General features: G+C 34.2%; 1 protein-coding gene and 1 pseudogene across 1 annotated transcript; both read left to right on the plus strand.

The window, feature by feature from the left end:
- The first annotated feature begins 6,435 nt into the window (after positions 1-6,435).
- LOC149547100 (alpha-galactosidase-like) lies at positions 6,436-11,217 on the plus strand. The gene is made up of 15 exons (XM_089791515.1): positions 6,436-7,293; positions 7,590-7,648; positions 7,935-7,991; positions 8,087-8,121; positions 8,374-8,477; positions 8,681-8,756; positions 8,854-8,912; positions 8,994-9,059; positions 9,163-9,246; positions 9,357-9,421; positions 9,519-9,601; positions 9,886-9,976; positions 10,082-10,131; positions 10,260-10,400; positions 10,764-11,217. The coding sequence occupies exons 1-15, from the start codon at positions 7,202-7,204 to the stop codon at positions 10,857-10,859; spliced, it is 1,158 nt and encodes a 385-aa protein (XP_089647641.1). The 5' UTR covers positions 6,436-7,201; the 3' UTR covers positions 10,860-11,217.
- Positions 11,218-30,482: 19,265 nt separating this feature from the next.
- Positions 30,483-102,209, plus strand: LOC149547101 (alpha-galactosidase-like; annotated as a pseudogene).
- The last annotated feature ends 41,970 nt before the right edge of the window (positions 102,210-144,179 follow it).

Here is a 144,179-nt window from a genome sequence, read left to right on the forward strand (position 1 = left end):
GGTGGGGTATTTTCTCCAAATTTAGTTTATCTACCATTTCTTTAGATACAAGGTTTTTAGTAGAACTAGAATCAATTAATACTTTTCATATCTTTCCATGGCTCTTGCAGTTGGTCCTAAATAGAGTCTTTCTTTGAGGAGGCTCCACTAGTATGGATTCTTGGATCAGGATTCTTTTCATCATGAGGGTAGCCCCTTCGTCACTAGTGCAATCTCTCCCACTACCATAATCATCTTCTTGCACAAGATTTTTTCTTCTCTCTCCTTAGTTATTCTACTTCTTAGGACACTTGTTAGTATAGTGACCTCTCTAGTTACAGTTGTAGCATTTGATCTTCTCATTATTTCTTCAACCATTTCTGCCTCTACCATTACCTCTCCTTCCTCTATATCTACCTCTTGAACTACTTTCTCCTTGGGTATTCTCTTTATTGGAATCTTCTTGTGGCCTATTGTTTTTTTTTCCTCTTCCTCCATAGTTTTCTTTTCCTCTATCATTCTTCTCTTTGTTTCTACCACCTTGTTCATTTCTCCTCTTGAAATTTTCTTCAACCTTGAGTGCCAATTGGTAGCACTAGTTTACTATGGTAGGACTTGTTAGACTAAGTTCATCTTGAATGGAAAACTTTAGTCCTTGCATTTATCTAGCAAGTTTCACATTTTCAAGTTCAACACACTTAGATTTCTTCACCAATTTCTGAAATTCTTTAGTGTAGGTAGAGATATTCATCTCCTTTCGTCTCAAACTCATCCTTTTTTTATGAAGTTGGACTTTATAGTCATTAGGGACATAATTCTCTCTAAGTAGGATCACCGTCTTCTTCCATGTGGTGATTGGATTCTTTCTGTTCTTCACCCTATCATCTTGAGTGATGTTCCACCATGTGAGTGCACAACCTTTGAGCCTAGACTTGGAAATCTTCACCCTTTGGTTCTCAAGGATGTCTTCACATTCAAAGCAACTAGTTAGGGCATTTATCCAATCCATTGGCATCTGGGTACATCTTCCCATTGTATGTAGGAAAATCAAGCTTAGCATCCATGGTTGTCCTCTCCATAGATTTTAGAGTCTTCACAAGTAGCCTATGATCAATAGGCCACTCTTCTTCTTCATGCTCAAGGGGTTCTTCATCACTCCCTTGTCTAACTTCTTCATATTTTTCACCACTTTTGATATGAAACTCTTCCTTAAGCTTTTCCATCTCTTGCCTTATCAATTGCATCTCCTTGTTCCTTTGTTCATCTTGCCTCATTTTTTTTTCTCTCTAAGGTATTTCATTATCTTTGCATTAGTCATCCTTGTAGACCACACTCCTTCATCTTCTCCATCCATGGTATTAGTATACTTTTACCCTAAGGGATCTTAGGTTGCTCTGATACCACTTGATGTAGATCTCTCCCTTGATTAGGAAACTATAATATGGTGTGGCTTTAAGTCTTCTTCAATACCCCAAAATGGGCTCAAGAGAGGGCTCTACACCTTTGTGTAGACTTGTAAACAAAACATGAACAAGGCACTCCAAAGAGTACAACTAGATTTCTTAGCAAAATACTACCAAATACTAGGGATTTTCTTGAAATGGGAACCTATGAATTATAAGGGGAATGGAAAGGTTCCTAAACTTCTAATGATCTCACAATGGTAGGTTAAAACAACTACCCTATGCCCAAGAGCCCAAACAACAATTGTGGCTTTTAGGCTTCGTAGCCCTATTAGCCCTACAAATGAGGAAATTAGGACTTGTTAGACTTATCCAAAGGAATTGGTAAACAAAGTGGATATATGGATACCATTTTTGAAGTTGTTTTAGAATCCAAAGCTTTAGACTCCCAAACAGCAAGAGGATCACCAACCCCTAAATATAGTAACTAGTCCTATTAGGCCTAATTGGTTAGGTTTGTGAAGGAAGTCCACACCATTCTATTGTCCAAGCTTAACCACCACTTGAGATGCTTGAAGGGATCTATAATAGATCATGATCTAGCATCAGACATTTTTTATCCTTCCCCAAAGTGCCTCTGACACTTCAATGTCTGATGTCCTAAACCAAACACATATAGATGTTTTGCCTAGGGCTAGGTTGCAAAAATAGGAAACTCAATCCCCATCTCCCATCCTTCTAGAATCCTATAGTACACCAACCTAACTTGCATTTTCTTGAGTGGCATGGAATTCTTGTAGTGAAAAAGCAAGTTAGGGCATTTTTGCCAAAAACTACCAATGGAACGTGGGTTTTGGTGCATTCGAGAGATATGTTTGTATTTCTTTTGACTCGGACCTTTTCAACACTTCAAACCAATTCCATTCTCTTCCTAGAACATCCTAGATGTTGTTCCAATCATTCATTTGCTTGTGCCAATCCGTATCAATCCATACACACATGTGCAATAGTTAATTTACAAGGAAAATAAATATTTTTATTGATTTCAATTGCAAAATTACATTGTATTTCAATATATATATTCCACCTTCCTAAAAGGGATATATGAAGACCTTTCCAAACTAATCCAACCAATTTTCAAAGGTTGTGACCATTGGGGAGTGATTAAGTAAAACTTGTTAAATGTAGTCACAAACTGTCAAGCCTTTATTGAGTAGTAAGTGATAATTGAGCTTACTCAAGCATCAAAGATATTTTCATGTATGTGTTGAGCGTTCAATGATAACTGAGTTCGGAGATAGTATTTATGGAGTTGGGTCGCTTAGTGAAGGAATGACAACATGAACTATGTACTAGCTGGGTTGGGTCGGTTAATGAAGGGATCCTCTATGTTAATCGAGTACACATGTTTAGAAGCTAAAGAACACACCTACCCTATCCTAGGACTAAGATGTGCCTAATGACCATAGTCCAAAACCCATGGTTTATAAAACACCAATGGTGACTAGGCCTTACAAGTAAACTTATTTGCAATGAAAACTACTTCTAAAACATATCAATGACTCTTAAGCATTTTTTGCCTTGAGTGAAACTCATGAAGAGCTGGATGTAGTGAATGCCTTTGGAGAGTGGAGGTATAGGTGCTCCTACATCACCTTGATAGGGTTACATTAACAATGTGTATGTAACCTTTAACCAGGTTGGCTTGTAATAGAGATCACTTCATAACAATAAAATTTTGGGTTGTGGGTTCCCAGACAATTTTCCCCTTTATAGGGTTTCCACGTTAAAACACTTGTGTCAAGATGTGTGGATGTTGATTGTTTTACATTTTCATTTCAAGTTTATTATTTCGTGTTGCAACTCAGTATATACATAAGGTCAATGATGTTTACTCTAATACTCAATATTTATAAGTTAACAATTTTACTAAAAAGATTGATTTGATTATTATTGTGAAGTTTGATATCTTTACCAAGCTTGTTATTTGAAAGTTTAAGTTGTTAAGTTTTTGAAAAGTGTCAAGAAGGACCCAAGGGAAACTAGTTCACCCCCTAAGGACAACTTGTATTATGCTATATTTGTCTTTATTGATTTTGTTTAAACCTAGACAATTAAGCTATAACTATCATTAATGAGTAGACCAGTGTTAAGAAAGATAGGTCATGCTAAAAGTTGATGTTATCTAGGATATTTTGATTGACAACCCTCCTCCCCCCATAGTATATTCACCTATGTGTGAACCAACAAATATATAATAAAAATTACAACAAATAAGAGCAATAAACCCTAAACCACATCAAATCAAACCATTTAATCTACATAATTCTCAAAATGGTATATCGCTAAGTAAAATTGCATGAGGGTTTATAATTTATTTATTGTTCTTTACTGGGAAAAATCTTAATAAGAATTGCACATTTACATATCATTGAGTGACATCAATAAACAAAACTTCAACAATTGAAACATGAGTAGATAATAAGTAATAGCAATAAGTGCAACAAGATGGTTGTAGAAATATGAAAACTATAACAAAAGCATCTACACAAGTCATAGAAGTGGTTATAGATACATGAAACTACAAGTGCAAACAACAAAAAAACTTGAGAAGTAATTACTTTAGAATTTTATAAATTTATACAACAAATTCCATGCTTGTCAATCTCCAACCATAGGCGAATGTTAAATACTATGATCTACATTACTCTTGATAATTATGTGCAACTATTAAAGAAGCTCATGAATTTTTTGACTTCTAAAATGTTATGCCAACTTGTTTGTAGATCTCTATTTGAAGAGACAAATTAGCACATGTCATTTGAGGTTCTATCCATAGGGGAAGGATTGTGTTAGAGAAAAAAACTTACAATGGAGTTTCCAAAGATATTTTATAATTGCATACTTTCCAAAGTAGGTTCAAATATCAAAGAATGAAGAAGCACCAAGGAAAGCTATTTTCTAAGACTATGGTTGAATGAATACACAAGCAATGCGGTACAAAAAGAGTTCCATAAGTTGAGAGGATGAGCACAAAATCAAAATACATTCTTTATAGAATCTAATTTGGCACAAAAAGGGCAAGTGGTCATTAGGGAAACAATTTAAGGCAATTTCCAACAGGTAGTTTAACTTGAATATCTTTCCTTCCTAAGAGTTGAGACTAGTAGTAGATTTGGAGTTCAAAGTTTAAAGGATGAGGTTGTTTCATTAGGATTGGAGAAAAGAGTAATGTCACATCCTATTGAGATGGGATCATGAGATGGTGATATGAAGAAGTTGTTGTAAATAGTTTAAAAGGGGAAGAAGTAGATTCCATGAGCATTAGACCATCTCCAACCTTTCAAAGAGTTTGCATGTTAGTCTCATGCAAGTAGATTATGAAGTTCAAGAGCAACTTAGTAATGCATTTAAATTAACTGGCTTCTTATTTGAGACCGCAAGGTTGAAATGAGCTTTAAGGAGAGGTCATGTTTTCCATTGGAAGGTGGAGGGTTACCATATGTCCCAATTTTTAGAAGGAACCCAACACAAGGATATATAAACATGACTAGCAAGCAAGACTATTCCCACAACCTAAATGTGACAACTCATAGATAGAATTTTGTTAGTTCAATACAAAAGTTGGTCTTTAATTTTGTTCCTAAATGAATTTTGTATATCTTGAAGACAAAAATTCCAACTCCAAATTAATAGGATGCCCACATATCTAGTGATTTTGTCATGCATTATTTCTATCCATTCAGAAGGAATTCATAGTAAGCAAAAATGAGTGTGGGACATAATGAATTCTATCTTGTACATAGCTAATTGGATCTAGCTATGAGAAAAAATAGGTCCAAGTATCCATACTATTAGCCACCTCTTCAATACAAATTTGGATAAAAAAAGGAAAATTATCCTAAATAGAGTACGAGGTAAGGGGAGTAGTATTACTAGGTAAGGAAATACCATGAATAAGTTGATTAGTCTTTGCATGTTTGAGTAGAGAGCCAAGAGCAGTAACACCAAGGGCATACTAGAATGGGTAAAGATGACAACCTTGCCATATAGATCTTTGGAGAGGGAATCAAGACGAACGAGGGATCCATTAATGACTACTCTAGCATTAGCATGTGTGGAAAGTATTTTGATGTGATATGGATTTTAGGACCAAATCTTACGCATTACAACATGTTAAGGATGAAGGACGATCAAATGTGATCATATGCTTTATCAAAGTGTGAAGAGTTAGTTAGAATTATTCAAATTTTTATGAAGCCAACAGAGGAATGTTATGCATAAATCTCCCTCATAAAATCATTTTTAGTTCTAGTTGCAGTATCATTTGAATCATATGTTTAACTTCAATCCAAAACACTGAATATAAATTTAAAAGAGATATTAAACAATACAATAGATAGCAAACCGACAACAAAATCTTCATCCTACTTTAAAGAGCCTTGATAGATGATTGGCCCTTAAATATTAATTTCAACTCCTCCACATGAAAAATGTCTTCATAGGTGTAAATCTGGTAGCATTAAGTACCCCATTACTATGTCATAATTTATCTAAACCCTCCGCAGGTTTGGTGGGCGTGGCTCCATTTACGTTACGCAGCTGGAATTCAAGCAAACATCATATCTCTTATAGAAAATTGTATTGAGTCACGGATTTAAATTTAATAATGCAAAGTTGAGGACAACTGTGTTAGTACAAGCACGAGTTAAACTATGTCAAACTGTTCAGAGATAGGGTCCTTAAAACACTAATAAAAACTAATTTATTTTATTTAAATAAATTTCAATAAATCGTTCTAGGTCACAATAAAATTCATTGAAAACTACTCAATTAGTTTCTAATGAATTTTCGAACATAACTGCTGATTTGTTACACCTGGTAAAAAATCAGGGAAAAATGTCCCACACTGTTATACCGAACCCAAAGAAATAAGATTGGAGGTAAAAAAATTCATGATAATTGTCGCAATCACGAGACTATTTCATAGTACCCATTTGTAGAAACTCAACGAAAAGAGTATGAAAATCTGAGCTTACAGGTTGTTCTGGTTACACAACATATTTTCCATCACTGTATCCATACTTTCCCATCCAGTGTTTCCTATATTAGTCAACATCATAACAATGGGAGGAATCTGCTTACCACTCCATCCAAATTGTGCTTTCCCCGGATCATGCAATATGTGTATCTGTTCTTTTGGCTGTTTTTGTGACCTATGCCTTACCCCTTTAAAAAAATTTAATGGTTATATGAAGGAATCACTCTTGATTTGCTGTTGCCATTAATGGTAGGAACTTCAGCATTGCCTCAGCTGTCATGAAACTTTTATTTGTCACATAGTGCTTATAATACCAAATTTCTGTTCTAACTTCTGACATGTTTATTGGGAAGTAGATGAATAAAAGCCCATTTCTCTATCCCATATATAATGGGCCACTTTCCTCGGTGTTTCCTCTTAAAAAAATATTAGTGTTCAGCACAAAGGATTAGCATAAAACTTGTGAAGAAAGTTAGTGCATTGCCCACATATTCTAGATCTTGGAAACGACTTCCAATTGCTAGAAAATGATTATGAGAATCAGCACCACTGGATTTAGATAATAAAAACAATGAAATTGGACCTTTCGTTGAAAGTCATTTTCATTGGCCATTTGGGACTTTTTAATTATAAAATTGTGGAAGATTTTGTTGCCAAGTGAAGTGGGTTATCTTATTAGGTCTTGGATGGCCTATATATAGGGAGGCTAGTTAGGCTCATAGGCAGTATTTCCTTTCTTAGTGCTTTTAGAGGTCTCTGTTTTAGAATTTGGAAAATAATGTCTGTTCTATTTACAGTTCTTCTAACTATTGTGCTGTGGGATCAGACAAATGGCATCTCCAATGGGATCGGAAAGACCCCTCAAATGGGGTACGTCTTTTTGCATTGCCCATATACCGAAATAAATTGGAAGAACATGGGTGTTTTACTCTTTGATTTGAAATTCCCCAATGCTTAGAACTCCACTGTTTGTTTAAGTGATGAAAAAATGTGTGAATCATGAAAACTCTACAGATTTAAATCCCCATTGTTTGGATAGGATTATCAGTTATTCCAAAATTTAAGATATTTAATTTGACAAATTCTAGATCAATATCATAGTTCGGAAACAAGCGGATTTGATTGATTTTGAAATGAGATTAAAGGGATTTCTTTGTTGAATTCAGATGGAACAGCTGGAATCATTTTGGTTGTTCAATTGATGAAAGTATCATTCGTGGAACAGGTAATCAATTAATTTGATCTTCTCGTCACTTGCTCCTGACTACGGAAATAGTTTTATGTGGAATGAATGTGCAGCATACAAGACTGTGATGTTGATTATCCATGAAGGATTGACATGATTCTGTGTTCATCGTCATTAAGATCACCTTACATTAATTTATCTTGCAGAGAATATGAGCTTTTTTTAGAGTGGTCAGATTGTTTCAACCATGTTTTAAGATCTCCAAATTTTAGTGACGATTTGAAATGTAACTTTAACATTGACCTTTTTAATTTGCATGATGCAGCTGATGCATTGGTTTCCACTGGATTGTCCAAGGTTGGATATGAATATGTGAATATAGGTAAGGTTTATGGCGTTCCTATTAAAATATTACATGCCAATTCAATAGCTTAAGCCTTGTATTAATGATAAAATGTTTTGTCCATGAAATATCAGATGATTGTTGGGGTGAGCAAAACAGAGATGCTCAGGTATGCTGTAAATGAATCAATACATGATACGAGAATCAGATTCTTCTGTATTTTTCACTAGTTATATAGCATGGAAATACCATGATTTGTTGAATAACTATAATCAGAACAACTTTCGTATGTGTGATTCAGTCATATCTGTCCTATAAATAATTCAGTCAATAATGAGTTTTTGCTGAATATTTTTGAATAGCAATGATAATGAAAGCAAGTTTTTCTTGTGGAACTCAGAATGTTCTTATTTGGTGGCAGGGCAATATGGTTGCTCGAGCTTCAACATTTTCCTCGGGCATCAAGGCTTTGGCAGATTATGTTCACTCTAAAGGTCTTAAACTCGGAATATATTCAGATGCCGGGTAAGCATACAGTGAACATTGAGTGTGATTCGAACAATGATACTACTAAACTCACACACAATCTTACCCAAAAGTACAAATATAATACAGTGAACAATCAAGATTAATCTAGCCTTGGATGGTAGGCCTCTTTGCAATAGCAGATATATATATATAATACTCTTTTCACTAACATGCTTTTTGTGCTTTCCCTATTTCACCAGATCTAACACTTGCAGTAATACCATGCCGGGCTCCCTAGGACATGAGGAACAGGACGCCAAAACATTTGCTTCATGGGTAACCTTTTTTCATACAATTCTATGCTCTAGTAATCAGATTCTGCTAAACACTGTATCGAAGTTGAAATAGTGGTTTGATGAATATGCACTTGCAGGGGGTGGACTACTTAAAATATGATAACTGCAATAATGGTGGAAGTCAACCTCAACAAAGGTACATAGTATTTGTTCCATCGTTGGACAATTGCTATTTGTGTGGGTTTACTCTTTATTGAATTTGTATACAAATCCACAGGTACCCAGTAATGAGTAAAGCACTGTTGCAATCTGGCCGTTCCATATTCTATTCAATGTGTGAATGGTAAGAAAGACTTGCAAACAGGAATCTTTATATCTATGCAATAATGGACCCTGATGATCCCGTTTAATTTAACTTTAAAATGATACTACTATTTGATGAGCAGGGGTGATCAAAATCCTGCCACATGGGCACCTGCCATTGCAAATAGCTGGAGAACTACAGGAGACATACAAGACAATTGGGACAGGTAATAAACAGGATAATAGTATATTTTCGTGTGACAATGAATTCTTTTCAAATAACAAACTATTCAATTGAGAAAAATAAAATTTGGTTTACATTTTCTCTTTCTTGCAGCATCACATCTAGAGCTGATCAGAATGATCAGTGGGCATCCTATGCAGGTCCTGGTGCATGGAATGGTTAGTTTCTTCTACCATTGATAACCCTTGTGGTAGGCTTTGTTTCAAATTCAAACTGCATGTCAAATGGATTTTGTCCCTGTATTGGCTAAACCAGATCCTGACATGTTGGAGGTTGGAAATGGAGGGATGACCATGGAGGAATACAGGTCTCATTTTAGCATATGGGCTTTAATAAAGGTGGGTAACATAGTCCTAAATACATTTAGGTAGCTTTCCATGGTCTTGGGTTTAATTTTTTCAGGGTTTAAGAGGTGAGATATCTTGTGGCCGGCTGCTCTCACCCATGGGATCACTCTCACTGTAGTTCACATCGGCCGTTCGTCATCACTGGGCTAGGTCGCAGGGACACCCCATGTGTAGATTTTAGTTTGAAAATCCATATCAATTAATGAGGAGTATTCATAGCTCATTTTCTTGGCCTCTACATCTGCAAACCTAGTATATGTTGTTATTTCTTGCAGGCACCATTGTTGATTGGTTGTGACCTAACGTCTGCTAGCAATGAGACTTTGGGGATTCTTGGTAATGGAGAAGTCATTGCTGTCAATCAAGGTCAGTTAAATGAAGTTCAATCTTGATCAAACCAAATCAAATTATTTCTGTAGTCATGTTTCAGATTGATATTGTCTGAATCTGCAATCTTTTGGCTGTCTCCAGATTCGTTGGGAATTCAGGGTAAAAAGGTCAACAAACAAGGAGATCTCGAGGTATGAATTTCTTATGAAGTGATGATTTAATTTAATATGAGACTAATTCATTATCTGTAATCCAGTCCTTTTACAGAAATAACCTCAAGTTTTATATGCACAATGTACTTAAATTTGGCAATGTTCAGGTTTGGGCCGGGCCACTATCCAACAAAAGAGTGGCTCTAGTCTTATGGAACAGAAGTGGATCGACATCTTCTATCACTGCAAAGTGGGAAGACATTGGTCTTTCCAGCAACACTCTCGTTCAAGCTAGAGACCTCTGGGCTGTAAGTCCTCCTGTATCGCTATGCTAAATCTTTGTTTACCATAACAGAAACAACTACTAATAGACTATTTAATGAAAAAATAAGAGATTATGTATTGAAAGAAGGTTTTCAGTCTTTCACTGGTTAATGAATCCACATAACAATCTTGCCATATTTATACTAATGGATTATAAAGAATATGATCCAAAAAGAGTAATTAAAATCTTTTACACAGTTTTTCTTTTTACAAATGAACAGTGTTAATCATTACAAATTCATGGGTTTTTGAAACGTTGAGACATTACTTTAGGGTTTCTCTTAAGTTTTCCATTGAGAGTTTTACTAAAGTTTGATGACGAGTTTGTGCTCATTTCCATATTGCAGCATTCAGAGCTTTCAGCAAGTTTACAGGGCAGCCTGACATCAAGAGTTGATTCACATGCTTGCAAGATGTATATTCTAACACCAATCTCTTCCTAAATTCTTCATCACAACAAGTCTGCAGCAGAAAGGTTGTTCCGGTATTCTTATCACATGAATTTGGAAAAAAATAAAAATAAAAACAAAAACAAATATCTGAGTTGGGAGGCCTAATACAATGGCTGTTGACACCCATCAAGAATGCTGTAACGCAAAGGTTTGGGGGTTATTAATGCTGGAGTAGATATTTCCAATTCAATTCAAATATATGACATCGTCCACTGCTCCAAAAAGTTCGATGAAGTAATTGAATAATTTAGGATAAAGTATAGCAAGTCTCGTGAACATGTCAAACAAATGTTTATAATAACATTTTATTACCAAGAAATTAATGAAAAGTATAGTTTTTTATGTCCAATGTAACCTCTCCTAATATGAATACCCCAATTCTAATAATAGAAATAAGGGTAAATAAGTGAATTGTATATATATTTATAATATTATTAGTTATTTAAGGTACAAATATATAGTAAATGTATTATTTATTATTTTTAATTAAAAGTTTAAAAAGTTAAATTTAAATTTTTTTATAAACATTCATAAGGTAATTTTACATTAGTGTTATTCTAATTTAAAAATATAAATATTTTGATGAGTTTTAGAAAAAATGATACAATAGTTTTTATAATGTATGTTGTAATCATGGAAATATTAGTGGAGTTAATTTATTTCATTTGACTTTTCATAAAAGCAAAAACAAAATAAGGGTGCTTACCCAGAGTATAAACATAGACAATCATAGAGGATTGACACTAGGTAACCATTAGCAACACATTAACAACAATTGGTGTAGAGAACGAAACATAAACCATTAACCTATCTCTACCTCTATAAAAAATTAAGGCCTAGAAATAGTTGAACCACCAACTGGAGTCCAAGAACCATATAGTAATTAAGAAGACAAGACAATCAGATTTAAACATTTTTAAGTGCTTAGAAATAACTATCTTATGCCCCGCAAGGAAGAACAACGAAAATCTTAACAAAGCATTAAAGTTAAAACCACCAGAATTGAGATAAAGGGCCTAGGGACCAACACTATTCCAAAAGAAAAAGAAAAATAAGGACCACAAACAACATCAACCCTTCTTCTCTAAGAATCTCTTTGATAGAAACACATTTCCGATTTCTTGAGTGAGGAATTGGAACAAGTCTCTATTAGACCCACCCTCTAGGTTACAACTCCTCACATTCTCCTACATTATGCAAAGGGTGGAAACATAAGAGTGCATCACATTCAACCCAAACTTGCTGACAATGTAGGCAATTATCCAAGCTCTCCACCTCAAAAGATGTATATCCATTCCATCTAGTGTTAAGTGTGTCTATTAGTTTCTTTTTGACAAGTTTTATATCGATTTATGAGTCACCAAGGAGTATGTGGATCCTTTAATAAATTGTTAGGTTTTTTATTGATGTGTCATCATGCCATCTAGGGTTAAGGAATGTACCTTATAAGTTTCTTGTGATCTTTGTAAAAAAAAATCAGCAACGAGAGGTTATGAGGTTTAAGAGAGAGGCAAAAATGAAAGGAGGCTTTTAAGTTGAGCCATAAGCTAAGCTATTGTTCATTATTCATATCTGTGGGTAAGTGGCTAGTCTGTAGTATTTATATACCTTATACTTTCCTGGTCTTTTTATAGTGATACATTTGGTAGACTATTAGCTCTCTAGTCTATTTTTCATAAAAAAGACCAAATGTTTTTTTTACATATTTTATTATAATATATTTACATCTCTTCTATTTTAAATAAAGAGGAATGCAAAAATATTAGTCTTCCCCAAATTCTAATATAAGTTTTAAAGTAGTTTTTTTTGTTTATTGAGTTTCTTATTTTTCTTATTCAATATCAGTGATATGCATCCAAAGATGAGAACAATTTTGCGACTTTTGTGTTTGAGGCAAGTTGGTCCTTTTTCATCTTGACATGTCTCTTTTGCACTTTTTGTTTCTAAAATAATGGTTAGTGATTGCTTTTGGATGTATATACAATATTCTAGTGCTATTGACTTGTTATGGCACTTCATTTCAAATCTTCAGTGACGTGTTTCTACAAGTGAACAAAGCAACAATGAACATGTTGCTTCTGGTTGAGCCATATGTAACGCCCCGCCAAGGGATCCAAAAGAATTAACCTAGAGTTTTACTAAGTTTACCAAACATTTTTTTTATTTTATAGAATAACATACACATCAAACATAAAGTAGCGAAAGCAATATATACAATCATAATTAAGAAAACATAACAAATTACATTCCTTAAGGATTCCAAGATGTTGAATCACATTTAAATTTAATTAGTACTTATTAAGTCTAACAATTACCACATCCACATGAAAGAATAACTAAAAGTCCAAAGTCCATTTAAATAATATACATTTGTTCTGAATGCTATTTGGCAATAAAATTTGGAATGCTCCATCATCCACTGTACATGTCACAAGGTATGAAAGGCTAAAAGAATATACATTTATTTAAAAATAAATTACATCATCCCTTTCGGATCCATGATGAAAAGTACAATACAAAAAGTGAAGCCATCCATCATCAAAATATAAACATCCATCATAAGATATAACCATCCATCATAATGATACAAAGATATAATGAAAGGAAATACAGACAAGGAAACTCTAGCCATGGCAACAATGGACAGATCTCAATTGTATGAGTAAAAAGCACTACCACTCGACCACGTGGTAACCCAAAAAGGCCCACTCCCACCGTGCTAAGGAGATAGTCTCAAGTCCCATATAGGATAACAATCCAAATATCCAAAATACTCTATAAGTCCAGGAAACCCTAAAAGTAATCTAACGTAGAGTTTCTAAGATAAATCGACATATAGACCAAGAGGCACACAAGAGATGTAGGAAACCTACTATGTAAGTGGGCAAGTGTCACCGCACGAATCAATGCTAGAGTTACCCTGACAGTCTCTTAAGACCTTGGCCCCCTAGTGACCCTATGCAACACTAGTATCCTCTTATATTGACAAGGCATACTAACGATGTAAAGTCAAAACTAAGCATTCTCTCTACTCCCATCCTAGTCTATACTAGGCTTAGCAGTCGAGGCATGGGCGAGAACATATAAAGACTATTATTAGGTTCATTTTACTCTCATTTAGTTTAGTGTTTTCACTTATTAAACAACTTACAATGGGTTACCCTGGTAGCCACTTAGGGCCCCGATCTCCATTACAGGCCACTTCGTGACATTATATATAGATAACCTACCCTAAGCTCATGAAATCACAAATCAAAGATCATAGTAAATCGCCTCAGTCCTATACAAGTGACTAGAAAGCATTAAAAGATAAATCACACTACCCATCAATCCTCTATGAGCAACTGGAAAGTATTCCAAAAATACTGATCGAAAACTCAAAATGGTTAAGTCAAGTAGGTCATAACTTTCATCCCGTTATCCCATAATAACACTAAAAACAATAACGAACAATATAAACAAACTCATCAAAGAGCATACCAACACATTACCATGGTTGAGTTTAAAAGATCAAGATCAGTTCAACATAATACCATAATCATAAAACTCCCAAGCCTCTCGTAGACGTTCTAAAATTGGTCAACACTTTGGTCAACCCAAACTCAAAACATAAACAACATATAGATAACAAAGTGTAGGTTTCGTAGTTTGGTTGTTTTAAAACACATGGTTGAGTTAAATGTATGGTTTCAATTTTCGTTCAATGTAAGTTTTCAAGTATATATGATTCTTAGTTTACCCTACAAGTTAACCCATTCATTTATTCGAATAAAATATAGAATTACCCCCATTATATTTTAGGACAATTTCCTAAAAATAATCTAAGGTGATTATTTATTTAAATTATTAAAATAACTCTTATTGATTTAAAATAAAATAATTTGCAATCTTATTAAAAATTAGGATTATTAATAATTAAATAAATCTACAATTCAATTAAATAACTTCTGATACTAAATAAGCTTAATTAAATTAAATTAAATTAAATTAGTTAATGATTATATATACAATAACTATATTAATTTCATTTAATTAATTATTAAATTAAAATTGTTACTAATTTTTATTAATAAATAATATTTAAAATTTATTTATAAAATTTATAAATATTAATAAAATTATAAATAAAATTAATCAATAATTAAAAATTTAATATTATTAAATATTAATAAAAAAATTTTTTAGAAAAACTTTAATAACAATCACATTTTAAAAAACATGCATTTAGTTTTACAAAGCCTGTTGGCCTTAGCCTGCAACGATAGGTCTGACTGTTGTTGCAGCTAGGAGTCTGGCCTACGACTGCTGATCATTGGCAAGTACAGCAAAGGGGGGGTGTGGGGATTTCCCCATCCCTTCCCAATACTAATTATTATTTTTTTAATATTTTTTTTACAAATCATTTTTTCAATAAATTTTATTTTATAAAATTTTATAAAATATAAATTTTATTTTATAAAATTTTATAAAATATAAATTCTAAAGAAGATAATAACCCCCTCTTTTAAAATGATTTAAAATATATTTTTAAAAGAAAAAAGTCCTAGCCTTAATTTGATAGGAGAAATATGACCAATCGATCGAATTCTCTATTTAAATTTTCCTTTTTAAAACTCAAAACCCTTCTCGATTTATTATCTAACTTGCAAAATCATTGGACAAAGAATTCCAAGATATTTCAATCTCTATGTATACGAAATAATTAACATGTATACTAGAAATTCACAATATTGAAAACACTCGTCACAAAGAATTATTTAGGTAACCATTTTATAGACACAAAGAAGATAGGAAAAGAAATGGCATAAATAACTATGTGAATGAATCACAAGAATCTAGCTGAATTCTTATGCTAACCACGCTGCGCCCAAAAAGATTGTGAGACAAATTTCTCCTCTCAAAACCTTCTTTCTTCCCAAAATTCCTTCTCTGAAATTCGTGGTCCCTCGAAAATGAACCCTCAAATTGTGATATGGGGTTCTCTCCTAAAATCAAGGCACTAATTGTGCAATGACCTAAGAGGACTCCTTGCTCACCAAACTTTAACTCTTTATTATCTTTTCTTTATCTTTTTCATGCATGTTTAATGAATTATAAAATAACTTTATTTAATTTCACTTGACTTCTCTTATCAATTAATTTATTAAATTTTAATCTCATGCACACATTATGCAATCTTAAAACTTTTAATAAATCAATATTTTTTTCACTTAATTTATTTTTGAATGTTTTAAATGATAAAATATTTATTAATTTAAATAATAATAGTATTTAGCATTTATTTAGAAATAAATTCTAAATATATTATTATTTAAATTAAATAAATATTATCACGTTCTAAAATTAAACTTATAACTTTTATCTTTAAATTTAATTATTTTTATTTAATTAATTTTCCAAATTAATTAAATATAATTAAATATTAAAATATCATAACAATTTTTCATTAAATTAAATCATTAATTAAATAATTTAATTTGACTTAATTAATAGAAAAATCACCAAAGACCTATAGGAAAAAAATATGAAAACTCATCATAGAAAAACACATAAAAGATCAAACTAAAGGGTTATAATCACAAATTTATGTCATACGATGCATTCAGAAGGTAAACAATAGAGATACTTGTCCTAATTTTTTAGGACAAATGGGTTCAAAGGTTAGGATTTCGACTTAAGAATTTATCTCCCCTTTCTTACCATTGAGATAATGCGATAGGGTATGCTCATCCTTGCAATTCAAGGAAGTCGATATCCGGTACCTACAATCTACATAAAATCCACATGTGCAAACATATATATACTAAGCTAAACAAACAATGATAGGAAGTGGTGCATCATGTAGATCTCGATTAGCAAGTGACTACGACTCCCTTCCTTAACCATATCGGAAATGCCATACATAAAGAAAAAATACATGCACACAATACACATGCAGTATGGGGTAAGTGTCCATAAGAAAACATGTATAATAATCCATCTAACTAATCATCACCAAATAACTAAAATCACTATAATAATCATCATGCATATATGAAGTATAGAGTACCAAGTAATCTCATCATAAATCAACTGAATCTAAAACAGTATCTGATAATCTCAAAACCATGCTACTAATCATCACGCATAAAACTGGCCTAAAAGAGTTCAACAATAATAGCAAAAAATGTAAACTAGGGGCAAGCACTACACCATATGTGACCTTTAGGAATATTCTTGGTCAATTATAAGCATTATGTAAATCAATTTTTTCTTATTTCATAGATTCTTGTGTCTACTATTATTTAATTCTCTTTCTTAATTCTTTATAGACATCCAAATTTAAAAAGCATAACAGAGTTGATTTACAAGAGAGGTTATGGAAAGGTTGATAAGCATCAGATTCCTTTGAATAACAACTCTATCATTGACAAGGTACTTGTGTTCATGATGCTTTTTGGTGTTAGTTAGTACACTTTCCTAGTACTTATTGTTTCTACCTTATTGCTTGTGAATAGGTTTTAGATAAATATGATATAATTTTTATTGAAGATCTTATCCATGAGATTGTTATGGTTGGCCCTAGCTTCACCAAAATGAACAATTTTTTGTGGCCATTTAAACTCAGTGCTCCATCTGGTGGACTAAAGAAGAAATATAACCACTACATTGAAGGCGGTGATGTTGGTAATCATGAAAAGTCATACATTTAAACTCTCGCTATCTTGCTTGCCCTAATGGGCCTTGTGAAATTGAAAAGCCTAGATCTAGAGTGATGCACAAAAGTTCATGGGTGACTGGTGCATCTAAAAAGACTCCCCAAATTGGAGTTGTTCAATATTGGATGGTTATTACATAAGAGAATATGCTCATATGTTCTAGAGTTTTCCCCTTAAATCCTTGGTGAATAGCATAGCACCTAGCTAAGCAAGATACAAACCCTGTTAAGGATGTGTTTTATTATGCTTCTTTCCATTGACTCTTGTACTTGTGTAATCACTGATGAACAAATCCTTATGGAGTTTTAAAAGTCCATCATATTGGATCCTCTCCATTCCATACAAAAGTGGGTCCCTAATGTTCATTTGATACTTTGTAGTTCACATTTTGTAATTAGTAATTGAGTTCTAGGTTCAAACTTAGATCACAGAGAAAAAGAATGAATATATATTACATATTGTAAGCTATAACATCTAATCAATTAGAAAAATCTATATTTCATGTGAGAGCTAACCCCCAACAAAATTTAGGTGCAAATGTACTCTTCAAAGAGTCCTAATGAAATCCCTCTTGATAAGTTACTTTTTAGGACACATTTCATGATTCCTTCCAATCACCCAACAACTCATTGTAATCAAAATTGTGTAAGACAAATGGAAAGAATAATCACAAAAAAGGAGGTTTGGTTTTCTTCAACAAATGAGTTCTCTTGAAAGACTTTTTGAGTTGGAGTGTGTCTCAGTAGAGACATGCTAAGTAACTAGCATGGTGTATTACTTGTCTACTGCATAAATATGTGTGTCTAATGAGCACCCACAAAGAGTTCAAACTATATAAGTCATATGTTGATCACACTAGTGGAAAAGAAAAAAGCCAAACTCCTACATGAAACCTTTACTAGACATTTAAAAGTCTCATTTCTTATATCTTTCATCAACCGGCATATATTCCAACCATAAAAGAGTCATAATGTTGAAATAGTAAATACCAAAAAAATGAATAGCAAACAGCTTTCTCAACTTCTCACCATATCTGGTTCACTTAAAATCAAGAAGATCTTCTTTGGGCAATTGTTCCTAATTATGTGGGTATATACATTACTCAAAAGCTAACCTATAGGGATAAATTTTATTTCAATTTAAAGAAGCACTTTATTTGAAAATTATATGGAAATACAGATAATACATGCATCTTTTTGAAGGCCCCTCAACATCTAAAGTACACAAAAAGAAAAAGTATAATTTAGCACACCCATACCTAAAAATCACCATTTGTTGTGGCTTCCATCCAAGAGGCGATGATTTGCATGTTCCATGAAAATCTAGTAGTAACTCACTATAAATATAATACAATGACATGAATAATATCAATGGTAATATTTCAATCACATTGCAAAGTGAAGAACATTGGAAGTGTATTTTCTTTTATAGGCTTAGATGTAGTGGTGCCAACATCTTTCTCTTTAATTTCTAGCAAAGAGGCCAAAATGGATGACCATCATGTGGACTAGTTTTGTTGCAGACAAAACTATGATGAAGGTTTCCAAAGCAACCTGCACAGAGCATATTTCATAACACTTTATAAAAAAAACCATTATCCAAGCTACAGGGTTCAACCGATGATACCATCTCCCCCATAGAGGAATCATCTGTCAAGTTACAGGTGCCTACGCTACTTGTTAGATTGCACTTCAACGTAAGTAAATCATTTATTAATGGGGAACAACTTGATGAGGGATCATGAATCCTAAGAAAATATTCTACATCACAAAGCTAAGTTTAAGCATATGTATAGTCTGCAACAATATCCTAGCAATTAACTAAACTTTCTAATGAAAATTGTAGATGTGAATGACATCTACCATTGATTTGATAAACTTGTGAATGCCACTCTGAATCAAGATTGCATGTGCAGCTTTGTTCTATATACATGGACAATAGGTAGAGCTGAAAAAATGCACTACATTTACATTTATTTAATAGTTCTATTTACGTTTTAAAATTATAGACCATCGTGAACATTATAACTTTAGTTGCTATGGACAAGCAAGCCATACCAATGAAAATATTGAATTACTTGTATGCTGAGGACATTACCTTTGCCTATAAGTGTCAAAGTTACAATGTTCATGATGGTCTATAACTTAAAATACCTAATTAAAGACCTCTAACAAAAATGAAAACTTGTTGCTTTTTTTCAGTTCCACCTGATGTAATATGCATATGAATTGAGATTTCATATTGAACTATGGCCTCCTTCTGCATTGCCTAAAACCAAGAGATTCACACAGCTAGTTTTTATACAATCATAGGTTAATGATGGGCTTCACTTAGTTTTGAGAATAGTTTAATATTCTCTAATCAAGGCCAACCACATGAAGGTGGAGGCTCATTTGGCTCCAACTCCTCCCCCCTTAACATCTATATTTTCTATTAACATCTAAAATCTTTAAGAAAGGATCAATCTTTAAAGTACCTCAAATTTGGGCTACTCTTAGGAGAAGTCCATCTTCATTGCTCATGAGAAATTCATTACAATTCTTTAGTGTTCATGTACATCTAACATAGGTACATCCAGGAATGTCCTCATTGCCTCGTGCTTAAAATGAATCCAATATTTCAAAATTCCTGATAAGAAATAATAGTTCAAGTGAAATAAACACATAAAAAATGAGAGATAAAAAGAGGAATCTACTTACCAATAGGCACTGCCATCGCATTGTGGTCATGCTACATGTTGAGTGAATTTTATTGTTTTATTATTTGGATCCTAGAATATATATGTAGTTGGGTCAATAAGAACCTTAAAAAAGATCACTCTATATACATACATACATACATATACAGATATCACAAGGGCCTAAAAATGAAATACAAAGATTACAAGGGCATGGGAATGAAATGCAATGATCACAAGGGAATGAAAACAAAATCCTAGATCTCCACTGATATCCACCAATGTTCAGAGATCTCCACCATCATTTGGAGCTCTCCACCCTCTTTCACACACATCTCTCCATAATCAATCAAAATAAATAGGGAATGATTAATGTTATGTTTTATTCTTTTTGTTTATAATCCATAATCCACAATCCACCAAATCTCTCTCTATATATACATTAATACATACATAGACACACACACACATATGTGTGTGTATGTATATATACACATATATACATATACATATGTATATATATGTCTATACACACACACACACACACACACACACACACACACACACACACACACACACACACACACACACACACATACATACATACATACATACATATATATACACACACACACACACATACATATACACATACATATATACATACATACATCTATACATGCAATTTTATCACCTTCAAAAATTGTATTTGATCTTGCTAGCTAGGAACACCTAATTGTTTGTTTTATTGTACATAATCTGATGATAGTTCTATAGGAATTTGTAATCAACCTAGCTAATCAAAAACTAGACCAATTTAACTAGGTTATGGCTTGTTTCTTTCTAAAAACATCTGCTATCATATGTTTTTGTAAAATTTCTTGTGAACTCTACCCATTTATCTTGGTTTGCATTAATTTTGTGTAGGATCTTGACCAATCTTGAAAACTTGAATGTTGAAATAAAAGCTACCAAGGAAGTGATTGAAACATATGCACAAGAACATGACATGCATTTTTTCCCTAAAGTGGGACACAAACATGATGGTTTTCAAGTTTATGGGTTTGGAATTGTCAGTATTTATCTAAATTTTGTAAAAAAACAAGTTCTTGCACAATCCGAAGATAGATGGGTGATTGCGTCATTGGAGAAACTAGTTGAGATGCACCGTAATCGAATGAGAGAGAGTTTTTGGCAATATACCAGAAAGAGAAGGAGAGGCTTTAAAAAGAGACTACACGAAAGAAACAACTACTATAAAACATAGAGGACATTATGGGAGCACTAGATAAAATCCAGGAAAGTCTTGTGGTAGGTATTATGGCATTGGAATCATTTGCAACTGCCTTTGAGAATTTATAGTCAGAATATTGGGAGGACTACAAGTTGTGCAATTTATCATGTATTGCATCTACATTTTCTTTTCCATTGCTTATATGAGAGTTTCATGGTTGGGAACTACTTCAACATCTTTTACATGGTTTAGAGGTGATGCCATTGTGGTAGAGGTTTCTACAAGGGAATGACCCTTGTGATTATGGCATTTATATAGAAGCAGAATTTGCTTCTTCAACTCCTTACACTCAACTCTACACTAAAGTTATTCTTTGAGTAGTGAGAATAACTACTACAAATTCCTCTGAGCCAAGGGACTATGGACCTATGCTACATTTTTTGGAGACATGGGATAATTGACTATTGACTTTAGTACTTCATAACATTCTTGATCATATAGTGATGCCCAAATTAACAAAAATAGTATATTCTTGGGATTGTTGTAGGGAGACTATGCCAATACATGCATGGTTATATCCTTGGCTTCCATTGTTGGGCCAACATATGGAGCCTTTATATCCAACCATGCATTATAAAATTGGGGAATGTGCTTCATGCTTGGTATGCAAGTGATGCATCTACATATGCAATTCTATCACCTTGGAAAAAATATTAGGTGGTATGAAGAGCACAACCAACATGACACAAAGACTAAAGCTCATAGAATTCTCTATTTTGTAATAGAGAATGTCTTTATTTAAAGAAAATAAATCCAAAGTTTTACATAGTGATCTCTAATTAAAAAATATATTTCTCTCTTCATAAACTCCTAACAAAAGCTTAATATAAATCATAGTTTTATTTTTTTTCCTACTATCGTAGATTGCAGATTGAATTCCTAAATTAATTGAAAGAAAGTCTTAGCAACTCCTATGCATGTTGAACATGGTTTATTAGACATAAAAAATAGTTTGATATGCATGTGAAATCATGCATTTATTTTTGGACTCTTAATTACTTATTCCAATGCAAAACTACAAGCTAGAGCATAAAACTTCTCCTAAATATATGCATGAAAAAAGACTAAAACTACTGCTAATTATGTGATTGCAAATTTGCATGGTCTTTGTGATTTAGCATCATAATCTTAACAAAAATTACCATCAATAAAAAATTTAAAACTTGTACAAGAAACAAATTAGCAAATAAGGGCAATAATCTTTGATCCTCAATTAGATCATTCAAAGAAAATTGTTGTTATTCTTCTTTTGTTAAAAAAAAAACTTGATTTTGGGTAGCATCATTGCTAAAAATATATTCATCTACTCCAATGACATTTAGTGCCTCTTCTCTTTTCTTATTGTAAGAGCTTATAATAGTCAAATGATGCCCAAGTTCCTTGCAAATCTTCACACTGATTTGACTTGAAAACTATAGTCTAGAGACTAACAAATAAAACTGGAACACATTGCGATAATCCCTATACTCTCAATGTAAATAAAAAAATAATTGTTATTCACCAACTTACAATAATATAGTTTGGAAAAGCATAAAGAACTGTTATTATTATGAATCCTGTCTTGTTTCAATTAGACCAATTTTTATTCCAACCTATACATAACTTTTTGGAAGAAATAGAGATAAATAAAGAACTATATTTATTTAACAAATATTCATATGCATTATTGAGGCCATGCCAGTGAGATAATTAAGAATACAAGGGAAAATTTTTGTTGTAATGAGCATTGAATTTGAATTGTCAATTTTAAGGTCTTTGACATATGTTGCTAATTTCCATTAATGAATACATTAACTCATCTTTGAATTATAATGTGAATGTTTTAGAATTTATCTAGGGTTTGATTGAATAAGATAATTGTGGATAAGTTAAGTATTTTTCAATGAGGTTCATAAATATCTTCACTAGTAATGATTAGCTTTCCTGGCATAAAATCTATGAGTGACAAGTGAACACATATTATATTGAACATTTTTTAAATTGAATTATGTAAGTTATTTTTTTCTTTGAACACCTATGAAAATTATATTTTATAATTCACCATCAAGATGATCATATATGAAAGGAATATAAATGAAATGTTGTTAGAAATATTGATTAGAAACATAGGACGATTCAAATAAGAATGAAATGGTTGCTATAGAAGCAAGATTCCAAATTTGAGATTCAACCCCCTAATTGAGTGAGGATTTATATCTAAATTGATGAAGAGAAAAATAATCATATAGTAACACCACATGAAAATTGAAGTAGTCCACAATATCATTAGACTATTAACACAATAAATAGATGCAAGTATACTATATGGGACAACAACTAACACAACCCTAAAACCTCATTTTCCCAATAATGGTGAATGAAAAATTGATCTTTAAAATGAAAATGCAAAATAACTAATCACCTCTCTTACATAATCTCATTCACAACTAAAACCATATAAAAAAAATTAGTAAAGGGATCAGTTTGAGTTGTACTATAAAACTAAGGCCACAAAAGACAAGAAGTGAGGTAAGGCGGTTGTTTAGTCCTCCTCTACTAGAATTATTTTGGTAGCACTCTCTTCTACACAAGAATGAGATGTGAAATATGGTCTATATGATCTGCACAATAATGGTGATGGACAATAGAATGAATGTCTATGATTCCACTTGAGACCACCGCTGAAGAACTGCTACATCCATTTTGGGGCTGAAGGTTTATGAGAAATGGACATTCACAACCCTAAATGGAGAAATCACACATGTTTTAAAAGTGCCACCAAACACACCTCTAGAAGAATGTATATGCAAGTGACTACATAGTAGAAACAACTAGACAACATAGAGGATATTATGGGAATGACATTAGATAGAATCTAGAAAAGTGTTGCAATAGGTACTATGACATTGGAATCACTTGCAAGTGTCTTTGAGAATTTACAATCCAAATATTGGGAGGACTACATGTTGTGCAACTTGTCATGTATTGCATACGCATTTTCTTATAAAAGTGTTTCAAGTATTAGCACAATCTCCTTGCGATGATCCCAAGTATCCATTTCTTATAAGAGTGTTTCAAGGTTGGGAACCACTTCAACATCCTTTGCATAGTTTAGAGGTAATGTCATTGTGGTAAAGACTTCTACAAGGGAATGAGCCTTGTGATTATAACATTTACATAGAAGCAAAACTTGCTTCTTCAACTCCTTACACTCAACTCTTCACTGAAGTTATTCTTCCACTAGTGACAATAGCTACTACAAATTCATGGGAGCCAAGGGAACCTAAACCTATGCTATGTTTTCGGGAGACATGGGATAAGTTACTACCGGCTTCAATACTTCATAATATTCTAGATCATATAGTGATGCCCAAATTATAAGTAGTAGTAGATACTTGGGATCCTTGTAGGAAGACTATAACAATACATGCATGGTTCCATCCTTGGATTCCATTTAAGGGCCAATGTATGGAGCCTTTATATCCAACCATTCTGGAATATGTATGCAACAAGGGTAGACCAAGGGCAAGGGCACGAAGATCACAAGGACATGGCATGCCAACGCAATTGCAAACCTAGGGCATGACCATAAATTGACTGGAGATTATTACAATACAATCAAGCTCATTCAATGTCATGGACAACAAAAAAACATTTGATTAAGTTTAACATCTCATATAAGGAGGAAGATATTCAAATTACCACATCAACAAAATGTAGAGAAAGGGAAACATGTCACAACATGATATGCATTATAAACAAAATACCATAATAAAATGTAGAGAAAGGGCACAACTAGGCAATCGTAGATCTCCATACTCCACACTTTTTCACAACTTTTCTATACCCTCGTTCGAATCTCTCTAGAATATTTCATGTGCAACTCTCCATAGTCGATAAAAATAAATGGGCAACGATTTATGTCATTTTTTTTTTAATACTCATGTGGGCATCGTAATTAAGTTTCCAACATCATTATTGTTATAGCGTTGGGGAAAATTGCGAAAAAAATACATGAAAATCACCACAAATTACATTGCCATCAAAATTTGACCCCAAATTTTGTAGTGCGTAAAGATGACAACCTTCCCATATAGATCTTTGGAGAGGGAATCAAGGTGAGAAAGTGAGCCATTAATGACCACTCTAGCATTAGCATGTGCAGAAAATATTTTGATGTGATATGGATCTTAGGACCAAATCTTAGGCATTACAACATGTTAAGGATGAAGAGCGACCAAATGTGATCATATGCTTTATCAAAGTGTGAAGAGTTAGTTGGAATTATTCAAATTTTCATGAGGCCAACAGAAGAATGTTAAGCATAAATCTTACTCATAAAATCATTTTTAGTTCTAGTTGCATTATCATTTGAATCATAGGTTTAACTTCAACCAAAAGCTCTAAATATAAATTTAAAAGAGATATTAAACAATACAATAGATGGCAAAATGACAACAAAATCTTCATCCTTCTTTTACAAGCCTTGATAAATGATTGGCCCTTAAATGCTAATTTCAAATCCTCCACATGAAAAATGTCTTCATAGGTGTAAATCTGGTAGCATTAACCACCACATTACAATGGTACATCATAATTTATCTAATCCCTCTCCAGGTGTGGTGGGTGTGGCTCCATTTACATTATGCAACTGGTATTCAAGCAACCATCATATCTATTATAGAAAATTGTATTTGAGTCATGGATTTAAATTTATGAATGCAAACTTCATGATGACTATGTCAGTACAAGCACCAATTAAATTATCTCACATTGTTCAAAAATAGGGTCTTTAAACACTAATAAAAACTATTTTATTTTATTTAAATAAATCATTCTAGGTCACAATAAAATTAATTGATAATTACTCAATTAGTTTCTAATGATTTGTCAAACATAACTACTGATTTGTTACACATGGTAAAAAATTAGGAAAAAATGTCCCACACTGTTATACTAAACCCAAAGAAATAAGATTGGAGGAAAAAAATTTCATGATAATTGTTGCAATCATGAGACTATTTCATAGTATCCATTTGTAGAAATTGAATGAAAAGATTATGAAAATCCAAGCTTACAAGTTGTTGTAGTTACACAACATATTTTCCATCATGGTATCTATACTTTCTCATCCATTGTTGCCTATATTAGTTAGCACTATAAATATCTCCATTGGTAATGATTAGCTTTCATGGAATAAAATCTATGAGTGACAAGTGAACACATATTATATTGAATTTTTTAAAATTGAATTATGTAAGTTATTTTTTCCTTCAAACACCTATGGAAATTATAGTTTATAATTCACAATCAAGATGATCATATATAAATGGAATATAAATGAAATGTTTTCAGAAATATTGATTTGAAACATAGGACGATTCAAATAATAATGAAGTGGTTATTATAGAAGCAAGATTCCAAATTTGAGGTTCAATCCCCTAATTGAGTGAGGATTTATATCTAAATTGATGAAGAGAAAAATAATCATAAAGTAACACCACATGAAAACTGAAGTAGCCCACAATACCATTAGACTGTTAACAAAATAAATAGATGCAACTATACTTTATGGGACACCAACTAACACAACCCTAAAAACTTATTTTCCCAATAATGGTGAATGAAAAATTGATCTTTGAAATGAAAATGCAAAATAACTAATCATCTCTCTCACAATAATCTCATTCACAACTAAAAGCATATAAAACAAAATTAGTAAAGGGATCAATTTGAGTTGTACTATAAAACTAAGGCCATAAATGACAAGAAGTGAGGTAAGGCAGTTGTTTAGTCCTCCTCTACTAGAATTCTTTTGGTAGCACTCTCTTTTACGCAAGAATGACATGTGAAATATGGTCTATATGATCTGCACAATAATGGTGATGAACAGTAGAATGAATGTCTATGATTCCACTTGAGACCATCACCGAAGAATTGCTATATCGATTTTGGGGCTAAAGGTTTATGAGAAATGGACATTCACAACCCTAAATGAAGAAATCACACATATTTTAAAAGTGCCACCAAACACACCTCTAGAAGAATGTATATGCAAGTGACTACATAGTAGAAAAAATAACTAGACAACATAGAGGATATTATGGGAGTGGCACTAGATAGAATCTAGAAAAGTGTTACGATAGGTACTATGACATTGGAATCACTTGCAAGTGTCTTTGAGAATTTATAGTCCAAATATTGGGAGGACTACACGTTTTGCAATTTGTCATGAATAGCATCTACATTTTTTTATAAGAGTGTTTCAAGTATTAGCACAATCTCCCTACGATGATCCCAAGTATCCATTTCTTATAAGAGTGTTTCAAGGTTGGAAATCACTTCAACATCCTTTGCATAGTTTAGAGGTAATGTTATTATGGCAGAGAATTCTACAAGGGAATGAGCCTCGTGATTATAACATTTACACATAAGCAAAATTTTCTTCTTCAACTCCTTACACTCAACTCTTCATTGAAGTTATTCTTCCACTAGTGACAATGGCTGCTAAAAATTCATGGGAGCCAAGGGAACCTAAACCTATGCTATGTTTGTTGGAGACATGGGATAAGTTACTACTGGCTTCAGTACTTCATAATATTCTAGATCATATAGTGATGCCCAAATTAAAAGTAGTAGTAGATACTTGGGATCCTTGTAGGAAGACTGTAACAATACATGCATGGTTACATCATTGGATTCCATTGAAGGTCCAATGTATGGAGCCTTTATATCAAACCATTTTTGAATATGTATGCAACAAGGGTAGAGCAAGGGCAAGGGCACGAAGATCAAAAGGGCATGGCATGCCAAAGAAATTGCAAACCTAGGGCATGACCATAGATTGACTGGAGATTATTACAATACAGTCAAGCTCATTCAATGTCATGGACAACAAAAACAATTTTATTAAGTTTAAGATCTCATATAAGGAGGAAGATATTCAAATTACCATGTCAACAAAATGCAGAGAAAGGGAAACATGCCATGAGATGATATGCATTATAAGAAAAATACCATAAAAAAATGTGGAGAAAGGGCAACAAAATGTTGAGAAAGGGCACAACTAGGCAATCATAGATCTCCACACTCCACACTCTTTCACAACTTTTCTATACCCTTGTTCGGATCTCTCCACAATCTTTTGCATGCAACTCTCCATAGTCAATAAAAATAAATGGGGAATTATTTATGTCATTTTTTTTTATATACTCACGTGGGCATCACAATTATGTCACCAACATCATTATTGTTATGGCGTTGGGGACAATTGCAAAAAATACATGAAAATCACGATAAATTACACTGCCATTGAAATTTGACCCCAAATTTTGTAGTGTGTAAAAATGACAACCTTTCCATATAGATCTTTGGAGAGGGAATCAAGATGAGTGAGTGAGCCATTAATGACCACTCTAGCATTAGCATGCGTAGAAAATATTTTGATGTGATATGGATTTTAGGACCAAATCTTAGGCATTACAACTTGTTAAGGATGAAGGGCGACCAAATGTGATCATATGCTTTATCAAAGTGTGAAGAGTTAGTTGGAATTATTCAAATTTTCATTAGGCCAACAGAAGAATGTTAAGCTTAAATCTTCCTAATAAAATCATTTTTAGTTCTAGTTGCACTATTATTTGAATCATAGGTTTAACTTCAATCGAAAGCTCTGAATATAAATTTAAAAGAGATATTAAACAATGCAATAGATGGCAAACTAAAAACAAAATCTTCATCCTTCTTTTACAAGCCTTGATAAATTATTGGCCCTTAAATACTAATTTCAAATCCTCCACATAGAAAATGTCTTCATAGGTGTAAATTTGGTAGCATTAACTACCCCATTACATAGCACGTCATAATTTATCTAAACCCTCTCTAGGTGTGGTGGGTGTGGCTCCATTTACTTTATGCAACTAGTATTCAAGAAACCATCATAGATATTTTAGAAAATTATATTTGAGTCATGAATTTAAATTTATGAATGCAAACTTTAGGATGACTATGTTAGTACAAGCACTAGTTAAATTATCTCACATTGTTTAGAAATAGGGTCTTTAAACACTAATAAAAACTATTTTATTTTATTTAAATAAATCATTCTAGGTCACAATAAAATTAATTGATAAGTACTCAATTAGTTTCTAATGATCTATCAAACATAACTGCTGATTTGTTACACTTGGTAAAAAATTAGGAAAAAATGTCCCACACTATTATACTAAACCCAAATAAATAAGATTGGAGGAAAAATATTTCATGATAATTGTTGCAATCATGAGACTATTTCATAGTACCTATTTGTAGAAATTGAATGAAAATATTATGAAAATCTAAGCTTACAAGTTGTTCTAGTTACGTAATATATTTTCCATCACTGTATCTATACTTTCTCATCCATTGTTTCCTATATTAGTCAACACCATAAACAACAAGAGGAATTTGTGTACCAATCAATCCAAATTTTACTCTCCCCAAATCATGCTATATGTCTATCTATTCTTTTGGTTGTTTTTGTGACCTATGTCTTTCCTCTTCAAAGAAATTATTGGTTATATGAAGCAATCACTCTTGATTTGTTGTTTCAATTAATGGTAAGAACTTAAGCATTACCTCAAGTTGTGATGAAACTTTTTTTTGTCACATAGTGCTTAAAATACTAGATCTCTATTCTAACTTCTGACATGTTTATTAGGAAGTGGATGAATAAAAGCCCATTTGTCTATCTCATGTATAATTGGCCACTTTTCTTGGTGTTTCTGTTAGAAATAGATAATACTGACTGGGAGGGGGTGTGAATCAATATTCTACAAAGTTTTGAAGACAACTAAATATTTTTAATTACTTTATAACTCACATATGAAAGTAAACCATATTGAACAGTAAATATGACTACGCACATAGATAACTCATAATACCATTATCAAAGTGATCACCCTTCTTAAAATTCTAGTGAGGACAAAATGGAGGAGGATACTGGTAACGAGATTGAAGACAAAGGCCTTATGGGTAAGGACAATAGCCAGAGTAAAGAAGAAAATGAGGAAAGGATGGAGAATCTGGATATTAATACAGATACCTAGATCAATACTGTGACTACTACAGTTGGTTCTGAGCTTAGGGATATGGTTGATGAGAGGGACGACTCTCAGGATGCAAAAATTTCCTTTCTTCACACTGATAAGCTTAAATCAAAGACTTTTGTTTAGGGTGATTCTTGGTTATATAATAAAATTGCGGTTCTTAAGAAGAAATTAGGGGTTATGAAGAAAGAATTGGATGTTGAATGCACTAAGATAACTTAGATGGAAGTGCAAATTGATAACATCCTTGAAAATATTAAATAATATGAGTAGGAGCTTTGTTACCTTAATAAGGAAAGTTGTCAAAAAATGGAACAGGTCACTTCTAGTCTATGTGCTATGGTGACCAGTCTAGGTAAGAAGAGTAATGAGGAGATAACATCTCCTAGTAATGTAGGGATGGGAAGTCCAGGAGGACCTAGTAAGAGAATTAGATAGAGTACAAGGAAAAAGATTTCTAGGGCTCTTGAGGCTCCTATTCTTACTCTGGCTAACATAATCCAGAGTACTACAAAAGTAGGTAAAGAGTTGGCAAACATTATCAAAGAGCTAATGTAGTTGTTGGTTGTGGAGTAGGTGTGATGGTTATTGGTCTGGGTGATTTTTTTTATTTTTACTTTTTGCTTTCCAATTTGTTTAAACTCTAGGTTCTAGGTCCTTATAAAACTTGGTCACTTTTTATGATTTAAACTTTTGGTTTTAGGTCCCTATAAAACCTAGTTTAGATGTTTTAAACTATAGGTTTTAGGTCCTTGTAAAACCTGGTGGTGCTTTAATGTTCATCTTTAGTTTTTTAGAAAGGGTTTTGGGTCCCTTCAAAACTTGCTTTTACCATAATCTAAAACTCATAACACCATTATTTGTTAACTAGAGAAACCCTAGCCAAAGGAAAACCCTGGTGGGAATGATACCCACTAGATGATTCACTAAATAATAGTATCTTATTAAGGATATTGACCCTGTTAGGAGTCTATGAAGTACATATTGTGTCCCGAGTCCTTGTTAGAAGCCTTAACCCTACTAAAAGTTTCTTTAACCCTATTATGAATTGGTGGATCAAATACAATGTATGCAAGAAGAGCCCACTACCCTAACATGTAATTATATAATTGAGTTCTTCATAGGAATATATATACATATAATACTTTTTTTCTATTGTATTTCACACTTGCTCTGATCAAACATCAGATGTATTTCACATATCATCAATCATAAATCTTGTATATGTCATATATATGTCACATAGTTCATCATACATCACACACTTATCTTTGCAAGATAATATCTTTACTTAAACCTCTCATATTCATAATTAACTTCTTAATAGGCCTTCATACTTTGACACGCTTGACATAATATGAAATAACTTATGGAATGATATCCAAATAGTCAACTCATCATGACTTAGTAATTATTTTGTTACCAAAATAATTCCTCAACTCATACAATCTAATTTTATGGTACACTTTGTTCTATACTATAAAACACCTGCACTGGTATTTTAATTGTAACTCACATTGTACTATTTATACACATTTGCACACTAGCATACATCATCATGACACTATCATAGAGATTTCCTTAGCTGCACATTATCTAGCTCTCAACAATATATCTGTACACTTGACATATATTTCTAGAATGATGTAAACTATCTAACACTTACGACAATTTTCTAACTCTAAATGCATAAATGGGATGTTGAATATATGTTGCCATAAATGACAACCATCGGTACTTCTATCTGACCATATTGCTAATGCATTGATGGCAACATTTGGGAAAATTGATTAAGTCTCAAAATGATGTCATACATAGTAAAAATAAATAAAAGTAACCACACAAAAATGCCTTCAAAACATAACAATTTTATTTATGTTTTGATGGATCATTACATTCCTTATCACTCCTTTACATTAATACAAAGTGTACTTCCCCTTACATATAGAATTTAAAACTTACAACTATACAATTTTCCTTACATATTACTCCCACTTTGACATCAATGGCAAAGGTGTCAAACACCGTGTCAACAAAAAATGGTTGGCCTACTGCTGATCAACTCAATATTTTGGAAAAGAAATCTGCATATACAAGTTTTAGTCTTTCCACTTCCTTCTTTGAATTCTCCTTCACTATATCTAAAATATTGATTAGTGTGCATAGTGCATAAGATATCACTTCAACTGTCTTTAAGTTACTATAGGAAAATTTGTCATAGGAAGTCTTTGTTGCAAGACATTCCTCTAATTGCCTCTACAAAATGCTGATCTTTGCTGAAAAAATTTCTCTAAGACTATAGAATATCTTTTTTTCCTTCTCCTTATTAGATTCCAAGCCTCTGATCACATCATGTACATTCTCAACTTCTACTCCACAATCCTCAATATTGGTCTCTAGGAGTTGTAACTTAACAGTGAGTGTTTCAAGTTCACTCAACTTACCCTTTATTTGGCTATCAAAATTAGTCATGTATTTGTATGACAATGCATATTGTTCATACAACCTTTTTTCTTCATCAATGTGCTTTCTTAGTTCCTTGACACTTCATGCTTTCATCAAGTGCCTTTAGATCATTTCAAACATTGGTGCATATTGTATTAAATAGTGATGCATCATGTTTAGCTTGTACTTGTGCTAAAGCTACATCTACTAGAGTTGTGAGTTCCTCATCAAAGGTTTTTACCAACTCCTTGGCCTTTGACTATAAGTCTTGATTTTCTATAGTTGTAGTAGTTGTCTTTTATATTCTGTCCAAGAATTTATTTAATGTCTTCTCCAAAGACATTATTGATTTGTTCTTCTCAAACAACTTGCTCAATGAGCTCATGAATCCTTTATGATCTTTATCATCTAATATTGTTTGTGATGGGCTAGCTACTAGTACTATAAAAAATATAATTTTGAGGCCTACATAAGGTATCTCAGCCTCATGCTCAAACACTACCTTTCCAATTTTTGAATCCACATGTTTTAGATTGGGAAAGAATATTGATTCTTGCATTACAATCTTCCCCTTATGCTTAAGTTCAGAATCTTCATTTTTCTTCTGCTCTTATTGTTTCTTTTTCTTTTTTCCTTCCTTTCTCTTCTCATCTTCTTCCTTTTTCTTACCTTCCTTTATTCTATTTTCTTCTGCTAACATTTCTATTTCTTTCTTCTTCTCTTCTTCTTCTGCTCCTCTTCTTTCTTCTTCTTCTCCATCATCATCTGAGATGGAGTAAGCTATAATATTGCCAAAAATAGTTTGGCCATAGGCTGCAAAAGGTTTTTTTTTGTGTCCACAGTTATGTGCATACTATCCACTTGCATGGATTCAATACCCATAACAATGTGTACTATTGAAAGTGCTTGTTGTGTCTCCTTTGCTTATTCCTCTTTATTGGAAAGTGTACTTACTTGTACATAGACTAGGCTCATAGGTTTGGACTGTGCACTTACCTCTAGAGCTATGGTCATGTATTTTACAATTGCATCCTCTATTTCTTTTCTAACATCTTCATAATTGCCTTCCATTAGAAGGATTTCTCTTCTTTTGTTCCTCAGCAAGGGCTCAATACCCTTCAAAATTCTATCTGAATCCTCCTTGGAGTCAACTTCACATAGTTTATTTATCATAGTGATTCTCATGTTCATATCATCTTCCAATATTCTCTTCTTTCTATTTATAAGCCTATTATACATAACTTATAGTATCTTATTCTATATATTCTCAAATTTCTTATATCTTACAATCATATTTCTCACTATAGGATCTTATAACTACCTTCTATCCATATTACTGTAAAAGTTATAATACTTATTCAATTGAACAAAATTGTCATCATTTATTATCTATATGTTAAGGTTCTCTACCTTTGGTTCCATGCCCTTTTTCCAACTATAGTTCTACCTTCCTATGCATCTTGCACTATAGGCCTATCTCCATCTTCATCCTCATAACTCTTAGATTCACTTACTTGCATTATTTTCCTTCTCTTGCGTGGTCCACTAGTGGTCTACTTGACCCTTTTCTTTGGTGATGGTGTAGGTTCTTGCTTCACCTTCACCAATCTCTTTGATTTTATCTACATAACAAGTTCTTCCACCTCTTGTTTCCTTCTTGGTTGCTCACTTCTTGTCCTTATAGGTTGCACTTACACAGTTGTGGCATAAGGTACTTGGCGCACTTTGTTTAGGAAAGGTTACACCTTTTGAAGGTCCTACAATAGAAATTGGAGTTGCTGCTATCACTTTAGACTACGCACTTGCCCTAATCTCTAGTGCTATGCCTTTTACCTTGTTGAATTCCTCTTAGGTCATTCTTGATTCCTTAAAGATGGAATCAATTACTTTCTCTACTTTCTTCTTCCTCTCTTTGCTATGTAGGTCTGATTGAACTATTCTCATTTTCTCCTCATAAGTTCCCCATCTAGAGCACTCTGTGTCCTTCTTTAACTAGAGTATGATATGTGCATACCCTTCTATGAGCTCTACACTCATCTCATATGCCATGGGTTCAATGAACTTTACCCTTGGTATTATAGCTTCCACATAGGTATTATTAGTTTCCACCATGAAGCATATTTCATCCTTATATTTCTCTACCATGGAGGGAGGTATTCTATACCTCTATTTCATTTTTTTTTGAAAACTCTTCATCATCCTATCTATGTCATTATCTCTAATATTTTCTAACTTTTACATGTAGCATTGAGTCACCATGTTCATTGTATACTCATTGCTATCCCATTTTGTCATTCTAGGAAACTTCTTTGTAGCATAAAAGAATAAATGAGTTAGTATGGACTTGAATCTAAAAACTATGCTCTTTGTCTTCTTTAACTTTGCAATGTTATCCAACAATTGCAATCTGATAATCTCATATAGATTAACTTTTCTCCCTTGAATTTTCATTACATAAGCTACATACAAAAATCTAGTTGGTATTGATTAACCCTTGATCCATGGTTGAACTTGTACCCTAATATCTTGCTTAGTGTCTTTATTCCTTTTTCTTGAGTGGAGTCTACCTTCATGTTTCTTCCATCAAACCTAGTATCCAGGCTTGTGTCAACCATCTTCCTATCATTCTTCTCATTAATAGGATTATATCCTTTAATACTCAATCTTGTGATCTTGTGAGTTAGGTCATTGTCAATAACTATCTGCACATCACCTAGTGATAATAAATCAATGTGTACCCTACTTAGAAAAATTTGAGTCCAATCATGATTATCAAAATCTATGTAAAACATGCACTTGACTAGATTTAAGCCATCTAGGTGTGCATACTCAAACTTCAAGGTTAGATCATTGTTACACATTTTTCCCAAATCTTGATGAATATCATCTTCACCTATACTTTCTATCTTATAGTGAATATAGCCTTTGATATCCTCAAGATGAAGCACATTATTTGAAACTTGCAAAAATGTGCCCAATGGGTCATCCAAATGAAAAACAAATGGATATTTCTTAAACACATATCATTGTCTATCACTTACATCAGACATAGTCTGACTAGCCATTGAAACTGTAATTGTAAAAATTGAAAAATTGGATTCAAACTCCATAAAATATGTTAAAAATGTGATTTAGGGCTTCTACAACTTTGTGCTTCACAAAATTCTATTTGCACTTCAATCTACTATGAAATTTCTCTTCAATTCACTCAAGACACTTCACATGAAGAAATGATACATACAATCTTACTTGCAATCCTTAAATCATTTCAAATCACACTACACATTAAATGCATATCTACCACAAATTCAAATATTATCTCTATTTACCAATAAGCTTGTTTTTTAGATTCTTGCTCGCTAAGATCATATCTAGACTTGTGCATGTGACCATAACTTTCTCTCCATGTCCTTAACTTTCTATTAACTGTGCAACATCCAACTCTCCCTCTAACATTAATTTTGGCCTACTGATGCACTCCCTTTTCTAAAAATTCTTAATTCAAGTAGGATGAGTCACAAAAAATTAGTGACTTCAATGTCTTATCAGGTGCATTGAAATATTGTTCCTCCAAGACTATATAAGAGCTTTTTGGATATTTAGCTATCAAAAATGCTTCTTTGAATTCATCAACATGTTCCTTAATTGCTTCTTTCTGACTGTTGTCACTACCATTGTCATTCCTCCTGTCATTTTTATTATTGTTCCTTCTATTATTAGGATTCCTATTAAAGTTCCTTCTGTCCATTCTACAATATCTCGCTATGTGTTCAAAGTGTGTTTTTGAAGTTATTATATGTTTGACATACGAGTTCATTTCTCCTCTAATTAGTTCCATTCTAATTCTTAGATGAGCTCTAAAATTCCTTGAAATGTGTCCAAGATTGTTACACTTGTAATAGACAAACTAGTTCTTCTCTCCATCATTAGATCTGTTATGTGATCTTCATCTTTCATTACCTATAGGGTTAGTATTCATAGACATTCTGCTAATTTGCATTATTACCATATATTGGAGTTCTTTCTTGGTAAGGAACATATTAGGTGGGTTTAAACCTAATATCAGGAAGCATAAGACAAGGAAAAGACTAAGGATCAGATAAATCCTATATTCAACAGGGCTAAATCTTAGCTCTAGACCAACTTCAATAGAATCACTATGACTCCCTTCACTTTAGGCTCTGTAGGGCCAAGGCAAGAAGATCTCAGGGATTGATTTGACAACTTCTATGATATTCCTCTTTTCAAGACAATCCCCTATAGTAGACAATGGTTAATGTTCTTCTATAATTTAATAGTAACTTTCCTATCACAACAACTAATTATAACTAAGAAGATGCTGTAAATAAGTAATGACCAATAATTTTAGTTCTTCATTATATAAAATGGTAAATTGATTGTTTGTAATTTATGTGTTCAACAATTATACAAATCATCAGTTTGCAACTTAAGAGTAAATGACCAGTTTCTTATCCATTGTTATATAGAGTCAAAATTAGAAGCTCAAACCTATTTAATCAACTTGTAACTAAATCTGTCAACAATGAGCTATGAGATTTAGTCTTATCATATCCTTCTCATAAACCCTAAACCCTACCACCTGCATAAAGAAATTACTTAATTCTTTGAATTGACAACAATTAGTAAGAAATATACAATCCTTTCAAATTGAATGAAACTAAAAGAAACTTGTTCATTTCAGCCTCAAGATTACAGATATATAAAGAAGGAGACAAAACTCAAATACACAGGTATATATAAGTTTTCCTTTCCTTTTGTAGTGATTTCCCTTTTGAAAATGCTTACAATACTAACAGAGACTCAAAAATAACTCAAAATTTAACAATTGATAGTCAATATTCACTATATTATGGAGCATAGAGAACCAATTACATCCATATAATTATAAAAACTAGATGGACTGCAAAAAAGGCATAAAACATGAAAATTCTATAGATTACCAACCATCACTCCACATCTTGGGAATCCTTATATGGAGGATTGGAACAAGCTTCAAATGGGAGGGCAGGTGTCAAACTTTCTAGTAAAAAAAAAAGGGAAAAATCCTTTGAAGGTTACATTAATTCATTCTTTGCAACTAGAGAATAGACAACAAAATGGGTGTAAAATTAGATGTCATTTATGCAAATAGCCTTTGATTTAATTATTTTATTCCTTCCATCTCTATCTGTCTTCTCACAATAGGCTCATAGTTGTCTTCGTCTAATCATTCTAATGGGATGGTAGAGCTTTAATATCTACTATTACTTCCCATATGGTGATGTTTGTTTCAATGTCAAGCCAGGTGGCACTTCTAATTGTTTCCAAATCTTCTAAGAACTTGGTCCACTTGGCATCAATTATGGCTTTTACTTTAGCAACCATCTTGGACATCGTTACCTCTATCTTATAAAGCATATCAACCATATCATAGATAGCGGTAGCACTTGCATTGATACAAAAAGAACAAAAATATGGGATGATCAAGACTATTATCAAAAGGTGATGACCATTCTACCCAGTCCTTTATTTTACCTTCATTGGCTAGAATTATAAGTATAAAATTTGGTACCCCTACAAAAATTATTTTCAATTTATTCTGGAATAGCTGCATCTTACCTCCAAATAAACCATTTAAATCCTTTACCTTATGAATTATCTTTTTGGTGCTCACAATGGTTATCTTTGGCTGGTCTTTCTTTTGTGGAGGCATAGTAACTAGATTATCAAAGAATTGGATATATGGCCCCCATGTACTAAATAGTGGAGATAATAGGGCAATTGCCTCTGTACATTTGTATTCTACTCCTTCCAATGCAAGGTAGCTGCCATGTACATGTTGAGAAACCGCCTTTAGTGCATTGATCTTATGAATCAACAAATTTTTCATAGTTCTGATCTCTACATCCTTTCTAGCTTCTAGTTTTTCTTCATCAATCTCGATAGTATAGCTTGATGTTTCTCCTATATCATGTGTCTAGCCTTCTATTTGTACATCCTTGTCATGGATCTCTACATCATTTCTAACATTCCTTTTCAAGTCAGCTATTTCCATTTCAAGTTTGATGGTCCTTTGTTCCAAAACATATGTTTTCTTCATCTCCTCTTCATGGCTCATTTTTTTTCTTAGATATCTCTCATATGTTTTTTCTAATTGAGCTTGAAGTGTATCCATCTTGTTTTTTCTCATTATTCCAACTAAAATACGCAATCCAAATATTTGATCACTAGAAGTAGATTGAACATGCTAGAAGATAACATTTCCCCTAGGGGATTCTTTAATTTCCATTAGGGTAGGCTTATCATGCTTAGGAGCTAAACTCCAAATTGCCATTATTTGAGAACCTATATTGTGTCCTGATCCTCTCAATTCTCCATACTAATTCTCATCTTCAAATGAGATTTTTTTTCTGTCTCCTCATTTGATCTAGCAAAAAGGATGAACTAAGATCCCATCTTGGGAAGACAATCATGCCACTCCTCATTACCAATTCCCTTGCCTCCTCCATAGTGAGGCTCTCACTTGTAGGGTCATTTTCTTGTAGCTTTTTTACTAGTGCAAAAACTACTTCATCAGAATCTCTTGGCTTCATTTGTAAGGAAAGTTCATTTTATTTTACCTTAAATAGAAAACTCTTGAATTCGTCAATTTTTATAAAATTGTCATCTTTCATGAATTCTTGAGCCTCTATGATTCTATCTGTTGGGACTGAAAATTGCATGCTTCATTTTTAGTCACATTTTGAAAATTTTGGAAAATCATGTCCTCAAGTGCCTTTTATGCATGTGGTCAATTGGTAGCTTGAGGCCTAGATGGTGTTTGAGTGGCTTAACACCTTTCATTTGACATATGAATATGATCCACAATGTTATTTTGCCATCCCGAATCATTCTGTGAAGTCCCATTTTGAGCTAGTGTCAAAATTTGCAATTCTACCAAGTGTCAAATAGCGACCAGAGGCCCAGTTTGCATCTGAATATCTTTTACCCAGGACTATTTCATGACTAGTCACTTTGGGGATGTTTAGTGTCCATAATAGAGAACCTATGTTTCAATTTTCAAGTCATTTTGAATCCATTTGACTAGGTTTTGCACCCCGCAAAGTTGGTCATTTATTGTTTTGTGCATTTAACTAGTTGTTCACAATTCTGGGAAGCCCTGTTCGACCAATAATATCTTTGACCCAGTTGACCCAAATGAAAAAATTCTTTTTGAATTGTGTTCTAGGGGTAAGACACTTCATGTGTTCCAATTTTTAGATCATGTCGAATCCATTTGATCAGTTTGCTAACATGATCAAAAACCCTATTTGCATTGTTTTGTTACGGCTAAGGTATCCAGATTGATCCGTACCCCTGTTCGGCATGTTATAACTTTGATCCTGTGATTGACTAGCCTAAATGGTTTGTACCATTGTGTTGTGTCTTAGAAATCCTTGAAGTATGCCAATGCTTAAGTCATGATGAATCCATTTGCATACTTTCTTATGTCCGTACATTGGCCAAAAATAACTTTTTGACACGTGCCAGTTAAAATTTCCAAGTGTCTATTTTCGGAAATTCGCCAAATGTGCCCTGTAATTCGTCATGAGCCCAAAACATGGAATTATATTCTCTTCATGGCAAAGAACTTATATCCTAGTTTTCAAAACCCCAAGTGATCAATAACCCAGTTTATAATGCCAAACCCGAGCCCAGTTTATGTTTTTTAACATTGTTTGCTTGCAGAGTAATTGAAGTATAGATGTTCGGCAATTAAAATCTTTTTACTGAAAAATCATCATGGGCTAAGAATTTGCAGTATGATAGAGTGTGCAGGATTGAACACTCATGCCGATTTTTATGGCCTGGTTATTTGATTGTATTAGTTTTTAAGGCCAGCCGGTGAGCCTCCAGACACAAATCCACAATTTCCACAATTGATTAAAAGAAGTCGGGTAGAATGGAACAAAACATATTGAAAGGTTTTAGAAGAAGGCAAGTGTTGATTAAGCCTAGTATCATTTGCTCTTTTTCACCAAATGAAAATGGAAGCCACACGTTATCAAAGCAAGGGAGATTTTTAATTTTAATTGTTTTAGAAGTTTGCCAACATTATAAAGGAAATGAGGCATCCATATAATTATAAAAAAGGAGCCGGCCAAGAATAAATTGGCATAAGGAAAAGAAAAGCTGCTATCGTTGGGGAGAATCCATGCCAAGTAGAAGGAGCAGCCAACCACCATTTGAGAAATTAGCATCAAAGAATGGTAAAGGCTCACCACATGTTTTTTTTTTTACATAGTCTACTGCAACCTCTGTGAAGATGAAAATGAAAAGGGGCAGCCCGTGAATAGAAGAATAAATGCTGAAGCAAAAGCACCAAAATATAGAAAGAGCTGCCCATTTTAAAAGGAGTGGCATTGAAAGGAGCAGCCACATCGAGGTAAGCCATGGCTGAATTAAAAGGAGACATCCATAAATAAACAAAATGCAGCCAGAGGGAACAACACCCACGTTTTTTAGAAAAATGAACAAATTTGCTGCTGAAACAAAGCTCAAGGAAGCATGTATCCACGTTTTTGAAGCCCATGGCTTCCTCCAGCAACAGTATCACGTTTTTTAGAAGGGGGAGCTTCATTTTAAGTGACCATATGCATAAGAAATGACCATCACTATGAAAAGTCTGCTGATTCATGGCAAAAAATGACCAACAGGAAGGGATATTTACATAAAAATGAAACTCCATTGTGGAACTATCAATCACAAGGTTAGAGCTCCATGTAAGAATGAGCAACTCATGCTGAATGAGCTGGAACAGCTCACACATATGCAGCAGAAGAAATCAACATTTACAGGATAGAGGGAAATGTAAAACGAATTATCCCACATGACTTGTACAAGGGAAGTTTTTGTTTTTTAAATACTTTTGCACTCAAACATGTAGTGTCAACAACACAAAGGCTTTTGAAAGTTGTGTGATGTGTGATGGATTTCGTGGGTCCCAATCGGCTAGAAGGAATGAAGTAAATTTTGAAAGAAAATGCATGCCCAAATGATGATGTCAGCAGCTTATAGGCGGCGGAAAAAGTCAAAAATCCGGTAGGTCGCTATGTCGCTTGCCGGAAAATCTTGGAAAATCCGGCTAGCGACATAGCGAGGTTGCTGAAAAATTCTAAAAATCCGGCAAGATTCAAAATGCAACGTGGGTCCCGCCTGGAGATAACAACCAATTAGAAAGTGACATGTGGCATTGGTCAAACCTAGAGTTGACTCGAATTTGGAAGGGCTAGGAAAAATTAAATGATTTAAAAATTTTCATTTTAAAATTATTTTGCCAAGAAACTGACATGTAGGGGACTATTTTTCAAACGAAGATTTCAGGCGTTTCTCAGAGGCTAGATATGCCTTATCATATACCGTTGGAATCGTGAGAATCCAAATTTTCCATTTCTGGAGTTGGCTTTTGCACAGGTATCAGTCAGTTTGAGCTACACAAGGTTTTTTATCAGGTACCTAAAGTGCAACCATATTCATACCAGGAAGTTCAGATTTTTTTTTTTGTCAAGATAATGACCTGGATATCAGTAGAAGGCAATGGAAATGCAGTTAGGGTCAAATTTGTTCTTATTTACTTAGTAAAAACTCATTTTCACTGGCTTTTTCATGGGGCAATCAGATATTGTGGCAAGTAAAGGGTTTTCATCATTAGGCAAGGATATTTTGCAAGTTTGTTACAGATTAATGATGAAACAAAATCAGATCAGAAGGGATGAAAGAAGAAAGAGGTTTTTCAGTTACAGAGGATTGGATTTCAAGTGGACACCTGGCAATTGCATATCAGATCCGAGAATTCATTTCTTGTTATATCTTTCTTTCTTTTTTCATTTGTAAGGGTTCTAGTCTTTGGAGAAAAACCAGTCACTACTGAGATACCAAATTTTGGATCCAGTTTTGATATGTTCCTATACTGTGATACCACATATTTCTTCAGCAATTTCTCTCATGTGAACAGTAGTAGAAATAAGAATACAGATAGTCTGATCTGTTAGGTAGCTTTGCATTTAAATTTCATGCATCTTATTGTAATTTGTTTCAAGGAAATGAATGATAAGGCAGCAGCAAGTCAATCTTCATTCTGATATCTTGTCTCTCATTCATGCCGTTTGTGATCTTTTGTGTTTTGTAAACAAAGAATATGAAATTTAGTTGCAACTTATTGGTTGTATATGTTGATTTATTTTGCTTATGACTCAAAGAGTTATGTAAATACTTGATTCCTCATCATAGGATTGCAGATTTCATGAAGGGATAAGTCGAGTATGAGGTTTAGAAGGATGTAGATGTCTAGTTCACAAAGTGGTTAGATAGATCAGGAAGTCCTAATGTATGGCACATATCAGTGATTTTCAGGGATGTGTGTTAGGTTTTTGTATGAATTGCCCAATAGATAAGGCACTGATCACTTATAGGATCACCTGTTATACTGCTGCATATTTGAGGTTTTGCTGAGATCAACATCAATAATCAAATGCTTTTCCCCTTTCATGTTGAAGAGCTATAATAGAATGCCCTCACTCAGCTCATGAGATTCCTAGATTTGCATTTAGCTATTGTAGATGGATGTCATTTCATGAGTTATCAGGAGAAATAAGGGTTTTATCTGCTTTATATTAGATTCAGTGTATGCTTTGACAACTGGTACCATATAAGGAATCTATAGGTTCACCCGCCTAGGTTTTGCAGAGCCTGAAGAAGAAGAAGGGTCATGCCTTATAGTTGGCTTGGTGTCTGAATGGATGTGTTGATAATGGGAGTTAGCTACCCCTAGATGCATCTTGTTCTCATCAGGGTAATTGGAAATGGGTAACATTTTCAAACTCCAACACTATCATCTATTATTTGAGCTTCTAACTGCAACTTCTTTCTCTTTTCTCATCCTTAGAAGCTTGATATATTAAATATCTCCTCCTTATATCATCAAAGTACTTACTACCTCTTGGTAGGATTTGAAGGGCCTTTTGTTGGGCTTTTAAAGGTAGTTCAATCATTTTTTGCTTCTTGTGCCTTTATTCTGCCCACTCAGAACTCTCATGAATATCATCTTCATATTTGTCTTCATTAGCTTATTCTTTATCATTAGAGACTTCAACAATAATCTCATCATCTAAGTACTCAAGGTCAACCTTTTTTCTGATTGCCTCTAGCACTTGGGCTACAATTCATCAAAATTTGTTACATATTTATCCAATTCTGACCAATAATCCTTATCAAGATAAAAACCTTTGAAATTTTTTATCTTCCTTTTTCATCTAATATTCAAAAATGACAATATCCCTATACTTAATCATTCTTTCTCTACATTCAACCTCATTTATCCTATCAGTAATGACATCCTCTTCCCACATTGGTTTTGTAGGAGGCAGGGTATATCCTCTCATATTTTCAAAGCATGTCTAACTAGACTGGAAGGATCATAAGTCCTAGCTGGCCCAGTTGGTACTTTATATCTCCTTAAAAATTCATTTGTTCCCTCAATGACATTCTTTCCAATTTCAAAGTCTCCCACTTTGGTGCATCTACAAAGGAAGGTTCCTTTCTTAACACCTTTGCCTAAGTACTCTTTGTTTAAAGAAATTAATTGCCAAAAAATTTCCACAAACCCTAACCTCTTAGTACATATTTAGGTAGAATATGGGGTGGTTGAGGACATCCAAAACCCCTAATAATAGTATACTTTTCAAATAAAAAGACACTACCCCAATCAAGAGCTAATTGCTTCGCAACATCAAAACACAGCTTTGGTTTAACAACCTTTCTTACATTCCTAGGGATTCTTTCAATTATCAATCCTGTCATCTTTAATAGAGGATGAAAAAAATCATTACAAAAATCAATCACATTAGAATAAGGATAGAACATTTTCCATACACTTGTCCATCTTTTCACTAGCAATCTCTCTCTCCATTATTGAGTAGACTTGAAGAAACTTTGGTCAAATATTTCTGAATTCTTGAATAGGGTTAGGTGCATGAGTAAAGAGTAATGGTAGAATTTGAAACTCACCAAGCCTCCTTGCTGTGTAGTAGTGATCTCCTTATGGATGCTCTCAATGATGTAGTCCACACAATCATAACCAATATTATGATTTGGGGCTTGAATATTTAAAGCTATAATATAATGTCCTCCTAGTGCTTCCATAGCTCCATCCAAACTTAGGACCTTGTTGATTCCAAACACAGTGTTCTAAAAATTTCTTTGGAAGAATTTCAAAGGCATACATGTATCCAAATCCTTCCTCTTTGAAATGTCTCCTACATTCTTCTTCATAGATGGAATATGACTGGTCATATTTGAACCTATATAAAAATTCTCATGGCTGTTTAAATTCTTAGTTAATTTCTCCATATCTATGGACATTCACATAGCCCCCCCTAAGTTGAAAACCTCTTTCCAAGGGATAGGAAAACACATCTATCCTTTTTATGAAATGTCTTGTTGATAGGATTATAATATTTGATTAGGGCTTTCACTAGGTCAACATCTATAAAAACTTTAGGCATAATTAATTTTCCTAAGTTTCTCACCCATGGGTTACAAACTAGAACATATAATGCCCTATTTTTGTAGAAAAACTAAAACAATTCATACCCATTTCTATCAGGGACCACTGCATCTCTACATAATTCATTTGTGTCTTTGAATACAAAATCATCCACTTTCTGTGAATTAGTTGAACTAGGTAAAATGCGAGTCCTTTCCTCGACAAAGGTGCTTGGAACTTTAGGGGGTGCATGTGGTTGCTCAATTACTACTTGTACAATTAGCTCTCCCTCCCTCTAAGCTATTTCTACAAGAAAACTAGTTAATTCTATATGTTGAGAGCTGAAGAAGTTTCCTTGGATATTAATTTGCACTTGAAAATTTCTTAGAAAAAATAGACAACTTAAGAAAATAGTAATAAAAATTTCTTGCTCTTTAAACTTTATCAATTTCTGTAATCAGGCTCTCACTTTAATTTGCAATTAAGAGTGGCACACTTGAAAACCTATCAATCTTTGAAGAACTGGCCAAATCTAAACTTTTTTAGATTTTTGTGCATCCAACTCATCACATGCCAATCTAGCTTAGAATTTTCCATTGAAAATGTCATTTTATGCTTCATAGAAGTAACAAATGTGATCATGCAATTAGGGCCTTACCTCTTTGTAATTCACAACTTCACAATGGTTTAGTAAGGCACTTACATTAACTATGCGATGCCACACTCATTGTCTTATCTAGATGTTATTCCTTGATCACAACATCATGACCAAAATCTTATCTGCTAGATACATCCTTGTGAACATGTGATGCCTTACAACTTTAACCATTTGATCCTGCTTTCACTTGTTTGTGACCTTAACTTGCTAACTAAGGTTAGAACCTATGACAACAAGGTGAATGCCACTTGCTACTTCACTATCTTCTACATGAGTTAAGCACTAATTCTAATGATGGTGTATATGTATGAAAGTTGACTGCATGACGACCTTGATTGCTTCATCACAACTTAAAATCTCAACTATGTTTAGACCTTTGCAAACCAATGATGAATTTTTTTGTTGATGGTCACACATTCTTCATGACTTTGCAACTTGAAAACTGTCTTGGCCACTTAACCATGTAATCATGCACTTATGTCAGATTCCTCTACCATTTGTCCTAGACCAATCCATGTATCTTCAATTGGGCCTTACCATCTAGTCGTACTTAGAAATGTGTCTTCCCCATGTTGATTTACAACTTTAGAATAGTACAATTAGATTTTACATGCGAACATGCGATTTAACCTTTATACTAACTACTTTCCTTTATTCACAAGGTTGCCACTTTGAATTATTTGAACTCAAGAAGACCCACAATCTTGTGCTTACACTCTTTTTGCCTATTTGCAACTTAGAAATGAAAGTTGCCAGTGACTTTTGTGAAGCTGTGCAATGTTTAAAATAAACCATTTTGCTCCCTTGCCACCCTTTGAATTGTTAGTGAACTATGAGCTATGATAGTGCAAAAAAGAATATTTTGGGACATCACAACTTAATCACATAAAATGCCATGAAAAAAGAACATGAAATTCCATTATAAAACATAGGATTACAAGATATATATCAAAGAATTTTGTGCATCCTTATGTTGGACCTTTCAAATTAATTTTGTAAAAAAGGGGTTTCTTTTGATATCAAAGATGGAATGCTTTGACCTATGGTTTTATAAGGGTTAATTGAAAATTAGGTACCCTAAGCATAGTAATGGAAAATTCTTTCATGATTTTCACCTATAACTATAAGAATATTTGGCAAGTGGAAAATCAAACCAACACCATCAAACTTAGGTTTCTTACATTCTACTTCTTTATATCCATAATAGTGACAATTATAACAATAGAAATTAGTAATAGGTTTAAAAGACTTACCTATGCAATCTCTTTTCATATGTCCAACTTCATTATATATGAAGCATCTACCTCTAAACTCACATATTACATCCTTGGGTGGTCATCTTTCTTAGCTTTATGAAATTGCTATGTTTTCTTAAGTTCATCATGTTTCTCTAATAAATCAATTAATTCTACTTGCTTTGATACTTCAGTGAATGTGCTTGATTTAACCTTACTTAAATCAGATACCTTAGGGGATTTAATAACTATATTTGGCTCTCTTCTAATTTCAACTTTCTTGGCTGATTTCTCTCCAATAAGATATCCAAGTCCTATCTTGTCATAAGAAGGTCTCTAGTGAAATATTTGTTCATCTATCTTCTCACTACTGGAATAAATTTTCTCTACCTATTTCTTAGCTTGTGTCAATTCTCATTTCACAATGATATTATACTTTTCTAATTTAGCATGCTCAATCTTGATAGTATCTAGTTCAGATGTAATTTGACTTAATTGGGATCTAAGATCTGTATTCCTATCTTTTAATTTAGCTTCATTCCCACCACCATTTGTTTTAAGACTCAAGTTAAGTTCAATGATTTTTAATTCATGTTTCAAAATATCATTTCTTTCTGAAGATTTCCTACTTCATCATTGTCACTAGTTTGTGCAATTGATTCCTTGCCAAATTTTATAGCATCAATCTTGTTTTGAGTAACTATGCTCTGATACCAATTGTTAGAAATAGATAATACCAAGAGGTGGGGGGGGGAGGGGTGAATCAATATTCGGGTATCTGTAGGATCATGGTGTGCCAAAAATTAGCGATGTGAAAAAAATAGAGTTTGAAGACGTCTAAAAGCGCTTCAAAATCTGCTCTAACTTTTTTTCACCTATCTAGGTACCAAACTTGGAAGGTAATCCGAGCCTTAATGGATATCTGATTTGATATTGGATATCCGATAATTAGCGTAATAATATTATAACAATATAATTATTATAATTATTAAACTATAATATAATAATAGTATAATATATTATAATATAATATATAATAAAAAAGTATAATGGGTATGTGCAGGATCATGGTGTGCCAAAAAGTGGCGATCTGAAAAATATGTAGTTTTGAAATGCCTCAAAGAATTTCAAAATCTATTCCAACTTTTTTCCCACCTATCATGATACTAAATGAAAACAATTAATACCTTTATAATTCCTACTATATCTTTCGATACCAACCTTATATGGTCATCTTTAAAACATCTCGAAAATGTGTTTTTGGCATGTTTTTATGTGTTTTTTTTTACTTCAAGCATGTAGCTGATGACTTTTTTTTAACCAAAATTTGATGTAATGAAAAGGGTTTCTTAAGAATGATCTTAGCTTTTCATAAATGTAAGGTTTGTCAAATTACAAGTTGAGTAAGTAATTATTACTTATTTTCTAATGGAGTTAGCTACAAAGTACTGATTGACATACTGGTTGAAAAATAGCTATAACTTTCAAACCATATAAGATTTGTGAAATCCAAAAGATGCGTCACATTCTATGATTTGACTAGTATAAGAAAAAAAAAAAAACTTAATTTTGTTTTTTTTTGAACTAGTTAAGGTGGTCAGACATGAGAGTTTTTTAATTCTAAAAATAGTATAGTAGAAAATTCATAATTAATTATTTATTTGGAATAAAAATTCCCAAAAATATGTGTCACATCCAAGCATGAGTCTACTTTTTATATCTAAAATTATATTTAAAAATATTATCATTTGATTATGATTAAGGTGGTCAAACATACACCTACTTTTTATTTTCGCCCTAAAATTTTTGTAGAGTCGCATTAAAATCCAAACTTTTGACCAATCAAATCGTTTTTTCTCTAGATAAGGCCTTGTAGTTTAGAAACTAGATTCAATTTCCTACAAATTATTTTCTTACAACATTTTGATATAAAGTCCAAAACCACTTTAAAATTATGTGTCAAGTTGACATAACCCTGATTTGCTAGTTTTTCACTGCCACTTAAGGCCATAGTTTGGTACACCATGATCCTGCACATACCCTAATATATTATAAATTATAATAATATAATATAACACATTATAATAACATAATATAATAATAATATTATTATATAATATAATAATAATATTATATTATAATAATATAATAATATAATATAATATTTTATATAATAATATATAGTAATGTAATATAATATATAAAAAAATATAATAAAAAAAATATAAAATATAATATAATAATAAAAATGTAAGATATTATATGTTATAATAAATATATAATATTGCAGGCATATCAGATATTTGATACCTGCGCATAACATAAAATAAAAACATAGACCCGCAGGCCCTCTTATTACATTAATTTGGGGCCAATATTACAAGAGCGATCGGATATATGATTCAAGATCGGATATCAGATATTAAGGCATGTTTTTTTTTTCTTTTCCAACTCATTTTTAACCTAAATTCAATAGATTTTAGGATGATTTTGTTTGTTTTAGTTGAATCTAGGGTTTTTTTGAAAAAATGGTTAAAATTAAGATTTTTTAAAATATATATTATGTTTTGCAATTCAATAGGAATGGCTGATCAAAATGATGAGACTGAGGCAGGGAATAATATTCCTTGTAACCCCCCACCAAATGATCCAGTACCCCCACAAAACCATCCACCAAATGATCCTCTACCCCCTCAAAACCCTCCTCAAATCGAGGATTTGATAAATGAAAATCTCACCGAGTTGAGAGGTTTGCATAGAACATATAATAATGTACCCACATTGTCTCCTATGTTATCCATGTTAAACACTGTAGTGGATAACATTGAAACCCTTATGAACCAACAAAATGCCGCTCTTCATTGGCATGGTGAAATGCATGAGATGTTTGATGATGGTTTGGATTATGATGAGGTTGCAGCCCTCAACATAACCAAAGATGATTTGGCTAGCCTTTTTGCGAACCTGAAAATGGGTTTACCAGTCGACCCCAAAAAATCCAAACTATCGATTAAATGGTGTACAAATGACACCATACATTCAAACTTTTGGGATCGTTGGTGGATGGTCTTTGATATCCCTCCACATGGAAATTTAGACATACCATTTTATTTCCTTAGAAAATTATATGTAGAATTTGTGTTGAAACTTAAAGTGAACTACTGGAGCATGAAGCCCAACATGGGCTTAGGACTAGGAGCTCCTCAGGATAGACCCTCTTCCTAGCAGAAGAAAGCTAACACTTTTGTCCCCCCCACTAATATCTCCCCCCCTCCTTGAGTGCAACATCTAGATATTATGACAGAGGCTAGCTCTCAGACCATTAGAGCCATTCATAGGCTGAGTAGTCTAATGATATCTCAGGCTAGGTTAGTCCTACCTCCTTGTGTTGATGATGCTAGTGCCAGTTCATCATCAGCTAGCTCATCACACGTTTGTGTGCCTCACACTTGCGTTACGTGGAAGAATATTTTTCTAGGTCACATAAGTGATCTTCCTGAGTATTATTTTGTATTAGACAAGAATACACCAAACACACACACAGAGGCTACAAACCCTAATGCGAGAGAGGAGGGGAATGTAGAGGCATGGACTCCTTCGGTGTCGGTATGTGTATATATATTTTTGTTATGACATATGTGATTTAAAGTTAATTTTTATAATAGAGTAATTTTAATTTTTAAGCATATTGACTTTTATATGTATGTGATCTTCTTTCATGTTTAGTTGATGACCGAGGAGGAGCTTACATAGATTGATGATGCCACACTCTCTTCCATTTCATTTGGCCTTAAGACATCTATGGTACATTATGTTGTGTTCGCATTTTTTTCCTATTTGATATTATAGCATATATGGTTGCTAATCTTTCTTTTATCTTGTAGGTACCACCTATCCTGGGGGGACAAAGTGCGGGGGGTGAGCTAGCATGCATTGACAAAGGAAAGGTAATTAGGTGCTTTCTATTTGATTAAATATTGATGCATTCTTATAAAATGTTTTTGGTAATCCCATTTAATTACATTATTTATTGTATATAGGGCATGGCTACTGGCGATGAGCCTATATATATTTTGCGTCATAGACCATCAAAAATTTCCATTCACACTAAGAGCCCCATTGTATGTATAAGTATCATTTATTTTTTATTATCGTTATCTTCGCAAATAAATTCAAAACTAATTTCCGTGATATTAACAACTACTATTTTGTATCTCATAGGAGACTCCTAGTGCACATGAGGTCCGACAAGAGAGTTATGTAGATTTGATGACATGACCACTCTCTCCTGAGGAGGAGCCTACAATAGTAAGTTGTAGTTTGAATTCATGATTAAATATGTTATAAATTTAGCATGCTATGAATTATAATTTTATAGTTTACATTATAGATTCATCTAAAAAACGTATTTGAACATATGCAACCCACAATCAAAGAGGTACAAGCATTGCCAAGGGAATACAAGAGGGCTCCTAATCAATGCAAGAGGTTGACGAGAGAGGTATTTATTATGAAATTTTGATAGTATAAATCTTCATTATAAAAAAGATCATTATGCATTTGAGTAATTCAATGTTAGATACAAATAATCATATAAATTTAGTAGTCTAACTTTGGGTTTTCCTTTTTTGTTTATGTAGGAGGCATCTAATCCACCTAGTGCAGTGAAGAGGCTACATTTTGATCATCGACCATCACCCTAGGATAGTATAGTTTTCATAGGATGCATCATGAGACATTTTGAGATGGCATATGCCACATTGTATACATAAACATTGATATTATACACATTCCGATGGCATGATCAACCACATTTTGTATATGGATCTATGTATTTTGATATATATTTGACTACTTTGTCTATGGATACATGATCTTTGATATATATTTGTGTAAAATTTTGTCTATGGATACATGTATTTTGATATATAGTTTTTTCATTCATGTGCACAATGATATACATATTAATTTAGTATATAGTATTGTCCAATTTATCATGGATCATGTGTATTGTTCATGTTTATGAAATATCATTAATTTTGATTATGTTTGTTATATTCGATTCAAATGAAATAATTTTTAATAACATTTTAACAACCTTTATTATCAAATTTCGATTCAATTTATAAATTGAAGTGCTATCATGACATAAACATGCTTGTTAACCTCTTACACAAGGTTCAGATAACCCCAAATTTGATTTTAAACTCCACCTTCAACCTTGAAACTAACTCTTGGCTTCAAATCTAATCTCAACATAGTTAAGGACTCCACTCCTCAACCATGGATTCTATTCCCAACCACCAAGTTATTCATAGATTCATAATCTTTGATAACTAGCACTTCACTTTGTTACTATCCTCATACTACAACTTTTCAATTTCAACATAACTTCAAAATATCTCAACTTAAGAAACTTGATTGGATAGTTCATAAATAGCCCTCACAAGATTTGAGTTATTTTAGGTCTCAATGTCACCGTCCTGGAGCATTCAATGATTCATTGATAGCCCTCACGAGCTCCGAGTTATGACCCTTAGAATATCGACCTCGAAATGCACTTAGAGCACCTTGGAGACTCCTCAATACGGGGTGGCTAAGAACGATGGATGGTCTCCATGGAAAAAACAAGGGTGTCACTAAGGTTCACCTGACCACTTAGAGCTAATAGCATTGATGATTTGATGCCAAGATTAGCAGTTTCAAAGTTACGTTGTGGTGCACCTATGAATTGAGGCACACTATGAGTTTTGGCATTGAGCGAGATTGTTGTGTCGAATCCAAATAGAATGTGATATCTAGAAAATGAGATAGGTTATTTTAGGTCTCAGCATCACTATCCTATAGCATTTGATAGTTCATCGATAACTCTCACAAGCTCTGAGTTATGACCCTCAAAAGATCGACCTTGAAACACACTTAAAGCACCTTGGAGACTCCTCAGTATGGGGTGGCCATGAACGAAGGATGGTCTTCGTGGCTAGAAAAAGGTTGTGACTAGGGTTCACCCATCCACTTAAAGCTAATGGCACTAATGATTTGATGCCAAGATTAGTGGTTTCAAAGTTACGTTGTGGTGCACCTATGAACTGAGGCACATTGCAAGTTTTGGCATCGAGCGAGATCTCTATGCCGAATCCAAACATAATGTGATCTCTCAAAAATGAGATAGGTTATTTTAGGCCTTAGTATCATCATCTTTTAGCATTTAACAATTCATTGATAACCCTCACGAGCTCCAAGTTATGACCCTTAGAAGATCGACCTCGAAACACACTTAGAGCACCTTGGAGACTTCTTGGTATAGGGTGGCCGCAGATGATGGATGGTCTCCGTGGTCAGAAACAAGCTAATGGCACTAATGATTTGATGCCAAGATCAACAGTTTCAAAGTTACGCTATGGTGCACCTATGAACTAAGGCACACTGCGAGTTTTGTCATCGAGCGAAATCGCTATGCCAAATCCAAACGGAATGTGATCTCTCAAAAATGAGATAGGTTATTTTACACCTTAGCATCACCGTCCTATAGCATTCAATAGTTCATCGATAATCCTCACGAGCTCTAAGTTATGACCCTCAAAATATTGACCTCGAAATGCACTTAGAGTACCTTGGAGACTCCTTGGTATGGGGTGGTTGCGGAAGATGGATGGTGGTAATGGCACTAAAAATTCGATGCCAAGATTAGCAGTTTCAAAGTTATGTTGTGGTGCACCTATGAACTAAAGCACATTGTGAGTTTTGGCATCGAGCGAGATCGCTGTGCCGAATCCAAATGGAATGTGATCTCTCAAAAATGATATAGGTTATTTTAGGCCTCAGTATCACCATCATGTAGCATTCAATAGCTCATTAATAGCCCTCACGAGCTCCGAGTTATGACCCTCAGAATATCAACCTCAAAACACACTTAGAGCACCTTGAAAATCCTTAGTATAGGGTGGCCACAGATGATGGATGGTCTCCATGGCCAAAACAAGGATATTAGTAGGGTTCACTCGCCCACCCAAAGCTAATGGCATTGACAATTTGAATAGTTCTAGCTGTTAGGAGTTAGATTTTGAAAAGTTGTAAAGAAAATTGCAAACAATTTTTGCAATTTTTGTGCTAAGACAAGTTTTATTGCAAATTTGTTTGCAAATGGACTTTACAAAATCCTAGGGACCCTAATAATGTTCTAAACATCTAGACTTACCTAAAAAACATGGAATTTACCAAAAGTCCACCATATTGGACCAATTGATGGCCAAGGCTTATAGTTTCACCATGGGGTCTTGTGTCCATTACAAATGTGGATGGTCATAGGGAGATCATTAGATCTATCCCTATACCTTATTACATCAAGAAAAGAAAAATGATTAGATGCTTTGCACCAGTGTTCCATGTATTGATGTGATAAAAAAATGCATAGAATTGCTAGTGATTGGGCATACCTCATGTATGCGTTACTTGATTTATTTATTTTTGATGAGATGTGGTTGATATGTGATCGATTAACAAGATTTCTTAGTATGAGAATTTTTGGATAACAAATCCATTTTCCTACTAATTCAAATGGGTGTGCCTAAGGGCTCAACATGTTTGGGTGATATTGAATCCACATGGAAATCACTTGCTCTTCTAGAGATGCTAAAGGGTGTATGCAAAGGGACTAGCATCCTTTAATATTATAGAATTTCATTTTTGTTCATTTTTATGGATATGCATTTGGAAACATGTCATGCATTCTTGAAAATTCTTTTTATTAGATGTAGTAGGTATGTGGATAATCAACAACCCTGCATTTCATTAATGTTATTGGAAAAAGAGCCAATTTTCCTCTTAGTTGGAAGGGTGGGCCTAAAGGTTCAACACTAATGGGTGATGTTGAACCACCTTGGTGATGACTAGTTCATTTGGGGAGGCTTGAGACTGCATGCAAAGGGATTCTTGTCCATTTTACTATTGTTTCAAGGGGTAGGCCTAAGAGCTCAACATGTTTTGGTGATGTTAAATCACCATATTAATGAATAGCTCATTTGGAGATGGTAGCTAACCAAAGCTTAGAAGATTATTTTTATAGTATTGTAAAAGTTTTTTGTGAGAACCTTGCTACTAAAAATTTAGAATATATGCAATTTTTCTAATGATTCTAAGCATGTTAACCAATGGAGGAAGAGTTGGCATGGTTGTAATAATGCATGGTAACCATGATGAACCAACAAAAAGGAGAAAAACTATGAACCACGATGAACTTGAACATGAAGATGATTATGGAGAGGATCAAATGCAACACGTTGCTTCATTCCCAAACGTTGACAATATACAAGGGTTTGACTTTGACAATATACAAGATCACATTATTAGAATAAAGTAATAAGTAAAATATACAATGGAAACCTCACACCATAAAAAATAATGAAATGCATTGATAAGATATGTAGTAAAAGGCTTACACAATATTAGCATCATAAAATCACTTTTTGTTTCAATGCCTCATTGCAAATGAGTATTCAAACTTATTAACACCTTCCCCAAATTTTTTTTTAAGAAATCAAGTATTCTAATTGTTCATTTGTACTTTATAGATTTTTCTTATTTGATTAGTTTGATAAAATAGTTTTAATAATCATAATGTCAACTCTATGTCAAATAAGAAAAAATTCAAACTTGTAATAAGATATCCACAAGAAATTATCTTTCATATAGTTATAAATGCTCTTAAAATTGTCCTTATAGCCTTGTATCACATGCAAATATGATTTGCAAAAACTTGTTCAATATCTTCCTCTTATAATTCCTTACAAAGAACCTACCAAAATACAAATTAGAATGTGCAACTAATTTAACCTATCTTTTTCATTATTACAAAAACCATTTACAAAAAAAGTTCACATTTTATATCATAATACATCATAAATCTTAGGAATTCTCCCCAACACCACCCCCCCCCCCCCCCCCCCCCACACACACACTCTTCATGATGTACCTACATTCCAAGATAATCATCAGTTCATTGAATCATTATGAAGAAAATAACATAAGAAGTAAATATACCTAGTCGAGTGTTCCAGTAGGGTCCTCTCTCTGTTTTAGGGTCTCCAACAAGGCTTCATGATCAACATTAGCAATAGTAAAATGTTCTTTTACTTTTATTCTTCCTTGATGCTTCAAAAACTTTATATTTGTTGCTATAATAAGATGCAAATATATGAGAATTATTTTGTGCTTCTGATAGTCTTCAAATGCAGGAATTCCATTCCTTCTAAGCACGTATGTCCGTAGCCATGTTCCAGCGACAACCATTGAACCAGTAGGATATGTGAATCCATCATCATTTATTATTGGTTTTGCAATTTTTTGTTTACCTCTTACACAATGTGCTAACCAATAATCAAATTTCTTATCATTCCCCTATGGTGCAACCAATGCAAAGACATGTCCTAGCTAAAGTAGATCTGATAGATGGTTATACTCAAGTGAACTTTCCATGTCATCATTTCTGATAGAGGGTATGATATAAAATGGAGTAAGATAATGTGGAGCCCATGTGTCCACCCACTCACTTGACTCACAGTGATCCCAATCACACTAAAAACAACTAGGACAAAAGAAAGCAAGCTGTCATGTCCAAATGGTCCATGTACTAGAATCAGAGCTCCAGAATGAATGCATTTTTGATGAGTCTCTCACTATAGCACAATCTGATCTATCAGCTATGGACCCTTCCTCAACCAACCAAAAGAACATGCGTACCACTGAATCAAGAGTCCCCCCTTGTGATAATGCTAAACTACACCAATCAACAATGTTACAAGCATCAAGAAGCTCTAGTGTTGAAATCTTCAGTTACTCCTTAACTAGAGCTCTCTTCACACATGCCCTTGCTCCATTATGTTCCCCTTTCCATGGCCAAACTCAAAAAAACTCCAAATATGAGCCACCCCTCTCTCTACCTACACACACAACCAATAAAACATGCGAGCATTCTTGAATTGACCTGTATAGTTATTTGACCAACTGATATGTCTATCCATAACAATTGCATGCTCATGTAAGAAATCAAAATAATTCTTGAAACAATGTTGCACAAACTCATGAGAGTGAGATCTATCATCACTCATATAAAAATGATAGTCTCTAATAATCTTCCAATTATCTTTCGCACTATCAGGGGCATTTCTATATGTTATGTGAATGAAAATAGCAATCTGAATGGAGTTGTAATACTGAGATTGTGTCTCATTTTGAGGTTGCAATGTGTAGTTCTCAAAAAAATCAACAATTGATATAATAGTGCCAATGGGAAAAGTCTCCTTACACATTCTAAATTGTTGATCCAACCACTGAGACCTATGACTATGTCTTGCATACTTGTAAAAAATATTTGCCTTGAAATCTGAAATAAAACTAGCCACACTAATATCTTTTCCAACCAATTCACATCTAGAGCTCTCACCCCCACTCTTCAATGTGTATTTCACCATTACATATACCTATTTTCTCACTATTGTCTTTCCAAGATCTTGTTCGCGTGCCTCATGGAAACATGTGTCAAACTTGGATAAGCCACCACATTTTGAACACTTCTCATTTAAGCAAGCATTTCTATAAAAGAAATGACCATCAACTCTATGACATAAAAGTTGATCTAGCATGTCTCTTGAAGATTTTGGAAGCCCACTAGCATCACAATCCTCCAACATTTCTTTACTATGCAAAGTAGAATAGATGGAGTGTAATAGTTCATGGTGCATAGAAAAATCAACATGATATTTGCAACAACATGTATTTTAAATTTTGAGTGCCAGATAATAAAATGGTTTCAAAAATTCAAAAGCCCTTTGTGATATATGAAGACTTGGATGTCTCTCTCTAAATTGTTTGAACAACATAGTTTGACTTACCTCCAAATAGTGTTTAGGAGGTTGCATGCGGTCTTTGATGCTAGTTCTCAACTTTAACACGTCTTTAGCATTGGGTGATACTCATGAGCTAGAGTGCCAAAATTTTGTAATTTATTCCTTCACATCATCGGATAGCTTCTTATCAAAATGTGGAAGTCTCCCACCAAATGCCCATGTTTCATTTTGAAGAGGATCATTAATTTTCTCTCGTCAACTAAGTGTTCTTCTTAAAGTAGTATGATTTAGATTCAAATCAATACAAGTTTGTCTCATATATCTACCCTTTCTCAAATGATGACTTATCAAAGAGGTTGTAATAATCATTTGAGCAGCTTTGTTATCCTTCTCCTTGCTATTTTTCCCAATGCTATTGAGAGCACTAAAAAGATTCTTCACAATAATGGCATTTCTTTCCAACTTTTTATTCACACGAATCTTCAATTTGGAAAGCATAGGTCTCATCTTTTGCACCTTTAATAAGTGCATGAAAACCTGACATTGCTCTACCACTGTCTTGTTGCCGAAAAACATCTTATATAGTCTTGAAGCCCATAACTGAAAGGTTCTTTCTGATTTTTTCCCTTTCAAACTAGTAATAATAATTTCATCAATTTCAATTCACATTATGACCTGGTAGCATTTCATCCTCAAAATTTTCATTAGTGGCATTATCGTTTTGAATATGTACATTTTCATTCCCCAACTATACATATTCATTATCTGACTCTATGATTTCACCTTTGACTAATTCATTGTCAACTTGATTGATATTTAACATACTTTATCTTTTTCTTCGGTGTTCTATTTTGTCCCTTTCTCTATATGCTGCAATGTCTTCATTGGATATGTTCCTTTTGTGTTTAGCCTTTCCACGACTACTACTCCCCATTCAAATGAGAATATCAGACACCTAGGGTTATATTTTAAGACTTTTTCGATTGGTTGGGCCCCAAAACATGGCTTTATATAAAACCCTTTAAAAAAATATCAAAATGTGATGTTGTTGGGTCTGCAAGGACAGACAATATGTTGGAAAATGATGCCAGTAATATCGAATATCCAATTTCAAATCGGATATCTGATATGCTCAAAAAAATATTTTGAAGGGAAACTCGAATATGTCAGTTATAGTTTGTGACATTTCAATTATTTGAGTTCTATATATATATATATATATGTCGAAGAGAGTCATGGGGTGACTTATGAACCCCTTCGATCTATTACATGATGACATATGTCCCTAGGAGTCCTAGGACCCCTAGGGACATATTAGAATCCTTCCTATGGGTCCAAGAGGGTCATAGGTCAACCTATGACCCCTTCAACCCATTACATGACAACATATGTTCTTAAGGGTCCTAGGACCCCTAGGGACATATTAGAATCTTTCGTATGGGTCGAAGGGGGTCATAGGTTGAACTATAACCCCCTTCGACCCATTACATGACAACATATGTCCTTAGGGGTCCTAGGACCACTAGGGACATATTAGAATCCTTTGTATGGGTTGAGGGGGTCATAGGTTGACCTATGACTCTCTTTGACCCATTAGATGTCAACATATGTCCCTAGGGGTCACCTAGGGACATAATAGAATGCCTATTAAGGGTCGAAGGGGGTCATAGGTCCTTTCGACCGATTACATGATGACATATGTCCCTAGGGGTCCTAGGACCCCTAGGGACATATTAAAACCCTTCCTATGGGTCAAAGGGGGTCATAGGTTGACCTATGACCCCCTTCGACCCATTACATGACAACATATGTCCCTAAGGACATATTAGAATGCTTCCTATGGGTCGAATGGGGTCATAGTGTGACCTATGACCCCCTTAGACCCATTAAATGATGGCATATTTCTATAGGGGTCCTAGGACCCCTAGGGACATATTAGAATGCTTCCTATGGGTCGAAGGGGGTCATAAGTTGACCTATGACCCCCTTTGACCCATTGCATGATGACATATGTCCCTAGAGGTCCTAAGATCCCTACGGACATATTAGAATCCTTCGTATGGGTCAAAGGGGGTCATAGGTTGACCTATGACCCCCTTCATCCCATTACATGATGACATATGTCCCTAAGATTCCTAGGACCCTTAGGGACATGTTAGAATCTTTCATATGGGTTGAAGGGGGTCATGGGGTGACCTATGACTCCCTTCAACCCATTACATGATGTCATATGTCTCTAGGGGTCCTAAGACCCCTAAGTACATGTTAGAATGCTTCATATGGGTCGAAGGGGGTCATAGGGTGACCTATGACATCCTTCGACCCATTACATGATGACATATGTCCCTAGGGGTCCTAGGACCCCTAGGGACATATTAGAATGCTTCGTATGGGTCAAAGGGGGTCATTACATGATGACATATGTCCCTAGGGGTCTTAGGACCCCTAAGGACATAATAGAATGCTTCATATGGGTGGAAGGGTGTCATAGGTCAACCTATGACCCCCTTCAACCCATTACATGACAAAATATGTCCCTAGGGGTCCTAGGACCCCTAGGGACATATTAGAATCCTTCATATGGGTCGAAGGGGGTCATAGGTTGACCTATGACCCCCTTCAACCCATTACTTGATAACATATGTCCCTAGGGGTCTTAGGAACATATTAAAACCCTTCCTATGGGTCAAAGGGGGTCATAGGTTGACCTATGACCCCCTTCGACCCATTACATGACAACATATGTCCCTAAGGACATATTAGAATGCTTCCTATGGGTCGAATGGGGTCATAGTGTGACCTATGACCCCCTTAGACCCATTAAATGATGGCATATTTCTATAGGGGTCCTAGGACCCCTAGGGACATATTAGAATGCTTCCTATGGGTCGAAGGGGGTCATAAGTTGACCTATGACCCCCTTTGACCCATTGCATGATGACATATGTCCCTAGAGGTCCTAAGATCCCTACGGACATATTAGAATCCTTCGTATGGGTCAAAGGGGGTCATAGGTTGACCTATGACCCCCTTCATCCCATTACATGATGACATATGTCCCTAAGATTCCTAGGACCCTTAGGGACATGTTAGAATCTTTCATATGGGTTGAAGGGGGTCATGGGGTGACCTATGACTCCCTTCAACCCATTACATGATGTCATATGTCTCTAGGGGTCCTAAGACCCCTAAGTACATGTTAGAATGCTTCATATGGGTCGAAGGGGGTCATAGGGTGACCTATGACATCCTTCGACCCATTACATGATGACATATGTCCCTAGGGGTCCTAGGACCCCTAGGGACATATTAGAATGCTTCGTATGGGTCAAAGGGGGTCATTACATGATGACATATGTCCCTAGGGGTCTTAGGACCCCTAAGGACATAATAGAATGCTTCATATGGGTGGAAGGGTGTCATAGGTCAACCTATGACCCCCTTCAACCCATTACATGACAAAATATGTCCCTAGGGGTCCTAGGACCCCTAGGGACATATTAGAATCCTTCATATGGGTCGAAGGGGGTCATAGGTTGACCTATGACCCCCTTCAACCCATTACTTGATAACATATGTCCCTAGGGGTCTTAGGAACCCTAGGGACATATTAGAATGCTTTGTATGGGTCAAAGGGGGTCATAGGTTGACCTATGACCCCCTTCGACCCATTACATGATGATATATGTCCCTAGGGGTCCTAAGACCCCTAGGGATAGGTTAGAATCTTTTATATAGGTCGAAGGGGGTCATGGGGTGACCTATGACCCCCTTAACCCATTACATGATGACATATGTCCCTAGGTGTCCTAGGAGCCCTAGGGACATGTTAGAATCCTTCATATGGGTTGAAGGGGTTCATGGGGTGACCAATGACCCCCTTTGACCCATTACATGATGACATATGTGCCTAGGGGTGCTAGGACCCCTAGGGACATATTAGAATCTTTCGTATGGGTTAAAGGGGGCCATAGGTTGACCTATGACCCAATTCAACCCATTAAATGTTGACATATGTCCATAGGGGTCCTAGGACCCCTAGGCACATGTTAGAATCCTTCATATGGGTCGAAGGTGGTCATGGGGTGACTTATGACCCCCTTCGACCCATTATATGACAATGTCGAAGGGGGTCATAGGGTGACCTATAACCCCCTTCGACCCATTACATGAAGACATATGTGCCTAGGGGTCCTAGGAGCCCTAGGGACATATTAGAATGCTTCATATGAGTCAAAGAGGGTGATAGGTTGACCTATGACCCCCTTCGACTCATTACATGATGACATATGTCTCTAGTAGTCCTAGGACCCCTAGGTACATATTAGAATCCTTCTTATGGGTCGAAGGGGGTCATAGGTTGACTTATGACCCCCTTCAACCTATTATATGATGACATATGTTAGAATCCATCGTATGGGTCGAAGGGGTCATAGGTTGACCTATAACGCACTTCGACCCATTAAATGATGAAATATGTCCCTAGGGGTCCTACATGTTAAAATCTTTCATATGGTTTGAAGGGGGTCATGGGGTGATCGATGACCCCTTTCGACCCATTACATGATGACATATGTCCCTAGGGGTCCTAGGACCCCTAGGGACATGTTAGCATCCTTCATATGGGTCCAAGTGGGTCATGGGGTGACCTATGACCCCCTTTGATCCATTACATGATGACATATGTCCCTAGGGGTCCTAGGACCCCTAGGGACATATTAGAATCTTCATATGGGTTGAACCCTATGACCCCCTTCGACCCATTACATGATGACATATGTTGACCTATGACCCACTTCGACCCATTAAATGACAACATATGTTCCTAGGGGTCTTAGGACCCCTAGGGACATTTTAGAATCCTTTATATGGGTCGAACGGGCTCATGGGGTGATCAATGACCCCCTTCGACCCATTACTTGATGACATATGTCCCTAGGGGTCCTAGGACCCCTAGGAACATATTAGAATGCTTCATATGTGTCGAAGGGGTTCATATGTCACCCACCCATTACATGACGACATATGTCCCTAGGGGTCCTAGGACCCCTAGGGACACATTAGTATGCTTCCTATGGGTCGAAGGGGGTCATAGGGTGACCTATGACCTCGTCTGACTCATTACATGATGAAATATGTCCCTAGGGGTCCTAGGACCCCTAGGGACATATGATGTCATGTAATGGGTCAAAAGCAGTCATAGGTCAACCTATGAACCCCTTCGACCCATACGAAGCATTCTAATATGTCCCTAGGGGTCCTAGGACCCCTAGGGACATAGTAAAATCCTTCGTATGGTCGAAGGGGTTCATAGGTTGACCTATAACCCACTTTGACCCATTAAATGATGACATATGTTCATAGGGGTCCTAGGACCCCTAGGGACATGTTAGAATCTTTCATATGGGTCAAAGGGGGTCATTGGGTGACCTATGATCCTCTTCGACCCATTATATGATGACATATGGACCCCTAGGGACATATTAGAATGCTTCTTATAGGTTAAGGGGGTCATAGGTCACCCATTACATAATGACATATGTCCCTAGGGGTCTTAGGACCCCTAGGGACATATTAGAATCCTTCGTATGGGTCGAATGGACAATACTGTATTTAATAATTATATTATATTGTATATTTTAATATAATAATAATATATTATTAGATTATATAAGAATAATAATAATAACAATATATATTATTATATTGAATAATTTTGTCATATAATACTACTATATATATTTAATAATAATAATATATATCATATATATCACTATATTATATTTAGAACTATATTATATTTAATAATAATAATCATATATATTACTATAATATCATAATAATTATAATGTTAATGTTCACACATTCACGAAATATATTTTCCTCTAAAATTCTAAAGTTATTCTCTTAAGTTTATTTCCCTTTAAATTTGTCTCCCTCCAAATTTAAAATTAAAAAAAACTTCCCTTTTGAAATTTCCCTCGAAAAATGGGTGGGAACTTACCGGGCCATATTGGATATTTGATTTTAAATCGGGATATCCAATTAGGCTTGGTATTTACCAAGCCTACCTGGTGAACCCAAAAAATGTGTTTGAGGAGGGTTTTAGTGACACTTAGACTTCGGGTAGCCATCTGACAATGTTATTTTGATCAAAATTGAATGAAATGAAAAGAGTTTTTTAATATCACTCTTGAGATTCCATCGATATAATTGCTGTCAAATTCTGTGTTTGATAAGTATTTATTAGTTAATTTTCAATGAAGATTATTGTAAAGTGCTGATTGACATACTGATTGAAAAATAGCTATAACTTTCAATTGATATAACATTTTTTAAATCTAAAAGTTGTGTCACATTCTATGCTTTGCCTAGTATAAGAAAAATAAAATAAAAATAAAATTTGGTAAAATTTTCTATTAGTAAAGGTGGTCAAACACGGGATTTTTTTTTCCAAAAAAGTTTTGGTAGAAAATTCATATTTAATTATTTATTTGGAATACAAATATCAAAAAATATGCATCACATCTAGGAACGAGTCCACTTTTTATATCTATAATTATATTAAAAAAATATTAACATTTGATTTTGATTAAGGTGGTCAGACATACACCTACTTTTTGTTTTCACCCTGAAATTTTTGTAGTACTGTATTAAAACCCAAACTTTTGAGAAATCAATTATTTTTTTCTCCTAATAAGGCCTAGTAGTTTAGAAACTACATTCAATTTCTTACAGATTATTTTCTTACAAATTTTTGAAATAAAGTCTATAACCACTTTAAAATTATGTGTCAAGTTGACATAACCCTGATTTACTAATTTTTCACTGCCACTTAAGGCCATAGTTTGGTACACCATGATCTTGCACATACCCATTCTATAAACTTTTTCCCACGACTGAATATTGTTAATTACTTTATAAATTGCATATGAAAGTAAACCAACAATGTTGAACAATAGATATAACCATGTACATAGAGAACTCATAGCACCATTATTTGTTAAGTAGGGAAACCCTAGCCATGTGAAAACCCTAGTGGGGATGATAGCCACTAGATGATTCATTAAATAATAGGATCCTATTTAGGATATTGAACTTGCTAGGAGTCTATGAAGTACATATAGTGTCTCGAGTCCTTGTTAGAATCCTCAACCCTATTAGGAGTTTGTGGATCAAATAAAATGTATGCAAGAAGAGCCCATTGCCCTAATTGTTAGCATGAATGCTAATGCTATGGGGGAGAATTGCAGAACATTATTATGATGTATTTATAACTATGTTTGTCATTGATGACAACATAGTAATAAGGCTATAAAAGAATGATAAAGAAATATACTATGATTTTTTTATTGAGAACATTATATTACTTATCTGATGATGTGCAGTTACTTGAGTATACTAGAATGTGCATTTGTTACATGGGCAAGCACACAGAACCTAAATCAATAGTGTACAAAAGATATGATTGATTTATAGAGAATGATATAGAAATAGAGTATCAAAAAAATAGTTCCCATTGCATAATTGCTACAATTTGTTACAATTGCAGTGAAGGATGGCATAGTGAATTGGAGATAGTTTACTAACCATTGATGATGTCAAAAAGTGCACATGTATGGAAGTCACACATGTGAAAGTTTGTATATAACTATGAACCAACAACAATGATTAAATGGGTATTTCATTTAATTAATGTATGATAATAAAGTGTGAAGTTGACTCAAGGATTTATTATTGAGCATGGTATAAATGAAAGATGTGCCCATGTTTTACTGACATGGTGAAGAAGAAAAGACTTGCGAATTACTAAGAAGTTAAGCAGAGTGATTTACTAATGCATGTAAGTGACCTTAAGGGTTACTGTTACTGATCACAAAGTTCTAGATCTAATTGCATGATCTTAAGGTGAAGGAGTATGATGTACTAGATAAAGGATGAAGTAAAAACCTATTACACATCTATTATTCTAAAAAGAATAGTATCAAGGTCAATTGGATAGTGGGTTCATTGATTTGATCCTGAAGTTGTTTGGATAGTGGGTTCAATTGCCTTCCACAACTCCTAATAGGGTTAGAATCTCCTAACAAGGATTCAAAGTCTCCAAACATGAAATCTTGTACTAAGTGTTGTAATAGACTCCTAATAGGGTCCATCCTCTAACAAAAAATATTCATATTAGTACATCATTTTATGGGCATCATTCCCACTAGGGTTTTCCCTCTGATCAAGGATTTCCCTAATCAACATATCTGGTTTAATTGTTTATGTGCATCTCTTTATGGTTGTTTTTTACTTTGAATGGTCAAGATTGTTTAAGAGGTTAAATGTTTAAATTTTCATATAACTGATTCATCCCCCTACCCTCTTAGTTATATTAGTGGACTATTGTTTCTAACAATTGGTATTAGAGCCTCAGGTGCTTGAAGAAAAAGTTTAACAACTTTGGGAGATCCATAAAAAATTTGTTCAGAAAGGAAAGTCTGAGATTTGATGGCACAAATTACAACATTTGGAAGGATAAAATGAAGACTCATCTTTCGTGCATGGGTCTAGGATATTGGCTTGTAACCAAGGCACCTAAAAATATTGCTAAAGAAGACAATCTTGAAAGTTGTACTGAAGAAAAAAGAGAAGTATTTATATGCAACATAAGGGAAAGAGAAGCAATACTATTAGCTCTGCCTGAAAGTGAGTATAGCCCGATAAAAAAACTTGAAACATATCATGAAATTTGGAAAATCTTAGAAGCTAATTATGAGGGTGATACACATGCTAAAAGAGTTAGATTAGAAATTTTGTATTTTGCATTCCAAGATGCTAAGATGATGGAAGATGAATCTGTGAGAACCTATATTGGCAGAATATCTAAGATTGTTGCAGGAATCACATCTCGTGGTGGAAAGAAGTCTAATGATGAAGTAATATGGAAGATCTTGAAAAGTCTAACACCACCTTTCAAGACTATAACATAGATGATTTAGGTAATGTTACCTTGTACCACTAATTTCACCAAAGAAATATTGCTTAGTAGATTGGAAGCTAAAGAATTCTATCTGAAACAATTTGGAGAATTAGAAAAAGTTGAGATAGTATTTAGTGCATTTAATATTAAACCAGGTCTAGCAAGAAACACAAAAATGTAAGGAGACATTGCTAGTAGTAGCAAGTCTATTGAGAAAAAGATCTAGGAAGGAGCAACTCTTCTTGTGGAAGGAGAAAAAGATAGTAAGAATATCTTTAAATGTTGGACATGTAATGAATATGGTCATTATGCATCTAAGTGTCCTAAAAGAGAAAGAAAGTATAAGGGAAGATTAAAATCTAGAAGACCTAGGAATTATTTATAAGCTAATGAAGGAGATGAGGAAGAAGAATTTGATCAAAACATAAGTGAAGATGAATTATAATTCATATCTATAAAGGAGGATGATCTTGATAGAGAAATTAGAGAAGAAAGTACACTGATCTCACAAGTTGAAAGGAAATATTGGATCATTGATAGTGATTTTTCACATCACATGACTAGTGATATGAGCAAATTTGTCAAATTAGAAAGTCATAATGGAAGAATTGTCAGAGTAGGGAACAATGTAGCTTGCCAAATTATAGGAATTGGATCTATCACACTAGATGGTAAAACAAATACTAATGATGTTTATTTTGTTGATGGATTGAAACATAACTTGTTAAGTGTTGGACAATTTATGGACAAACGTTACCAATTGCAATTTGGTAATGACACATGCATTATCAAGAACAAGGAAAACTACTTGGTACTCGCTTAAGAACTAGAGGTAATCTATTTTAGCTAAAATCCACTAAAACGACATGTTTGGTAGCTAAAGTTGACAATAGTTGATTATGGCATAGAATATTTTTTCACATTAACTTTGATAACATTGTGAAAGCTAGTAATACACTTGCTGAGAGAGATTTACTTAAGATCACTAAGCCTATTGACATTATTTTGTAAGGAATGTATCTTGGCTAAATAGAATAAAGTCTCATTCCCTAGCAAGCAATTTTTTACTACACAAAAGTTGGAATTGGTTCATACATATTTGAGTGGTCCTACAAGAACAAGAAGATTCTACAAAGAAAGGTATTTTATGATTTTTGTTGATAATTTTACCAGAATGATGTGGGTAGCTTTTCTTAAGGAAAAATCAGAAGCATTTGAGAAATTCAAGATATTCAAGAACAAAGTAGATAATGAATTTGGAGTTAAAATCAAAAGCTTAAGATCTGGCAGAGGAGGAGACTTCACTTCCAGAGAATTCAATATCTATTATGAAGAGCATGGAATCAAGAGACAACTATTTTCACCCCATACACCTAAGGAAAATGGGATTGCTAAAAGAATAAATAAACCAATTGTTGAAGTAGCAAGAGCTATGTTATTCAGGAATGATGTACCAAAAACCTTTTGGAGAGATGTAGTCAACACAATATTATACACACTGAACAAAATACAGATTAGAAAGGTATGGAGGAAACATCTTATGAGTTATGGCTTGGTCACTCACCATTAGTCAAATATTTTAGGATATTTAGAAGTAAATGCTACATCAAAAGAGATGATGATATCAGTAAGTTTGATCAAAGGAGCGATGAAGTATGTTTCTTGGCTATTCATTAAAAAGTAAATCTTACAGATGTTTTAACTACAAAACAAAAACTATAATAGAGTGCACAAATGTGAGAATAGATGAAAAGTTCAGAACTAAAGAAAAGATAATGGATTATAACTCTGATGGAGATGATTATTTCAAGATGACCAACAAATGTAATGAACTATTTCTCAAGACTATCAATGACTTGCAGAATAATGTACAAATTGAACAAGTAAGAGAAGAATAGAGTGTAGTACCTAAAATAAGAATCAAAGCATCAACTCCTACCCCAAATAAAAATTTGATGAGAAATCATCTTGTTGATTAGATAATAGGAAGTAAAGAAAAAGGAGTGATGACAAGAAGCATAACCAATGGAGAACTATGCCTAATATCTCAAGTAGAACCCAAAAGTGTAGATGAAGCAATCAAGGATGATCAATGGATAAAAGCAATGAAGGAAGAACTTCAATAGATTAAAAAAAAATGACACATGGGGAATGGTTCCTAGATCCAAGGACAAAAATGTGATTGGTACAAATGGGTATTTAGATATAAAATGAATGAATAAGGAGAAGTAATACGAAACAAAGAAAGACTAGTATGCAAAGGCTACTCTCAGCAAGAAGGAATTGACTATGAGGAAACATATGCACCTATAGAAAGAATGGAAATAGTCAGAGTGTTCTTGGCATATGCAAAAAATAAAGGTTTTAAGGTATATCAAATGGGTGTTAAGTCAGCATTTTTGAATGGAGAACTTGAAGAAGAAGTTTACGTTGAACAACTAGAACAATTCCTTTGATAGAAGAGAAGGATATGGTTTGCAGATTAAAGAAAGCCTTGTATGGATTAAAGAAAGCACCTAGAACCTGGTATGCAAGGTTAGATAATACTTAGCAAAGCTTGGATTTGCTAAAGGAATAATAGATAACAACTTGTACTTGAAAGAAATAGAAGATGGTTTACTGATAATCATTGTATTTGTTGATAATATCATTTTTGGAGGAAATGATGAAGCTAGTAACAAGTTCTCAGAAGATATGATGAATGAGTTTGAGATGAGCATGATAGGGGAAATTAATTTTTTCTTAGGATTGCAAATTGTTCAAAATAAAGAAGGAATCTTTATTTCTCAAACAAAGTATTTAAAAGATTTGTTGAAATGATTTAGTCTAGAAATTGTAAACCTGTTGGAACTCCTATGGTAATTCATCACAAGTTATCAAGCAAGGATGAGAAACCTATTGTTGAATAAAAGAAGTACAAATCTATGATTGGAGGATTGCAGTATCTGACTCATAGTAGACCTGATATAGAAAATCTTGTTAGAATTGTGGAAAGATTTCAAGCCAATCCTAAAGAATATCACTATGCAACAATAAAAAGGATATTTAGATATTTGAAAGGGACATTTGATTATGGCATTTGGTATGATAGAAGTAATGAATTTACTCTTTATACTTATATTGATTGCTAATTGGGCTAGAGATAGGGATGATAGAAAAAGCACCAGTGGAGGAGCATTCTTTCTTGGTGGAAGATTAGTTTCTTGGTTCAACAAGAAGCAAGATTGCACCTCACAAAGCACTACAGAGACAAAATATGTTGTAGTAGTGAACAACTCTAATCAAGTCATATGGATGAAGTAGATGATGAAGGCTATTAGAATTACATTCAAAGAAAATGTTATCATTTATTGTGATAACACAAGTACAATTAAGATGTCTAAGAATCCTATTTTGCATTCTAAGACTAAGCACATCTCTATAAAGTATCATGTGTTGAAAGAGAAAGTTGTAGAAAAAGAAATCAGATTGGAGTACATTAACACCAAGGAAGAGATTGCAGACATTTTCACGAAGGCCTTACCAAAGGATACATTTAAGTACCTAAGAGGTATGCTTGGGGTTATGCCCTTGCCTATTTTAGAATAAAAGATGCAAAAGTGCATTAGTCTAGGGAATAGAGCACTATTAATAGATTGGATTGAATGTTGATGCTTCTTGTATGGTGGAGTATCTATGATGAAAAAAGTCAGTAGAGGACTCTTGGTAATTGGCAATTGGTAAACAATAGTCTCTTTAGACACTTGAGTTGTTGATGGACTTATATATAAAGTTGTAAAGAAACAAAAAGGCTTGTGGTCATGCTGATAAATTATTAGATGTTCAAGAAAATTGAACCATTTGTGTACTATCTTTGACATTGATGTCAATGGGGGAGAAGTATGGTATGAAAAACATTGTACTATGGGGAGAAGTATTGCAATAACAAATTTGCATGAAGCAAGATTTGATTGATGAAGAGGATTTGAAAAGACTTGTTGGTATTTTTGGAACTAGATGTTTTTCACCTATGTTGACATCAATGCCAAAGGGGAAGATTGTTAGCCTAAATGTTGATGCTATGGGGGAGCATTGTAGAACATTGTTATGATGTATTTATAATTATGTTTTTCATTGATGACAACATAGTAATCAATTTGTAAAAGACTAATAGAGCAACAAACTATGATTTTTGTCTTGAGAACATTATATTACTTATCTAATGATGTGCAGTTTAGTTGAGTATACTAAAATGTGTATTTGTTACATGGGCAAGTGTGCAGAACCTAAATTGATAGTGCATGGAAGATATGATTAATTTAAAAAGAACTATATAGAAAAAGAGTATCAAAAAAGTAGTTCCTAGTGTATGTGTTGGTGTTTGAATACATTACCAGTTTCCAATTACCCCGATGAGAATGAGACATATCTAGGGGTAGCTAACTCCCATTTTTGACATATCTTTTCAGACACTGGGCCAGCTATAAGGCATGATCCTTCTTCTACTTCAGGCTCTGCAAAACCTAGGTGGGTGGATCTTAGATTCAATCAATATGGTACCAGTGCAAAGACATACTCCTAAATCTATTATCACATATTTAACCCTTATATCTCCTAATGACTCGTGTAATAACATAGATCTATAGTAGCTAAATGAAAATCTATGACATTCATAAGTTGAGTGAGGGCATTCTATTGTAGCTCTTCAACATGAAAGGGGAAAAGTGTTTGATTAATGATGTTGATTTAACAAAACCTCAAATATGCAGCAGTAAGACCTAATGATCCTATAACTTATTAGTGCCTTAACCATTGGGCAATTTCATGGATTCAATACATATATCTGTGATATCAAGACATATTTCATATACCCAAACATCAGATCTATCTAATCACCTTCTAATTCAGACATCAGTGTTCATTTAGATCTCATTCTCATGAAATATCCTTCTCAACATAACCAACAATCCTATCAAACACATCAAACATTTACTTTGTTCTTTGTCCCAACAACAAAACCTATTTGACATACAACTTTAAAGGGATGCAAATGGATCTTAGATCTTTGTTCCTAGACCACATAAGACTGCGAATTATTGAGACAATAGACAAGAATTAGAATGAAACTAATAGAATTCTTGCTCACTTGTATTCATTTCCTTGAAACAATACAATCAAATACATGAAATCAAAAACATGAAACAACCTAATAGATTTGAACTATCTGTATTATCTCTACAATTACTATTCATACAAGAAGAAATGCTAAAGAATGGTTTTACAGTATTGGGAATACATCAAGACTAGAACCAGAACTTGGTATCATAGCAATGAGCAATTTTTCTCCAAAACTAGAACCAACAATAGTCTCACAGTGAAAAAATGGAACCCTTACAATGGATGAAAGAAAGAAAGATATAGGAAGAAGATGAATTCTCAGATCTGATCTATGCTTGACATGTGTCCACTTGGAATTCCATCTCCTACAACTGAAAACCTCTTTCATCTTTCTACCATTTTGATCTGATTTTGTTTTCATCATTACTTTGTAACAAACTTGTAAATGTCTCTGCTCAATGATGAAAACCATTCTGCAATCAAAATATCTAAACACCTTAAGAAATGCTGGTGAAATCCCCATCTAACTGACTCAAAAGTGATCAAATTCAATCCCAACTACATTTTCATAGTTTTTCCCCCATATTTAGGTCATTACCTTACCAGAAATCAGAACTAAAATTTGATATCTAAATTCGGTTGCAAGTTAAGAATTTGGGAGAAAACCTCCTATATCTCAAACAAACTATTTCTTGTGTGAAAAACTAACTCCATATTTAGAAAATTTTGTTTTTCCCGATTCTGACGATATATAATATTGCTATGTTAGCCTACCAGAAACCTCCTGAAAGCCAATTTGAAAATGTACCCACCTGGTATAAAGCTCAGGTCTACAACTTCAAATTTAAAATTCAAATTTTTTAAATAACCTAAAGTCAAAAATTTAGATTATAACCCTTTATGAATTTAAAATTCAGTGATGTGTACCCACTGAAAAAATATTTTAAAAATAGCATTTTAAAATCATTTATTTTTCTCCTCACCCCCTTCAACTTTAGGGTCAAACCTCCATTGACCAAGTGCCATGTGTCACTCCATGATTGGTCCATCTAATCACCACATCACCATCTTCTTGGGTGCAGTACCACATGTCAATATCTCGCAATCTTGCACTTCTTATCTCATGAGCATCTCTGTTATGCAGGTGTGTGTTGGCCATCGATCTGGACACATGTCATGATCTGGTGGCTCTATCTAAAACTACTCTTAATGTCCACCTCACTGCCAACTGGGACCCATCGCCACATGGCATGATCCTACATATCCACATTCTTTAACTAGCTCGCATCTTGATCTTGTGGGTGTGCACCTACTGTCGAATTATGACATGTGTCATGATCTCATGCACTATTTTATGGATATGCCATGTCATCGTACCTACATTTTTTTTCAAAATTATGCATGCTTCCTCTAGATGACATCATCGATGGGGCCCTTGTGCAAGCTTGGCTTCCAAAAGCCTTCATTTTTTGAGATAACACATGTTGAGTGTAGAACTTTATTTAAGATATTGAAATTCCTAACCCATAGTGAGTGTGCGATATTGCATCTTCATATGGCTTCTTTCAACTGCTAGTGTGAGTACCCTAGCTTTGCATGGATCTGCTTCAATAATGTGTGGACAACTCCTTACAATAAAACCTTGAGACCTATGGCTCTTTTCCATTCAATCGTAGACTGTCATAAACTAGATGTGGGCATCTTCCCCCTTCTACATGGGTTCCTCTAGCATTGTGTAGGTTCTTTTATTATGTGTTGACTGTTATGGCGATGGGTGCCTTTTCTCCTAGCTATGTTTCTTCTCTTTTTCCACAAACGGCTTCCTTGTCTTGAACATGCTCACTACTTGGAAATGGCTGCCCCTTTCATATTTAGCTGTGGGCTTTGGCCTTTCTCTAATGCTCTACCCTATGTTTGCTTCTCCCCATATGGTGTTGATTGGCAACATTCATGCTTTGCGCTAGGTCTCTCTTACATTTGCTAGACATCTTGACTTCCTCTTAGGCCTGCGACTTCTACTTTTCTTAGTTTGCAGCTTCCCATCCACTATCGTGTGCTTTGTTATCTCTGCATTTGGCCTGAATTGACTTGCTTTCCTGCATGTTCTCTTTTCTTCCAATTGGCATCTCCTTCATGATGTTACCTTGTACTAGCCTATGTCCTTGCTGTGGATTCTATTCCTCTTAGTGTGGGTTGTCTCTTGCATGCTTGTCACTGATGGTTTCATCTTGTTTGCTGCATGTGGAGGCTTTAATTGCATGTGGAGTCCCCTATTTTATGATGTAGATGGCTCTCCTTTTAAAACATGCCAGCTCCTATGTTCTTTGCTGCGTAATTCCTTTCATCGACTTCCTCCTTGTTTTAGCGTGGTAGTTTTAACTTCATGCCATGATTTAATAGAGTTTTAAAAGCTTTTAGATCTATAGCTATAATAACCTATGATTTAAAAGTTGTAAGGTCGTACCTTTTACCTAGCATGAACCTCCTTAACATAAATCATGGCTATAATTTTTTCAAAGATATAATGTGACAAGAATTTCTCTTGCATAAGCTCCATCCTTGCTACTGGCATGCTTTATGCATGAGCGGCTTGGTTGTTTTTTGTTGTTGGCTGGTGATCTCTTTGTCCCTGCTGCTTTATTTGTTCTTTTTCCTTTATAACCATGGTGAACTCATGCCCTCCCAATTTTTTACATTAAGAGCTCTTCGCCAATGATTTTTCGTGCAACTCAACAAAGTTGTAGATATTGAATTGATCACATGCCAATGTGGATCCCCAATTTTGTTTGTCTTCTAAGTCTCTTTATGTGATTTATGAATGATGCTCCTTGATGGCAAACCAGAGGGTGACACCTTAGCATGCTCACTTGACATTCTAATAGTCTTTTCAATTCCTTACTTTCCATGTAGTAACTTTGAATTATCCCTTGAACATATGATCGTACTAATTCCAAACTTCCAAAGTTTAGGTACAAAAGCCATCTTAAATCCTTACTGGCTATCACAAATCTGATGAATTTAGTTGGGCCCTAAAGTGGGTCTGGCTAAATTTTTTTTTCATATTTAAACATTTGATAATTGTAACTAATCCATTCACCACCTGATACTCATTAGAATTAAATTCAAGCACTAATTGATCCTTAAAACTCGTTTTTACCTCTTCTTGCAAACTATCAATTTCATGCTAGGAGGTCCTTTGAGTGGCCTTAAAAATTGATCCAGACCTCTGACTAGGCTTTGAAATTTGACCCACTAATTCTTTGTACCACACACTTGCACTGTCTTGAATCTTGTCTCATGATGAATTTGATGTCAAAAGATATTTTCTATCAAAGCTGACCTCTCAGAACTACCTGCAAGAAAACATCTCAGAAAACCATAAACTGTGTTTGGATTTGGCTTCAAAAACTAGGTAAATTGACACTTGGGGAAACAAAACTTTGGGCGTTGGTTCACTGTCATGAGGACATTACGAATCTAGGATCTAGGCTCATGACAAATCATAGGGTACAAATGGCAACCAGTCAAAGTGGGCTACTCCGAATTTGACAACTGGAAAAAATGGCAGAAAAACAATTTTTTGAAATGGATTTGACCTAGAAAAGTGTATAGATGGATTTGTCAAGATGTGAAAATTGGCACACTTAAAGTATTTTCAGAGGACAACATAGTGGTACAATCCATTCGATCTCACCTATCACGAGTTAGGAGTTATAATGTCACAAATAGGAGTTTCAAAAAATATGCAAATGCTGACACCAGTGAATAGATAGAAATTGCATTTGGAATCATGTTTGAAAATTGATCAAACAGATTCATCATTTGCTAAAACTTGAAACATAACAAGCCTCTGGTATCTACAATGCAACACAAAAGGTAATTTAGCATTTTGGTCAACTAGGTCAAAATTATAACTCATCAAATAGGGCCTCCCAAAATTATGTGCAATGTGCATTAGCATGAAAACAATAAACTACCAACTTTGAGGCATTCAAAACCTAGTCAATCAGATTCAAAATGACTCAAAATCGAAAACATAGTCTCTTTGGTATGGATACTAAATACTTCCAGAGTGGTGAGTCATGAAAAATTTCTAGGTACAAGATATTCACTTGCAAACATGGCCTCCTGTCTCAGTTTGACACTTAAGGTGAAAATACAAATTTAACAATTACTCAAAACGAGATTTCACGAAATGGCTCAGAATGGAAATTTGACTTCATGAAACAAGTGGATATGCTAAATGGAAGGTGTTAGAAACATTAAGCACCTCACGGGGTTCAAAGGTATAGCCAAGTACATACGCACTAAAAAGTGTTTATAGGGCTTGATTTGCTAAATAGTGCTCAAAATCGGGCCTTCAATTTTGAGCACCAATAATGGCTTTGTCTGGGGATGCATGTCCCTTGTAGGCATGACAAGGATTTAGATCTCTAGTAGAAGGAGACCACTCATGAGACAACAAAAAACTTCCTCTTGCACAACTTTATTGAAAACAAAAACAACTACCCCTGAGATTATGTACAAACGATGGCCTTGGGCCACTGAACTTCAACAAAATTGTTTACCTATGTCATAAACATGATTCTCATTTGAACTTGCATGAGGTAAACTGAAATGATCTCTTCTATTAGTTTTACCAATTAGATCAGCATCTTGAAACAAATTACTTGGCAAAATGAAACAAATTTCTTCATTCTCATAATGCATACATACATTACAATTAGCCTTTCCTCACACTCATTATGAGAAAACAAACCAACATGCTCATAATCACATAATCTGAACTGAGAATCAAATTCTAATGATGATTCGTGCATGCTGATCAGAAACACAAAAACTTCATATTCTACACCATTCACCAAGTTGCATATACCAAAAACTTGCAACTCACCTTGTGTCTTCGACTGCAAAGAGAATGCGAAATCTCATTGTTGCCTACTTACAATCATGTAATTCATTACATCAGATTTATCTTTCACTGAAACCTCTTTACATTCTTCAAACAACTGATTAGTTACCAAGCCCAAGAACTTGTTCTAAAAGTACTGATCTAAGCCATGTTAATTAGAATCATTTTCTTCATCTAATTGAATGTTAGAATGAATCTTGAACTTATATTTACAAGAATTATTAGCATATACAAAGAATCTATAATCTGATTGACAACTTTTATTGTTTTCCTCTTCATCACATGAAACATCAAAACATATTGCAACATAACTAGCATGAAAAGAATCTGAAACAACATTAAAATCCCCTTCACTAACATGCTCAGCATCCAACAGATCATCATGTGCAAAAACATTTGAGGCATTGTTATATACATCTCCAAAGTCTAAAACAGATTGTTTGGATTCTACCTCTTTTTCCACATCAAACTTTGGGGAATCAATTTGACCAAATGCAAAAGTATTATGAGAGAAAATATGAAGATCCTTAGAAACCCTTACGTGTTTCTCAAACTTACAAGACAAAAAATCTAAGATTTCATCAGAGCTCAAGAATATTGCCTCACAAATCTTCTCCGGATTGTGATTATCATCCAGATAACACCAAGAACTTACAACAACAAGATCATTAGTGTAACAATATGAAAAATCAGCATTATTACAACATTCTTTCTTATCATGGCAACCACTAGATCTATTGTTGTTATAAGTTTCTTCAACTTCATATTTACTATAACAAAATTTATTTTCTTTGTCATATCCATCTTCCTCATGCTGATTGCTACTACCTGATTCATTAACATTTAAATCCTTCTCTTCACACTTAGAAGACAAATCACCTTTATATGTAGATTCATTATATTCATTGTTACTTTGGCTTTTAGCACATTCATTATCATTAGAAGACATAACATGAAATCTATAATCATCATCTTCCATCTCTTCAATGAATATTTCAATTTGTAAGATTCTTTGTAATCTTATAGGTGTTGGCCAATTGACTGAATCAAGCACTAGAACATCAAGGAAAACACTAGGTAAGGAAGATTCCTCATGTCTACAATGAAAAGACATCTTGCTGATCACTGACTTAAACCTTAAATAACATTGTCCAACACTTAAACCTTGAGTACTTCCTACTTCAATTCTTATAAGACTGATAATCCTTTTGTAAATCATTTTATTCAACATAACAATGTTACTACTCACAGTTTCTAAACTTCTAGAATTTGGCAAACTAATCTCACATCTAAGATCTGACTCCACAATAAAATAAAACTTCTACCTCTTCTTTCTAGTGCTCAAAATCATTGAATTGAGGCAACCCTTTTAAACACTTGACCTTCATGAAAAGAAACATGAAAATCAAAATACCTCAAGTGCTAATGCTAAAATTCAATCTGCTGATTTGGCATAGGTGCAAGACTGAAATTCCTTCAGAGCACTAGTTGAATCCTTATAGAGCCACCAACTCCTTGAGGAGAACAAAATGAAATCATTGTTGTGATTCACTTTAACAATTCAAATTTCTTATGACAACAAATCAATCAACACTTTAAAACTCATTGGTCAGAAATTCATATATCTCTCTTCTTGTCTAAAACTTAACCTTTAGATCTACATTACCAAGCTGAAAACTCTTTGAAAACATTTATATATTAACCGATCTACACTGGTATAGAGATCTTTTAGAGAGTCACCAGTCATAGTTGTGAGAAAGATTTTTAAAATGTGATTCATAACATGAAAAATCTGAATTGAACTTTCAACTTATAGTATGTGAAAATCTTTAAAAAATTTGAAGAGAGAAACCTCTTTAAAACAATTCTGACTCTGAATTTATAATAGTAATTTGAAAACCAAACTGACTGAAGTGATTGAATCGTAAAACTTAGTAGCAACACAATCTATACTCAATCCTTCAAATATACTAATGTCCTAAACAAAGAATCATTGGGGTGCATAACATTTAAAAAAGAAAATTGGAAAAACACATTAGAGAATTTACTCCTACAAATTTTTCATGCACTTCTCCTACTGTACTGGATCTCCTTCTTTCAAATTCTCAAGGTTTGTCTAACATTTAGATTCAATATAGTCCCCAACAGAGTCACCATTTTGTTGGTGTTTGAAAATGTTGCTAGTTTCCAATTACCCTGATGAGAACGAGACATATCTAGGGGCAACTAACTCCTATTTTTGACATATCTTTTCAAACACCAGGCCAACTATAAGGCATGAACCTTCTTCTACTTTAGGCTCTACAAAACGTAGGTGGGTGGACCTCAGATTCAATCAATATGGTACCCGTGCAAAGACATACTCCTAAATCTATTATAGCAGATTTAACCCTTATATCTCCTAATGACTCATGTAATAACATAGATCTACAGTAGCTAAATGTAAATCTATGACATTCATAAGATGAGCGAGGGCATTCTATTATTGCTCTTCAACATGAAAGGGGAAAAGAATTTGATTAATGATGTTGATTCAACAAAACCTAAAATATGCAGCAGTAAGACCTAATGATCCTATAACTGATCAGTGCCTTAACCATTGGGCAATTTCATGGATTCAATACATATATATGTGATATTAAGAAATATTTCATATACCCAAACATCAGATCTATCTAATCACCTTGTGATTCAGACATCAATGTTCATTTATACCTCATTCTCATGAAATATGCTTGTCAACATAACCAACAATCCTGTCAAACAAATCAAGCATTTACTTGGTTCTTTGTCCCAATAGAAAAACCTATTTGACATACAACTTTAAAGGGATGCAAATGGATCTTAGATCTTTGTTCCTAGACCACATAAGAGTACAAATTATTGAGATAGAAGATGATAATTAGAATGAAACTAATAGAATTCTCACTCACTTGTACTCATTTCCTTGAAACAATACAATCAAATACATGAAATCAAAAATATGAAACAACCTAACTGATCTGAACTATCTGTATTATCTCTACAACTACTATTCATACAAGAAGAAATGCTGAAGAATGGTGTCACAATATTGGGGATACATGAAGACTGGAACCAGAACCTGGTATCACAACAATGAGCATTTTTTCTCCAAAATTGGAACCAACAATGGTCTCACAGTGAAAAATTGGAACCCTTACAATGGATGAAAGAAAGAAAGATATAAGAAGAAGTTGAATTCTTGGATCTGATCTATGCCTGGCATGTGTCCACTTGGAATTCCATCTCCTACAACTGAAAACCTCTTTCATCTTTCTACCATTTTGATTTGATTTTGTTTTCATCATTACTTTGTAACAAACTTGTAAATGTCTCTACTCAATAATAAAAACCATTCTGCAATCAAAATATCTAAAAACCTTATGAAATACTCATGAAATCCCCATCTAATTGACTCAAAAGTGATAAAATTAGATCCCAACTGCATTTTCATGGGTTTTAACCCATATTCAGGTCATTACATTACCAGAAATTAGAACTAAACTTTGATACCTAAATTGGGTTGCAAGTTAAGAATTTGGGAGAAAACCTCCTATAGCTTGAATAGGCTATTTCATGTGCAAAAACTAACTCCATTTTCGGAAAATTCAATTTCTCCCAATTTCGGCGATATAAAATATTGCTATGTTAGCCTACTAGAAAGCCCTTGAAAGCCAGTTTGAAAATGTACCTTCCTGGTACAAAGCTCAGGTCTGTAACTTCAAATTTAAAATTCAAAAATTTAAAATAACCTAAAGTCAAAACTTTAGATTATAACCCTTTACGAATTTAAAATTCAATGACATGTACCCACTAAGAAAATATTTTTAAAATGGCATTTTAAAATCATTTATTTTTCTCCTCACCCGCTTCAGGTTTGAGGTCAAACCTCCATTGACCAAGCACCACGTGTCACTCCATGATTGGCTTGTCTAATCACCACATCACCATCTACTCAAGAATAGTGCCACATGTCAATATCCCACAATATCACACTTCTTATCTCGTGAGCATCTCTATTATGTGGGCTTATGCAGGCCATCGATCTGGACATGTGTCATGATTTGGTGGCTCCGTCTAAAAATACTCTTGATTTCCACCTGACCGCCAACTGGGACCCATCGCCATGTGGCATGATCCTGCATACCCACATTCTTTAATTAGCTCGCATCTTGATCTTGCAGGCATGCGCCTACTGTCGAATTGTGACACATGTCACGATCTCGTGCTCTTTCGTATGGATCTGCTATGTCATCATACTTGCATTTTCATTCAAAATTATGCATGCTTCCTATAGCTGACATCATCAGTGGGGCCCATGCACAAGCTTGGCTTCCAAAAGCCTTCTTTTTTGAGAGAACACACCTTGAGTGTAGAACTTTATTTAAACTATTAAAATTCCTACCCCATAGTGAATGTGGGATATTGCGTCTTCATATGGCTTCTTTCATCTGCTAGCATGAGTACCTTGGCTTTGCATGGATCTGCTTCAATAATGCATGGACAACTCCTTACAATAAAACCTTGAGACCTGCGACTCTTTTCCATTCATGTGTGGACTATCATAAACTTGATGTGGGCATCTTCCCCCTTTTACGTAGGTTCCTCTTTGGTACAGACTTTTCTGCATGCTTGGCACAGGCTTTCCTCTAGCATTGCATGGGTTCTTTGTATTATGTGTTGACTATTATGGCGATGGGTTCCTTTTCTCCTAGCCATGTGTCTTCTCTTTTTCCACAAATGGCTTCCTTGTCTTGAACATGCTCACTACTTGAAAATGGCTCCCCCTTTCATATTTAGCCATGGGCTTTGGCCTTTCTCTTATCCTCTACCCTACATTTTCTTCTCCCCATATGGCATTGATTGGTGGCATTCATGCTTTGCGCTAGGTCTCTCTTACATTTTCTAGACATCTTGACTTCCTCTTAGGCCTGCAGCTTCTAATTTTCTCTATTTGTGGCCTCCCAGCCCTTGCAGTCTACTTTGTTATCTTTGTATTTGGTGTGAATTGACTTTCTTTCCTGTGTGTTCTCTTTGCTTCCAATTGGCGTCTCCTTCATGATTTTACCTTGTACTGACCTGTGTCCTTGGCATGGATTCTATTCCTCTCAGTGTGGGTTATCTCTTACATGCTTGTCACTCATGGTTTCATCTTGTTTGCTACATGTGGGGGCTTTAATTGCGTGTGGAGTCCCCTATTTTCTGATGTGGATGACTCTCCTTTAAAAACATGTCGACTCCTATGTTCTTTTCTGCGTGATTCCTTTCATTGGCTTCCTCCTTGTTTTAGAGTGGTAGTTTTAAATTCATGCCATGATTCATTATAGTTTTAAAAGCTTTTAGATCTATAGCTATAATAACCTATGATTTAAATGTTGTAAGGTCCTGCCTTTTACCTAGCATGAACCTCCATAGCATAAATCATTGCTATAATTTTTTCAAAGATATAATGTGACATGAATTTCTCTTGCGCAAGCTCCTTCCTTGCTACTAGCATGCTTTATGCATGAGCGGCTTGGTTGTTTTTTGTTGTGGGCTAGTGATCTCTTTGCCCTTGCCGCTTTATTTGTTCTTTTTATGTTCTTTTTCCTTTATAACTGTGTTGAATGCATGTCCTCCCAATTGTTCGCATTAAGAGCTCTTCACCAATGATTTTGCGAGCAACTTGAAAAAGTTGTAGATATTGAATTGATCACATGCCAATGTGGATCCCCAATTTTGTTCACCTTCCAAATCTATTTATGTGATCTATGAATGATGCTCCTTGATGGAAAACCAGAGGATGACACCTTAGCACACTTGCTTGACATTCTAATAGTCTTTTCAATTCCTTACTTTCCATGTGGTAAGTTTGAATTATCCCTTGAGCATATGATCGTACTAATGGCACAATTCTAAAGTTTAAGTACAAAAGCCATCTTAAATCCTTATTGGCTGTCACAAATTTGATGAATTTAGCTAGGCCCCAAAGTGGGTCTAGCTAAAAAAAAATTCATTTTTGAACAACTGATAATTGTAACTGATCCATTCATCACCTGATACTGACTGGAATTGAATTCGAGCACTAATTGATCCTTAAAACTCATTTTTACCTCTTCTTGGAAACTGTCAATTTCATGCCAAGAGGTCCTTTGACTAGCCTTAAAAATTGATACAAACCTCTGACCAGGCTCTGAAATTTGATCCACTGATTCTTTGTACCACACACTTGCATCATGTCGAATCTTGTCTCATGAAGAATTTGAGGTCAAAAGATATTCACTATCAAAGTTGACCTCTCAGAACTACTTGCAAGAAAACATGTTAGAAAATCATAAATCATGTTTGGATTTGGCTTCAAAAACTAGGTAAACTGACACTTGGGGAAACAAAACTTTGGGCATTGGTTCACTGTCATGAGGACATTATGAATCTAGGATTTGGGCTCATGAAAAATCATAGGGCATAAATGATGATCAGTCAAAGTGGGCTACTTAGAATTTGACAATTGGAAACAATGGTAGAAAAATGATTTTTGCAAATGGAATTGACCTAGAAAAGTGTATAGATGGATTTGTCAAGATGTAAAAATTGGCACACTTAAAGTATTTTCAGAGGAAAACATAGTGGTACAATCCATTCAATCTTACCTATCATGGGTTAGGAGTTATAATGTCACAAACAGGGGTTTTGACAAATCTGCAAATGCTGACACTAGTGAAAAGATAGAAATCGTGTTTGGAATTGCATTTGAAAACTGACCAAATGGATTCGTCATGAGCTGAAACTTGAAACATAACAAACCTCTGACATCTACAATGTAACGTAAAAGGAAATTTAGCATTTTGGTCAACTGGGTCAAAATTATAACTCCTCAAATAGGGCCTCCCAAAATTATGTGCAATGTGCATCAGCATGAAAATAGTAAACTACCAATTTTGAGAGATTCAAAACCTAGTCAAACGGATTTGAAATGACTTGAAATTTGAAACATAGGCTCTCTAGTATGGATACTAAATAGTCCCAAAGTGGAAAGACATGAAACAAATCTAGGTGCTAGATATTCACTTGCAAACATAGCCTCATGTCTAAGTTTGACACTTAAGGTGAAAATGCATATTTAATAATTACTCAAAATGAGATTTCACAAGATGGCTCAAAATGAAAATTTGACTTCATGAGACAAGTGGATATGTTGAATGGAAGGTGTTAGAAACATTAAACACCTCATGGCACTCAAAGGTACAACCAAGTACATACGCACTAAAAAGTGTTTAGAGGGTTTGATTTTCTCAATAGTGCTCAAAATATGGCCTTCAATTTTGAGGGCCAATAGTATGATTGTTATAGTTTGTTGCAATTGCAATGAATGGTTGTGTAGTGAATTAGAGATAGTTTATTGATCGTAGATGATGTCAAAAAGTGCACATGTGTGGAAGTCCCACGTGTGAAAGTTTGTATATAATTGCGAGCTGACAACATTGATTAAATGGGTATTTCATTTAAGTAATGTATGGTAATAAAGTGTGAAGCTGACTCAAGGATTTATTATTGAGCATGGTATAAAGGAAAGATTTTTTCATGTTTTACTAACATGGTGAAGAAGAAAAGACTTGTGAATTACTAAGTAGTAGAGCAGAGTGATTTACTAATACATGTAAGTGACCTTAAGGGTTATCGTTACCAATCACAGAGTTCCAAATCTGATTGCATGGTCTAAAGGGGAAGGAGTTCAATGTACTAAATAGAGGAAGAAGTAAAAACTTTTTACACATCTATTATTCTTAAAAGAATAGTATCAAGATCAATTGGATAGTGGGTTCATTGATCTGATCTTGAAACTATTTGGATAGTGGGTTTAGCTGCCTTCCACAACTCCTAACAGGGATTCAAAGTCTCATAATAGGGATTCTTGTACTAAGTGTTGTAATAGACTCCAAATAAGGTCCATCCTTTAACAAGGAACATTCACATTAGTACATCATATAACTAATTCACCGCCCCTCTTAGTTATATTGGTGGACTATTGTTTCTAACACTAACATGTAATTATATAATTTAGTTCTTCATAGGAATAGATATACATACAATACTTTCTATTTGTTGTATTTCACACTTGCTTTGATCAAACATCAGATGTAGTTCACATATCATCAATCCCAAATCTTGCATATATCATATAAATGTCACATAGTTCATCATATATCAAACACTTATCGTTGCAAGATAAGATTTTTACTTATACCTCTTATTTTCATAATTCACTACTTAGTCAGCCTTCATGCTTTCACATGCTTCACATAATCTGAAATAACTAATGGAACAATATCCACATAGTCAGCTCATCATTACTTAGTAATTATTTTGTTACCAAAATAATTCCTCAAGTCCTACAATCCAATTCTCTGCTATGCTCTATTCTATAGTATAAAACACCTGCTCTTGTATTTTAATTGTAACTTGTACCATACTGTCCATACACATATATGTAATGCCATACATCATCATGGCACTGTGTTGTTTAACAATTTGTTCACCTGTTAGATTTTATAAACTGATTCCTTTAGTGCCCAATGTTTTGGAGAAACAAAAGTATGTCACCAAAAAATGGTTCAATGTATGTGTTCTATCACTACCCTCTAAATTATAAGGTTCAAGTCCCTTAGGACTTGCAATGATGTGCAATGAATATGTCTTTCTTAGATTAGAAGTTTTGATAGGATAAGCTCTTAACTATATAGTAGTAAAGAAAAACCAAATTGCTTGTAAACACAAACAATTCAGGCAAAATGGAATTGGGACAACCTATCACACAGAATGAAATGATTATAGTAGATTATCTTGAGATTTTCCAATTCTTGCTTCTATTCTAAATGCAGATTAATTATCTAAATGTAAAAGAGGCAAGGAAGAAGAAGTGCACATGAGGGGAAAATCAAATTTCTTCAACTATCAATCTTGAATGAAATGAAATCCAACAAGTTGCTAATAGATTCATCCACTTTATCCTTCAATTCCCAATGAAACTATTTTAAAATGCCATGCAAAAAATGAGAGAAAAAGAAGAGCCATATGTGAAAAAAAGAAAATTGAATTACTTATATTTTAAATACCATAGTGAAATGAAATTCACGAGGTGATTACATAATCACATGTAATTGTCCTTTGATTCTCAATACATAACTAATCTATGGGCAACAAAACACAAATTTTTTTTTTAGGTGAATGGAATTACAAAGTCAATTCACCATCAAGTTTGTCAACCCTTGTATTATCAGAAGAAATTACATTTATAATTTTCTATCATCCCTTAGTTCTAGTACAGAAACAATCATATAATAGAAAGAAAATAAGAATAAAACATGAAAGTATCTAATTTGCAGCATGGTATGGACACGTGGCATCATCCCCATCAATGAGCCTCACTCTATGGAAATTCTAAAAATACATGGTAATTGTTTATCTTCATGTTGCTTTAGGAACCCCGTGAAAATCTTCATTTTCTCCATATTCTATTGTTTGGCACCCAATATATAATTTATATCTTAACAATCATAATAGATTTAAATTTTCATCATTGATCCCAAATCAATGATCACGAAAAAAAATAATAATCCTCTTTATTTTTCTCTTGTTTCTTCTTTACAACTGTCATTCATATGATGCCTTTACTCAATGTGATGATGCAATGATTTTTATACTAACTTTCATGTACCCTTCACAAGTTTGCAACTCAAAGTTCTAACTTATCCTTTAACCCTATGAAGCTACGAAAAGGAGTTTTTGTTACTTCACAACATTGACTTGGAGTTAACTTTAACCTACTTTGAACATGCGACTATTCAATATTTGAATATCCTTGGTTACTTTTTGCCTTCACACCACTTAAATTCCTTTACCTAGTTTACTAGGTACGACCTTGCGAAAACTATTTAATTTAACTCTTTTGTCTTTCACACTATCACAACCTGAATTCCTCTAGACTAGAATTGAGGCATGATCATGTGATCTTTGGAATTTGTGGCTTCACAACTTGCAAACCGTTAACTACTTGATTACTTGTAAAGATATGATCATTGTCTTTTCTTTGCATTATAGCCTTAACCATAGGTTACTCTTGAACCTTTGCAAAGATGCAGATACATGTTTTTGCTCATTCATGACCTTAACCCAAGGTTGACATTAATTATCTGCAATCATGCGATAACTTCATACTTAACCATTCATCTATGCTCGTAGCTTCACAATTTATCTTTCACCACATGGAATATGAGTTGCAAAGTTGCAAAAACCTTTGATTTGTTCTTCATTTGATGGGCAGGGATCCATCTCCCAGGGCAATTGAATTTTCATCTGACTAATGCCAAGTGTTTGTTTTGTTGATTGAATTTTCCACTCATCCATGTGACTATTGATACAAATTGATTTCTCTACATTCTAAGCTTAATCACTTGTGATATCATCCATTTAAATGCAATTACTTGTAGATTTTTATCTTCAAAATCCTTCAAAATCCTTAGATGATGAACCATTGGAGTTTATAGAGCTTCTCATCAAGGAGAGACTTATAACTAACCCACCAAACCCTAAATCACCTAGTCTTTGACTAGTGGAATGCTTACAAGATTTCTTACATAGGTTATCTTGAAAGGGGATGATGAGAAGAGAGGTCATCCTTTAGGAGTTCTAAACATAGACTTAAAATAAATATTGACTTGACTACAACTTAGAGCCAAAAGATATATGACTAAATACTAGGCAATACACTATCATGGAACTCTCCTTAGATGCACACTATCTAACTCTCAACAAGTCATCCTTACACTTGACATATGTCTCTACACTAGTGCAAACTATCTAACACTTAGACAATTTTTTAACTCTATATGCGTAAATGAGATGCTGAATACATGTTGCCATTAAAAAAAACAATCAAGGCATCTATTTGACCATATTGCCAATAGTTTCCTCTTTAAAAAAATTAGCATTTAGCTTAAAACTTGTGGAGAAAGTTAGTGCATTCCCCACCTATTCTAGATCTTGGAAATGACTTCCATTTGCTAAAAAATGATTATCAGAATTAGCAACAGATAGATTTAGATATTAAAAAAAATGAAATTGGACCTTTCATTAAAATTAATTTTCATTGGCCATTTGGGACTTTCTAATTATAAAATTAGCGAAGATTTTCTTGCCAAGTGAAGTGGGTTATATTATTAGGTCTTGGATGCCCTATATATCGGGAGGCTAGTTCGCTAGTTGGGATCATAGGTAGTATTTCCTTTCTTAGTGCTTTTAGAGGTCTCTATTTTAGAAATTGGAAAATAATTTCTTTTCTATTTACAGTTCTTCTAACTATTTTGCTGTGGGATTAGACAAATGACATCTCCAATGGGATCGGAAAGACTCCTCAAATGGGGTATGCCTTTTGTATTGCCCATACCAATTTTTTTTGGAAAACATGCATGTTTTACCCTTTGATTTGAAATTCCCCAATGCTTAGAACTCCACTATTTTTTTAAGTGATGAAAAAATGTGTGAATCATGGAAGCTCTACACATTTTAATCTCCATTGTTTGAATAGGATTATTAGTTACTCCAAAATTTAAGATATTTAATTTGAGTAATTCTAGATTAGAATCATAGTTCGAAAAAAAGAGGATTTGATTATTTTTGAAATGAGATTAAAGGAATTTCTTTGTTGAAATTAGATGAAACAACTGGAATCATTTTGGTTGTTCAATTGATGAAAGTATCATTCATGGAATAGGTAATCAATTAATTTTTTCTTCTCGTCACTTGCTCCTGACTATGGAAATAGTTTTATGTGGTATGAATGTGCAACATACAAGACTATGATGTTGATAATCCATGAAGGATTGACATTATTTTTTGTTCATCATCATTGACATCACCTCAAGCATTAATTTAACTTGCAGAGAATATGCATTTTTTTAAGAGTTGTCAGATAGTTTCAACCATGTTTTAAGATCTTCAAATTTTAGTGATGATTTGAAATTCAACTTTAACATTGACCTTTTTAATTTCCATAATACGGCTAATGTATTGGTTTCCACTGGATTATCCAAGGTTGGATATGTATATGTAAATATAGGTAAGGTTTATGGAATTCCTATTAAAATATTACCTGTTAATTCAATAACTTAAGCCTTGTATGAATGATAAACTATTTTGTCCATAAAATACCAAATGATTGTTGGGGTAAGCAAAAAATAGATGCTCATGTATGTTGTAAATGAATCAATACATGATACAAGAATTGAATTCACTTGTATTTTTCACTAGTTATCTAGCATGGAAATACCATGATTTGTTGAATAACTGTATTTAGAACAACTTTCATATGTGTGATATAGTCATATCTGTCCTATAAATAATTTTGTCAATAATGAGTTTTTGCTGAATATTTTTGAATAGAAATGATAATGAAAGCAATTTTTTCTTATGGAACTCAGAATGTTCTTATTTGGTGGCAGGGAAAAATGGTTACTAGAGCTTCAACATTTTCCTTGGGTATCAAGGCTTTGGTAGATTATGTTTACTCTAAAGGTCTTAAACTCATAATATATTTTGATGCTAGGTAAGCATACAATGAACATTGAGTGTGATTTAGAACAATGATACTACTAAAATCATACACAATCTTACTCAAAAGTACAAATAATAATATAGTGAACAATCAAGACTAATCTAGCCTTGGATAGTAGGCCTCTTTGGAATTGCAGATATATATATTTAATACTCTTTTGACTAACATGATTTTTGTGTTTTCCTTATTTCACCATATCTAACACTTGCAGTAATACAATGTTGGGCTCCCTAGGACATGAGGAACAAGATGCCAAAACATTTTCTTCATGGGTAACCTTTTTTCATACAATTCTATGCTCTAGTAATCAAATTCTACTAAATACTAGTATCAAAGTAGAAATGGTGATTTGATGAATGTGCATTTGCAGGGGGTGGACTACTTAAAATATGATAACTACAATAATGATGGAAGTCAACCTCAACAAAGGTACATAGTATTTGTTCTGTCATTGGACAATTGCTATTTGTGTGGGTTTACTCTTTATTGAATATGTATACAAATCCACAGGTACCCAATAATGAGTAAAGCACTGATTGAATCTGGTCATTTCATATTCTATTCAATGCGTGAAAGGTAAGAAATATTTGCAAACAAAACCTTTATCTCTATGCAACAATGGACCCTAATGATCCTATTTAATATAAATTTAAAATGATACTACCATTTGATGAGCAGGGGTGATCAAAATCTTGCCACATGGGCACCTACCATTGCAAATAGTTGGAGAACTACAAAAGACATCCAAGACAATTGGGATAGGTAAGATGTAATGCCCCACTCAAGAACCCAAAAGAAATAAACATAATATGTTACAATGTTTACTGAACTATTTTTTTAAAAGTTTAATCAACATCAAAGTAACAATAATTTGGAAGCACTATATACATACACATCAAGAATATGTAATCAATTACAAACATAGTTTCAATTCCTCAAGGGTTCCTTCACATTGAGTCACATTTAAGAAACATTTATTAATAAGTTTAAGTCTCTATTACAATGTCCATAATCATAAAATGAATAAACACATACATAGTCATATAAGCAAATGCATAAGTACAACTAATAATATGAAAGCACATCTAATGATTAACATCCACTGCACAGTCATAGGTTATGTGAAAATAGATACAAGTACATCAATATACAATAAAATATCCCATAGGATCTCAAAACACATGACACATAGATACATCAAATGAATAGAAGCCTTCAAAATAAGAGAAAGAATGATAATGATACCACTGTATCAAGGAGCATCCAACATCTGTCAATCTGAGGGGGACCCAAATGGTAAGAAGACACTACCTCCCAACTGTGTAGTCACCTAATTAGGCTCCCACTTGCACCATGCAGGAGAGATAATGTACGATCCACACACAAATAATCAAATCATAAAATAATCCTAGGCAAGGAATCCTGATAATCAATGTCAAGTGTCACAAACACAATGAACAAAAGATAACAATTGTCATCAATAAAAGTAAACTACCAATCACTAACTCCAACAATAAAAAACACCACCAATGAATAAATGATCATTCATTAATAAAAGTCAACTATACAAAATACATGACATCCAATCAATAAGTAACAATTTACAATAAATACACTATCAAAAGAAATATCCAACAAGTACACCACTAGAGGCAAATATATAAAAAAACTATGAAGGAGACTCAGGCTATATACTATGGAGTGTCATTATATGAGCCAACTCTAGAGTTACTTTAGAAATCTCTCAAGACCTCAGCCCCCTAGTGACTCTATGCGGAACTAGAATACCCTCTCATAATGATGAGGAAACTAGTCATACTTCTCAAGGTATCATCTCCATCTCATCTTTATTCTATACAAGCACTCAAGACATGGATGAGGGAAAATCTCCAACTTATCTTTTTAATGTATCTCAAGGAAATGGGCTAGGCAAGATATTTTAATTACTATGTTATCACTTGGTACACAACTTATAATGAGTTACCTTGGTAGCCACTTTGGGCCTCGACCTTGATTGCAAGCCACTCCAATAGATATGCACCTAAACTACCTTCCCAAAAATCACAAACCACAATAGTGTCCCATACCACAAGAGTAATATTGATTGAATTTGGTTCCTTAACAGGAAATTCGAAAATAACATTGGTTCTCAAATCCTAAGTTCTCAACATTGCTCAATAGCATAAGACTCATAAAACATAAATCTCAATTCAAATAATAAAGTTCATTATAACATCCAGTCAAATAATCATAAAAGAAATCTCGAAAATGCCTCTAGTGTGCATCATAACTTGGCCAACTAAACAACTCACAAAGGAAAACTATCACAAAAATAAACATCACAAGACTATAAATAGAATATTAAAAAGAACATAGTTTTCAGCCACATGATTTAATTCCACCAATTTTTTTTGTTTAGTTTGGGTCATAAGGATGAGTTTAGAAATAAAGTAAGAATATACATGTTAATATAAATTGTTATGCTGATATGCTTATTTAAAATAATAAGTATTTAAATATCCAATCTTTTTGTGCATATAAAATATCATACAATATTATCATGTTATTAATTTAAATAATCTTAAATTATAAATGATTTAATTAATAACATAAATGTATATTATTGTATTTAAATATTGATATTAATTTCAATTTCTAAAATATTAATATAACTTTATTTAAGTCTAATATTAATATTTATGAGAAGTAAGTGGTAGGTCTCAAGAATGTGGAGAAGCGTTGGCTGTCGGCTGGGCTAGGGTTTTTCCCCTAGCCTGTTCTTGGTGTTTGATCTTTACTATTTTTCTATTCTGTTTGGATTGCTAGCTACTAGACATAATTTGCGTCGGTGTTTTTGGAAATCTTTTGCAGTCAATTTTGGATTGGGGTTTTATTGTTTGCATGGCAGGGCCTAGGATTTCTTCTCCGTTGGTGAGAATAGATGGTTCTTCTCCAACTATGCATGCAATGCGATCTGAATCGTTTTATTCAGGGGAGAGCTCCAAGCTGAAAAAAGTTAATGGTTGTTTTCCACGTAGCCATGATCGCTCTGTTCTGGTTACTCCTCCGACAGCTGTAATGGAGGACACTGATTATTGGACCAAGCATGCTTTGATATGCAAATTTCTTGGAATTTGGATTTCCCTATCCGCTCTTGAGGCATGGATCTACCGCTCATGGCAGGTGGAAGGCGATATGGAGATTATGTTGGCGGGGAATAGTTTTTCTTTTGTTGTATTCTCTTGCATGTCTAATCGGGATCGTGTTTTTGAAGGAGGCCCTTATTTCTACAACCATGTGGGGTTATTTGTCAAACCTTGGCATTTAGGTTTTAATTCTGCTGAGGATCTCCCTTCAACAGTGCTAGTTTGGGTTCGCTTGCCTCGTCTTCCCTTGGAATTTTGGCGTGAAGACATCCTTCGACAAATTGCTGCTTTGTTGGGGAAGCCGGCTGTGATCACACATCAATCCCTCAATAAAAAGGTTATTTCTTATGCTAGAATTTGTGTTGAAATTAATTTGAATAACCCATTACCAGATTCTTTGGAAATTTGTATGGGGGATTTTTCTTGGGTGCAGCAATTAGATTATGAATCTCTCCCTTTCTGTTGCCGGATTTGCCATGAGTATGGTCATTTATTGTGTTAGTGCCCCCGTAACTCAAGTTTCAAAGGAGTGGATGGTTCTACAACTGGCAATACTGGTTGTTTGGCAGATACTACAGGGAAAGGACAATCTCAAATGGCTAATACTACCAAGGGGATGACTCCACAAGAGGCTACAGGTAAGGGTAAGGCTCAAATGAAGGATAAGGATGGATTTACTCTTGTTCTCCCTCATGCTAAGGGACATGGTTAAAAGAGGCCTTTGAAAGAAAGATTATCTGATTCAGGTTTTAACTGCTTTGAGGTGCTGGATAGTATGGTTCTAGAGGAGGGTATTCCTCCTCCTATCTCTTCTGATCCAGTTTGCCCAGATGAGAGATTTGTTCCTAATGATGCTTGTGGGGCATCCCAAGTTGTAGTATATCAGAACTGTGAGGTCCCTGTAGCTCCTGTGACAAAGGCTCTGGTGACTCTTGCAGTGTTGGAGGATAATGATGTTGTTTTAGCTGACTTGGTTAAGGATGTGCTACCATCAGGTAAGGGCAAGGGTTCTCCTCTCCCCTTGGGGTTGATGTCTTGACCCTTTAAGCGGGCTTCTTCTACTCCTCCTCTAAGGAGTGGGTGAAAAATAGACCAAGAGAAGATTAAACTCACAAGAGATATATTGATTGAGTCTGGTTCAGTGAAACCTTTGGATTATCATTTTCCCAATTCTACCCAAAGATGATTATTCTCTCATGGAATGTAAGGGGGTTGAATAGCATCCCTAGACAAAAGGCTATTCATAACTTGGTGGTTGATCATAGCCCTGATGTTTTTTGTATCCAAGAGACTAAGCTCTCTGTGGAGTCTATGGTCCAACATGCCTCTAGTATTTGGTTTCGTGGCCAATGCTAGTGTGTTGGGGCAACAGGCAGTGTGGGTGGTTTAGCTATATTTTGGGATCCTCAAAAAATTTCTCCTCTTGGATGGATGTCTTCTTTCTTAGCTCTCTCTATGGTAGCTTCTGCTCTAGACTTAAGAGAGGTAATCATGGTTACTAATGTGTATGCACCTGTTGATCTTGTGGGAAAGGAGGAAATTTGGGAACATATTCAATATGTTAGAAATTGTCATCCTTATCATCCTTGAGTGTTAGCAGGGGACTTCAATTCAGTTTTAAGTCTGGAGGAGAAGCATGGTGGTTTGGCTAGATTGGGGCCTTCTTCTGCTCTTCTTCGGCAACATATATCTCTTTTGCATCTCTTTGATGTTAAGCCTTCTAATGGTCTCTATACCTGAAATAATCGCAAGACTGGTGTTGCTGCTATCTCAAAACGTCTGGATAGATTTCTTGTTTCTTGCTTCTGGGTTAGTGGCACCCTTATTATCTCTTCAGAAATCCTTGATTGGAGGGGTTTAGATCATTGGCCAATCAAATTTTTTACTATAGGGGCTTATGTTCTAAAGCATCCTCCTTTTAAGTTCCAGTTGGTGTGACTTCGAGACTCCTCTCTTCATGATTTTGTTTTCTATTGGTGGAAAGATGGTGCTCCTGCATATGGTACTGCAATGTTCTCATTTTCTAAAAGGCTTCAATATGTTAAAAGGTAGCTCAAGATATGGAATAGGGAATGCTTTGGGAACCTTCACTTTATGAAGAGGCTTGCTCAAGAAGATCTTGATGTCATCACAAGGGAGATTAGAGATCGAGGCTTCTCAGAGGATCTTGGCAAGGCTGAATCCCTTGCTTCTAGAGCTCTAGAAGAATGGGAACTTTGAGAGGAAATTTTTTGGAAGCAAAAGGCTAGAGTTGATTGGCTCCAGGAAGGTGATCGTAACACTGCCTTTTTCCATAAAACAGTGCAATCTCGCCGGAATCAGAGCACTATCTTGTCTTTGGTTAATTCTCAAGGTATCTAACTGAATTCCTTGCCAACTTTGTTCTAGGAGGCTATTTGGTACTTCTCTACCCTCTTCTCTAAGGACTCTCCTCCTGCTGATAATGAAGAAACTCTTATTTTTTCCTGTATTCCTTCCCTTATCACTCAGGAAATGAATGATTATCTCATGCATCCTATTTCTTTGGAAGAGTTGGAGGAGGTGGTCTTTGGCATGCCTAAGGGGAAGGCTCCTGGTCCTGATGGCTTTCCAGTTGAATTCTTTCAGGAATTTTGGGACATCATTAATCATGATTTGTTGGAGGTGGTTAAAGAATCCTATACTAGCAAGCAGATGCTTCGAGCTTTGAACTCTACATTCTTGGCTCTTATTCCTAAGAGAGAGGGTGCTAATCAATTGGATTTTTTTAGACCAATTGCCTTATGTAATGTGGTTTACAAAGTTATTACTAAGTTGATTGCTGAGAGATTGAAAAGGTGGCTTCCCATTATTATCTCAGAAGAACAAGGTGGTTTTGTTGCTGGCAGACAAAGTTTGGATGGGGTGGTTATTGCTACTGAGGCTTTTCACTCTATGGCTACTTCAAGGGAGAGATCCATGTTTGTTAAGTTGGATATGGCTAAGGCCTATGATAGAGTTAAATGGAGCTTCCTAAGGAGTATTCTTCTTTCTTTTGGATTTAGCTCTGACTGGGTGAGTTGGATTATGAGTTGTGTTACTTCTGCCTCTTTTTCTGTTCTTATTAATGGTCAACCTTCTCAATTATTTGGTGCTTCTAGAGGCCTCCGCCAGGGTGACCCTCTCTCCCCATATCTATTCATCATCATGGCTGAAGGCTTGGGCAGATTCATTAAGCATCAGGTGTCCCAGAATTCTATTCAAGGCTGGCGGTGGGGTAATGGCTTACCTTCTCTTTCCCATCTTCAATTTGTTGATGATTCTGCTCTTGTTGGTCTTGCTAGGATCAAGGAAGCTAAAGCCTTTTGACATGCTTTGAACGTTTATTTGTTAGCTTCAGGCCAGAAAGTTAATGAGCACAAATCTTCCATTTACTTTTTTAACACTCCTGATTCTATTCAGCACAGGATTGTTGGTATCCTACAGCTTCAGATAGGATCACTTCCTTTGACTTATCTTGGCATCCCTATTGCTCTTTCCAGGCAGCCACGTCTCTTCTGGAAAAATTTGATTAACAAGCTTCAGGATAAGGTAAATCATTGGACTCATAGATGGCTTTCTACTACTGCCTGGGTTACTCTTCTTCAAGCTGTTATCCAAGCTCTTCCTACTTATCGAAGCATGGTTCATGTTGCACCTATTTACTTTCTCAAGGAGTTTGATGCTCTTTCTTGACAATTCCTTTGGAGTGGTAATTTTCATAGTACTAAATGGAGCTTGGTTAATTGGGCAATTGTTTGTAGGCCTAAAAAGGAGGGTGGTCTTGGTCTTCGATCTGCTCTATTGAGTAGTCAAGCTTTGGCTGCTAAACTTTATTGGCAATGGTGCTCTAGACAACATCAACTTTGGGCTCATATTATCACTCATAAATATTTTCATGGTGCTGATCCTTACTCTGTTTTTGCACTTCCTCTTGAAGGTCGTGGCTCAATGGTTTGGCATACTTTGAAGATAGGTGCGATGTTGGTAAAGAGGGGTCTGTTTTGGATATGTAAAGGAGGTTCTCAGGCTTTGTTTTGGTCTAATGCTTGGGATGGATTCCCTTCCATTTTATCCATATACCCTCATCTTCAGCCTCTTTGTGACTCTTTTCTTGCCGCTGGATGGGATAAAGTGGCTCATTACAAGACTCCTTATCAATTGGGACATGTTGTTGGTTACAAATGGAAGCATTCTTCTGATTGGCCTCCTGGAGGTACAGACATGGATCATTAGGAGCTTTCTCAAATTTTGGCCTCTAGAGAGTGTTCTTCTTTGCTTGGTCTAGATGTTTTGGCTTGGGGCGGTACCTTGTCTAGTAAATATCATGTCTCTGCTGGGTATCAGGAGATAACTAGACAATTATTTGGGGATGTTGAGGTCCTTTGGTGGAAGCAAGTTTGGAATAAAGTTTCTTGGTCCAAGTGCAATTTTTTCATGTGGCTAGTGGCTCGCAACTGTTGTCTTACCTGGGATAATCTTTGTAAACATGGATTTCAGGGCCTCTCTTATTGTGTTTTGTGTGGTAATGGAGAGGAGTCTGTCTCCCATATGTTCTTCCATTTCTCCTATTCTACTCAAATATGGCACCTTTGGTGGAGCACTTGGGGTTGCTCTTGTTGGCATGCTTCCTCTTTGCCTGAGTTCTGGGCCCGCTTGGGTACTGCTCCCTCCAAGTCTTCTTTTCTCCATGCTGCTTGGATTGCTGGCCCATCTTTCATGCTTTGGCATATCTGGTTGGAGAGGAATTATCGCATATTCCAAGATGTTCGGCTTGGTGTTTTCCATATTTGGTGGAAAATATCACATTCTCTTCAGGAAACTATTCTTGTGAAGTGTGAGCTTGATGGGGGTATGGATCTGATTGATCTTGCTATCTGTAATCGCCTCAATTTTCATCTGCAGGATGGGGCTGCAGCTCATAGGATTCCTTCTATGTCTAGGCAGCTTCACCATCAAAGGAAGGGTCGAGTTAATCGGGATGGGCACTGGACTCCTCCTCCCTGTGGAGTTCTAAAAATTAACACTGATGGTTCTTCCCGTGGGAATCCTGGTCCGGCTGGTATTGGCGGAGTGGCTCGTTGTAGTTCTGGGGATGTTAAATTTTTCTTCTCAGTTCATAAGGGTGATTATACTAACAATCTCATGGAAGCTCAAGCTATTTTATATGCTGTGGAACAGTTTTGTTTGCGGGGATGGAGTAAGATTATCTGTGAGTCTAATTCCCAGGTGGTGGTGAACATGCTTTCTTCGCAAGAGCTTGAGGATGTTAGTTGGTAGGTGGCCACTGTTGTTAAGCAGATTCTTTTATTCTCTTCCTCTTTTCAGTTCATTAGGTTCACGTATATTCCTCGTGAATAGAATAGAACTGCTGATTGTTTAGCCAAATGGGCATCTAGTCATGATCCAGGTTGGAATATTAGAGATAAGAGGCAACTATCCTTTGAGATGGTGCAAGAATTTGATGATCTTATTGCTCAGGATCGAGCTCCTTGTTGAGCTCTCCTTGTTGTATTCCTTTCTGTCTTAATAAATTTTTACCTCTCTTTTTGCTAATATTAATATTTATTTTTCCTTTAATTCATAATGCAACTAGAGATAAAATTATAAATTTAATTTAATTATTCATAATTTCTCTCATAAAGTCAAATAGTTATTAACTAAATGATTATAAAGTGAATTCTACCACAACTTCTCTTAAAATATAATAAAATTATAAAATTTAGTTATTAGCTTCCCTCTTGCATTAATAAATATTAAATTATTTATATGCAACTAAGAGTTTAATTAGACTTAAAGAATCATGAATATTACTAACATTCACTTCAACTAAATGAATAATACATATTAATTTTTTTAGAAATTAATAAATAATTTTAAAATTTTATTTTTAATTAAATAATTTATTTTTAAATAATTAAATCTGAAAATTATATTATATTAAATAAAAATACACATACAATCAGTATTTTTGCATGTCTTTGATCTCTCAAATCATGCAACCATATTATACTTAGTTTTCTATTTTTAACATATTTGTTTTCACATGCATGTAACCTTACTATACTTAGCTTTTTACTTTTGGCATATTAGTTTTCACATGCATTTCTATTTTTAGTGTATTTGTTTTCATATGCATGTAACCATACTATACTTAACCTTTTATTTTTACCATATAAAATTATTTTAGATATAAGAATAATATTTATCTATATTTAGAAAATTCATTATAATCACATCGTTCTAATAATAAATTTAAATTTGAAACACTAAATGTTCAATTTATTATTTTCTTCCAATTTTCAATAATAATTTTTTTTGTTATATTAGAAAGGGGTTTATAAGAATATAGTCACAATAATTTTCTACAATTTTTTGTATAATTTTTCACAGTCAAGTTTTCTTGATTAATAAGTTTATCCATTTCAAAATCTATAACATAATTCTTTATTCAACAATTAACATAGTAAATTAATAAGAAATATGCAAACACCTAAGAAGACATGAAGTAGACAGATCTTTCAATAAAATTCTACAATGAATTTTTAAACTTTACCTCAAAACCACAGCTAAAATCGGAGACAATTTGTGAATGCATGCAAATCCAAACCCTCTTTCAACCATTCCTTTGATCCAATTCCAATTTTTTCTCTCCAAAACTTGTGTATCTAGAAATGAGCTCTAATCTCTTTAATAAAAAGCTTTTTCCTCAAATCAAGGCTTTGGTCATGCAATCATGTGTAAACCCTTTATCTTTAATTACTATATTTCAATTTTCATGCACACACTTTATGTAATTTAATTAAAATAAACTTTCTTAAATTAACATTTTCTCTTCCTTATTAAATCATGTGACATTTTTAATCTAATATTTATTAATTTAACTAATAATATTATTTAGAGTTTATTAAAAATAAAACTTCAAAACAAATTATTATTAAATTAAATAAATATAAATACTCCTAAATTATAACTTTAATCAAATCTTTTAAATTTATTTCTTTCATGCACATTTAAAAAACTTTTTAATTAAAATATTCTTTTATATTTTATGTTCCTCTAGTTTATTAATTAGTTCAAGCATTAATTAAAGCATAGTTTATTTTTTAAATTAATAATAATAATCAAAGCTCATTGTTTAAATGCAACTCTAATTTAATTATTATTAAATAAAGAGTTATAATAAAGTAATATTAAATCTTTGATTTTTAATATTTAATTATCTTTTTTTGTCCAACTTTTTAAATTAAACTTTTAAATTAAATCTTTTAAACTGAAGTACATATTTAATTAATTAAATATCATCATATTCTAATTTCTCTTTAACCAATTTTATAAATTAGACTTCTAAATTAAAATATATATTTAATTAATTAAATATTCTCATGCTTTAATATATATTTTTTATCAAATAATATTTAATTATATGATTAACCCAAATTTTCTTTATATATAGGTAATTGGCCGAAGCCTAGATTATTTATTATTCATTTTATTATTATTGTTATATTAATTATTATTATGTGTTAATCTTGGGTCGATTTGAACCCAAGACCTCCTCGATGAGAGGCTTGCAATTTACCAATGAGTTGTAGGCTCTTGCCTGATTAACCCAAATATTATGATTAATTATTTACCAAATAAATCACATAGAGAAATTCACATAAAAGAAACATTACCAAAACAGATCAAAACTCAAAATCAAAAAACATAGATAGAGATAAACTCACAAATTTTAAAGAGGGTGGAAAGTTAGTTATGAGCCCTCCTTGCAAGGCAAGCATTTAGCCTATGGCTGAGAATGGACCTGAACATTATCTCCCCATTCTTACCATTGAATTATTGTGATAGGGCATGCTCATCCTGGTAACTCAGGGAAGTTAATGCTTGATACCTACATTTTGCATGAAAGATGAGCATGTACATGTATATAAATATATCTAAACTAAATAGGCAATGGTGGGGCATGGTACATCATGTAGATCCCGACTAGCAAGTGACTATGACTCTCTCCCTTAACCACATCAAACATGAAAAAAAAAAAAAGAAGACACATACACAGGCACCATACACATGCAAGTATGGGGTAAGTATCATAATAGCTATAAGTCAAACATCAAATGCCTAGATAAAATAATGCATCATTGCAAATATGAAGTAATCATCATTAAAGCATCATCTGATATTGCTATGAAAGAAATCATATTAATTAACTACAAACCATTAAAGCATCGTTAATGTGCTAGTAATCACAATCATTAATCAACATATGAAATATAATCAACTAAGTAATTCTTTATTGATATATATGTAATCCAAGTCATGAAATAATTTCATATAATTATAAATTCAATACCCTTGAAACTAGCACATGCATGAAATAGGCATAAAAGAGTTTGGTAAATATAATGGAAAAGCAAACTATAGGTGGGCACCGCATCAAACATGATAATAGTATATATTCATGTCACCATGAATTATTTTCAAATAATAAAACTATTCAACTAAGAATAAAATAAATTGGTTTACATTTTCTATTTCTTATAGTATCACATCTAGAGTAGATCATAATGATTAGTGGGCATCCTATGTAGGTCTTGGTGCATGGAATGGTTAGTTTCTTGTACCATTGATAACACTTGTATTAATTTTTGTTTCAAATTCAAACTGCATGTCAAATGAATTTGGTCCCTGTATTTGCTAAACTAGATCTTGACATGTTGGAGGTTGGAAATGGAGGGATGACAATGGAGGAATACAAATTTCATTTCAACATATGGGCTTTAATAAAGGTGGTAACATACTACTAAATATATTTAGGTAGTTTTCCATGGTCTTGGGTTTAATTTTTTAAGAGTTTAAGAGGTGAGATATCTTGTGGCCAGCTGCTCTAACCCATGGGGACTACTTTCGTTGTAGTTCACATTGGGCATTCGTCATCGTTGGACTAGGTTGTAGGGACACCCTGTGTGTAGATTTTAGTTTGAAAACCCATATCAATTAATGAGTAATTTTCATAGCTTATTTTCTTGGCCTCTACATTTGCAAACCTAGTATATGTTGTTATTTCTTGTAGGCACTATTGTTGATTGGTTGCAACCTAATGTTTGCTAGCAATGAGACATTGGGGATTGTTGGTAATAGAGAAGTCATTTTTTCAGTCAAGGTTAGTTAAATGAGTTCAATCTTGATCAAACCAAATCAAATTATTTCTATATGGATGTAGCGCAAGGCAAGAGAATCCCTAAACGAGACATTGAAGCCCCCAACAAATAACCACATAGTGGAAACACAACAACAAAGCAATAATAATGCAAAACTTGATATCAAATCACAATTCTTTATTCATTTAATAACTGATCACATGCAATATGACCAATTGTAAGGCCTTCAGTGTTAGGGCCAAATACAAAAAACAATTAAAATAATAGTTCTACAAGATCCTGCAAGATTCAGTTACCACATGCCAATTCTAGCTAGTCCAGATCCACAATTGGATAAGAACACCAAGAAGAATCCACACTTGTACCTTCAAGTCCCCCAAGAAATCCTCTAGTTCTTAAGCTACAACCCTAGCTTTTCAAAATTTTCATCTATTGTTCATCCTCTTCTCCAAGCTGTAATGATCACCACTACTTAAAGACTCTAAAAGACCTCTTACTTATACACAGGTAAGCCACAAGTCAACCTAGGTTGTTACAAAATAAATTAAATCCCTTACATTAAATATAGGTCAAGCCACAACTTGGCTACAACCCTAAATTAAATACCCATAGATAAATTAAATGCCAAAATTTGTCTTATAGACAACTCGACACCAATAGAACCAAGACCAAACTGAGTGTCAGCAAAACCAAGCCAAGCACTAGTAAATTTCCAAGCATTGTCGAGTTCTAGAGACCATGCCAAGTTTTAGAGACCATGTTGAGTAACCAAAGACCATGCCAAGTTCCACAGACCATGCCAAGCTCTCAGATCATGCCAAGCTCCTAGACCATGCTGAGCTCCCAAAGCATGCTGAGCACCAATCCTTCTTCAACTCTGTACCAATCCAAAAATCCTCCAAAGAAATTATTGAGCCTCATTCCATGAACTCCAAAGTAGTCACTGAGAAAATCCAAGATGCTCCTAAATCAGACTCCCTAGGAAAATAGAAAAGTATGTTCCACACTTTGATGCCCAAAGAAAGAGAAACAACCCCCTTCATCTTCACTAAAGGCTTCCACTCCAATAGGGACAATAAAACCAATCTACAGATCATCCACATTTGCATCATTCAAACACTAGAATCTCAACCATCCAATCATTATTCTCACTCCCATGAACAAATTGAACATAATGCTTCAACAACAAGACCTCATTCATATAAGAAACTAGTGAATCCACACCAACAAGAATAAACTCCATATTAGAAACAATATGTAGATGTCCATCAAAACATACCAAACTCACAACACTAGTAATCTCATTACTGACAACAAGATGCTCTACAACATACAAGTCATCACCAACAACAACCAAATCATGCATGACCAAGTGCTCTAAAATTTCCATGTCAGACCCAATTGATTGATCATGAAAACCAACTTCCATCCCAGCATCAACAAGATTAGGAATACCCTCAACAAAAATCTCAAGCTTCTCTATAGGTTCTATATTAGACTCCACAAACTAATTAACAAAACCAACCTCTTCTATCTCAACCTTGTGATGCCATTTTCTCTCCCGAACAAGTCTTCTAACTAGCTAGACAACTCTTTTTCAGATTGGTAGACTCCAACTCCACAAATATCCATGGAATTCCTTCCTCACCCTATCCTTAACTCGATCAGCCAATCTAGCTTCAAATCAAGAAAACATCTAATAAAACCTTCTTTCTACCACATCATGGAGATTTGCAATCATACTAGGGTCTAATCCTCTCAGAGCCATCTCCCAAGATCTTTGTAAACCCTTTGCAACAAATCCTTCCCATGCTCCTTGTGATAAATCCAAATTGTTTGCAAGTTAGATTGTAACCTATCACCTCACATGAACAATCAAGAACCAAATCAAAAGTTCAAGAACATGGATTTGCAATACACAAACTCTCTATGATTATGCCTCAACAAGATCTACCTTCCATCTTCACATCCATTGATCTATTTGTAAGCACTCTATAATTGCAAGTTAGAACCATAATCTACCACCTCACAACCAAGATATCTAGGAGTCTAGAAAGAAAAATCCACCACCAGATCAAGATCTTCATGGATCAACTTCTCTCAAGCCAAGTCCGAGTGTAAAATGCCACAACTTCCGGGATCTGTCTACACACTTAGGAAAACCTTCACATTGATACCACCTGATGTAGTGCAAGGTAGGAGAATCCCCAAAGGAGATGTCTAAGAACCAAAAAAATAACAAATCACAACTCTTTATTCATATAATAACTGATAACATGCAATATACCCAGTTGTAAGGCCTTCTAAGTTAGGGCCAAATATAAACAAAAAATATAATACTAGTTTTGTAAGATCAAACAAGATCTATTTACCACACACCAATTCTAGCCAGTCTAGATCCACAACTAGATAAGAACACCAAGAAGAATCCACACTTGTATCCTCAGGTCCCCAAGCAATTCTTTGGTTCTTAAGCTGCAACCCGAGCTCTTCAAAATTTGCATCTACCCTTCATCCCCTTCTCCAAGCTAGAATGATCACCACTACCTAAAAACTCTACAAGACCCCTTACTTATACCCAACTAAGCCACAAGTCGGCCAAGATCATTACAAACTAAATTAAATCCCTTACATTAAATATATGTCAAGCCACAAGTCAGCTACAACACTAAATTAAATACCCATAGATAAATTAAATGCCAAAAGCTAGCTCATAGACAATTTGGCACCAACACAACTAAGACCAAACTGAGTATCAACAAAACCAAGCTGAGCACAAGTAAATTCTCAAGCATTGTCGAGTTTCAAAAACCATGCCAAGTTCTAGAGGCCATGCTAAGTAACCAAAGACCATGTTGAGTTCTAGAGACCATGCCGAGTTTTAGAGACCATGCCAAGTTCCTAGACCATGCCAAGCTCCCAGACCATGTCAAGTTCCAAGACCATGCCAAGCTCCTAAAGCATGTTGAGCACCAATCCTTCTTCAATCAAGTACTAGTACAAGAAACCTCCAAAGAAACTACTCAGCCTCTTCCCATGAACTCCAAAGTAGTCACTGAAAAAACCCAAGATGCTCCTACATCATGTAGTCATGTTTCAGATTGATATTGTCTGAATCTGTAATCGTTTTGGCTGTCTCTAGACTTGATGAGAATTAAGGGGAAAAAGGTCAACAAACAAGGAGATCTCAAGGTATGAATTTCTTATGAAGTGATGATTTAATTAAATATGAGACTAATTAATTATCTATAATCTAGTCCTTTTATAGAAATAACCTCAAGTTTTATATGCACAATGCACTTAAATTTGGCAATTTTTAGGTTTGGGTTGGGCCACTATCCAACAAAAGAGTGACTCTAGTCTTATGGAATAGAAGTGGATCAACATCTTCTATCACTACAAAATGGGAAGACATTGGTTTTTCTAGCAATACTCTTGTTTAAGTTAGAGACCTCTAGGTTGTAAGTCCTCCTTTATCCCTAATGTAGAGGGCCACACCACCCTTACTCACTCACAATCAAGAAAGCAACAATATAGAGACCAAGAAAAAAATGCTTCACAAATAATTTTATTATACTTGAAAAATCCTTACAACACCCACAAGATGATATGACTTCTTCAACATAAGAGAAATCCTAAATAAGAGTCTTCACACCAAGAGCTTCACCAATAACTTCTACTTGAAGAGCTACACCTTTAGAGTTTTCACACCTTGAAGTCTTCATGCCTTCTAGCTTCTACTTCTCAAACTTCTCCTTGAGCTTTCACCTTCTTCTCGAGCTTCTACTCCTCAAGCTTCTCCTTGAGCTTTTACCTTCCCAAGCTACTCCTTGAGCTTCTCCAAGCTTGATTAGAAATGTTCATATGCCTTGCTTAAATAGGCACTTACCACCCAATACATGACTTATCCACAACCTTCTACACAATATCCACAATGCTTTAAAACTTCCATAACTTTCTAGAATTACAACTAAGCACCACCATGTGGCCCAATTAGAAAATTACATTTCCTTTATGGATCACAAAAAATATTAAATGCAAGATTTAAGAAACTTTCCACAAGCTTCTAAGATGCCAACTACACACCTCGATTAATGTAATGACAACTATTTTTCTTATTTTTCTATTTATGCCACCTATGCACCTCGAAAATAAAAATCCTCTCTTTCTTTTCTCCTTTTTATTTTTTTAATTATTTCTCCTCAAATTTTCGTCACTTTCTCTCTCCAAAAAGAAAAAAAAAAAAAAAAATTTCATTTTTTTTTTTTTTTTCCAATAATTTTTTTCATGCAAGATGCTCCTGCATCAATCCCTACACTAAATTTTTCTTTACAATAACACAAACAATTACTAATTAATTATTAATAAAAAAAGGGATTATTTATTGAACTTGTTTATGAAACCACATAACAATCTTGTCCTAAAAAATGTGCAACAAAATTTGCATGAAAATCTCTAATCCCATTACTCCATGACTTTATATCAATATCTTGTTATTGATCCATAAAGAATCTAATCCAAAAAGACTAATTGAAATTTTCTACACATTGCTTTTTACCAAAAGAATAGTGTTAATCATTACGATTTCATGGGTTTTTGAAATATTTAGACATTACTTGAGGGTTTCTCTTAAGTTTTCCATTAAGAGTTTTAGTAAATTTCGATGGCAATTTTGTGCTCATTTCCATATTTTAGCATTTAGAGCTTTCAACAAGTTTATAGGGAAGCTTGACATCAAGTGTTGATTCACATGCTTGCAAGATGTATATTCGAACACCAATCTCATCCTAAATTCTTCATCGCAAAAAGTTTGCAACATAAAGGTTGTTCCAGTATTCTTATCATATGAATTTGGAAAATAAAAAAATAAAAAATAAAAACAAATATTTGAGTTGGGAGGCCTAATCAATGGTTGTTCACAAACATCAAGAAGTTTCCAGTTACTGTTATGCAAAGGTTTGGAGGTTATTAATGGTAGAGTAGATATTTTCAATTCAAGTTCAAAATATATGACATCGTCCATCACTCCAAAAAGTTTGATGGAGTAATTGAATAATTTAAGAAAAATGTGATATAGGTATAGCAAGTCTTATTGAAATGTCCCTTTTTCTATTTTTATATGATATTTCAAGCCTCTAATCAGATCTTTAAAATCAAACAACCAATATTTCAAAGATCCACCAATTTCTCAATAAACCCCAAATCGGGTATGCCCGAAATAGTGCCAAAACTTCACAGCTTCACATATTATTAATAAATCTGAAAGTAGAAATTTTTATAGAAATTTCAGCAGCATAATAGCCTACAAAATGACATTTCCAGATCTATATAACATTTACACAACAGCTCCCAAATGGAGGATAAAAGACAATGCTCATCGGGCTCTCGAAAACAACACAGAATAGCCCAGAAACACCACAAAAACACTAATAATCTAGCAAAAAAGTATAATCATGACCAAATACATATATTCAGATCTATTTTAACATCTAAAAGTCTGAAATACAGCAGCAACCCAAACTAATATGAAATACTCAACTGGAAACACCAAACTCTTACAAAAAACACACCCGAAAACCCACAAATCTGCACTATTCAGCACAAAGGCAAACTCTGCATGAGCATGCACATGGAATGGCTTTAAAATCCTATCCTTAACCTTCTTGGAAACCTGCAAAATCCTGTTCTTGGGTCTTCTTCTCCACAGGTTTGGCAACCTCTGAAGAACAACAAAGGAATGAGCAAAATCAAGTTCTGGAATGAGCCCAAAATGCCTCCAAACCCCTTAAAAGATGGCATAACCCTAACTCACATCCAAGAGAGGTTAATAAAACATATTTTAATAATAATTTTCATTTATTAGTCCAACGGTTTCCAAAGATTAACCCCTTCTTTCTGAAACTTCACCTTCTTGGGCCTCCCTGCCTTGGCAAAAATTATTATTTTTAATCATTTGAAAAGGGACATGACAAGTCCTCCACTCCCAAATATTGCTTTTTCTCAAGCAATGGCTGATCAATAAACCAATCAATCCACCTAGATCCCAAATGTAGTCATGAACTATACTACTGTCAATTAACATAGGCTCCTGCAATATCCTCTACAATATAACCAAGAGGAATCCATAATCAAACTGACAATTACAGCTCAACCAAACTCCAAAATTGCCACTGCCACAATCAAAAACCCATGAGACACAAAATCTTATAACATTAGAACCCAAGTAAAGTGGACAAATCAAACTACCAAGGCAGGAAATACCATTAATGCATCCCATTGGCCTATACGAAATGTACAATCCAACTCTGCAACAATGGTGAATGCTCCCGAATGAAACTGTACCAAGTATGGAGAATCCATACACTGTACAACTCCTGCAATCAACACAACTCTGCAAATCACCAGCCACTATTTCATAACCATAACTCCCATGCACTGTTGATCGTGAAAAGACATTACAAGATAAATAGAAAGAAATGGAACCCAAACCAAATTTTTCATGAACAAGTGATACAACCCACTGTGACTGACCATCAACTAAGTCAGATGACGTCATAGCCAAAGGAGTAGAATCAATAACATTAACTGCTAAAGTATCACTCCCAAACTCCTGCTCTAAGTCATGTATTATCAAGCTGTCAAATACAAAACCTATCACCATGTCATGCCCATCACAACTCTCATCTTGAGGCATCAAACTATCCCATAACTGATGATAAACACTAGGAACCAAAGTACATCTTTGTATCATCATCTCATCAACATGGTCATCAAAGGTAAATTAATGAGCATACCTCACAATGTAGTGCCGATAGAATGCACCAATCTCAGTCGGTGGCTCAGACTACAATCCAGATGAAACTAACTGCAATCGATCACTAACCAAGTTGGAATTGACTACTACCTCTGAAGACATTGTCAAGGGAGTCATATTACTAGCAGGAACCATGCCAACTGCCGGCTCACCAACATCACACATGATCTTTGATACAACATCTCTAGTCTCTGTGCCATTAGTACTAAAGGCCACCACCATGTTAGGCATACCCCAACAATTTGCTACAACACCCAACTCAACTGAACCTGACTCTAGTGGGAACGAACCCGATATGCCAATGTTAGTATCAAGGATGGATGCATCCCCATCTCCACTATCTCTAACAATCTCGACCATGGCCATCCTCAAATCACTAGACACCATAGCTTGTGACTATATAGAATCTGGTAAAGATTGCAGTCGCTCCAACTCCATGGTCACCTTAGTCAAATGAAACTGCAACTCCTCAAGAGCCAACTGTGTACTCTCAAGAATCTCAAAAGTCACCTCGAGTTGTTGAGTAAGCTCACTCACCTCATCTTCCTTGGCCAATAATGTGTCATATGTTGTACTCCTCCACTCCGTAAGATAATCTCTGTCAGCTACCAACTACATATAATTATGTCTCAAAATCCAAATAGCCTCCCATAAAGAGTGGATCTCTGTCAAGGAAAGATAATTGCCTTCCTGCTCATCACTAGTAGGAGAACCCCATCCATAAACTACTAACAACTGACGAGCAGCATCAAAATGTTGGCAATCGATAGCAATGTCTTGCTCACTAACTCTCAACTGATTAGACACATGATGGCACTGGCTAGACTGTCTCCTACAAACCTCCTCTGATGCACTGTCTAAAGGAGTATCCTCAAAGTTACTAGTCTCTAGCGTATTACCATCCATATCCTGTGAATCAACTCCAAAGCTCATATCAACATACGAAGTATCAAAAACTATAGCACTACTTTCTAACTCCTCTGTACCAAAAGAAACTACCAAGAAAACTAAGTCTTCAAAACTACCCACTGCATCCTCCTAGATGTCATCAATGCCAATATGATCATGGGACTCATCTGTACACACTGCCAAATATGAAAGATCATCAACACATTCCAGCAAGTATGATCGATTGGATATATAAACAAAGCCCAACACCAATGTATAAAAACTAATACTAGCATTGAACAAGCTACTGGCACAAGAAAAGACAAAACCGAGCAATCTGCTAATCAAATCCATGATAGCACCCAAACAAACACTACTACCAAAAATTGTTAAAGATCTCTAGTCAACTGAATCCCAAATGCGAATATAACAATCTCGAGTCCATATCCGTAAACTAGAATCAGCTAGTAACTCAAGAAAACTCCTCACCTGATTAATATGACCAACACCAACTAATTCCACATACCTGTCTGACATTGTCCCTATATCCTAGATGTGAATGCAAGATGAACTTGCAACATTATCAATGACCACATATGATCTACCATTCATAGAAAGCTGAGTATCAGGAGTGCAAGATGAAACTAAACTCAATTCCATGCCATGCTTATCCCCATGTCTCTCCCAGTCTTGTAATGCCAATGGAGTATTCACCAAAGATAAAGCCTATCAACTTCCTCCTCCTTCCTCCTCAAGGCATTTGAATAGTCTCCAACAAGGCTAAGAAGATGGTCACGATCTGACAGAAGATGTAAATAACTCAACTTCATTGTTCCCATTCCTTCCCTAATCACTTATAAGTCAACACAAGAAAACTTTCCCTGAACTCCCTTATGTCTACCTTGTAACTGAATCATTTGAATGTGATCCTCTATCATATCCTGCATCCTGTCATGATGAGATAATGAAGACACAATACTATCTTTTTTCTCCTTAAGCTAGCTGGACAAATCATGTGAAGTACTACCTGCCTCAACCTCATGTGATGAAGAATCTAACTATGCCTGGTACTCTTTCTTAGCAAAGTCATGAATGCTCAATGTCTGCTCATCTCTACCAGGTATCTCACCATCATGCACAACAATATCCTCATAATCATCATCTAAACCCACTACCTCCTATGGTAGAGTAGAATTTGAGACCTCTGCCTGGCTATAAGCTAGTTTCTCAAACTCCTCATGCAAGTTCTTGGTAATTGTGTCATCTGCCCTATGAGAAAATATACCAAATAGAAATCCAGTCAACTTATCCACCTTAGCTGGGTTGGACAACATGTCATTCATCATATGGTGGTGCTCAACCAACTGTTCAGACATGTCATAGCTTATTTTCCTAAGTTTATCTCGAACGTTTAAATAACCATCCTTCTTACTGTTTTGACTCTGGATATCAATTGTCCAAGATCGTGTCCTCTAAGACTTTGTACTATACCTATCCATTCTAGATAAAGTAGAGTGTAACCCCAATAGGTTATAACTTCTTCAAACACCAAGAACTAACATGCAAATGAATAGAAGTAGCATGCAACCATAGATTTTGACATGCAACTGATTAGAAGCAACATGAAACCACCAAATTCACCAAGAAATAACATGAAAATGATTAGAAGTAGCATGAAACCATAAATTTTGACATGCAGTTGATTAGAAGCAACATGCAACCATAAATTATGACATACAAGATTTGGGTAGTTGTCAAAACTGACATGCAAACTTCTTCAAACCTTCAAGCTGGCAAGATCATAGCTCTGATACCACTGAAATGTCTCTTTTTCTATTTTTATATGATATTTCAAGCCTCTAATTATATCTTTAAAATCAAACAACCAATATTTCAAAGATCCACCAATTTCTCAATAAACCCCAAATCGGGTATGCCCGAAATAGTGCCAAAAACTTCACAGCTTCACATATTATTAATAAATCTGAAAGTGGAAATTTTTATAGAAATTTCAGCACTATAAAAGCCTACAAAATGACATTTCTAGATCTATATAACATTTACACAATAGCTCCCAAATGAAGGATTAAAAACAATGCTCATCGGGCTCCCGAAAACAACACAGAGTAGCCCTGAAACACCACAAAAACACTAATAATCTATCATAGAAGTATAATCATGACCAAATACATATATTCAGCTCTATTTTAACATCTAAAATTCTAAAATACAGCAGCAACCCAAACTGATATGAAATACTCAACCGGAAACACTAAACTCTTACAAAAAACACACCCGAAAACTCACAAATCTGCATTGTTCAGCACAAAGGAAAACTCTGCATGAGCATGCACATGGAATGGCTTTAAAATCCTATCCTTAGCCTTCCTATAAACCTAAAAACTCCCATTCTTGGGTCTCCTTCTCCACAGGTTTGGCAGCCTCTGAAGAACAACAAAGGAATGGGCAAAATCAAGTTCTAGAATGAGCCCAAAATGCCTCCAAACCCTTTAAAAGAGGGCATAACCCTAACTCACGTCCAAGAGGGGTTAGTAAAACATATTTTAATAATAATTTTTATTTATTAGTCCAACGGTTTCCAAAGATTAACCCCTTTTTTCCGAAACTTCACCTTCTTGGGCCTCCCTGCCTTGGCAAAAATTATTATTTTTAATTATTTGAAAAGGGACATGACACTTATGAACATGGGAAACATATGTTTGTAATAACATTTTATTACCAAGAAATTAATGAAATGTATAGTTTTTATGTTGAATTAAACCTCTCTTAACAGGAATATTCTAGTGCAAATAATAGAAACAAGGGGTGCCTTTTGTTGTGGTGGGTTATTTAATTGTGAACTTAATCTAGAATGGTAGATGACATGGTAAGCTTGTTTATCATTGAAGTGTAAAGGTAGGGTTTTGCCTATTATAAACCAATATTCAAATTCTATGGAAGGAGAGTCATTGATTGACAAAATCCTTTAATTAAATACAAAGAGATGTCATTAGTAAACATAGAAACCATTGTTTGTTAGTAGTGAGTGTTAAATATCTATCTCACTTAACGATTTAGGGTAAAATGGTATATACCTCTATAATATACAACTAAGCAATACATAACTATTAACTAATATTTTAATTGATAACTAACAATACATGCTCTCATAAGAATGATATCATTTTGGTAGATGTCAAAAAATAAAAAATAACAATAACAATATTTTAAAATAAATTAATAATAAGAAGTAGTTTAACTTTTACTTCTACATCATTAGATATATTAAGAATCATTCATTCAATTAAAAAATTAGATTTTGTAAACTTGATTTTTAATTTTTTAAATAATGATAAATATTTTAAATTTTAAATATAAAATTGATTACTATTATATATATATATATATATATATATATATATATATATATATATATATATATAATCTTAGAGGAAAATTATTAATAACTTTGTTCCTGTGCATTCAACTATGGAGTTTCACGTTGGTTGTTAATAGTGAGTGTTAAATACCTATCTTGTTTGGTGTTTAGGGTCAAATGGTATAACCTCTATAATGTACAACTAAACAATACATAGCTATTAAGTAATATTTTAGTTGATAACTAACAATAAATTAATCTCAACAAAGGATAAAATGAATGACATGACTATGTTAACATTAACACATATTATTAAATTTTCAAACATTTACATGTCAATTTATTTTTATTAATTATAGATATAATATCTTCAAAACAAATATAAAAACACAAATATATGCTCTCATAAGAATGATATTTTTAAGTAGATATAGAAATATAATATATTGCAAAATATTTTTTAAAAATAAGAACTTTAAATTTTATTTATTACATGTTAACTTTGAGTTTTTATTCATTATGATTGTATAAATGGCTTCCATTTATTTTATGCATTTTCAAATTAAATCTAATTTAAAAAATAAAATTACAAAGGAAAATATAAGATATAATGTCGATTTCCTTGATGATTATGGTGAAGCTTCTTCCTCATCTTTGAAACATAAAATTTGTTTTAATTGTTTATTCTGTGCTATGTCTTGTAAAACATTGTTAATTGGAGGCTATGTTTTGATTAATTAAATAATAATTACTTCCATATTGTAATGACAAAAGAACATATCTAGATCTTTACATTCAAGGCACATTAATAAAACTATTTTAAAACAAGCTGCATGGCCAATACAGGGCTCGGAACTAAGGCCATTTGGAGCATTAACATTAATTATGAACAAATGAAGGAAAATGCAAAAAAGAAGTTTATGCCATGGGGGATTGGAATCTATGCAGAAATTGAAGCATTGTAACTATTCGCTACATCATTAAAGAGAGTCCTCTCAGCTTGAGTCCTTAGATTTGACCATAATAGTAGCTCAACCACCATTTCCATGTCTTTCAAAAACTTGCGAGGTGACCTTGTATCCCTTAGCCCCTTTTTCGTGAATATGTATCTTTAAGTTTTAATTAATGGAAAAGGTCTATTCATCAAAAAAACAACTTGGAGTAGAAGTTTGAGAATTTTATTCATAAAAGCTTTTAATTTTGTGGACTACGATGATGTTAGCATTTTTATATTTTTATTAATAAGATTTGATTTTTTTCATTGTTCTTACCAATTAAGAAAAATGAAAAATCATATTTTATAATTTATAAAAAAATAAATATTATCTAGCACTTGCACCATTGAAGGATGCAAGGATTAAGCTGATAGTATTGTATACTTTTGATGATATTCTTGAATCTAGTTATTCATAAACTCTTCAGGTCTACATCCCTACCTTTTTATTTATATCTTTCTTATATGTACATAGACATTCCTTTCTCCCTCCTTATCCCTATTTTATCTCAGATGAAACCTAGTGGTAGAAAATTAATATAATTAAAAGAAATTAATGGGGAGAATGTGAAACAAGAGATAGAGATGGAAATGATAGCATGGATGGGAAAAGAACAAGTTCTAAAAGACACACTGTCACATAAATGCAAACCAACTATGAATTCTATGTAATAAAATGATATTATTGATGGAATAAGAAGACCAAGTTGCCCCCTATTATGGGATCAAATTGTAGCACAAGTTGAAAGTAAAGCATTATTTAATGTACCTTGAGCACCTTCTTAAATATTTTTAAAAAAATTATTGTTTTACTTTGTAGTTTTTAATAATTATAGAATCAATAGCATCAAATATATATATATATATATATATATATATATATTTGTGTGTGTGTGTGTTAGGGAAATACATATGGAAATAAAACTTGAGAGATATATAAATATATAATAAGATAGAAAAGAAGAAATACAGATAATGAGATAAAGATTGATTTTAAATTATTGATTTCAAATAGCCTAGTTGTTTACGCTATATAGAAAATGAAACTTATAGTTTTTTAATGAGAATATTTATACAAAAGTTGAGATCAAAATTTTATCCAACATTATTGGTAATGGGAACCTCTAAATTTTAATAGTTTCAAAGTAGAGATAGGAAAACAAATTTAAAAATATCATGGAGTTTTCCAACAAACATATTTAAAGTGGTGCTCACTATTACATTGAATGATGCCAAGAAATCATAGTAAATATTTTAGTCTACTCTCAAGTGGTGATTTGTTTGAATGTAGTTGAATCCAAGAACCCTTCTAATAGAATGGATAATGAGTTGATTTTTATATTAGGCCATCTCTTTGATTTTTGGGTTGTAACCATACCACCAAAATTCATTTGTCTATTAGGTGGGTCAAATTTAAAGAGGGGTATCCATCACTAAAACCTTTGAAATAAGGTGTTTCTAATGAAAATCTACCTCAACTTTGATAGTTGGTATGGTTTCATATCCACCATATCTGCCAACAAGGATTTAGCTAAAAGAAATTGCCTTGAATGACCCTTGATATTTCTTTTACAATTTTAACTTCATACAAGACTCCTCTATGTGTACAATGAATTTTAAGAAATGTAAAAACTAATAAATAACCAAGAAAGCAAGTTGTCATCAACATGAAGTACCTATATCTACCTCTTTCTTATGAGTTGGCTATTATTTTCCTCCTTAAATAATTCATCATAAATGCTTGGCATTGAGATAAGACCTTATCACCTTGGTATTAACTTTTTCTTGCCAAATTTCTCCTCATCTTAGTTGAGGATCTAAATACCTACTAAAATTAGAAAAAACAATTGTGAGATGTCTTGACATCACCCTAAAATTTGTCCAAATCATCTTTTGCTAACTAACCTCTACCGATGCTTAGTGATTACAATTTTTTATTTTAAATATCATTGTCCTCTACCTTCTATTAATTTAAAATGGATTTGGAAAAGCCATTACCACTCACATCTTATCAATAATTATAATAAACTCTAACTATCTATGCATATTATCCATTGTTGTAACTATTCTCTCTCCCTAGATATTTCTTACAAATGTGCCATAAAAATTCTTTATTATTAATCATGTACTATTTGTAATCATATTTTGAAATGTCCTAGATTGAATTTGAAAACTCCTACAAAGTCCACTTCAATGTCTAGAAATTATTTGAATGAAGATTTTGTGGTCTTGCAATATATTCATAAATATTTTACTTGAAGATTAAATGAAGACATGTTTAACATTAATACCATATGCTCATGTTTCCTTAATAAGTCTAATATTTTTAAATTTTGAAATCTCCCAACATACTATTGAGGGTGAAATTATCTAGATGTTAACAAATAGACACTATTTATTAGTTTCTAGCCATGTTTGAACTAATTTCATGAGTCATTTGGTAATCCAATCAATCATCCCAGTTTATCACAAAGTCATTGCCAACATTTTTGTGGTAAACAACATCTAAGTATCATGTGATTGACATTATCCTCATCTTTTTTTGTGTATAAACATATTGAAAGCTCCTCATAACCAATCCTTTTAAAAAAATGTAATTAAGACTTTCCTTGTAAAGTTGTCTATATAAAAATTATTTCATGTGGTAACCATAGCTTATTCCAACACAAATGAGTTAGTAAATCCTTTATTGAGATACAATGTTATACCCATCTTTGACATTAAACATCCTTGATTTAGAGATTGTCCATGATATAATTTTATCATTTTCTTGATAATATCATATTATCTCTTACAATTTCACCCCAACTTTGTTCACATATTTGTCTAATTGTATCCATCTCTAATAGATTGTTAGTAATTAGATGTCCTCCCTAAGAATATTTCCAAAATAAAGCTTTCCTCCCATCCTTAATACTCAATGAAAAATGATTAAATGTTGTCACTACATTTGGACACTAAATTCCATATACAAGTGCCCCTAGGATTGTTAGAGAGCTTGGAAATTTCTTTATGATTGGAATATGATAGGTATTTGCCTTTGATGATTCTGACCTATTTAAGATTTGAACCCTTGTGCATTTTCCAAAATAGTTTTGTGTCTAGAGCCATATTTTTCTTGATTTTTTATATTGATCCCTCCCTCCTTAATGAGCCTACAAAACATTTCATATGAAATCAAAGTATATATTTTCTTCAAATATGTATCTTGCTAAAAAAAACTCTCATATTGATTTCCAAGCCAAAGTTGTTCCAAAGGTAGACCTAGATATGAATAGAAAACCTTACCATCTTTGAAGTCTAATATATTATGAACTTAGTTTTAAATTCTAAATTTAAGAAAAACTAATAATTTATGTTATTTATCATGTTTAATCATATGGCCAGAGACATTGGAATATGCTTTAAATATATATAGTTTAAAAATATACTTTAAGTATCATTTTCAATTGTGAAGTGTTCTTTACTCTTATTCTCAAGTAACATTGAATCATTTGTAAATAATAGATAAATTTCAACTTTATTATTTTTAATTTATTTTAAAATGCTAATTATTACATTTTCAATTGTTAAAAAATAAATAATTGAGTACATGCAATACTTTCACTTGTAAAGCTAATTTTAATCATTTAACTAATTATATAAAAAATAAAGATTAAAAAGGTTCTTAGAATTTTTTAAAGAAAAAGATTATAGCTCCTTGAGAGATTTCTTCTCTTGAATTTCTAAACCACCAAATAATTTTAAAAACTATATCTTGCTTTAAATAATTCCATTAAAATTTGACTCGTCAATTTGGAATCACTCCTTTCAATCTAAAAAATCATTAGCCACAAAATTGTCACCTAATCTTTCAAAGTTACTATATTTAAGTACGGTTAGTATATTTTGGAGTATTACTTAGGTTTCCACACTCTTATAGGTGTAGAAAAATAAGTAATAAAAAGGAGATAAGTAAAATCTGAAAGAAAATGAGAAAAGTACCAGATTGCAGTAATTCAACCTGAATCCAATGTCGTGGAAACAATAGAGTATGATGTTAATGAAGAGTACAAAAATTTGGAGGATGTTAAGAAATGAGATTAGTAGGAGACACAAAATAATGGATTTTATTTTTTTTAATTAAATGTAAAGAAACTTCATAGTTTGGTGAATTTAAAGATTTGATGAGAGATAATGCTCAAAGAGACTCAAAATCCAATGAAATTTATGTTCATTCATTGATTTCAAAATTCCAATTAAAATTGACAACTAGAATAAAGAAATGAAAAATCAGTGTTTGTTTGCAAATGAGAATGTAAAATCGGAGGTGATGTTCGGTTTAAATTTAAAGCATCTTGAAAGAGATTTAATTGGAGTATTAACTAAAATATTCACACAGTGGGAAAGAATGATGTAATCTTACTCATCCGCTTTGTTTTTTATATTTCATGCACCATTTCAAACAAGAATGAAGAAATTTCGAACATGCCTGAAAATTGATGCAGGAGCATCCAGAGGTATAAGGGCAATCCTGTGTCACCCAAAAAAAAAATGTACTTAGACTTAGTTTCTATTTTATGTCTTTGCATTTTTGGATACCCATTTGGCCCAAATAAAGGTTCCAACTCTCATAGTTCAACTATCAGTGCATTTGAAAATCCCGAAAAAATAGGAGCATGCAATTTGACCATCATTTTGGTGACCTAGAAGGTGTGACTTGGCCAGATGAATGTAATCGAGCTTTAGAGAATTCCAGACAAAGAATCAGGTCAAAAGGCCCCACGGTTTGAAAGTTATTATAGTTTTTCGGGTTTTGGAGACCCCCTAAGAATGCTTCAAAGTCAGGTTTGGGGCATTAAATGACCTCAAAAAGGGTCGAAAAATGGGGGACAAGCAAAGCTTGTCCATAGGGCTATAGAGCACTTCGAGAGCTTTCCAAAAAAGTAAACGGTTCGTCAATCGGAGCTACGGTTCAAAAGTTATGCCTCCCGGAAGTTCGGCTACCGTTTCTGGATTCTTCTAGAATTGCACCAACTTCTAACGCAGCTTCCGGAACCTTCTATTTTGTTGGTGGATGCCTACTAGCACTTTCTAGAATGTACTCCTAGTCCTTAACCCTCCGGGGTCTATTTAAGGGGATTTCTGGCATTGTAAAAGGCAGTTCGGATTGGAGCTTGAGAGGAGGTGCTAAAAGGAGAAATATTCTCCAGATTTATGCTATTGTAAGCCCGCAGGGCATGTTTTGAGTTTATTTTCTTTGCACTGTTTGTACCAGCTTATTTTCTCAGTTAATATAATTCCCCCTTTCTATTGTGTCTATTCTGGTTGTTGGGTTGTGTCCCCATCAAGTGGTATCAGAGCGCCGACTGTGAGGCAGTTTGCACCAGGACTGTGTGGTTGTGGGTTCGAGTTAGAAGATGCCTCCACGAAGAGAGCGTGGTGGAAGGGCCAGAGCTGTTGATCCTGAGGAGGTTAGAGCCCTCCAGAGACAGGTACAAGCATTGCAAGAGGAGCTTCGTAGAGGAGCAAATATTGCCGTAGATGATAATAGTGAGGATGACAATGAAGAGGAACTAATGGAAGTTGACGGGGAAGTTTTGAATCCTGTAGAGGAAAGGCTTTTTAGGGCCATTTCTAGGTTTGGGAAAAGACCTACAATTGAAGTGGGTATATTTTCGGGAAATTTGAAACCAGATGAGTTGATCGATTGGATCAATGAACTGGATGAATACTTTGAGTATGAGGATATAAGGGACCCAGATAGGGTTAAGTTTGCAAAGGCCAAACTAAAAGGCCATGCCAAAATATGGTGGCAAGAGATTCAACTGGAAAGACTTAGAAGAGGAAAGGAGAAGATCACAAGATGGGATCGCATGGTGGACAAATTGAAGAAGCAGTTCATTCCTGTGGACTACGAGCTTGATCTGTTTAAGAAAATGCATGGGTTAAAGCAAGCAGGAAGATCAGTCCAAGAATATACAGAGGAGTTTTACCGACTCCTGATTAGAGCGGGGCATGCAGAAGCAAATAAGGAGAAGGTTGCTCGTTATATCAGTGGGTTACGACCTAGCATCCAGGAAGAACTAAGTCTGGTAAGAATGACCAGCGTTGAAGAAGCATACCAGTTTGCCCTACGAGTTGAAGAGAAGCTGAGTAAAAGGTTTGAAGGAAGACAAAGAGGGCACGGTCAAGGAGGAAGGGGAAGCGGTAGATCATCTGGAGGCCACAATGAAACTCAAAAGAAAAATGAAGATGAGTGTACTAGCAGGAACCAGAGGAATGAGGGTTTCAACCGCTCCCGTGATCAAGACTTTGGAAATCAAAGAGGAAGAGGTAGAGGACGTGGACAAGGAAGAGGAGGCTTCTGTGGTACCTGTTTCCATTGCAATGAAGAAGGTCATCGTGCCTTTGAATGCCCTCAACGACAAGGAAGGACAGATAGGAGAGCTGAGGGCCAAGCTAGGGTTGCTCATGTGGATGAGGATGCACAATCATCACATTCAGAGGATGCAGAAAGAGGAGAGACCTTGGTAAATGAAAGAGTCCTACTAAGTGGTGAAAATGAACCAGGACAACGGAGGAGCTTGTTCTGTACCAGATGCAAGTGTGAGGATAAATGTTGTGATGTGATCATTGATGGTGGTAGCATTGATAACTTGGTATCCGAAGAGATGGTCTCTAAGCTGAAGCTCAAGAGGGAGAAACATCCCCAGCCCTATCGGATTTCTTGGGTAAAAGATGATCATAAGGTCCTGGTAAGTGAACAATGTTTAGTAAAATTCAAAATTGGGAGTTACCATGATGAAGTTCTTTGTGATGTTATTTCGATGGATGTTTGCCATCTATTGTTGGGTAGACCATGGCAGTTTGATAGACATGCAATACATGATGGACATGCAAACACATACTCTCTGACAAAGGATGGAGTTCGCCACAAATTGAAGCCCATGAAAAAGGAAGGTGAAAAGGTATGTAGCAGTGCTAGGATTTGTCTTGTTGATGGAAGGAAGTTTTTAGATGGCATGAAACATCAACGCATGTGCTATGCTTTGATTCCTAGAAAAGATAAAGAAGGTAGTAGTGAAATACCATTTGAAGTTTCAAATTTACTAGGAGAATTTGGAGATATTATCTCTGATAATGTTCCAGATGGATTGCCACCAGTAAGGCAAATCAGTCATCAAATAGATCTGATTCCAGGAGCTAGTTTGCCTAACAAGGCTGCTCATAGGATGACTCCTACTAAAACAGAGGAGCTAAATAGACAGGTTCAGGAGCTGTTGAGGAAGGGCTTGATTCGAGAGAGCCTGAGTCCATGTGCAGTACCTGCAGTACTCGCACCAAAAAAGGATGGAGAGTGGAGGATGTGTACAGATTCTCGAGCTATAAATAGGATAACCATCAAGTACCGATTTCCTTTGCCAAGGATGGATGATCTTATGGACTGCTTGAGTGGAGCTGAGTACTTCACAAAGATAGATCTGAAGAGTGGCTATCATCAGATATGGATTCGAGAAGGAGATGAGTGGAAAACAGCCTTCAAGACCAAGGAGGGTCTTTATGAGTGGTTAGTCATGCCCTTTGGATTGACGAACGCCCCAAGCACCTTCATGCGGCTCATGAATGAGGTACTTAAGAAGTTCTTGGGAAAATTTGTTATTGTCTATTTGGATGATATTTTAATTTTCAGCAAGACTTTGGAAGAACATTTACTGCATATTCGTAGTGTCCTTGAAAGGCTAAGGGAAGAGAAACTGTTAATTAATCTAAAGAAGTGTGTCTTTGCAAAAAGGGAGTTAGTCTATCTGGGATTTGTTATATCACCTGAAGGTCTCAAAATGGATCCAGAGAAGGTAAAAGCCATCTTGGAATGGCCTACTCCAAGGTCTGCTACTGAGGTAAGATCATTTCATGGTCTGGTTAGTTTTTACAGAAAGTTTATTAAGAATTTCAGTGGCATATGTGCACCTCTAACTGATACAATAAGAGGGGATAGAAAAGAGTTCAAATGGACTGCAGCAGCTGTGAGAAGTTTTGAATTGCTGAAGAAGAAGGTGATTGAACAACCTGTGTTGGCACTTCCAGATTTCAGAAAAGTATTCTAGGTGGACTGTGATGCTAGTGGTAGCGCTATTGGGGCTGTATTAAGCCAAGAAGGTAATCCTATTGCATATTTTAGTGAAAAATTGAATGATGCAAAGAAGAAGTATTTTGTTTATGATCAAGAGTTCTATGCAATAGTTCAGGCCTTAAAGAAATGGAGGCATTATTTGTTGCCAAAGGAATTTGTTTTGTATACTGATCATCAGGCATTACAGTACCTAAATAGCCAAGGTAAGTTGAATCAGAGACATATGAAGTGGGTAGAATTCTTGCAGAGTTATAAATTTGTGTTGAAGCATAGAAGTGGAAAATCTAACAGGGTTGCAGATGCATTAAGTAGGAGACAGTTGTTGCTTACAACAATGCAGGTTGAAGTAGTTGGGTTTGATGAACTCAAGAATTTGTACCCCGAGGATCCTGATTTTGCTGAAGCATGGAAATCTTGTAAAGAACCTGTTGCTGTAGATAGAACCAAGTGGTTAGACTATTTGATTCAGGATGGCATGTTGTTCAAAGGTAGTCAATTGTGCATTCCAAGGAGTTCCATGAGGGAAAATCTGATTAAGGAGAAACACAGTGGAGGGATGGCAGGACATTTTGGTCGGGATAAGACCATTGCCATTCTTAGAGAACATTATTTTTGGCCTCAAATTACACAGGATGTGAAGAAGTTTGTACAGAGTTGCCAGGTTTGTCAAGTTGCCAAGGGGTTTAGTCAAAATACTGGCCTATATCAGCCATTGCCTGTTCCATCAGGACCATGGGAGGACATAAGTATGGATTTTGTTCTTGGATTTCCAAGGACACAAAGGGGTAATGACTCAGTATTCGTGGTGGTTGATAGGTTCTCCAAAATGGCACATTTCATTCCATGCCACAAAACTCATGATGCTGTCCATATTGCAGACTTGTTTTTCAAAGAGGTGGTAAGACTACATGGTCTTCCAAGGAGTATAGTTTCTGACCGAGATACTAAATTTGTGGGGTATTTCTGGAGGACATTGTGGAAGAAGTTGAGAACGGACTTGAAATTCAGTTCCACGCATCACCCACAGACTGATGGCCAAACAGAAGTGGTAAATAGAAGTTTGGGCAATTTGCTGAGATGTTTAGTTGGAGATAAGCCCAAGGGATGGGATTTGATTCTACCACAGGCAGAGTTTGCTTATAATAACTCTGTAAATAGGAGTACTGGAAAATCACCATTTCAAATTGTATATGGAAATAGCCCAAGGACTGCACCAGAATTGAGGAAGATAGAACAAGGGGAGAGAACAAGTGCTGAAGCTGAGGATTTTGCTGAACACATCAAGCGTCTACATGAGGAGGTCCAAGCACACATTATCAAGATGAATCAAGAGTATAAAGCTAGGGCTGATGCAAGGAGAAGACATAAGGAATTCCAAGTAGGGGATCTTGTCATGGTGCACTTACGAAAAGAAAGATTTCCAGTTGGTACCTACAACAAGCTGAAAATGAAGAAATTTGGCCCCTGCAAAATTTTGAAGAAACATAACTCAGGAAATGCATATGAGGTGGAGCTGCCAGATGGTATTCACATTTCTCCCATTTTCAACATTGCAGATTTGACAGAGTATCATGATGATGGTGCAAATGAGGAGCTGGTTTTAGAGCCATGTCCAATTCCTGCTTCTAAGAAGGAGGAGATAGAAGACATTCTAGATCATCGTGTGGGTAGGAGTACCAGAAACAAGCAGTATGAAGAGTATTTGGTCAAATGGAAAGGACGACCGATCGAAGACTCAACTTGGATTTCAGCAACTGAGGTTTCCCATTTGGGATTTCCTCTACCATCCATAAAGTGATAGGGTCACTTTTCAATCTACCCTGGGTGACTGATGTAGGAGCATCCAGAGGTATAAGGGCAATCCTGTGTCACCCAAAAAAAAAAATGTACTTAGACTTAGTTTCTATTTTATGTCTTTGCATTTTTGGATACCCATTTGGCCCAAATAAAGGTTCCAACTCTCATAGTTCAACTATCAGTGCATTTGAAAATCCCAAAAAAATAGGAGCATGCAATTTGACCATCATTTTGGTGACCTAGAAGGTGTGACTTGGCCAGATGAATGTAATCGAGATTTAGAGCATTCCAGAAAAAGAATCAGGTCAAAAGGCCCCACGGTTTGAAAGTTATTGCAGTTTTTCGGGTTTTGGAGACCCCCTAAGAATGCTTCAAAGTCAGGTTTGGGGCATTAAATGACCTTGAAAAGGGTTGAAAAATGGGGGACGAGCGAAGCTTTTCCATAGGGCTATAGAGCGCTTTGAGAGCTTTCCAAAAATGTAAACGGTTCGTCAATCGGAGCTACGGTTCAAAAGTTATGCCTCCCGGAAGTTCGGCTACCGTTTCTGGATTCTTCTAGAATTGCACCGACTTCTAACGCAGCTTCCGGAACCTTCTATTTTTTCGGTGGATGCCTACTAGCACTTTCTAGAATGTACTCCTAGTCCTTAACCCTCCGGGGTCTATTTAAGGGGATTTCTGGCATTGTAAAAGGCAGTTCGGATTGGAGCTTGAGAGGAGGTGCTAAAAGGAGAAATATTCTCCAGATTTATGCTATTGTAAGCCCGCAGGGCATGTTTTGAGTTTATTTTATTTGCACTGTTTGTACCAGCTTATTTTCTCAGTTAATATAATTCCCCCTTTCTATTGTGTCTATTCTGGTTGTTGGGTTGTGTCCCCATCAAAAATATTATGCTTTACCCCTTTTATATATTTACTAACAATGTTTCCTTGTTCCTGGCAACCAACAACATTGGAAAGTCATAACATTTTGACCACGATCCTCTAAGGAATAAGCCTATCAGCTTAATAATAAACTATTAGGTTTGTGTTTTGCATAATTTAATATTTAAATGCTATTTATTGGTCAATTAGGTCAAATGGAAAATTTAGAAGCAATGATTCCATAAGTACCAATAGGAACTAATAAGTACGTAAATAAATGAATTGTACATATATTTATATTATTATTATCTATTTAAGGTACACAATTTTTTAAAAAATATATAGTATATTTATTATTTATTATTTATAATTAAAATGTTAAAAAGTTAAATTTAAATTATTTTTATAAACATTCATAAGGTAACTTTGCATTAGTGTTGTTCTAATTTAGAAATATAAATAATTTGATGATTTTTAGGAAAATTGATACAATAGTTAAGTTTTGTAATGTATGTTGTAAATATGAAAATATTAGTGGAGTTATTTTATTTCATTTGACTTTTCATAAAAGCAAAAACAAAATAAGGGTGCTTACCCATAGTATAAATATAGACAACCATAGAGGATTGAGACTATGTAGCCATTAACAACAATTAGTGTAGAGAAGGAAACATGAACCATTAACCTATATTTACCTCCATAATAAATAAAGGTTTAGAAATAGTTGAACCACCCACTAGAGTCCAAGAACCACATAGTAATTATGAAGAAAAGGCAATCAGACTTACACATTTTTAAGTGCTTAGAAATAACTATCTTATGCCTCGCAAGGAAGAACAACCAAAATCTTAACAAAGCATTAAAGTTAACACCACCAAAATTGAGATAAAGGTCCCATGGACCAACACTATTTCAAAAAAGAAAAGGAAAAACAAGAAACAATACCAACTCTTCTTCTTTAAGAGCCTCTTTGATAGAAACACATTTCCCAATTTTGAGTGAGGAATTGGAACAAGTCTCTGTTAGACCCACCCTCTAGGTTACCACTTCTCACATTCTCCTACATTATGCAAAGGGTGGAAGTAGAAGAGTGCATCACCTTCAACCCAAACTTACTAAAAATTTAGGAAATTATCCAAGCTCTCCACCTCATTCTTTAGGTTGTTGAAACCACTTTCAAGACCCACAATTTGATGTTTAAATTTACCAACAATTCTATCATGGGGCATGCCTAGTGCTAGGGGCCACTTTAGTATGAGTTTCTTCAATGGTGAAATTATTGTGGACTAATTTAGGGGGTAAAGGGGAAAACAGAGGGTTAATTGAAGGGGTTAGGGATATATTGTGTCTAAGGATTTTAGATCCATTAGAGTCCTTGTTATGCAACTCATTTATAGCTCTCTTCCCTTTCTCTTTGTGCAATTTTGTTGGGGTGATTGCGGTGATGACTTCTTCAATTATTCCCACAATAGATTTGATTTGGTAAGTGGATTTTTTGGGCTTTTCTAACGGTTTTTTCCTCAAGGTTAGGATTTTCATCTTTATTCTTTTTAGACATGTTTATGGACCCCACACTAGTGGACTCTTCCTTTAACTTTGAGGTCTCAAAGGGTATTTTAACACAATATTTCCCTTATGTACTTGAGGGAAAAAGAAGTTTTTGTCCAAGAGGGGACCTCAACAACAAGTGCAAGGGGGATGTGACAACAATTTGGGTAAGGGCATCTATCAAGGGACAAAGAGCCAAGTAAAATTTATAGAGATGATCTACATAAAATTTTGGTGCAAGATTGTGAAGTTTATACCCATGACTTTGGCTTCAATAATTTGGTTGATATTATCCTCTATGGAATGAAGCAAAAATAAGGGTATGGAGACAATATTCATAGAAAATGCACAAACTTGGGGCCATACATCCAACAACTTTTAATGGTTGAAATCTCCTCACCTTTTGGTAGGTTTCTCATGAGGGTGAAAAAATTGGTTCAAGTTAACTTGCTCCCAAGTCCTGCTATTTTTTTTTCCCATTTTCTATCACCAATTGACATCCTCATAGCTTTATCGATAACATTTGCATTGATGTCAAGATAAATATCATTAACTATCACTCTTCTCTCATTCTAAGTGGAGATGAACTAATGAGAAATTTTCTCATCATACCAAGACCATGCTCTCCATAAAAGGAAGAATAATACCTTCTTTTCAAACAAAAAAACCATTGGGTCACTCTTTTACATATCATCAATGTGGTTTTATTCAATCCTTAGTTTTTTACTCCCCATCCTTTCTAAATTCATAGAACCCAAACTCCATAACTAGAAAAGCTAACATACAAGGTTGAAGTTTCAAGAAAGTGCTCAACAAGGAAAGATCTATGAAAATGACTTTCTCATGTTGGATTAGTGTGTAATAATTAGGTATTTTACTAATGAAACTAATTCTCACACACCATAGCAACTGATGAGTATGAGAATACACATACATGCAATCACCAAAATTTGAAATAAAAGTGAAGTGAGAGAACTTTCCAAAACTAATGTAATCTATCAAAAATCACAAGTTTCTTTTCCTAACCTACCCAAAATAACTCCATCTTAAGTAATTATTATATTCATTTCACTATAGGATATCACAGGGATGATGGTACTTGAGTAAGAAGGGCCAAGTAGCCAAGTAGGTTTCTAGCTAGAAAACCTTTGTACACATGATATTTAAATTTCAAATGAGAACATCATCCAAAAAAAACCATGGTGGACCCAATGGCACAAAGAGCATTAAGGTCAAGGAAGAAGAAAGGGTTAACTATCATGTTGAATGCTAGTCAAATTATGCTCCTCCTACCTAAAAAAGCATATGATTTTCTTTGGGAGATGACTAATAGAACACATCATCGTAAGTTATTTGACTATAGATAAGAAATAGAAAGTGATTCGGTAAAATAATTATCCTCCCTATAGGTGTGTTTAACCATAAAATTGCCAAGGTTAGTAAGGACATCACTAATTTTATTTAAAATGCTATCAACATTCCATCATTAATGCCTTACCTTTGACAACCTCAATAATGATGATCAAATCATCTTCAATTCCAAGCCTCCTAACACTAATGGAGAGGGACAATTTAAGATACAAAGAAGAGTCGTACCTTTAGCTTGATTGATCATATGGTTAGAGAGGGGCTCAATAAAATCTCCAGGGGTGAATGCACCAAGTTGTGGTGCCAAAAATATGACACCCATATTCATTTTTCAAAATTCCCTATAGTATGTGTGTGCTATAGCATGTATGCACTATGTGAAAACATATTAAAGGACTGCAACCCATGACCCATGCCATTTTCTTCCATTTCTTTTGCTGGTTGCCTTCTCTACCCCCAACAACACACACATGTTTTCTAGAAGGTAAAATATTTTCTCACTGTCCTCCTCAAAATGCCTCCCCATTGCCAAAGATCAAGATCAAATTCATCAAGTATGTCTTATAACCTTGCTTTTGCATTGTTTTGTATGTTTTAGCACTATTTTGTGTTTTTTTAAAGTTTTGCTTCAAGTTTGTTTAGTTTTTTAAAACACAATTGGTTTCTTATCAAGAAATGTGAATAATCAACCACCAAATCCCCAGCCTGATCAACAAAATGGTCCACAAAATTTTAAAAAAATCTCCACAAGATCAAAATGAAAAGCCTCCATGAGATCAAAATGAAAACCCTCATGGGGAAAAGAACAAACCTCTACAACCTCCATTGATTCAAATACCTCTTCCTGGCACTCAAGACAATATAATGAATGAAATAGAAAGAAGGAAAAATCAATTAGAAGTAATCATTGGTAGGTTAAAATATTACGTGAAAGCCAATCCTATAAGAGCACAATTGGCATCCACTCTTGAGTCTATTGTGAGCTAGGTAGCTTTTTTTATTGGTCAGTTGGATATTTGGCATGCTAAGAGAGAAGAACAAAGAATATATTATGAAAAAAAATTATCCTATGAAGATGTAAAAAAAAGGACATAACGAAAGGTAACATATGTACATTATTTAAAAATCCAAGAGAACAAGAAATTGTTAAAACTAAAACTAAAGGGTTCCCCATCCACTGGTGGATCCATGATGATATTAGAAATAAATTTTGGTATAGGTGGTCAATGGTCTTTGATGTAATTCCTTGCAATAATCATGAGGTTCCAATATATCTCTTAAGGAAATTGTATTGTGAATTTTTCCTTAGCGAGGTCCCTAATTATTTTGAGATGTTAGATTCTCATGGTAGAGGTCAAGGATTATCATTTAAGAGGTTGGGGGCACATCATGACCCTAATGCATTTAGGGTGCTCATTGTCAAGCCATAGGGTGAGCATGTCATTATTCCTTTAGTTGTGAAGGAACATATAGAGATCGATACTCTAGGGATTATCGATGCTCTAACATAGACACTCATTCATTATGCTAGTCTGTTAGTTGAGAAGGAGCCTTATTTATGCTGTGGTCACATGTGAACATCATGTGGATCATTATGCATGTTTGGCAATCATGTTGGAGACACTATGGATGATGGACTAGTCAGTGATGACTTTCTAAGTGAGACATATGACATTGACACATAGGTAAATTACAATTATAATGAACTAATTTTATCACATTTCATATGCACAATGAATGACTAATAAATTAGCATGTCTTGACAATTTTCAAAAATTAGGGTAAGAGTGTTGATGGCCCTAGCATAGATTCATTGACCCCATTTTATGCCCAGTTGATGAGTCGATAGGAATGTATTGATTTAATAATTTTAATTAATACATATATTTATTAAGAAATCATATAAAGGATTGACAAATTTTTTTTAATCCATGTGCATTAGTTCTCTACTAGACCATTGATATTCACAAGGAACTAAGCCTAGGCATGATATGAATTTTATAGAGACACATTTGTTTCATGTGAATTGTATTATATGATTTTTAGTTTTTGATGTTAGAGACTCCTCATCTTCACCAGTCCATCAATCATCAAGTTTCTACCATAATTAGCTAGTTTAGATCCATTAACTAAGATGTGGAAGAGTTTTCATAGTTTTAGTTATTATTTATAATAGTTAGTACTAAAATTGCAAATGGTATTTAAAAGTATGATCAAGTGATTATATTGATTGAATTATTGTAGGGCCTTATTACTCTCAATAGTCTACAAGCCTTTGAGGTGGATGTACATAGTGACTATATGATGGCAATAACAAAATAATAAATTTTGTGTGTATATTTGATTTCAATGTATAATAATTATTGATTCATATATACTTTTTTTGTATCAGCTCCAATGCCTAAACAAGAGGACAAGAAAGCATGTGAGGAAGACCCCATCATCCCATCATCTCCCTCCATACAATGAATGAAGACCTATAAGGATTTGTTATGACTTTCCCTTGTGGTAATGAGAAGATATAGGGATGGACACACATATAGGCATCAGTAGACATATATCTTGGATTTTATGTTAGTGGACATATTCGACATACATTTGATATATACATGACATTATATATTTGATGTATGACATATATTTGATGCATGCCATTATTAGACTTACAACTTTGATGTATTAGTTTGTCCATGTATGACACGATTGGTTATCATAATATATATCTTGTTTTCTTTATTTATGTTTTAAGTATTTTATTTTAATGTAATTTGTATACAAAATAAGGGTAGAAATCATTATAATAAGTTCTAATAGTATCTTTAAAGACATGTGAATAAGGCTATGATATTAATTTGTGTTTAGATTGTATAGGTTATGAGTACTTTTGAATCTAAGTAACTTATTTAGAGTTTTTGTTGGGATAAAAATTGTGAAACTTGCATTCTTATTACTATTATACAATTAACATTAAAATTTGAATCTTGAGTTAGTTGCATTATCTAAATGTATAATCTTGAATATTAGTGTCATCATAAATATTTTATTGTAGGCATTGACAACATGGTCCTATAGCACCCAACATTGCATCCATATGAGCTCTGAGATATGCCCTATCAAAGATTGTTCCCTATAACATTAAGTGACTCTTAGGGTCAATTCCGTTCAGCATGCCCAAGAATATTTGAGTGGTCAATGAGATGATAAGAGCTTGGGACTAGAGTTTACCCAAGAAATTATAGCTAATAGAGCAAACAAATTGATCCCATGATGAATGGTTAGAGAGATTGACAAATTGACGACTTTGTACTGGCCAACACTACAAGTTTTAGCACCACCTGAGACAGTGTAACAAAATCAAAATGGAATAAAATCTCCAAAAAGAGAGAGAGGCTATTATAGGTTTCAAAAAATGATCATGTAGTACCTAAAATTGCATCCATACCTTACATGATCTCTGAGATATGCCCAATCAAAGATCATTGCCCTACGACATGTAGTAACTTTAATGGTCAATTCTATTCCATGTGCCTAAGAACATTTGAGTGGTCAATGAGATGAGAAAAAATTGGGACTAGGGTTTACCAGGCTACTTAGAGCTAACATAATAGATACTTGATCTCATAATGAATGGTTAGAGAGATTCACCAGTTGGCGACTTTGTATAGCCAACACTACATATTTCAACATCACGAAGATGGGGCTGCAAAATCAAAACATAATCAAATATCCAAAGAGAGAGAGAAAGGTCATTCTAGGTGTCAACAACATGATTCTATAGTACCCAACATTGCATCCATACCTCACATGAACTTTTAGATATGCCTTTTCAAAGATCATAGCTCTATGGTATTTAGTGACTTTGAGGGTCAATGTTTTTCAACGTACCCAAGAACATTCAAGTGGTCAATGGGATAGGATGAGGTTGGGACTTAGGTTTACCTAACTACTCAAAGATAATGGAGAAGACATCTCGATCCCATGATGAATGGTTAGAGAAATTCACCAGTTGGAAACTTTGTACTGCTAGCACTCTAAGTTTCAACATTATTCGAGATGGGGCTGTAAAATCAAAATGGAATTAAATTTCCAAAAAGAGAGAGAATTTTGTATGTGTAGACAACATGATCCTATAGCACCCAACATTGCATCTATACCTCACATGAGCTTTGAGATATGCCCTGTTAAAGATCCCTACCTTATGGCTTTTAGTGACTCCTAGGGTCAATTCTTTCAGGCATGCTCAAGAACATTCCAATGATTAACAATATGGGAAAATATTGGGACTAGAGTTCACTTAGCCACTTAGATATAATGGATCAGACAATTTGATCCCATGATGAATAGTTAGAGAGATTCACTAGTTGGTGACTTTATATTGGCCAACACTACAAGTATCAACATCATTCACAATGGGGTCACAAGTTAAAAATATAATTTAATCTCAAAAAAGAGAGAGAGAGAGAGTTTATTGTAGGTGTCAATAACATGATCTTGTAGCACCTAACATTGCATCCATACCTTGTACAAGCTTCAAGATATACCCCATTAAAAATCATCGCCTTATGGAATTTAGTGACTTTTAGGGTCAATTTTTTTCAGCATACTCAAAAATGTTCGAGTGGTTGATGAGATAAGACAAGCTTAGAACTCGAGTTTACCTAGCAACTTGGAGCTGATGAAGAAGACAGTTTGATCCCATGATGAATAGTTAGATAGATTCACCTATTGGGGACATTGTATTGGCCAACACTACATGTTTCAACATCATCCAAGATTTGGCTGCAAAATCAAAATAGAATCAAATCTCCAAAAAGAGAGAGAGGTTATTGTAGGTGTCAACAATATGATTCTATAGTACTAGGTATTGCATCCATACCTTGCATCAACTTTGAGATATGCCATGTCAAAGATCACTGCCTTATGGCATTTAGTGACCCTAAGGGTCAATTTCATTCAATGTACTAAAAAATGTTTGAATAGTCAATAGGAAGAGATGACCTTATGACTATTATTTACCCAATAACTTAGAGATAATAAAGTAGATAGTTTGATCCCATGATGTATAGTTAGAGAGATTCACCAGATCATAGTTTGTACTAGTCAATACTACAAGTTTGAGCATTACCCAAGGTGGGGCCACAAAATCCAAATGAAATTAAATCTCCAAAAACTGAGAGAGGTTATTGCAGGTGTCAAAAACATGATTATATTGGACCCAAGATTGCATCTATACCTTGTATGAGCTTTGAGATATTCCCACCAAAGTTTGATGCCCGATGGTATTTAGTGACTCTCGAGATCAATTCCATTTCACGTGCCTAATAATGTTTGAGTGGTCAATGAGATGCAATGAGCTTGGGACTAGGGTTTACCTGGTCACTTGAAGCTAACAAAGAAGATAGTTTGATCACATGAAAAAGGGTTAAAGAGATTCACTAGTTGACAACTTTGTATTGGCCAACACTACAAGTTTCAACATCACCCGAGATGGGGCCACAAAATCAAAATGAAATTGAATCTCCAAAGAGAGAGAGAGAGAGGTTATTGTAAGTATAGATCACACAATCCTACAACACCTAAAATTGCATCTATACCTCACGCAAGCTCCAAGATATGCCACATCAAAGATCACTTCCCTATGGAATTTAGTGACTCTAAGGATTCAATTTCGTTCGGTGTTCTCAATAATGTTCAATTAGTCAACAAGATGAAACAAGATTGGGACTAGGGTTTACTCAATGAATCTAAGCTAACAGAGTAGATAGTTTTATCTCACAATGAATGGTTAAATGATTCACCAGCTGGTGAATTTGTACTAGTCAACACTACAAGTTTTAGCATCACCCAAGATGGGGCCGCAAAATCAAAATGGAATCAAATCTCCAAAAAACAAGAGATATTATTATAGATGTTGACAACATGATCTTGTATCACTTAACATTACATCCATACCTCGTACGAGCTCCACAATATGCCCTACCAAATTTTTCTTCCCTATGACATATAGTGACTCTTAGGATCAATTATGTTTCACGTGCCTGAGAATGTTCAAGTGGTTAATGGGTCATGATAAGTTTGGGACTAGGTTTTAACCAACCACTCAGAGCTAATAGAGTAGATAGTTTGATCCCATGATGAATGGTTATAGAGATTCACCAATTGGCACCTTTGTACTAGAAAACACTACAAGTTTTAGCATCACCTAAGATGGGGCCACAAAATCAAGACAAAATCAAATCTTCAAAAAGAGAGAGAGGTTTATTTGAGGTGTTAACAACATGGTTAGGTGTAGTACTCAATATTGCATCGATACCCTACATGAGCTCTAAGATATACCCCATCAAATATCATTACCCTATGGCATTTAGAGACTCTAAGGGTCAATTTTGTTCAGCATGACCAAGAATGTCTGAGTGGTCAAAGGGTTGAGACAAGATTGTGAGTAGGGTTTACCTGACCACTTAGAGCTAATGGAGTAGACAGTTTGATCCCATGATGAATGGTTAGAGAGATTAACTAGTTGGTGACTTTGTACTATCCAAAACTATAATTATTAGCATCACCCAAGATGAGGCCATAAAATCAAAATTGGATCAAATCTCAAAAGAGAGAATTTATCATAGGTGTCAACAACACCATCGTGTAGCACCTACCTTTACATCCAAACCATGCATGAGCTTCAAGATATGCCCCATCAAAGATCACTGCCCTATGGCATTTAGGACTCTCAAGGTCAATTTTGTTCCATGTGCCCAAGAATGGTTGAGCTATCAACAAGAAGGGATGATCTTGGGATTAGGGTTACCTATCCACTCTAAGCTAACTGAGTAGACATTTTGATCCCATGATAAATGATTAGAGAGATTCATTAGTTGGTGACTTTTTACTGGCCAACACTACAAGTTTTAACATCACTTGAGATGGGGATGCAAAATCAAAATGAAATTGAATTTCCAAAAAGAGAAAGAGGTTATTGTAGGTGTCAGCAACATGATCCTATAATAATTGACATTGCATCCATACCTTGCATGAGCTTCAAGATATGCCTTATCCAAGATTGTTTCCCTATGACATTTAGTGACTCTAAGTGTCTATTTCATTTGACATGACCAATAATATTTTCACAGTCAATGAGATGAGACAAGCTTGGGACTAGGTTTTACCTATCCATTTGTAGCTAAAGAAGTAGATAGTTGAATCCCACAATGAATGGTTAGAGAGATTCACAATTTGGGGACTTTGTTTAGGCCAACACTACAAGTTTCAACATCACTAGAGATGGGGCTACAAATTTTTTTTTAAAAAAAATCTCTAAAGAGAGAGAGAGAGCTTATTGTAGGTGTTAATAATATGATCTTATAGCACTCAACATTACATCCATACCTTGCATGATCTATGAGATATGCCTTGTCAAAGTTCACTTCCCTATGGCATTTTGTGATTCTTAGGGTCAATTTTGTTTGTTGTGCTTGAGAATTTTTGAGTGGTCAATGGGATGAGATGAGCTTGAGAGTAACTTTTATGCCACCAATCAGATCTAATGGAGCAAACAATTTGATCACACAATGAATGGTACTTTATAATGGCCAATGCTATAAGTTTTAGCATCACCAAGATGGGGCTACAAATTCAAAATGGAATCAAATCTCCAAAAAAAAAAGAGTGAGAGAGGTTACTGTAGGTGTTGACAAAATGATCTTGTAGCACCCAACATTGCATCCATACCTCACATGAGCTCTGAGATATGCCCTATCAAAGTTTGATTCCCTATGGCATTTAGTGACTCTAAAGGTTAATTTTATTTGGCATGCCCAAGAACATTCAATTAGTCAATAGGATGTGACAATCTTGGGACTAGGGTTTACCTAATAACTCATAAATAACAAAGTAGATAGTTCAATTCCATAATGAATGGTTAGAGAGATTCACCAGTTGGTGAGTTTGTATTGGCCAACACTACAAGTTTCAACATCACACATAGTTAATTTTTATTTACAACTTAGCTTTGAAAGGGACTAGTAGGAAACAACTAAGATAGGAAACCTCCTATCTTCCCCCCCTCCACCCTCCAAAAAAAAATATAAATGTTACATCAAATTTCTTTGTAATTATATTCAATTTAATGAACCAATAAGATCTACTCTACATTTTAATGTCACAAGTATTGCCTTGTAGTCTAACTCATGAACCTTCAAAAGAGAATTATTTTGTGGTTTTACTCCATATTTTATCAAGTGTAAATTTTACTCAACAATAAGGTTTGAATAATGAAGAATCTTCCTCTCTTTTTGCCAATCCTCGAATAACCATAGGTTAGATTTCTTCATAGAATATCATCTGAGCCATGTACTTGTTACAACCACCACACCTATATGGTATTCTAAACCTTCATCATCTATAACTAAGTGATCTATTTATTTTTTGGCCTAGACACAATGACACAAATAATAATTTGTTCCTTCTTCATTTTCTTCAGGTGTAAAAATAACAAAACATGGCCTGCAGTGATAAATGTACATAATGCAGTCATTAATTTAGCAAATACTCAGGTAAAATTTATAAAATTACATATTGAATTTACATGGATATATATTACCAGGTTGTACTAGATTAAACAAGTGGTCAAAATCAATGGATGAATCCATCTCTACCATTTCCAGTGCTTATGGGGGATGATAGGTGTCAATTGGGTCCAAAACCTATATATCTCATTTGTCCACCCATTCAGTTGATTCACACTCATCCCAATTTTCCTTTGCTCATGATGGACAAAAGAATGCCATTTTTCATGTGTGGATACTCCATGAACCTACATCAGAGCTTCTAAAAGAGTGCAACTCACTTAATCCCATCAGTGTGCAACCAGTCTCATTCATTCCCTTTGTCTTTCCAATTCTTCCTCTTTGTTTCTTTGTATTGGTAGTTTGTAGTTTCATTTTATCTCTTTTAATTTCCAAATCTCTTTCCCTCTCTTCCATTGTTTGAGTTTTTGGTTTCTTCCTTGGCATGATGATATTTCTACATGTCAAATTATTCAAACATCCGAATTACTTATAGTTTGTAAATAACAAATCATTCAAATACATATACAAATTACAATTATTTCAATGAATAAACAATATATATTAAACAACTTGTAAAATTACAATTAATTATTCAGACATTTAAAACTCTAACCATTTCCAAATAATAATTCATTCAAACATACAAATTTCAATGAATTCACTATATATATATTAAACAAATTGTTAAATTATAATAAAATTTGTCTCTATAGTAACAAAGAATATTTAAAAAGGATTGCACTAATCTTTTCTATATAAATAAAATATTCAAAAACCCTCCAAATAGTGTATCCATTGATTCAATTTGGTGTTTTCTAGCTTCCAATACCATGAAACCCATGTTTTCTATTGGAACAATAAAATAGACAATAGAGAAAAAAGAGAATATGGGTCAGTAGGGACCCAAACTTTCCATGTAACTATTTTTTGGTATTTTTATATAGTGTGTACATGCTATAAAGTGTGTATGCACTATGTGAAAACACACACACACACACACACTCTCTCTCTCTCTCTCTCTCTCTCTCTCTCTCTCTCTCTCTCTCTCTCTCTCTCGCTCGCTCTCTATCTCTATCTCTATATATCCCACTCTCCTTCCTTTCTCCCTCTCTCTCTCTCTCTCTCTCTCTCTCTCTCTCTCTCTCTCTCTCTCTCTCTCTCTCTCTCTCTCTCTCTCTCTATGCATCCTATCACATGCTCTTTCCCCATTCTCTTCTCTCTTGCTAGCCTTCTCTCTCCACCCTTTGTCTCACTTTACATCCTATCCCATATACTCTACCCATACTCTAGTCTATTTCACTCTCTACCTTCTCTCCCTATCCATCCTCTCTATTGAAATACAAGGCTTAAAAAGTGTATGCATGGTATTTAAGCATTGAATTTAAAATTATTTAAATAGCATACACACTATTACACACACACGATATATAAAGCATTAGATAACACCACACCTAAGACTTGGATTTTCCTTTGGAATCCAATCCAAAGGTTTGGAGTCTCTAAACTGGTTTAAGACATGTTTTACATCAAGCATACAAAAAATGCTTGAATTTTCTTTTTTGCTCTCCTTCAAGTTTCCTTGTGGTTGAGCATCGATAAATTAGGTTACATGATATTGTAGATCTTTGTGTTAGATATATAACTATATTATTTATTTTGAATTCATACCATTTCAAGCCTTACAACTACAATTTATTTTGAATGTATGTCCATTTTTTCTCAAAAATCAACATGTACTAATTGGGGTGTAGATTTTAGCTCATTCATTGAATTTTGCAGCAACTTAGTTTTTTAGAAACTAGACGCCATTCTACAAACGTTGAAAAAAATAAGTTTTGACTTTGGATTATTTGTCAATAATTTCTAGGGGGAGCACATAGATATTTCACATTTTTAAGATCTGTCCAATTAAAAAATTCATTAAAAAAATACACATTACAAAATTACCCAAAAAAATCGTGATAAACTACATACTATAGGTAAATTTTGATTAGATTGATTAAAGAATTTCACAAAAAAAAGTTCAAATTTTAGGGGGGCACACTTTACACTACGTTATGTTTTTTCTAAAAATTAGTACCACTTTTTGTGGCCCCCTTTTCTCAAGACCTAAAACTAAACCATTTTGGAGAGAAATTAGCAGTTTAGATTCTAGATTCATAAGACTACTTTTTTTGTCATATCTTAAAATTTTGAGCATAACTGTCTTCAAATTCTTGTCAAAGTTCAGAAATTATTGATTTTAGAAAAATTAAAGTGGCCACTTATACCCCACTTTTGGCATCACAACTTTTTGCACCTATCCCTAGATAGGTTCTAGTTTTTAGCTATAGCTTTGTTAGTAGATACAAGGGGTAGCAGGGATCTTCTAATGGGAAACCAATATTTTCTCGTGAAGAAAATTAAGAAAGCAGTATAGAATAATCTCTAGGGGTAATTTAACTACTCTAAAAAAATTATTGTGTTCCTTCCAAATACGAGTTTAAAAACAAAATGGGGTTTGGGAAAGGGGAGGAGGGAGGGGGCTGAATTTTACATGTTAGAGGAATTGAAGGAGCAGGTGGTGAGAGATGGAATGGAAATTGAAAATGAATTGTTGAATTTCAAGACCCAAAATCCATTTCATGTTATGTTTTAGAAATATCTATTGCCAAAATTAAGAAGAAAACTCATAATATATAAACATGTGGTTGATATTTTCCTCCCCTTTCTTGCAAATGATGCATCTATTTTCCATCAAGAAGCCTCTTCTAACAAGGTTGTCTCAAGTGATGATTTTTACATGCATAGAAGCCCACTAAAAGAAGTTGTTTTTGGGAATAATTTGGGAGCTCCATACAAATTTATAGCACAAAGGATCACCCTTCTCTTTTGTAAGAATATTGTAGGTACATTTGATCATGAAATCACTAGATTGGGTGGGGAACCAAAACATTCCATCAACTTTGTCAAACATAGGTAGTCTAAAATCCTATAATATAGTCATGAGGTCATGAACTCTACTACCAGGTTCATATCTACCACTTAGAGATTAGGTAGGTCCTTCTATCTACCATCGTTAAGATAGTTATCTATATAATTACCAATTGTAAGCTTAAGGTGGTCCTTAATGGATTGAACCTTCCACCATCAAAGTGAGAGTTAGAATTTCACTTAACCACTCACAATTTGGTATATTTATCATTCCCCAATTGGAAGTACATGCCCAATTTGAGTAAGCCTCTTCACTTAAATATATTGTTCTCTATTTTGGAACCTTTGGGAAGGTTTATCATTAGAAAAAACCTAATAAATCTCTCCCTATTGAGGTATTTAACCTCCATAATCCTAAACTAGTCAGTCACCCCAATAATAACCTTCTAGGAAATTTTAGACACCAAGGCCTTATTTAAACTGACAAGCCTACAAATACCCAAACCTCCCATTATTTAAAAAAAAAAAATTACCATGTCCTAGATAACCAAAGTTAATCTCTTCTTCTCTTTAATCTAGTAAAGAGGGAGGTCATAGATAATTAGAGTTTTCTAGCACTATCAAGGAGTGGTTCCTTCCATCCAATCATTTTTAACTGAGTGTGTTCAAATATAGAGTTTTAGAATTCCATTTTGACCTCTTTGATAGTTAGGGGAGGCCAAGGTAAGTTCTTAGGATGCTAGTTGAAGAACAACCTAAGATAACAAGAATTTTGAGTTGTAGATTTTGGGAGGTATTATAAAGAAAAAGAAAAAATTTCATAATTGATAGGCCATCCAATACCATCCTCATAGTCATCTAAAATGGTATTCCATTATGCATCCTCAATAATAGAGGGGCTTCCAAAGAGGAAAGTGTCATCAACAAACTATTGCAATGCAAGGGGAAGGAGAAAGTTTAATACCATTAATTATTCCTATAGTACTTAAGTGCATTATGTTGCTTCCCAAAACCTCATCCACCATGATAAAGTGGTAAGGAGAAACATGGTTCCCTTATCTAAATCCATTACTAGAATTTAATTTACCCCAAGATATTTCATTGACCAAAAATAAGAATTTGATAGTTTCAACACATTCCTCAATAATTCTAACAAGATTCTAACCAAAACCAATCCTGTTTGATTTTTATAAAGGAAGATCCAATTCACTTTATCATGCACCTCAAAGATATCAAGTTTTAGGGGAATTCCTACTGATTTATCTATTCATAGAGTGGATAATCTCATGGGTAGTATTTATAGCATCCGTGATCTATTTTCTCAAAACAAATGCCTTTTAATTGGAGTTAATAGACCTATCTAAAATTTGTTTAAGTCTCTTCACCAAAATATTAGTGAAGATTTTGTAGTTGGTATTATAGAGACACATATGTCTTAAGTCATTTTGAGATTCTTAGCGACTAGTCTTGGGGATGAGAATAATATAAGTGTCATTTAGCTATCTTAGAAATTTACTAGTCATGAAAAAATATCAAGCAACTCTAATGACATTAAAACTCACAATATTCTGGTATTATTAAAAGAAAGCTAGAGGGAAACCATGAGGAATAGAATATTTATAAGGCTTTAAGGAAAAATGGAAGAATTGACTTCTTTGTTAGAGACTAAAGAAAGGAGAAGGTCATTAGATCATTATTAGAGATAGCCATAGGAAGGTTTCCCAAGTGTTGGTCCTAAAGATCTAAAAGGTTACCTAGAGAATTCTTAAAATAAAGTTGATGGAAGTTAGAAGAGGCTAGATTACAAAGTTGAGTCTGATCTAAGACTTTTACTCCACTATCATCTAATAAAATTGATAGTGATCCTCTTTTTATGCTTTCTAGAAGATCTATAAAAGAAGGTAGAGTCACAATCTGTCTCTTTTAGCCATTGGATGCATGATCTCTTCTTCCAATAGATTTTTTTATTAGACATTAGAGTCTTCCATCTTGATCTATATGTCTCCTCCTCCTCACAGAGAGTAGTAGAAGTATCACCTTCAACCAGTTTTATTTAAGAACGTTTAGTTTCCTACTAAAGTCTTTCTTGGTTTTGAAAATATCTCCAAAATTAATTTTTTTTCTATCATTTGATAATTTCCCTAATAAAATTCAACTTCCTAGAAATACACAACATGACATACCATCTAATAGGTGTAGACCACCATTTCCTTACTATATCTTAAAAACCCATGTGAGAAGCCCACATAAATCTAAAAGGATAAGGTCCCACTCTAGGCTTATCCACACACTTGAGTAAGAGGGGGTTATGATCCAAAGTAGTTACAAGAAGAGAAGAAAGCGATGAGTCAAGACCTAAATCCCATAAAGATTAAATCATGCAATGATCCAATCTCACCTTTAGATGAGGCCCTCACCTTTTCCATTATTCAACTAGGTAAAGGGGTTCCTTTGCATCTCCAAATAATAGAAGCCCAAATTACAAACAAAGTCTAAGAGATCATCCATGCTATCTTTGAAATCCACTAGTCCACCCAATTGTGTAGACAAGAAAAGAGGGAGTTGAAATCCCCAACAAGAACAACCTTAGCATTTGGGTCCTCAATTTTTTTTTTAGCAATTTCAACCCAGATAATGTTTCTACTTGAGCAACTATTAGAAGCATAAATATTTAAAAGATAATAATAAATCTCCCACAACCTAAAAGTAACTACAAGGGAATTCTGTAAAAAAATGTAGATTTCCCCTACACAACGAATAGGGTTCCATAGAGTCTGAATACCCCTAGAGACGCCCGCAACTTCCTACTAGAAGAAATCACCTAACCAAAGTCTCCCTACCATATAAAAAAAAGTAGAGTAGGACATCTTAATCTTTTGCATTAAAAACTATAAATATTACAATTAGACATATACTATTTGGTAACATACTATTTTTGGGGACTATTTAGTCCTTTGATGTTCTAGGAGAGAAAAATCAATTCATACCTTTGTTTAAGTCAAGGGTTAATTGTATCTCCTCAACAATTTCACTTTTTATAACTTTATGCCTGGACTAGCTCTTTCCAAGTGTCTTACATATTTATCCTTAGGACCAACATCAATTTTATTTCCTCTTGTCTTATTCCTCTAGGTTATCCATTCCTCAACACTTTCATTAAGGTCATTTTCTAGGGCCTTGTTGGTTGGGGAGAGGATAATAAACTTAGGAACTTCTGCCACAACCAATTGGCAACGAGGAGTTATCTAGTCAATCATAGTAATGAAAAATGATTAGAGTCAACTACCAATAAGGTGGTTAAATGTATCTCTATATGGATATCCTCAAAGCAAACAACATCTAAACTAGTGATATTAGGCTGAACACTACAACATATCCAAAAGGATCAATTGGTTGTTGACCTAACAAATATGTCTCATCTAGGGGTTTAATAAGTTGGGGGAGCTCTCCTTCCTTCATATAAGAAGAGGATGGATGGGGGATGAACTAGCAACTAAGTTATCCATAGTAGGAAAATCCATGAAATATTTAGCAAATTTTTTTCCAAATTGCCAGATTCTAAGTGACTTGTGGAGGTAAGCTATTTCCTTTAATTTAGGCTACATCCTACAGAGAACTTTACAATCAACTACAACATGGCCTTTAGTATTACATTTCTGGGAGAAAAATAGAAATATTCTCATAAATAAGGCTTGGGTCCACTTTGTGAATATTAACTTTAAGACCATAAATTAGGGAGTCTTGTTGATAGCTATATTGGCACATAACTAGGCAAAAACTAGTCTAGATTTAGCAAAGGTGACAATGTTGGGCAGGGTAAAATGGCTAGAAGAGTCACGCACCCATTTGAAAACTTATTCATCCCAAAATCCCAAAAGGAGGCCTTAAATTTGTAGCTAGATCAGTGCCATCCTATTAACATTAGTCAATGGGTCAAAACCATGTTTCCATTTAGCTAAAGTGAGGAGGTACTTATATTAGAGCCAAGTTCCTAATAAAATCAAGGATAGGTCATTTTGGGTAGTAAATTTGTAAAGAAAAATACCACCTAACATAATAGAAAAGGAAACATTTCTTGCCAATTTCTATTGAGATGCCACTCATTTTATAACCATGTCAATGGAGGGCCATAAGTAAAAAAATGTTCCCACTAGAGCCTTGAGTGCATCTATTATTAGGATTAACCATAGACATAAATAATAATTACATGCAAATTTAACCTATATCATAAAATAATAAATCATATAGAAGAGAAAAAAAGACACAAAGGTTTAATGTGGTTCACCCAATCCCTAGGCTATGCCCACCAACAACAAGTCCACTATTATTATTATCTAATGATTACAATCTATAATCCCTTACATCTCAATACCACCACAAGAAGCTACAATATCATCATACATTATGAAATCCCTAACTCTATGCCATTTTGTACAAGATTTTTTCCACTTACAAAATTAGGACTAGAATAAGTTGTCCAATAGGAAAATAGTAGCTAAAGCCTTTTACAATAGTAGAGTCACCCTATACTATGATAAGGAGTGCACCTAGGGCACTACCTCTTGACCCTATCTTGGTGGCGCTACTCCCAAATCCCCTTAGAAATAATTTGGGGGAAATTGCATTGAATAAACCTCTAAGTCTAATTAGGATCCACATCACAACATATATTCCATAATCCTTTTGATAAAAAATCTTGATAAAGAAATCTCCATGCCTTCTTCCATTTAAAATAGTCA

The sequence above is a fragment of the Cupressus sempervirens genome, chromosome 7 (assembly GCF_028749045.1).
Source record: "Cupressus sempervirens isolate cs-2001-9-10 chromosome 7, ASM2874904v1, whole genome shotgun sequence".
NCBI classification, from domain to species: domain Eukaryota; kingdom Viridiplantae; phylum Streptophyta; class Pinopsida; order Cupressales; family Cupressaceae; genus Cupressus; species Cupressus sempervirens.

What these genes read in the sequence shown, in the direction of transcription:
- LOC149547100 (XM_089791515.1), top strand. Translation starts at nt 7,202, where the DNA reads ATGTCTGTTCTATTTACAGTTCTTCTAACTATTGTGCTGTGGGATCAG. An exon ending in ATACAAGACAATTGGGACAG is followed by an intron (nt 9,247 to 9,356) that starts GTAATAAACAGG and finishes TCTTTCTTGCAG; the next exon opens with CATCACATCTAGAGCTGATC. An exon ending in AGTCATTGCTGTCAATCAAG is followed by an intron (nt 9,977 to 10,081) that starts GTCAGTTAAATG and finishes GGCTGTCTCCAG; the next exon opens with ATTCGTTGGGAATTCAGGGT.